Raw genomic sequence first — 118,088 nt, 5'->3', positions numbered from 1 at the left:
AAATTTCCCCCCCTTTTCTCCCCTTTCCTTTCCCTCCCTCTTCTCTTTTTCCCTTTTTCCTTTTTTTCCTCCTTTCCTTCCCTCCTTTTCCTCCTTCCCCCTTTTTCCTTTCCCCTTTCCCAACAGAAAAGGCTCCCCAGGATCCCTGGATCCGTGCCAGCTGTGCCCTCTCTGCATGCCAGGCACATCCCCAGCCTCGGGAGCGTTGGGAATTTGGGATCCAGGCCCAGCTCCCTCTTTGTGGCAGGCAGGAGCAAAGCCCCAGCAGAACATTTGGATTCAGCTCCTCTTCCTGGGATCTTTTAGGTTGGATTTGAGGTGCTGGCAAAGAGGGAAAAGCAAATCCAGGTGGAAAACATTCCCAGGGCTGCGAGGAAGTTTTGTTGGCATCGCCCCACTCTGGATTCCAGGAAATCAGGGCTTGGATGGAGTTCCCAGGGGGATGCTCTGGGATGGATGAGCAGAGGTTCACCAACATCTGCTCCCTGCGTGTGCAGGCCCAGCATTCCCAGCAGGAATGACCCGGGGAGCAGCACCAGCAGCATCCCTGGCACCCTCCCCCGGAGCTGCAGGAATTCACAGCCCGGTGTAAGAGCAGGAGGCAATTCCCGATCTCCCTCGGCAGCCCCGGTCCCCTGGGGTGATCCCGGGGTCTGCTCCAGCTGGGAATGCCGGGAGGAGCCGCAGGGATTGGGGCTGGGGTGTTCCTGGGGCACAGAATTCCCAGAGAATCCGCGGCTGCTCCATCCCTGCAAGTGTCCAAGGCCAGGCTGGGCCGGGCTCGGAGCACCCTGGCTTAATGGAAGTTATCCCTTCCTTCCCTAAATCCTCAAATCCTCCCCATCCCAAGCATTCCATGATTCCAGTCGAGGAGGGGACAGCGCTTGGGGACAGTGGTGGCAGCGCCGCATCCCCCGCTCTCAGCCGCGTTCCCGGTTTTTTTCTTTTCCCGGGAATGTTTTTTGTCCAGAAGGTGGTGCCAGAACCGTTCGGGACGCGCCGCCACCGAGGCCACCGCCTCCTCTGAGGATGTCCCCGAGCTGCCACCGCCCCCGCTGAGGATGTCCCCAAGGTGCCACCGCCCCCTCTGAGGTTGTCCCCAAGGTGCCACCGCCCTCCCCATCCTCTGGATGAGTTTTAGGACGGGAAAATCCAGGGCGGGAGCAACAACCGCCCCTTGGCGCGGGGCAGCGCCCGGTTCTGTGACATTCCTGGTGCCTGAGCCACAGGATCCAGCAGGAAACGTCCCCAGCCGGGCTTTGTGTCACCCAGCAGGGTCACCGCGGGCTCGGTGTCCTCCCTGCCGGGGTGACAGCGCTGTCACCTCGCCACACATCCCTTTTCCAGCTGCTTCCCGGCCTTTGTTCCCTGGTCCCGGCGTGATTTGGGGGCTGGGAGTGGTGTGGAGGAGGTGACAGCTGGTGGCTTCTCCATGGGGACAAGGAAAGGAAAGGAAAAAGGAAAGGAAAAAGGAAAAAAGGAAAGAAAGGAAAGAAAGGAAAGGGAAAATGGAAAGGAAAAAGGAAAAATGGAAAGGAAAAAGGAAAAAAGCAAAGGAAAATGGAAAGAAAAAAGGAAAGGAAAAAGGAAAGGAAAAAGGAAAAAAGGAAAGGAAAAAAGAAAAATGGAAAGGAAAATTGAAAGGAAAAAGGAAAAAAGGAAAGGAAAAAAGAAAAATGGAAAGGAAAATTGAAAGGAAAAGGGAAAAAAGCAAAGGAAAAAGGAAAAAAGCAAAGGAAAATGGAAAGAAAAAAGGAAAGGAAAAAGGAAAAAAGGAAAGGAAAAAAGAAAAATTAAAGGAAAATTGAAAGGAAAAAGGAAAATGGAAAGAAAAAAGGAAAGGAAAAAAGGAAAGGAAAAAGGAAAAAAGGAAAGGAAAAAGGAAAAAAGGAAAGGAAAAAGGAAAAAAGGAAAGGAAAAAAGAAAAATGGAAAGGAAAATTGAAAGGAAAAAGGAAAAAAGGAAAGGAAAAAGGAAATGAAAGGAAAAAGTAAAGGAAGGGAAAAAGGAAAGGATCCTCCTCCCCCAAACCAACAGCCCTGTCCAAGGCCATGCATCTTCCTGCAGGACACGTTCCCTCTCGTCCTGCTGTCCCCTTCCCTGGTGTCCCCAAGGCTTTTGTTATCCCAGCAAATCCTCCTGTTTTGGGAGGGGATGGAATTTGGGCACTCTGGGAGTCACCACGACCCTGAACAGCTCCAGTCTGAGCTCCTGATTTATTTCCCTCAATCCCAGAACCTTCCACTTCTCTGGGGGGAAAATGAGGGATTTGGGGCACAGCCAGAGGAGGATGGGGAGGGTGGGAGCTTGGGATCCGTGTTGGGAACATGGCAGAGTCACCCAAAGGGACAGATCCCTGTGGATAACACTGGCTGTCCACCCCTGGGAGTGTCCCAGGACAGAGCTGGGATTAACCTGGGATAAGGAAAGTGTCACTGGATGAGCTGTAAGGTCTCTCCCAACCCAAACCAGTCTGGGATTCCATGGAAACAAAAAGCCCTGCTGGTGTTCCCAGGTTCCTCTGGAATGGAGCTTTTCCAGGTGAAACAATGCCCATGGAATGGAGCTTTTCCAGGTGAAAAAATGCCCAAGAACTGGAGTTTTCCAGGTGAAACAATGCCCAGGAAATGGAGTTTTCAAGGTGAAACAATGCCCAGGGAATAGAACTTTTCCAGGTGAAACAATGCCCAGGAAATGGGGCTTTTCCAGGTGAAAAAATGCCCATGGAATGGAACTTTTTCCAGGTGAAACAATGCCCAGGAAATGGAGTTTTCCAGGTAAAACAATGCCCAGGAAATGGAGCTTTCCCAGGTGAAACAATGCCCAGGAAATGGAGCTTTCCCAGGTGAAACAATGTCCAGGAAATTGAGCTTTTCCAGGTGAAAAAATGCTCATGGAATGGAGCTTTTTCCAGGTGAAACAATGCCCAGGAAATGGAGTTTTCAAGGTGAAACAATGCCCAGGGAATAGAACTTTTCCAGGTAAAACAATGCCCAGGAAATGGAGTTTTCCTGGTGAAACAATGCCCAGGAAATGGAGCTTTTCCAGGTAAAACAATGCCCAGGAAATGGAGTTTTCAAGGTGAAACAATGCCCAGGAAATGGAGTTTTCAAGGTGAAACAATGCCCAGGAAATGGAGTTTTCAAGGTGAAACAATGCCCAGGGAATAGAACTTTTCCAGGTGAAACAATGCCCAGGAAATGGAGCTTTTCAGGTGAAACAAAGCCCATAGAATGGAGCTTTTTCAAGGTGAAACAATGCCCAAGAACTGGAGTTTTCCAGGTGAAAAAATGCCCAGGAAATGGAGTTTTCAAGGTGAAACAATGCCCAGGGAATAGATCTTTTCCAGGTGAAACAATGCCCAGGAAATGGAGTTTTTCCAAGCAAAACAATGCCATGGAAGTTTTCCAGGTGAAACCATGCCCAGGAAATTGAGCTTTTCCAGGTGAAACAATTGGAATTGATCTTTTCCAGGTGAAACAATGCCCAGGAAATGGAGCTTTTCCAGGTGAAACAATGCCCAAGAACTGGAGTTTTCCAGGTGAAACAATGCCCAGGAAATGGAGCTTTTCCAGGTGAAAAAATGCTCATGGAATGGAATTTTTCCAGGTGAAACAAAGCCTATAGAATGGAGCTTTTTCCAGGTGAAACAATGCCCAGGAAATGGAGTTTTTCCAAGCAAAACCATGCCCAGGAAATGGAGTTTTCCAGGTGAAACAATGGGAATAGATTTTTTCCAGGTGAAACCATGCCCATGGAGTGGAGTTTTCCAGGTGAAACAGCGCCCAGGACGGTGGCAGCGCCAGGTGCCATCAGCTGCTCTCCCAAAGGGACCAACCAGACGTGTTTTTCTCCCCCAGTGCTTCAAAGAACACCAGGAAAAGCTTTCGGGGAACTGGTTTCCCCAAATCCCAGCTCTGATGTGGGGACTGAGCAGGAAAAACCCCAAAACCCTTCAGTGGCCGTGGTGCTGCTCAGTCAAACATCCAGCTCGATCTTGCAAGTCTCTTCCAACCTTAATAATCCTAAAATTCCTGCTCTGAGAAACAGGGAGCTTTTGGGAACTGGGAATTTTTAATTTTTTTTTCCTTTTTTTCCACCTCTGGGGCTCCTCCCGAGCCAGCATCTCCCTGCTGGTGCCACGAGCAGCTTTGCAAAGGCGCCGCTGAGACAGGAGGGCGAATTGGCTCCTTCAATCAGCGGCCCAGGTGCCTCCCAGACCCCACCTTTGGCCTTAAAAGACTTTTAATTGAGGGCTGCGAGAGAAAATACCCGGTGGGCAGCCCCAGGAGTGCCGCAGATAATCATCAGGGTGCCCTACATACGGCTTGGCTGCGAGATCAGACGGGCCAGAAGAATCCGACATTGTTCCAAATGAACAGGAGAGGGAAGTAACAACTCCATAATTACTCACCTCGAGTTAATTGATGGTAATTACAGCGAGTAGGCACTGGAGGAAGCAGTGACGAGCTGGCCCTGGAGAGTCACGGGGAGGGCTGGGAGTGTGCCCTGCGCTCCGCGGCTCCGAGGGGGTTAAACTCCATGGGTTTGGTCGGGAAATTTTTTTTTTTTTTGCTCTTTTCCCTCCCTCCCGGGTTATTCGCAGCAAACAGAGCCGGGCTGGAAGGGCTGAGCTGAGCCTTTGCTCCTGGGGACAGCCCGGCGCTCGTTGCCGGGCACTTCCCGAGCGAGGCGGGCGTTGTCCCCGCGGGCAGCGCGGGGCTGCTCCGCGCCCGAGCCCCCCGTGCCACCCCCGTGTCATGGGGGATGACATCGACTGGCTGGACCTGCCGGGCAGGTGGACCTACGGCGTCTGCGGGGACGGCAGGATCTTCTTCATCAAGTACGGTCCCGTCCGGAGCCGTCCTGGGGTGGGGAGGGGGCTCTGCTGGGGCTGGGGGGAGCGGGGGGAGTGCTTGGGGGGCTGCAAAGGGTGGGGGGCTCGGTTTGGGGTGCGGACGAGAGGTTCCTGTGCTGTCCCATGGCACAGCCGCCTCTCCTGTCCTCCCGGTTCTCCCTTCTTGAGGACGCTGCTGTCACAGTTCCCCTCTTCCCTAAAATCCACTCGTTCGGCTGGAGAAGTCCCCCGTGGTGGCAAGAGATGGGAAGGGGCTGCTGAGACCCCCGGGGGTGCTGACAGCTCCTCTGTCCTTGTCCCTCACAGCGACGACACCAAATCCACCAGCTGGGTGCACCCGGGCTCGGGCTACGCCATCCAGAGCGGGCACTTCTCCTGCACAGGTGAGCAGGGCCCGGCTCCTGGGGGCCAGGACTGGGAAATGTGCAGTGAAACCCCCCGGGAGTGCAAAGGAGACCCCCCAAAACTGAGCCAGCAGCAGCTGTCTGCAGCTGGGGAGGCTGGAGGTGATGCTGTCTCTCCCCAGCGTGGGTTTTCCTGGTGGATTTTCCCCACCCTCCTGTGGTCTCTGATGAGGAGGAGCCTCAAACTTCTACAAAAACGCAGTTTGAGCCTTGTGAGAGCCAACAAAGTGTCACCATCACCCCTCGATCCCTTGCCCGCACCGTCCTGCCCTTCCCCGGGAGGGAGGGAGGGTGACGCCGGTGGGGGGACAGCGAGGGTGACCCCGCTGCTGGCCTGTCCCCGCAGGGCTGCCCCGAGGCTGGGAGGTGGACACCACCATGCACGGCGGCCTCTACTTCATCAAGTAAGTGAGAAGGGGCCGGGGGTGAAGCTTTTGCAGCCCGGGATGCTGCGGGACGCTCCCCGGGCCGGGGCAGGAGCAGCCCCAGCTCCGGGCCCTGCACCTGCAGCTCCTGCGCTGAACGCCCATCCCAGATGCAAAATTCTCCTCGGAGGCTCTGGGGTGTGGTGGGCGAGCCAGCCACCCCCTTCCCCGCGTCATCCCGCGGGGGAACATCCCCCGGAGCCCGGCGGGGAATTCCTGGAGCTGCCGGGTTTGGTGGGGAGGAGCGCGGTGTCGGAGGGTCCCTGGGGCACGGAGCTGGCTGTGCTGGCCGGGCTGAGGCTCCGGCCCCGGGCGCTGCTCCCGGTTCATCCCACTGGGTTGTTCCCCGTTCCCTCTCGCCCCTTTTTTGCCTCCAGTGCCGGGATCGGGGCCGTGGCGAGGCGATTTTGGTGTCTAGACAGGCTGAGAGCTGCAGGCTGTGCCTCGCCTGGCGTGGGGCTCCGGGTCCTGCCGGGTGAGGCTGTTCCAGACGGGATCTTTGAGCCCGTCCCTATCTGGCTCCCGGAGCTTTCCCTGTGCGCCCAGACAGCAATAAAAACGCGGCAAAGGGAGCAAAGATCCCGCGGCGGGCCGGAGCAAAGCGCCGGGAGCAGCCGCGCTAATCTGGGCAGTGTCCTTGAGGCAGCCCCAGACGGGGCCGGGAGTGCGGCTGGGGCTGCTCCGGGAGCCTCCTGGAGGGGTTGGAGCTGGGACCTCAGGAACCACCTTCCCTGTGTGCCCTGGGACCTGGGAATGTCACAGTGGGGCAGGGAATGCCCTGGGAGCCTCCTGGTGGGGCTGGAGCTGTGACCCTGGGGGCAGAGACCACCTTCCCTGTGTGTCCTGGGACCTGGGAATGTCACAGCAGAGCAAGGAATGGGATTGGGGCTGCTCCAGGAGCCTCCTGGAGGGGTTGGAGCTGTGACCTCAGGAACCACCTTCCTGTGTGTGCCAGGACCTGGGAATGTCACAGAGGAGCTGGGAATGCCCTGGGAGCCTCCTGGTGGGGCTGGAGCTGTGACCCTGGTGGCAGGGAGCACTGTCCCTGTGTGCCCCATGACCTGGCAATGTCACAGCAGAGCAGGGAATGAATGGGGTTGGGAGGTGGTGGCCACCAGGCCAGGGCTGGGGAAGGGTCCTGCCAGCCCCACCTGTGGCCCAGGGGACCGAGTGGTGGCTGTTGTCCTCCAGAGGTGGCACCAGGCCCAGCTGTGGAGAAGGGAAGCTCCAGAGGATGCCAGGCACCCCCCCAGCCCAGAGTCCCAGCGCTCCCACCCCAAAATTGGGATTTTTCACCCCAATCCTGCCCCCAGCTGTCCCTGCAGGAGGAGAGGCCCTGCTGTGTCCATGGCTTTGGGATGGGGCTGCTGTGCCATAAAGGGAGCAGGGAATAACCAGACCCCAAACTGGGGGGCTCAGCCTGCCTGGGGCCTGGGGGGCTCCCCCGAGAGCTCCTCTGTTTCTCCTGGGCTCTTTTTGGGGAGCAGGAGCGCAGTGGGAGGTGGAGCAGCCCCTGTGGATCCCCTCTGCCTGCAGCTGGGGACACGGCCCTGGGGACAGGACAGCTGCAATTCTGGGCTGGCAGGGAGGGAGGGTGTCCCCCGTGCTGTGGGGACACAGGAGGCAGCAGATCCAGTGAAAGCCACCCCTGTGGCCAGCCCCTAAAGCCCCGTGGCTAATGGGGGATTATAGGATCAAGGGCGGCCGCCGGTTTTCCCTTCCCAGAGCGCCCTGGTTGTCCCCAGCCCTGGGACAGGAGGTCCCTGCTGGGTGCAGGAAGGTGCCAGCAGGGTGCCAGCAGGGTGCCACCACGGCCTGGCAGCTGTGACAGGCAGAATGAGGGCAGTGCCCTGGGCTGGGGCACGGTGCCGTGGCTGTAGGGCTGCGATCCGCAGGGCCAGCGCCTCCGTGCCAGCTCCAGGAGCCACCAGGCTGGGCTGGGGGCCTGAGCAGGGTCCTGCCAGCCCCACCTGAGCCATCCTGGCCACCAGCTGGGCTGTTGGGGGCTGTCCTGCCGCCCATCCCCTCCCCTGGGGTGCAGATCCCACCCTGCTCCAGAGGGTTCCACACCTGGCTGGCACCGAAGGGGCTCCCCTGCCCCACCAGGTGCAGGATCCCCAGGGATGTGGAGGGATGTCCTGTCTGATCCAGGGGGGGTGCAGGGCCCTCTCTGCCCCCCATCCCAGTGCTGGGGTGCCTGGGGAGCATTGTCCAACGCTGGGGTGCAGGATCTGGAATATTGGGATGTGGGAAAGGGAGCAGGGGGATGCACAGGGGAGCTCGGTCCCTGCTGTGCCCGGGTTCTGGGATTTGGGTCTGGGATGTGGGTCCGAGAAGTGCCCAGGTTCTGGAATTCAGGTCCAGGCTGTGCTCAGCCTCTGGGATGTGGGTCCAGACTGTGCCCAGGTTCTGGAATTTGGGTCCAGACTGTGCCCAGGGTCTGGAATTTGGGTCCAGTCTATGCCCAGGTTCTGGAATTCAGGTCCAGGCTGTGCCCAGGTTCTGGGATGTGGGTCCAGGCTGTGCCCAGGGTCTGGGTTGCAGGTCCAGGCTGTGCCCAGGTTCTGGAATTCGGGTCCAACTGTGCCCAGGTTCTGGAATTCGGGTCCAGACTGTGCCCAGGTTCTGGAATTCGGGTCCAGCTGTGCCCAGGTTCTGGAATTCGGGTCCAGACTGTGCCCATGGTCTGGAATTCCGGTCCAGTCCATGCCCAGGGTCTGGGTTGCAGGTCCAGGCTCTGGGGTGCGGGAGCAGTGGATCCCGGCTGCTCCCCGCGGGGTGTGCGGGGCGCTCCAGCCCCTGGCAGGGTCGCGGCTCCCCTCGGTGCGGCACAGGGGGGCTCGGCGCGGTCCCCCCGGGGGCTGCGGAGGTGGGGGGCGGTGGGGGCGGCGCGGCCCCCCCGCCCTGCTCGGTGCCAGCCCGGCGTCACGTGCCGCTCGGTGGCCCCCGAGCATGCCCAGCTCCGGCTGCGGCTCCGGCTCCCGCTCCGGCTCGGGCTCGGGCTCGGGCTGGGGGCGGCCGGGAAGATGCTGCGCCCGTAGGCAGCGGGGGGGGACCGGCCGCTGCCCGCCCCGCACGGTGAGTGCCTCCGGCGCGGCTCCCTTCCTCCTCCTCCTCCTCCTCCTCCTCCTCCTCCTCCTCCTCGCGGGCGCTGAGCGGGGGGCGCGGAGCGGCAGCGCATCCCCTCACGGTACTTGGGGGGCTCTTTCAGGGAAGAGGGGGGGCTGCGCTCCGACCCCATGGGCAGAGCAGGGCGCTGTGGGGCCCGGCACCCCCCGGCTGCCCGAGGGGCTCCCCTGCACCCCCTGCCCCTCGTGCTGAGCTTTGGGTGAGGAGTGGGGGCCCCCCCGAGCCGTCCCCGCCGTGTGTTTATGGGCTGCGAGCTGGTTTGTGCCCCCCAAACCCCAAATGCTGCGGGCTGGGACCCTCTGGGTTTGGACCCGAGCTTGGCCCCGACTCCGTGCAGGGGCAGAGCAGCGCCGAGGCTTTGGGGGAGCCCCGCTGTTGGCTGTCTCAGCACCCCCAAACCCCATCCTGGTGAAGGGGGGCTCGGGAGGGCCGGACCCGCCAGCGCCGCGTGCCGCGCTGGCCCCGCGCTGCGCTGGGGACGGGATGTGATGGATGGGGCTGAGAGATGTCGTCTGGCGCTTCCCAGGAAAGCCGAGACCTTCCCTTGGCTCCGCGGCTCGTTTCGCTGCCTGCTGCGAGCGGCGAGCCATCCTCCCCCTCCTCCTCCTCCTCCTCCTCCTCCTCCGGGCCGGGAGGAAGGGCAGCGCCGCCGCTCCGGGCCCCCCTGCACCGGGGGGTGTCTGGCGGTGCCGGAGACGCGCGGGGCGCAGCCGCTGCCCCGAGCCCTCAATCGCAGCTTTGTTGCGCCGCTCGCAGCTCGGAGGGAAACAGCCTCTGATTCATCACATGATGGGGATGTTAATACGCCACGAGTCTATTAAACCCCAGCGGAAGGGGCCGGACCGGCCTCCCCCGGGGGGCTCGCCGGGGACCCCACTGCTGACCGCGGGCCGGTCACTCCGGCACCTCCGTGCGGGGTCTCGGCCCCTCCGGGGGCACCGCGCAGCACCTGGCGCTGCCATCCCGCCGTGACGCGGTCCCTCGGGGGCAGGGGGGCCGCCCCCCGCTCCAGATGGCCGCGGGAGCCGCTCCGTTAATCCCGGCGTGCGGGGAGGGCGCCGTGGCCACGGCGGGGTGCGGGGAGCGCCGGCAATGGAGGGAGCCGGGGCTGGCGTTTGCTGCAGGATCCATCGCTCCAGGCTGGCTGCGGCGCTGCGTGCGGCTCTGCAGCCGGGGATCGGCAGCACCCCGCTGCTTTCTCCCACTCCTGCGCGTCTGCAGGAGCGCCTGCAGCCCGCCGTGAGCCCGCCGTGAATCCCGCCATGAATCCTGTTGTGAATCCTGTTGTGAATCCCACTGTGATCCCTCCATGAATCATGTTGTAGGTCCCTCCATGAATCCCACCGTGCTCCCTGCATGGATCCCAGTGTGATCCCTGCATGGATCCCAGTGTGAATCCCGCCTTCAATCCCACAGTGATCCCTCCATGAATCATGTTTAAGATCCCTCCATGAATCCCACCATGATCCCTCCATGAATCCCACCATGATCCCTCCATGGATCCCAGTGTGATCCCTCTGTCAATCCCTCTGCGATCCGTCCATGGATCCCAGTGTGAATCCTGCCTTCAATCCCACAGTGATCCCTCCATGAATCCCACCATGAATCCTGCCTTGAATCCCTCTGTGATCCCTCCATGAATCTCACTGTGATCCCTCCATGAACCCCACTTTGATCCTTCCATGAATCCCACCCTGATCCCGCCCTGATCTCTCCATGAATCCCACCCTGACGCCACCCTGATCCCTCCATGAACCCCACTCTGATCCCTTCATGAATCCCGCCCTGATCCCACCCTGATCCCTCCATGAATCCAAACCTGACCCCACCCTGATCCCTCCGTGAATCCCACCCTGATCCCTCCATGGATCCCACCCTGATCCCTCCATGAATCCCACCTTGATCCCACCCTGATCCCTCCATGAACCCCACCTTGATCCCACCCTGATCCCTCCATGAATCCCACCCTGATCCCACCCTGATCCCTCCATGAATCCCACCCTGATCCCTCCGTGGATCCCACCCTGATCCCTCCATGACTCCCGCCGTGAATCCCGCTCTGCACCAAGCTCATCCCTGGGCGCCCAGCCCTGCCCATGCCGGGCTCCGTGTGTGAGTGTGGCTGCTCCAGATCCTTCCCCTGGGTCCTGCCGGCATTTCCTCATGGGACAGGAGAGCTCCTGCAGCTCCTGTCCCACTCAGACCTGCACCTGTCCCTCTTGTCCCCATCCCTTCACCAGGAGACGCTTCCCAAGCCAGCTCCTTCCCTCCTCGGCCTGGCAGAGCCGTGGCTGGGGGACACCTGGGCCTGTCACCCACCCCAGCCACCCCCGTGGGGACACAGAGCCAGGACGAGGATCCCAGAGAGGAGATGGCCGAGGAATTACAATTCCTGAGCTAAAACTCCCATGGGAAGCACAAAATCCTGCCTTTATGGACTTTGGTGCTTGCAGGGGACCCCCAGCCCACCGTGGGGACCCCCTGGCACCCGTCCTGCTGCACTGGGCCACCAGAGACATCCCACAGGGACAGGGGCCGTGGCGAGGGGTCCCCAGGTGCCCGTGGCAGAGGCGGTGACAGGGTGACAGCGGCTGGCACCGGGCTGCCGCTGCAAGCCGCGTTTTCCTGCCGAGTTCCCATAGAAACAGGCGGGAGCAGCCGCGGGGCTGGCGAGGACGAGGCAGAGGAGGGACGGGCAGGAGGGTGAGGGACACGGCTGGCACAGCCTGGGTGAGGCCACGGTGCCAGCACCACGAGGGCACCGCTGACCCGTGGCTGCTTCATTCCATGGGGAAGGGACAAGGGACAACAGCGTGGCCCTGGCTGCGTGTCACCATGACACGGGTGACTGTGTGTGTCCGTGTGTGTGTGTGTGTCGTGGTGCCCACACCCCCCACGCCACTGCCAGGCCCGGTCTCGGGCATAAAACCAACCCCAGATGGGCACTGAGGGGATTTTAATCCCCCCGAGGCCTCCTGAGCCAGCCAGGCAGGGCCGGCGTTGTTTTCTGCTCCATCTGTGCCCCCAGGAATCAGCTGGGCTGGGGATTTCTCCCAAAGTTGGGCTGGAAGGGGCTGCGTGCTGCTCCTCTCCCTCTCTCTCTCTCCCAGGATTTGGTAGTAGCATCCCCCACTCCTGTTTTCCTCGGAAAACACGATCATCCGCAGCAGGAGCAGCGCCTGGAGGAGCGCGCTGCTGCCTCCTCTCCAGCCGCCTTCCTCCGCAGCGTTCGCAGCTCTCCGCCCACCCGGGGAAGTCCTGCCCTGCCGGCAGCCCCTTCCCACCGCCCCGCGGGGAGGTGATGATCCCAAACATCATCCCCGCTTCTCCCGGCACGGCTGAGGAGCGCGGGGCACGGGCAGATTGAAAGAAACCTGCAGGCAGAGGGAGGGAAGGGGCACGTGTGGAGCCCCCCCTTCCAGCCCTGCCTGCTCCTTCCACCATCCCAAGCTGGAAAATCCCCCGGGATTGGGATGTTCTGGGTGGGCAGCGCTGCTTTTCCATGTGGATTTGGTTGGATTCTGGTTTTTACCCAGCGGCAGCAGCACGGGGAGCCCTCCCAGGGCCTGTCCAGAGCTCATCCAGAGCTCCAGAGCCAGGCTGGAGCAGGGAAAGGCTCCGGAGCAGCGGATGGGGGGTGAGGCAGCTCCAGCATGCAGGGAAGGAGGCTGGATGGTGGCAGAGAACAAGGATAGATGGTGGCAGAAAGGCTGGATGGTGGCAGAGAGGCTGGATGGTGGCAGGGAAGGAGGCTGGATGGTGGCAGGGAACAAGGATAGATGGTGACAGGAAATGAGCCTGGATGGTGACAGGGAGGGAGGCTGGATGGTGACGGGAGTGAGGCTGGATGGTGGCAGGGAACAAGGCTGGATGGTGGCAGGGAGAGAAGCTGGATGGTGGCAGGAGTGAGGCTGGATGGTGGCAGGAAATGGGCCTGGATGGTGACAGGGAGTGAGGCTGGATGGTGGCAGGGACAGAAGCTGGATGGTGGCAGGGAACAAGGAAGGATGGTGGCAGGGAACAGGGATGGATGGTGACAGGGGGAGAGGCTGGATGGTTTCAGGACTGAGGCTGGATGGTGGCAGCGGCCGGTTGTGCCCTTAATCTGCGAATTCACTAAAGCTCTTTAATAAAGATTCCAAGTCACCAACTTCTCAATTAAGGGATGAGGCGGCTCCTGATCCGCGTTTCTGGGTCAGCCGGAGAAAGGCCATTTAAGCCCTTTGATGTCCCAGGGAATAAACACCTGGCTGGGCAGGAGCACGGGTGGCTCGGCCTCCTCCGGGGCAGGACCTGCGGCCCCGAGTCCAACCCCGGCTGCTCCTGACTCACGGCTCGTTTTGGGAGAAAGTGGAGCTGCTGGAGCGGCTCCAGAGGTCACGGAGGTGCTCCGAGCGCTGGAGCATCTCTACTTGGAGCCAGGCTGGGAGAGGAGGCTCCAGGGAGAGCTCAGAGCCCCTCCCAGGGCCTGAAGGGGCTGGAGAGGGATTTGGAACAAGGAATGGAGGGACAGGAAGCAGGGAATGGCTCCCACTGCCAGAGGGCAGGGCTGGATGGGATTTTGGGAAGGAATTCCTGGCTGGGAGGGTGGGGAAGCCCTGGAATGGATTTCCCAGAGAAGCTGTGGCTGTCCCATCCCTGCAAGTGTCCGAGGCCGGGTTTATGGGGTTTGGAGCCGCCTGGGATAGGGGAAGGTGTCCCTGTTCCCTGCCCAGCTCTCCCAGAGGAACTGGAGTTCACCCTCTGGACTCATGTGTGGTCCCCACCCCGCCAGGGCCCCCCGGCTCTCCAGGGCTCTTCAAACCCTCTGTTTACCTCAACAGCAGCCGCCTGCACGGGTGTTAATTGCAGGAGCCGCCAAGGCACTAATTAGGGGATAATGAGACGCCTTTGTGTGTGCTTGGCAGCCCGGCGACAGACGCCCTGCTCCGAATGCCCCGCGGGCCGGGGATGGGCCGGGGCGTTGGGCACGGGCTGTGTCCGTGATCCCCCCACGCTGTGTCCATGATCCCCCCACGCTGTGTCCCTGATCCTGAATCGTGTCCATGATCCTGGGCCGTGTCCGTGATCCCCTCACGCCGTGCCCGTGATCCTGGCCTGTGTCCCTGATCCCCACGTGCCGTGTCCATGATCCCCCCACGCTGTTTGCACAATTCCCATGCTGTGTCCATTACCCCTGTGCCACGTCCGTGATCCCCGGGCTGTGTCTGTGATCCCCCTGTGCCCCGTCCGTGATCTCCCCACGCCGTGTCCGTGACCCCCTGTGCTGTATCCACGATCCTGGATCGTGTCCGTGACCCCGTGCCGTGATCCTGGGTCACGCCTGTGACCCCCTCGTGCCGTGTCCGTGATCCTGGATCACGTCTGTGACCCCCTCGTGCCGTGTCCGTGATCCTGGGTCACGCCTGAGCTCCCCCCGTGCCGTGTCCGTGATCCTGGGTCACGCCTGAGCTCCTCCCGTGCCGTGTCCGTGATCCCGGATCACGCCTGAGCTCCCCCCGTGTCGTGTCCGTGATCCTGGGTCACGCCTGAGCTCCCCCCGTGCCGTGTCCGTGATCCTGGGTCACGCCTGTGCTCCCCCCGTGCCGTGTCCGTGATCCTGGATCGTGTCTGTGACCCCCCCGTGCCGTGTCCGCCATCCCCCCGTGCCGTGTCCCTGCTCCCCCATCCCCTCTCCCGGGATCCGTCCCAGCCCCATCCCCGCTCCCGCCCCGCCGTGACCCCGCAGCTGCTCCCGCGTCCCACCGGAGCCTTCCCGAGCATCCGTCCCTTTGTTCTCGGAGCGGGAGGCAGGGCCCGGCCCGGTGCGGCCATCCCGGTGTCCTCCGCCATCCCGGGGACCGTCCCTCCCCTCCTCATTCCTGGGGGGCTGGAACTGGGGGGGCTGGGGCTGGTCCTGGTGAACCCCCCGCATCCTCCCGCTGCTTCCCGCTGCTCCTGCTCCGCCGTTCCCGCCTCTCCCCTCCCGCCGCAGCCACCGGGAGCCGCCGTTCTTCCCCTCCGAGCTTTCCTTACGTAACGGAGCCGGCAGCGGCTCCGGCAGCTCCTCGGTCACACCGAGGCCTGGGCGTCGCATCCAGGTGGAAAAAAAAAACCAGGGATGTGGCTGCTGGATTTCTCCAGGATGGGGAGGGAGATCCCTCTCCGTGGACAGGCGGGGCGGGAGGGGAGCTGTGGGGGATTTGGAGGTCCAGGAGGGTTTGGAGAGACCCCCAGGAGGGTTTGGAGAGACCCCCAGGAGGGATTTTGAGATCCAGGAGCATTTGGAGAGACCCCCAGGAGGGTTTTGAAGGTCTAGGAGGGACCCCCAGGAGGGTTTTGGAGATGCAGGAGCATTTGGTGAGACCCCCAGGAGGGTTTGGAGAGACCCCCAGGAGGGTTTTGAAGGTCCAGGGGAGTTTGGAAGGACACCCGGGAGGTTTTTGGAGGTCTAGGAGAATTTGGAGGGACCCCCAGGAGGGTTTTGGAGGTCTTGGAGGATTTTTAGGGACCCCCAGGAGGGTTTTGGAGGTCTAGGAGGAATTTTAGGGACCCCCAGGAGGGTTTTGGAGGTCTTGGAGGAATTTTAGGGACACCCAGGAGGTCTTGGAGGAATTTTAGGGACCCCCAGGAGGGTTTTGGTGGTCCAGGACCCTTCACGGTGGGTGCTGAGCTGCAGCTGAGCTGGTGATCCACGGGGACAGGGCTGGGGACAACCAGGACCAAGCAGCCTCCACGGGCTCGGGTGGCTCCGTGGGGCTGTCCCGGAGCCCCGGGGATGCCGTGCCGCGGCTCGGGGCTCCGGTGGAACAGCCGGGACCGGTCCGGCAGCCCCGGCCGCCTCCCCGCCCTGCCCGGCCGGTCCCGCGGGGCCGAGCCCCGAGCTCGGCAGCGCTTCCCGGAGCTCCGGAACGCGGAGCTGCCGCACGCCCGGGGGACTGCCGGGCCACGGGGGAGGGGCTGTGCCCGTGGCAGAGCCCTGGCACTGCATCCCAGCCTGCGGGAACAGCTGGAAAATTCCATCCCACTGGCACTGCCACCCGGAGCCCCGCACCCACAGCCCGGGCTGGGCACCGGGAGGGACCCCCGGGAGGGCTTTGGAGTTCCAGAAGGATTTGCAAGGACCCCAGGAGGGGTTTGGAGGTCTTGGAGAGACCCTCAGAAGGGTTTTGGAAATTCAGGACTGGTTAGAGGGATCCCCCAGGAGGATTTTGGATGTCCAGGAGGATTTGGAGAGACCTCCAGGAGGGTTTTGGAGGTCCAGGAGTGTTTGGAGGGACCCCCCAGGAGGATTTTGGATGTCCAGGAGGATTTGGAGAGACCTCCAGGAGGGTTTTGGAGGTCCAGGAGTGTTTGGAGGGACCCCCCAGGAGGGTTTTGGAGGTCTTGGAGGGACCCTCAGAAGGGTTTTGGAAATTCAGGACTGTTTAGAGGGATCCCCCAGGAGGGTTTTGGAGGTCTTGGAGGGACCCTCAGCAGGGTTTTGGAGGTTCAAGAGGGTTTGGAGGGACCTCCAGGAGGGTGTTTGAGATCCAGGAGTGTTTGGAGGGACTCCCACGGCTGTTTGGAGGGACCCTCAGCAGGGTTTTGGAGGTCCAAGAGGGTTTGGAGTGACCACTCCCGGCGGGCTGTCCCCTTGCCCGGTGTCCTTGGTGGCCGGTGGCGGTGGCCAGGCACGCCCCAGATAAGCGGGATCCCGCAGGAATGCGATTTACGGGGCCAAAGTTCACCTGCCCTGTGCAGCCACGGCCCCGGGGGTGTGGGGTGGCCGAGAGCGGGGCAGGGTCACCCCCTCCCAGGTGCCACCAAGCCCTGGCCCCGGTGGCAGCAGGGACAGCACCAACCCCGTTCCCGTTGCCGTGGGATCATCCCGGGAGAGCGATGGGAGGGGATCCGCGGGATTGGGGCGCTGCCCACCGAGGCAGAGGCACCGCGGGTGATTTTGGGGCGCGGGGAGGGGGCGCTGGGAGCAGAATGCGCCCCCTCAACCAGGGAAACTGAGGCACGGAACCACTCAGCGCGCCGTGTCCCGTGCCCGATCCAGAGGGGTTTTTTGGGGGGGTGGGATGTGGGGGATGTGGGGGATGTGCGCGCCCGTGCACCCGCGGGCACCCAGCAGCCCCATTTCCCATTTCCCGATCGGCTTTGGGTGTTGCCATCGCGTAATTAGCGGTAATTGCTCTCTAATGAGGCAGCAATCCTGCGGCGGGCCCGCGCTCCAAAGCGCTTCCCCCGCCCCGGGCCGTGCCCCCGGTGGGCGTCGCGGGGGCTCCCGGGACCCCTCCCGGAGAGATTTGGGGACATCCGGAGACAGAGGTCACTCCCTGGTGGCCCTGGGGACGGCGGGCGGAGGCGTGTCCCCTCAGTGCCCGTGCCAGCCTGGCAGCGCGCCCCGGCTGCTCCGGGGACTTCCTCTGCCTTGTCGCCGCTGCTGGTGCCACCCCTGGGGCGGCGTCACCCCGCTGGCACGGTCACCTCGCCGGCGGTGCCACCCTCCTGGCGGTGCCACAGCAGGGTCACCGTGCTATCGGTGTCACTCTGCCGTGGCGGTGCCACCCTGCTGTGGCAGGGTCACCCCGCTGGCAGTGTCACCCTGCTGACATTGTCACCCTGCTGGCAGTGTCACCTTGCTGACAGTGCCACCCCCCTGTGGCAGGGCCACCCCACTGGCAGTGTCACCCTGCTGACAGTGTCACCCCACTGACAGTGTCACCCTGCTGACAGTGCCACCCCACTGTGGCAGGGTCACCTCGCTGGTGGTGCCACCCCACCGTGGGTCACCCCGCAGGCGGTGTCACCCCTCTGGCAGTGTCACTCTGCTGTCACTGTCCCCTTTCCTTCACCCACCCTGCCCCAGAGGAAAAGCCACCCCACGCCAGCCCCGTGTCCCCGCAATGCCACCAAGCTCCTGTCCCTTCGTGCCACCCGCCCGAGCGGGCCAGCAGGGGCCGGGTGTTGGTGGCCTGGCACGGATGCCAGGGAGGGGCGCCACCCCAGGGAGCATTTTGGGTTTTTTCCCTTTAATTCTCCAATTTAAGCCCCAGGCTGGTCCCGCCGGGGACAGGAGTCCCCAGGCACGGGCAGATCCCGGGAATGTCACCGAGAGTGCCACCGCTGCCACCGGGACAGGAGCGGGCACCGGGGCTCGGCGCAGCTTTTGGGGTCACCCCTGGAGCCGCTCCCCCTCCCCGGGGTGGGTTCCCCTCCTCTTTTCCCTCGGGGGATGCTCAGCCCGCGGTGCCCCCAGCGAGGAGGAGGAGGAGGAGGAAGGCTGAGGTGTGTGCCAGCCCCGGGTGTGTGCCAGCCCCGGGTGTGTGCCAGCCCCAGGTGTGTGCCACCCCAGGTGTGTCAGCTCCCCGTGCCCCTCGCTCGCCGCCGCGGGTTTGTTTTCCTCGGCTCTCCTTTCAGCTCGGCTGAGCAGCGATGATTTGCAATTCCAGTTTTCGCGGCAGCACCTAATGCGGCCGGGCTGGGTGTGCCCCCCCCGGCGCTGTCAGGGGAACCCTGACACATTATTTGCTCTGCTTTGTGATTTATTTGTTATTTTGATTGCGTGTTTTGTTGGTTTTTTTTTTAAATTTTTAATTCAATTTTTCCCCTTTCCCCTGAACCAACGCTTTGCCTGATTAGGAAACAGCGACCTCGGGGGAATGGGGTGGAAGTTTGAAACCTCATCCAAGCGAGAGGTTGATGGGGGAGGAGATGTTTGGGGGATGTTTGGGGGGTGTTGGACCCCTCAGCCTTGGGGCGCAGGGCTGGAGGAAGGGCTGCTGATAGCGCCGAGGCTGCCCGGCCTTATCTCATCCCCGGCTTATCAGCAGACATGCTTGAGCTGCCGATAAGCGGGACCTTGGGTTCAGGCTCGGGTTGCTGGAGCAGGGGGGGGATGCTCCGTGTCCCGGCGGGGTGGGAGGTGTTGTGGGGGGCTGAACCCCAAGTTTGGGAGTGGGGGATCCCCCCAAAAGCTCGGTGTGGGGTTGGGGTCCCAGAGCAGCCCCTGGGCAAGTGGAGGCTGCGCCTTTCCTTGTGTGGATGGGGCAGGAATTGGGGCTGGGAACGGCCTGGCGGGGTTGGCTCTGCTCCTTCTTCTCTTGAAGTGAAAGGAACTGAAGAAAAAATTCATATTTGGGGCCAATTTGATGATTGTGCATTCAAAACACTCATGGAGAGCCTCCCAATTTCTCCTCCATCTCCCCCCAATCTCCCAGCCCGTGCTGGAGGTTCTCTGCTCCATCCCTGGGGATTTTTGGGGGTGCTGGAGGTTCTCTGCTCCATCCCCGGGGATTTTTGGGGGTGCTGGAGGTTCTCTGCTCCATCCCCGGGGATTTCTGGGGGTGCTGGAGGTTCTCTGCTCCATCCCTGGGGATTTTTGGGGGTGCTGGAGGTTCTCTGCTCCATCCCCGGGGATTTTTGGGGGTGCTGGAGGTTCTCTGCTCCATCCCCAGGGATTTCTGGGGGTGCTGGAAGGTGATTTGGGTGCTGCCAGGCCTTGTGGGACCTGCTCAGGGGGGCATTTTCCTACCAGGGGCACAGTGGGTGCTGTCCCCAGGAGCCCAAATCCTCGGGGTGGCCCTGGGGAGGAAATCCTCATCCCACTCCATCCAAATTTGCTTTTCCAAAACACATTTGGGGGATGCTGAGGCTCAGGGTGCTGCACCCCCCTGTACTGGGGAGTGTCCCCACGTCCTGTGCCTGTCCCTGGGGGCTCTGGGGACAGCTGGTGGCTGGACCCAGGAGCTCCAGCTCTTCCTGGCGGGCTCGGGCAGGGCGCGGGGAGCCGCGGGAGCAGCAGGTGGCTGGGATGGAAAACAGGCTGGGATCGTCGCTGCGCCCCGGGGCCGCTTGTGCAACCGGGGCGGGGAGCTGGCGCCGAGCTCCGCGCGGCTCCCGCAGCCCCGGCTGGAGAATTCCAGCCTGGATCAGCCTTGGGAGCGCAGGGAACACGAGCGGCCCCTTCCCAAAACTCAGCTCCTCGGCACAGAGCTGTCACAGACGGTGTCCCCACAGAGGTGCCACCGGGAGGCTTCACTCGCTGCTGGCACAGCTCCTGGCATTCCCTTTTTGGATAATTCCAGGATGATCCTGGTGGCCCTGAGCAGGACACCCAGCCCAGCCCAGCCTCGCCCGTGGTATGTGACCGTCCCAGTTTGGGGCTGAGCCTGAAGAATTGGGAAAAACAGGGCAGGGTTTTGTCCTCGGGAGGGTTTTGTCCCTCTGCAGGAAGGGCGGGAATTCTTCCCGCACAAGGAAGTCCCGCGGTGGCACAAGGAAGTCTGCAGTGGCGTCCTGGCCACCAGCCACCGTGTCCCCAGCGAGCCCAGGCTCCCCCCAGGGTGGCACCGGCCACGCTCTGCCCTTGTCACGCCCGTGGGTGTCACCTCTGGGCAAGGGGACATTTCCCATGGCCACAGGTGCCCCATCAGCTGACCCAGCGTGGCGCTCAGCCCCTCCCACCTGGATTTTTTAAGGCTAAACCCCGCGGTTTTCGCTTCTCCCACCCGGTTTATTCCCCGGTGCCCACCCGGTGCCCACCGGGGGTCCCGTCCCCTTCCCGAAGCCCAAACGCCGCTCCCGGAGCCCGGAGCGCTCCGAGCACACCTGAAGCACCACCCCAAAGCAGCGAGAGGCTCCACCTCGAGCTGGCACCAGCGCGGGGGAGGGCAGCACCGGCGACAAGGGGCTCGGGCAGCGTGGCTGTCGCTGTCGCTGTCGCTGTCGCAGCGGGAGTGGCAGCGCGGCCGGGGGTGTGCGTGGTGTTTATATAGCGAGGAGCCGAGCCGCAGGTTCAGGTTTCAGCCCTCGCTTATCGGCCGGGCTGTTCCTGCCGCGCTCGGACGTGGCGGCTCCCGGAGGCCACCGAGGATTTTCCCGTCCCTTCCCCGCCAGCCCGGGGATCCGGGGCTCTGCCCCTCCGCACCTGGAGCAGGTAACCGAGGAGGCTGCGGGCGCTCCGTCCTCGCTGCCCGGCTTTGGAGGGGTTAAAAACGGGATTGGGGCGATGGAGGGAAACTCTGAGGGATGGAGGGGTTGGAGCTGCTCCGGGGGAGGCGAGGATGGGTTTGGAGGGGACGCGGCCTCGGATGTCACACGGGGGGAGTGGGACACGCACGGTGGCAGCGGGCAGGTGGCACGGCGGGCACGGCGGGCACGGGCCAGGCCGTGCCGTGCCGTGCCAGGGGTTAATTCCGTGCCGGAGCTGCGGGGAAGGTGTGGCAGCAGGATAAGGCTGGCACGGCCGGGAGCGGGGCAGGGGCAGCCGGTGCTGCGCAGGGCTCTGATTCCGGCTGGGTTTGGGGGATCCTGCCCGGGTTTGGGGGATCCTGCCCGGGTTTGGGGGATCCTGCTCGGTAGGAAGGGGATCCTGCCCGGGTTTGGGGGGATCCTGCCCGGCTTTGGGGGATCCTGCCCGGGTTTGGGGGATCCTGCCCGGCTTTGGGGGGATCCTGCCCAGTTTTGGGGGGGATCCTGCCTGGCTGGAGGGATTCTGCAAGGCTGGAGGGGATCCAGCCCAGCTCGAAGGGGATCCTGCCTGGCTGGGAGGGAATCCAGCCCAGCTAGGGGGGATCCTGCCTGGTTTGGGGGGGATCCTGCCCAGCTTTGGGGGATCCTGCCCGGCTTTGGGGGGATCCTGCCCGGTTGGAAGGGGATCCTGCCCAGTTTTGGGGGGGATCCTGCCTGGCTGGAGAGATTCTGCAAGGCTGGAGGGGATCCTGCTCAGTTGGAAGAGGATCCTGCCTAGCTAGGAGGGAATCCAGCCCAGCTAGGGGGGATCCTGCCTGGTTTGGGGGGATCCTGCCTGGTTTGGAGGGGATCCTGCCTGGTTTGGGGGGATCCTGCCTGGTTTGTGGGGGGATCCTGCCTGTTTTGGGGGGATCCTGCCCGGCTCGTGGGGTCTCTCCCTGTGCCACTGGCCAGGCCCAAAACCTGGAGGAGCAGCCCTAAGGGAGCTAACTGGGATTCTGGAGGAGATTCCAGCTAAAATCTCCTGGAAGTGCAGCTTCAAATCACCTGGGATAGACCCCGCCGTGTCTCCAGCTTTGTTCTCTTTAAAGGGACGTTTTGAGAAAGGCTCTTTTAAATTGACCCTTCCCTGTGGGCCCTGCCAGGCTTCCCAGTGTTTTCCTGGAGCCTGGAAAAGCCCCTTCCTCCCCAAATCCCAGAGTCAGGTGCCCCAGCCCCTGTTTGGCAGCACCGTGGGGGTGTGCTGGGATTGCCTGGCCTGCTGTGGGATTTGGGATTTGGGATGGCTGTGGTGGGATTTCCCTGCCCTGCTGTGGGATTTGGGATTCCCTGCCCTGCTGTGGGATTTGGGATTCCCTGCCCTGCTGTGGGATTTGGGATTCCCTGCCCTACTGTGGGATTTGGGATTTCCTGGCCTGCTGTGGGATTTGGGATTTGGGACGTGGGATTTGTCATGTCTCTGGTGAGGTTTCCCTGCCCTGCTGTGGGATGTGGGATTTGGGCTGGCTGTGGTGGGATTTCCTGTCCTGCTGTGGGATTTGGGATTCCCTGCCCTGCTGTGGGATGTGGGATTTGGGCTGGCTGTGGTGGGATTCCCTGCCCTGCTGTGGGATTTCAAATTCCCTGGCCTGCTGTGGGATTTGGGATTTGGGCTGGCTGTGGTGGGAATTCCTGGCCTGCTGTGGGATTTGGGATGTCTGTGGTGGGATTTCCTGTCCTGCTGTGGGATTTGGGATTCCCTGCCCTGCTGTGGGATGTGGGATGGCTGTGGTGGATCATCCCTGCCCTGCTGTGGGATTTGGGCTGGCTGTGGTGGATCATCCCTGCCCTGCTGTGGGATTTGGGCTGGCTGTGGTGGATCATCCCTGCCCTGCTGTGGGATGTGGGATGTGGGCTGCCTGTGGTTCCCATCCCACGGCTCCCAGCCATCCCTGGGATTCCCGGGAGCAGGGAAGGAGCTCTCCAGCGCTGGCAGGGGGCGGGTTGGGAGCTGAGCTCCCTCCTGCTCCCTCCTGTCCTTCCCTGAGCTCAGCCCGTCCTGCAGGGACAGGAAAGGCCCCGGGCAGGCTGAGGGCATGGACGGCTCTCCCCTGCTCCCCTACGGAGCTTTGGGATCACATCCCCTCCTTTCCATTCCCCCTGGATCCCCCAGCTCCCTCCTCAGCCCGGCCGCTCTTCCCAGGCTTTTATCCCGGCTGTGCCCTCCGGGAATGCGGGACAGCCTCGGGCCCTTCCCAGGGCCCTGCAAACCCAGCCCGGCTCCCGGGGCTGCTCCAGCCCCTCGGGGCAGCTCCCCGGCCCCGGGAGGACCCTTGGGGGGATCCTGGGACACCCTTGGGGGATCCTGTGGCACTTTTGGGAGGGATCCTGGGACACTTTTGGGAGGGATCCTGGGACACCCTTGGAGGGATCCAGTGGCACTTTTGGGAGGGATCCTGGGACACCCTTGGGGGGATCCTGTGACACTTTTGGGAGGGATCCAGTGGCACTTTTGGGAGGGATCCAGTGGCACTTTTGGGAAGGATCCTGGGACACCCTTGGAGGGATCCAGTGGCACTTTTGGGAGGGATCCTGGGACACCCTTGGAGGGATCCTGTGAGACTTTTGGGAGGGATCCTGTGGCACCCTTGGAGGGATCCTGTGTCCAATGAGCATCCCAAGAGGGAATCCTGTGGGCATTCCAAGAGGGGATCCTGTGATATTTTTGAAGGGATCCTGTGACACCCTTGGAGGGATCTTATGACATTTTTGGAGGGATCCAGTGGGCATTCCAAGGTGAGGATCCTGTGACACCCTTGGAGGGATCCAGTGTCCAGTGAGCATCCCAGGAGGGAATCCCGTGGACATTCCAAGAGGGGATCCTGTGACACCCTTGGAGAGATCCTGTGACAGTTTTGGAAGGGATCCTGTGACAGTTTTGGAGAGATCCTGTGACATTTTCAGAGAGATCCTGTGACATTTTTTGAGAGATCCTGTGACGGTTTCAGAGGGATCCTGTGACAGTTTTGGAAGGGATCCTGTGGGCATTCCAAGGCAGGGATCCTGTGACATTTTCAGAGGGATCCTCTGACATTTTCACAGGGATCCTGTGACAGTTTCTGTGGGATCCTGTGAGCATTCCACGGTGGAATCCTCTGCCATCCCGAGGGGCTCATCCCGCGCTGCTCCCCCGCCGCCAAAGGCCGCACCGAGGGCTCTCCCAGGCCGGGGCTGGCCCGGCTCCAGCCCGGCTCAGCCATCCCGTCCTTCCAGCTCCCTCCGCGGCTCCCGAGGCCGCTCCTCCCCGCGGGGCGGAGGAAGGGCCGGGGCCGCGTTTATTCGTGGGGGAGAAGGAAGGGGGAACTGGCAGCGGGCTCCGGCGCTAATGGGATTTCTGGGAAGCGGCGCTCTGGCGCTGGAACTGTCCCGATTTCCAACTGGAAGCATCCCACGGTGACCAAACTTCGCTCGCCCCGCAGAGCCCGACCCGCCCGCGGCGCTGGGAGGGGGACAGGCGGCACGGCCGGGGCGGTTTGGTGACACAGAGGTGTGTCCTTGTCCCCGCGCCGCCCAGGAGACTCGCAGGGTTGGGTTTTTGGCTTTCTCCGCTTTCCCCCTGCAGATTTCTTGGCTTTTCCCCCGCAGCTGCTCCCCGGGGCTGCTCCGGGCTTGGGGCGCTGATGAGGACGCGGTTGGGAAGCTGGGAACGAGCTGTGATTCACCGGGAAGCCGTTCCCGAGCACACCAGGGTGTGGTGGGCTGGAGGTGACACTAAATCAGGGCTGTCACATGCGAGGACAGCGAGGGAAAGGCTGCGGCTCCCCCCGGGATATCCCAAGGGAATTTCCAAAGGAAATCCTGACCCTGAGATTTGGGGAGCCCCGAGTGTGGGTTTTTTTAGACCTTTTTGCTTAGGACAAACCCGATTTTGGGGGACTTTTGGCTCTTTTGTACCCGGAAATTGCTGAGGTGGGCAGGTGCCCGTTTTTTGGAGGGGCTGGAGCTGCCGTGCCATCCGTGGGTGCCAGGCTGGGCCCCACAGTGGCTCTTCCCAGGCACTTGGGAATGCCTTTGGGTGCTCCACACATTTCCTGGCACCCACGCCGCCATCCTGGGCCCCTCCCGGGGCCGTGGGATGTGCCACAGATGGGTTTGGGGACCGGAGAGCCACCGCGGCCAGCCCAGAGCCAGCCTTGATGCCGTCCTCGGGAGCTGTTTGGTGCAAAGCCCTTGCACAACCGGCACGGTTGTGTCACCGCCGCTGACAGGCTGTTCCCAGGCCCGGCAAGGTGTGGGATCAGATCTAAAAAAGGAGAATTTCCCCATTCACACCCAGCCCCGACGCAAGGGACGCGTGGCACTGCACCAGCAAAACAATGGGGACGCTCGGCGAGGTGACAAGTTCGCTGTGTCACCGCAGCGCAGCCGCTCCTGCCCCGCCATCCCTGCCTCGGGACCGTGCCTGGCATCCATAAATCTCCCGGCAGGGCCCGGATGGTGCCGCTGGCACCTTCCCAGCCTCCCGCTCCGGCAGGTGTGGGGCTCCGCGGTGCCGGCTATGCCAGGAATGTGCCGAATGTGTCGGGGCTTGACTGCGGGAGGTCGGGGCGCGGGGTTGGGATGAATCACCGCAGGCCTGGCAGCGCTGCAGCTCCCGGGCTGGGGCAGAGCCAGCGCTGCCCAAAGCCCTGATCCAGAGGCTCCAAACAGCGCCGGGAAATGGGATCCCGCGGTGGCAGCAGCCACGTGGAAGCTGCCGCTGTCTCAGGGCGCTGAGGTGCCGCGTTTGTGGCTTTGTTGTTTTGTTGAGAGCGGGAGAGCTGGAGTGGAAAATTGGGGAATTTATCCAAAAATCATCAAGAGGATCCACAGGGAGAGGCACAGCCTGATGGACCCAGGGTGGGGCTCGCTCTGACCCCCATCCCAGCGGGTCGGAGAGGGAATAGCAGCCGCTGGGTTTGCAGAGAATCACTGCTGGGAATGCTTCACTTCGCCCCCCTGCACCCCCTGAGCGCTCCCAGTTTGGGGCGTTCGCAAGGAATTTGTGACTTTCCATCCCAGATGGGTGCGGGGAATGGGAATTCCCAAAGCTGTGCCCGCTCCACGGCACCTCACGGACACGAGGAGCCGAACCGAGCCCCACGGATCTGCAGGGCCTTATCAGCTGCTGCTCCTGCCTCGCTCCCCCGGGCGGTTTTGCGGCCGTTCGGTGGGATTTGTCCGTGATTGAAACCATCCCGCGGCCGCCCCGGCTGCAGCCCGGGGGTGGTGCCGTGCAGATGTTTGTCCAAGGCTGTTTGTGATCATTCCAGCCCCGACGCCCCCGGCGCTGCAGCTGGGGCTGGACAAAGGCGGAATTCCCGCGGTGGCCGCGTCGGGAAGGTGGTGCCGGTGCTGTGAGTGCTCCAGGGAGGCGGGGGAGAGGTGAGGGACAGGCTGGAGACCCTCTGTGTGCTCGTGGGGACAAGCTGAGGGGGCCTGGCATGGGATGCTCCCGGGAGCTGGTGACAGAAGCGCAGGGTCCCCAGGTGCCACCGCGCCGCGGGGCTGTGCAGGGACACCGCGGGGAGGCGGCGCAGCCCGAGGTTAATCATTCAACCCCTCGGCAGGTTGGGTAACGCGGCGGGGGCGGGGGGAGGTGACAGCGACATCTGTCCATCCGCTCGGCAGGGCTCAGGCACGGGGACAGCGCTGTGCTCCTCCTCCTCCGGCCCCCTCTCCATGGGGATGCAGGTGCTGATCCCGATGGTCCCGTGCGGGGGGCGGGAGGGAACGGGGACGCTGTGACAGCGCCGTGTGGCGGCTGAGCGGGAGCCGAGCTGGCCCCCGGCACGGCTGAGGGAGCCAAGAGCCGCAGCTGGGTTGTAAACACGGCGGGATAAAGTTACAGCCATTGATGATCCTTGGAAAAGCTGCGGGGAAAGGGAGAGGGAGCTCCCAGAGCCCCGAGCTGCGGTCCCGGGGTGCAGGGAGCGATCCCGGGGTGCGGGGAGCGGTCCCGAGCTGCGGTCCCGGGGTGCGGGGAGCGGTCCCGGGGTGCGGGGAGCGATCCCAGGGTGCGGGGAGCAGCCCCGAACTGCGGTCCCGGGGTGCGGGGAGCGGTCTCGGGGTGCGGGGAGCGGTCCCGGGGTGCGGGGAGCAGCCCCTGCCCCTCGGGATCAGCCTGAGCGTGGGGCCGGCGGCGGTTCCAGGTGGAACAATTTTGGCAGCTCGGGGACACGCGGGACTGCTCCCAGCGCTCCTGTCCCGGGGACAGGGCACAGGGGAGGGGGGACACGCAGCCAGGACGCTGCAGGAGCGGCCGCGGGTCCATGGGGATGCGGAGCCCCTTGGAAACCCTTTTTCCTGCCGGGCCGCTCGTCCTGCGGTGACTTTGCCGTGTCACGGTGCCATTAAAGGAGAGCAAGGGATGGCTCCCGGAGCCGAGGGGGTTAAGCTGGCGGCAGCTGCGGCGGCTGTTAATGATTGATACCAATGACGGTCTCCATGGGCTTGGAAGGGAAATCATCCGCCCCGGCCGGCTGCGGGAGAGCCACCGGCTCGGCGAGTGGCGCAGCAGGCGGAGGGGACGCGCGGTGGCACCGGTGAGTGTGAGCGCGTGTGTCTGTGTGTGTGTGTGTGTGTGCAGCCTTGTCACAGAGCCCGGACGTGTCACACGGACCCTGGACGTGTCACACGGACCCTGGACGTGTCACACAGAGCCTGGATGTGTCACACAGACCCCGGCCGTGGCACACGGAGCGGGGCCATGGCACTCGCGGGCCATTGTCTGCGGCCAGTGGCGCCGTGAGCAGCGGGTGGCCCGAGGGTGGTGACAAGCAGAGGTGGCAGGAGCGGCACCTGGGTGTGATGATGGAGCCCACGGCTCAGGCAGGTGCTGGGGATTTATCCCAGCAGGATTTTCCCAGCGGCGCTGCCGTTAATCCCCGGAGCTGACCCGGCCGGGGAGGGGTTGGGGCCGCGCTCCTTTGATGCCGGGGATTGCTCGGGACAGGAATTCCCGGCCGTGGAAGCGGCTTCCTAAAGAGCTTCGGGAGAGTTCCAACCCTCCGGGGGTGGGCCCAGGTCAGGTGGCTCGGAGGTTGTGGTGGGGATGGTGGCACTGGCTGGGGATGGTGGCTCCATGTGGAAAAGGTAGCTCCAAAGTGGGAATTGTGGCACTGGGTGGGGATGGTGGCACTGGCTGGGAATGGTGGCTCCATGTGGAGATGGTGGCACTGGATGGGGATGGCGGCTCCATGTGGGGATGGATGGGAATGGTGGCTCCATGTGGGGATGGTGGCTCTGGGTGGGAATGGTGGCTCCATGTGGAGATGGTGGCACTGGATGGAGATGGTGGCTCTGGGTGGGAATGGTGGCTCCATGTGGGAATGGTGGCTCTGGGTGGGAATGGTGGCTCCATGTGGAGATGGTGGCTCTGGGTGGGAATGGTGGCTCCATGTGGAGATGGTGGCTCTGGCTGGGAATGCTGTCTCTGCAATCCCGGTGATCCCATGCACAAGGAACCGGGGCTCTATCCCCACCAGGGGACAATGCAGTGACATCAGAGCTGCCAGGGCACGGACTGTCACCCGCTCTGCCCTGTCACCCTCCCCAAATGTCCCCCCATGGGGTCAGGACGCTGCTGCCGCGCCTGCTCCAAACCCCGGCAGCAGCAGCGGCGCTTTTTGGCCGGCAGCCCCGTGGGCTGTGCCTGGGACGGAGCCGGGGTTTCCAGGGAGATAAAACACAAACTCCCGGTGCTTTTTTGTGCTTTTTGTGCTTCTCCCCGACCCCAGCTGGCGCGGCAGCGGGGGACTCGCCCTCCCCGCCGCGCCGCCACGCTGGCTGCCAGCAGCCGCTTTGTTCTCTGGAAATCCCCCGGCCTTCCCCCGCTCCCGGCCCTCCATCCCCCGGGAGCTTCTCCCGCTGTCCCTCCCCGCGCCCCCCAAGCCCGGGATGTCCCCGAGTGACGCCGCTGGTGTCGCACACGGTTCGCGGGAGCTGCCGGCCTCCCTTCCTGAGGATTTTGCCCGGCTGGGCAAGGCTGCACCACCGCCCGGCCGCCTCCCGGGGCATCCAGCTCGGGCACCGCCGCCCGGCCGCCTCCCGGGGCATCCAGCTCGGCCTCCGCCCCCGCCCCTCCCTCCCTGACCGCTCCCACGGGAATCACGGCTCGAGGGGGAGCTGGGGGGCCAGCGTGTCCTGCAGGAGAGGGCGGCCCTGGGATGTTTATTTGGAGCCTGGGGTGCTCTGGGATGGTTTTTGGGGTCTAGGTGGCCATGGGATGGTTTTTGGGGTCTGGGTAGTCCTGGGATGGTTTCTGGGGTCTAGGTGGCCATGGGATGGTTTCTGGGGTCTGAGTGGCCATGGGATGGTTTTTGGGGTCTAGGTGGCCATGGGCTGATGTTTGAGGTCTAGGTGGCCATGGGATGGTTTTTTGGGGTCTAGGTGGCCATGGGATGGTTTCTGGGGTCTAGTGGCCATGCGATGGTTTCTGGGGTCTGGGTGGCCCTGGGATTGGTTTTGGGTCTGGGTGGTCCTGGGATGGTGTTTGCAGCCTGGGGTGCCTTATAATCCATTTTCTTTTCCCTGTTTTTTGTGCCTTACAATCTGTATTTTCCCCTGTTTTTTTGTGCCCCCTGTTTTTTTGTGCCTTATAATCCATTTTTCCCACCCTGGGCTCCTCTGCAGAGCGGGGCTCAGCAGTTTGTCCTCGCTCCCCCCGAGGGTGGATTGTCCCTCGTGGGGACCGTGGGTGACAGGGTGACCCTGAGTGCCATCCCCTGGGTGCTGAGCGCTGCAGTTCTTGGGGGAACAGAGAATGGGATTGCCAAGGGCTGCAGGAGGAGGAGGAGAGGGGTGAGAGGTGAAGAAAGGGTTGGAAAAACATGGAAGAAAAGGAAAAGAAAGCAAAGAAAAGCAAAGAAAAGCAAAGAAAAGCAAAGAAAAGCAAAGAAAAGCAAGGAAAGGAAAGGAAAGGAAAGGAAAGGAAAGGAAAGGAAAGGAAAAGGAAAGGAAAGGAAAGGAAAGGAAAGGAAAGGAAAGGAAAGGAAAGGAAAGGAAAGGAAAGGAAAGGAAAGGAAAGGAAAGGAAAGGAAAGGAAAGGAAAGGAAAGGAAAGGAAAGGAAAGGAAAGGAAAGGAAAGGAAAGGAAAGGAAAGGAAAGGAAAGGAAGGAAAGGAAAGGAAAGGAAGAAGGAAAGGAAGAAGGAAAGGAAGAAGGAAAGGAAGAAGGAAAGGAAGAGGAAAGGAAGAAGGAAAGGAAGAAGGAAAGGAAGAAGGAAAGGAAGAAGGAAAAGGAAAGGAAGAGGAAAGGAAGAAGGAAAGGAAGAAGGAAGAAGGAAGAAGGAAAAGGAAAGGAAGGTGTGGGGTGTGTTTAGCTGGGGGCCATGAGAGCCCTGCCATGGGAAAACAGACCAGCCGTGGCTGTGCCATGTCCCTGCCCACCCCTGGGCACTGCTGATGGTGACAGAGCCCAGCTGGTGACAGAGCCACGGTGCCAGCTCTGGGCTGGCACACCCGGCCTGAACCAGCTCAAAACCCCAGTGACACCAAACTGGGGTGGCAGAGGGTGACACCCCAATACAGAGCCTCCTGTGGCTCCCTCCCTGCTCCTACCACACCACGCCCAGATTGCTGTCCCCAAAAGTGTCCCCACAGCCTCCCCTGGCAGGTGCCATCCTGCCGTGGTGGCAGCGCCACCGGGCGAGCTCTGGTGTTGTCACCAAGGAGGGCTGGCACACGCCTGCAGCCGTTGGGGGACCTTGTCCCTGGGTCCTTGGCTGGTGGTGATGGAGGAGTGGGTGAATCACTGTGTGGGGACATGGGGACAGGGGGACAGGGGGACAGGCAGCACTGGGGCGTTTGCCACTGGTTCAGACCCTGGCATGAGGCTGGTGCTGCCCACAGGGGGTGTGGTGGCAGTTTGGCCAGGGATGTGTGTCACCCTGTGTGCCCAGTGCCCTAAAAAGGTGGGTTTGGGTTTGGATTTGTTTGGATTTATTTGGGTTTGGGTTTGGGTTCAGTTCGGTTTGGATTTGGTTCAGTTTGGGATTTGGTTCAGATTTGGATTTGGTTTGGGTTTGGATTTGGTTCAGGTTTGGATTTGGTTCAGGTTTGGATTTGGTTCGGGTTTGGATTTGGTTCAGGTTTGGGATTTGGTTTGGGTTTGGATTTGGTTCGGGTTTGGATTTGGTTCGGGTTTGGGATTTGGTTTGGGTTTGGATTAGTCTGGATTTGGTTTGGGTTGGGATTTGGTTTAGTTTGGGTTTGTTTCAGGTTTGGTTTGGGTTTGATTTGGTCTGGATTTGGTCTGGGTTGGGATTCAGTTTAGGTCTGGATTTGCTTCAGTTTGGATTTGGTTCGGTTTGGATTTGTTTTGGTCTTGATTTGGTTTGCGTTTGGATTTGGTTCAGTTTGGGTTTGGTTTGGATTTGGTTTGATTCTGGATTTGGTTTAGGTTTGGATTTGGTTCTGTTTGGATCTGGTTTCGTCTGGATCTAGTTTGGGTTTGGACTTGTTTTGGTTTGGATTTGGTTCGGTTTGGGTTTAGCTTGGTCTGGATTTGGTTCAGTTTGTGTTTAGCTCAGTTTGTGTTTAGCTCACTTTGTGTTTAGCTCAGTTTGTGTTTAGTTTGTGTTTAGTTTGTGTTTAGTTTGTGTTTAGTTTGTGTTTAGTTCCATTTGGACTCAGTTTTGTCGGTGCCGCAGCCTTGGCACGTTCTGGGATGTGCTGGGACCACTGGTGCCACCCCTGGGCTGCTCACTGGCGCTGAGCTCACCCCAAAGGGGCACAATTCCGATTTTTGGGAGGAAGATGCGGTGCTGGGCAGAGTCCCACGGTGCTCCCGGGATTTTCGGGAGCAGGAGGGAGCCCCAGCGGCCTCCCCGTGCTGCGCTTCCTTCTTTGGAGCGTTCCTGGCGCGATCCCTTCCCTCCCTCCTGCCCAAGGATTTTCCTGCCCGCCCTGAGGGTTTTGCATTCTCGTCCCAAAGTCCGGGCGGAGCGTGGCTCACCCCAAATCCCGCTCTCGCCCGTTCCCAAGGGCTCCCCGGGGTTTTTGGGGGTGCTGATGCCCTGCGGGGTCTGTCCCCCCCATTTGGTGCTTGTCCCCATCCCGGTCCCCGGGATTTCCTCCCGGTGTCCCCTGGGGAAGGAACAGCCGCGAGGAGGAGGGGGACACACCCGGGGACGGTTTGGGGACACCCGAGGATGCTTTGGGGACACAAGCAGGGGGAAGGGACGCAGCCACTGAATCCAGGGCAGCGACAGAGCTCAGCTCAGCGCGGCTGCTTCCCTGGCTGTGACACCCGCCCTTCCCGCTGCCCTGCGGGGCTGGGGGTGCCCGGGAGCCCCTCACCAGCCCTTCTGAGCCCCCCCGAACCCCCCCGAGCCGCCCGTGTCGCCTTTCCCCTGCCACCAGCAGCTCCCCGGCTCCGCACCTGGGCTGGGGGAGGCGGCTGTGCCGCGCTGCCCTTCGCCTCTCCTCTGCGGGGACGCGAGCGGGAGCTGTTTGTCCCCGCTGTCGCCTTCCCCGCCGCCTGCCGCACACCGGTGCTGCCCAACCCCGCCGCTCCCGGAGCCCCCCGGAGCCCCCCGAGCTCCGCCACCGCCGCCGGCGGCACCGCCAATGCCACCGGCGCGGGGCGCGGGCGACTGGCACGACTGGCAGAGCACGGGCAGAGCCCTCGCCCACCGCCCGCGTCCCCCTGCCCCGCGGGGCCGCCCCGGTGGCCCCGCTGTCCCCCGGCAGCGCGCGGTGGTGGCAGCGGGCACCCCGAGCGGTGCCATGCCGGGAGCCGGGAGCGGGCGCTGAGCCGGGCGGGCCCCCGGGACCATGCTGAAGTTCCGGGCGGACCGGAGGGTGAGGTAGGAGCCCGCAGGGGTCTGGGGGAGCCCGGGGGGATCCGCGGGGAGCCGGCGGGGCGGGACCCCCGGGCCGGGCAGTGGATCGGGGCAGTGGCTGCTGCATTGCAGTGCTGGGAGGCGATGGGCACTGGCGAGGCTCTGGAGCGGGGGCAGCCCCGGGAGCGGCCGCCGGGCGCTGCTTTCCGGAGCTTTCGGCTCCTCCCGGGGGCTGGGGGCGCGGGCAGGTTTGGGGTGGGGGGAGGCAGCGCGGGGGGTGCCAGGAGGAGCCGAGGGGGCTGCGAAATGGGGGTGTCCCGCCCGCAGGGAGAGTTCAGAGACCTGCAGGGATGGGGGGACACCCAGAGTGGGGTGCAGGGTGGTGGGCAGGGATGGGGGCACCCCCGGCGTGGGGTCCAGACGGGCTGGTGGGGGCTGGCAGCGCCCACTTCCCACGCCTGGCGCTCTCGGGGTGCTGCTCTCTCAGCATTGCACCCTCCCCGCGCGGCAGCGTCACTGCGGGGATGGGACCTGCCCCAATTCCCGGGATTTGAACCCCTCCGAAGGCACCGCCGGGGGCAAAACCGCGCCGGGAGCAGCTCCAGCCCTGGGGCAGAACCGCCCCGGCTGTGCTGGAGCGCGGGCCGGGCACTGAGGGCGGCTCTGGTCAGACCAGGCGGGCACTAGGGGGGGTCTGGAGAGCGAACCCCCTCAGTTGTGGGGTGCATGCACATCCCCCGGGTTTTTAAGGTGCCCCCGGAGAGGGATCAGGAGCCTGGCAGGGGGTGGGGGCTGCAAGGGGCAGCAGCAGCACTTTTTGGGGTGTCAGTGGTGTCAGCTCCAGAGCTGGCATGGCATGGTCGTGGCAGTGGCGTTTTTTTGCTCAAATTTCCCCCATTTTGCTGACTGGCAGGAGGAGTTGGTGGCGTGCTGGGGCTGCTGGCACAGGGGTGGCACCATGTCCCGGTGCCCGGCGGGAACGGGAAGGAGGGGATGAGATCCGGTGTGGAATTCCTGGGATGGAGCCCTGGACCTCATCCTTTCCCCCCGGGAAGTGGCGTGGGAGGGGGAGGTCTGGGGTGCCTGGCAGTGGGAGGGGGCAGGGATGTGGCACAAGGTGCCAGCTGAGCCTGGGACAGCCCTGTGACACCGCTGCTGGCACTGCCAGGGATCCCTCCAGCTGCACCCAGTGCCAGGGAAGCAGAACAGCTTGTCTTGGGAATCCTGGGCTGGTGTTAGGGGTCTGAGGGGTCCTGGGATGGTGTCTGGGGTCTGAGGGGTCCTGGGCTGGTGTTTGGGGTCCTGGGCTGGTGTTTGGGGTCCTGGGATGGTGTCTGGGGCCCAGCCCCCCTGGCCAGGTGACCCCACTCGAAGCCTCGAGGTGCTTTGGAAATGGCTCCGAGAGCAGCCAGGGGAGGAGGTGACATTGGGGACACGGCTGCAGGCACAGCCCTGGATGGGCCATGGCTGCTGCTGCTGCTGCAGTGACTTGTGAGTGTGGCCAGTGGTGACAGCTGGGATGTGACAGCAGCAGGAGGGGCGGCTTGGCCACCACAGCCCTGATTTTGGCACTTGAATGAAATCTTTGAGTGCCCAGGGAAGGGGATGGAGCTGGGGAAGGGCTGGAGCGGCTGAGGGAGCTGGGAAAGGGAGAAAAGGAGGCTCAGGGGGGACCCTCTGGCTCTCCCCTGACAGCCAGGGGGGCTCAGGCTCCGCTTGCCACACCTGGGAGTGTCCCACACAGTGGATGTGGCACTTGGGGACACATTTGGTGCTGAACTCAGTGATCTTGGGGGCTTTCCAACCTAAACAATTCTGTGGTTCTGTGATGCCATGAAGGATCCTAGGTCTGGGATCAGCAGCGTGCTTGGGGCAGGGCAGGGGATGCCAGCCCTGGTGCCAACCCCGATGTTGGCGTGGAACCAACAGAGCAGCAAATGTGGCACCAAAGGGACTTTGTGGGTGACACAGGGACTTCATGGGGGACACAGGGACTTCATGGGGGACACAGGGACTCCTAACACCCACCCCATCGCTGTCCCCACAGCCACAATGAAAGGCGGAACACCTTCCTGCACCCAGTGACGGGACAGGTCCCCGAGGACACCTCAAGGCTTGACTTGCCAAAGTAGGTGGGCTCCCAATCCCCTTGGGCTGGGGGAGCCAGGGGGGGCTGGGAATGCTGGGGGAGCCAGGGAGGGCTGGGTTGGGCTGGGCTGGACTGGGCGAGCCAGGGTGGGCTGGGCTGGGGGAGCCAGGGAGGGCTGGACTGGGCTAGACTGGGCTGGGGGAGCCAGGGAGGGCTGGGAATGCTGGGGGAGCCAGGGTGGGCTGGGCTGGACTGGGCTGGGGGAGCCAGGGAGGGCTGGGATGGGTTGGGCTGGACTGGGGGAGCCAGGGAGGGCTGGGAAAGCTGTAGGGCCGACCCCAGCAGGGTGCAGGAGCACAGAGCCGCTGACCCCGCTCTCTCGTGTCACAGACACAGCTCGGACATGTCCAGCAAGGCGGGCAGCAAGCGGCCGGCCACCGTCCCCAGCGAGCCCCCCAACCACACCATGGTGGCCGAGGTGCCCCCGGAGCGCTCTGGAGGCCGGGTGAGTGCCCGGGGTGGCGTGGCACGGCTGTCACCAGCTCGGACAGGGACTCAAGGAGCCCTGAGCATCTCCTCTCGCCCCGCGCAGGCTCCGCGCCCATCCCGCAAGGGCATCGCCTTCGGGAAGCGCTCCAACTCCATGAAGAGGAACCCCAACGCTGCCGTCACCAAGAGCGGGTGGCTCTACAAGCAGGTACCTCCCCCTGCCACCCCTCCCGGCCCCGCAGAGCCGCGGGAGCCCCCGGGACGCTCTGACCGCCCCTCTCCCGCAGGCCAGCTCGGGGGTGAAGCAGTGGAACAAGCGCTGGTTCGTGCTGGTGGATCGCTGCCTCTTCTACTACAAAGGTACGGCCACCCCCGGAGCTCGGGGCCACCCCCGGCGTGCCCCAGAGCCACCGGCGCAAAGTCCCCGGCTCCTTCCGCGCTCCACCCTGTTTTTTCCCCGGTGTTTGCCGCGCCCAGGGGTTAATCCCGAGTTTTCCCCGCCTCCCTGGCAGCTCCCGGGCTCGCATCAATAATTGAGGAGGTTGTTTGTGAGCCTGGCACAGCTGCGGGAGCAGCAACAGGCAGGGAGCCGATCCCACAGGTGGGAGGGAGCCGGGGTATGGTGGGGGCTGTGCCGGGGGTCCCTCCGTGGGTGTAACCCCGGGATTCACCCCCCCACCAGACGAGAAGGAGGAGAACATCCTGGGCAGCATCCCCCTGCTCAGCTTCCGCGTGGCCGCCGTGCAGCCCTCGGACAACATCAGCAGGAAGCACACGTTCAAGGTCAGTGCCCCCAGGGGACAGCGTGGCACTGCGGTGGCACTGGGGTGGCACTGGTGAGGCTGGCAGGGTCCCCGCTGCTCTGGTGGCTTTCTTGGTGGCGGGGCATGGAGCGCGCTGCGGTGACCGCCGTGGGCTGGATCTGGGACGCAGCGGTGTCCCCGAGGTCACCACCCCCTCTCTGCAGGGCCCTGCTGGGTGCTCCCACCTCTCTCCCCACCCTGCCTTCCCCTCTCCACGGCTGCTGCCCCCAGGGGCTGCTCCCAGAGCCGGGCTCGGAGCTGTCCCCAATTCCAGCCCCGTTGGAGCCACTTGCCCAGCAAGTGTCACCGGCACGGGGGGAACTGCCACCAGTGCCTGCTGTGGGGCTGGAGAGGGGAGCAGGGAGAGGTGACGGTGGCTGCTGCTCCCCCACATCCATCCCTGGCAGGGTCTGAGCTTCCCTGGCGCTTCTTGGCACCTTTGGCATCACCGGGCACCGTCCCCAGCCCAGCTGCTCACGGGTCACTGTGACACTCCCTTGTTGACACCAGTGTGCCCTCCCCGTGTCCAGAGCTGGGGCTGGGCTCCCCACAGGGCACTCCTGAGTTATTCCCAGTCTAAAGGAGGGATTTGTGGAGCTGCCCCCCCTTAAACCTGAATTTAGGCTCAGCTGAGCGGGGTTTAGCAGGGAGGGATGGCATGGGGTCTGCCCTGTGTCTGTGCCCATACTGGTGTCACCTTCTGTGACCTGGGGATGTCCAGGGAAGGGTCTGGAGAGTCCTGAGGGAGCTGGGAAGGGTTTGGAGAAATCTGGAAAGGATTTGGAGAATCCTGAGGGAGCTGGGAAGGGTCTGGAGAGTCCTGAGGGAGCTGGGAAGGGGCTCAGCCTGGAGCAAAGGAGGCTGAGGGGGAATTTCTGGCTCTGCACAACTCCCTGCCAGGAGGGGACAGCCGGGGGGGATTTGGGATCTTATCCCAGGGAACGGGGACAGGAGGAGAGGGAACGGCCTCAGGCTGGGCTGGGGAGGCTCAGGTTGGACATCAGCAGGAATTTGCTGATGGAAAGGGCTGGAAGGGGCTGCCCAGGTGGGTTTGGAGTGCCCATCCCTGGAGGTGGCACTGAGTGCTCAGGGTGGGGATCGGGCACAGCTGGCACTCAGTGATCCCACAGGGATTTTCCAGCCTCACTAATTCCACGGTTCTGTGAAATCCCTGCTCCCTGACACTGATGAGGGAAAACCTCTCAAAGCTGCTGCCCACACCCCGAGCCCAGCAGCTCCAGGGTTTGAGAGAACAGTTTCACCCAGGGGAGGGCAGAGGGGTTCCCACCCCACTCCCACTGACCCCGTGTCTGTGTTTCCTCCTCCTCCTCCTCCTCCCTCGGCGGGTGAGGATGCCAGGACAGGAGGGGTTTCTTGGTGCCACCACCACGCCAGCACCCAGCCACCACCACCTAGGTAGTGTTCCACCTTCTCGTGTTTGTGGTGCATGCAGAGGCTGAGGGACCCCCGGGCTCGCTCTGCTCCCCGCTCCCGCTAATCCCAGGGATGGATCCCTTCCATTTCCCCTCTTCCTCTGCCTGCAGAGCTTCCAGAACTGCATGGGGGGGCTCAGGAGGCGACCCCAGCTGGGCACGGTGGCTGCATGCTCTGGGGAGGATGGAAACTCAAGGGAGGGGTTTAATCCGACTTAATTTTTCTGTATTTGTTTTAGTTCTTTTTTTATTTTTTTTTTTAAGAGATTGAACCCTTGAAGTTCTTTCAGGAGGAGAACTCCGCTTCCTCCCTTTTCTTCCTCCTCGCTTTCCCCCACCCCTTTCCGCAGGGGGAAGGTGGAAGCTTCAGAAAGGCTCTCAAATAAAGGCTCCTTCCAGCACGTTCTGGGCGGAGAACGAGCACCAACACCTCGGATCAAAACTGAACCTTTTCCTCCTAAAATATTTCCTGGGCCGAGAAACCACCTTCCCCCTCACCCTGCATGGACGATGCTCCTCCGGTGCTGCCGCTCTTGCTGGGGCCCTTTGCCACCCCAATATTGGGGCGCTGCTCCTCTTGGAGGGTGGGGGCAAATCCCAAAAAAATCCCTAGGATGGACTCCAGAGGGGATAAAACCCCGCTGTGAGGGGCCTGCAGAGCTTTCCCCCCGCACAGGGAGGGGAAGCAGCGCTGCTGGCAGCCCCTGGAGCAGCGGGATGGGGCGCCAGGCTGGAAGCAGAGCTCTCACCCCCTGTCTGTGTCTCCCTCCCCGTTCTGTGCCCCCACAGGTGACGGTGTGCTGGGTGGAGGAGCTGCCGGCGGGTAACGGGCAGTCCCTGTCTCCCCAGGCCGAGCACGCCGGCATCCGCACCTACTTCTTCAGCGCCGAGAACACGGAGGAGCAGGAGTCCTGGATCCAGGCCATGGGCGAGGCCGCCCGCGTGCAGATCCCGCCGAGCCAGAGGTCAGAGCCACCGCGCTGCCCGGCCCGCCTGGGGACACGCTGCTGTCCCTGTGCAGTGCCACCGCACTGCCCAGCCCTCCTGGGGACACGGTGCTGTCCTTGTGCAGTGCCACCACGGTGCTGTCCCTGTGCAGTGCCACATCACTGCCCAGCCCTCCTGGGGACACGGTGCTGTCCCTGTGCAGTGTCACATCACTGCCCAGCCCTCCTGGGGACACGGTGCTGTCCTTGTGCAGTGCCACCACGGTGCTGTCCTTGCCCAGTGCCACCACGGTGCTGTCCTTGCGCAGTGCCACCGCGCTGCCCAGCCCTCCTGGGGACATGGTGCTGTCCTTGTGCAATGTCACATCACTGCCCAGCCCTCTTGGGGACACGGTGCTGTCCTTGCCCAGTGCCACCATGGTGCTGTCCTTGCCCAGTGCCACCATGCTGCCCAGCCCTCCTGGGGGCATGGTGCTGTCCTTGTGCAGTGTCACATCACTGCCTGGCCCTCCTGGGGACACGGTGCTATCCTTGCCCAGTGCCACCACGGTGCTGTCCTTGCCCAGTGCCACCACACTGCCCAGCCCTCCTGGGGACACGGTGCTGTCCTTGCCCAGTGCCACCATGCTGCCCAGCCCTCCTGGGGACACGGTGCTGTCCTTGTGCAGTGCCACCACGCTGTCTGGCCCTCCTGGGGACACAGTGCCCTCCATGCCTGGGGACATTTTGGGGTGTAAGGGACACTCTGGAGAGTGGGGGAGCGATGACCCCACAAGGCTGAGCGAGGGACAGAGCATCACCGGCCACCCCAGGGTGCACTGCCAGCCCTCTGTGACCCCTCTGTGGCGTCTTGGCACCCCCAGGCACGAGAAGCCGGACTCTGAGAACATCCCCCCCAGCAAACACCACCACCACCACCACTGCAACACCGCGCACCGCGAGCACCCCAAGGCCGAGCCCGACGCCAAGACCCGCGGGGAGGGCGACGGCCGCGGCTCGGAGAAGATGGAGCGGAAGCCGTCGGAGCGGGCGGACGGCAAGAAGGAGCCTCTGGCCAAAGCCAACGGGCTGGGCGGGCAGGAGCCGCCCTCGGAGCCGGGCAGTCCCTACCCCGAGGGGCCGCGGGGGCCGGCCAGCGCCGAGCGGCCGGCTCAGCCCAACGGGTGGCCGTACCCCTCGCCCAGCCGGCCCGGCAGCACCGCCTTCCCCCCGGCGGGCGACGGCGAGAGCGGGGCTCAGCGCCGGGGCGTCGCCCCCAGGTCCCACCCCGAGAAGGTGGCGCAGCGCAAGAGCTCCATGACGCAGCTGCAGCAGTGGGTGAACTCGCGCCGCGCCACCGCGGCCCCCGAGGAGCTGCGCAGGTGAGGGAGCGCCAGGATGCTGCTTTGATCCGGGGTTGGTCCCTCTGGGAATGATCTGCCCCTTCCCTTCTGCTTTGTGGCCTCCTGGGGGTTGGGAAATCTCGGTTTTCTCTCCTTTTTTCTTTCTCTCCCCGTGCCAGCTCAGAGCTGGGTATAGGACATCCCAAAAAGCTGGGGAGGGTGGGTTGTAAAGGGGGGTCTCTGGGAGGAGGGAGACCAGGATGGAGAAGCCGCCGCAGAGGCCTTTGGAGGAGGGATACAAGGACAGCAAACCACCAGAGGATCTCTGGGATGAGGGAGCCACCTCAGCATCCCTGCAGAAGGGACACAAGAAGAAGAGACCATCATGAGACCCCAGAAATGAGGAATTCCATGAGCGGGAGCTCCCACGGAGCCCCTGGCAGGAGGAATTCGATGAGCCTGGAATCCCAGGCAGGACAAATGACACCCATCCAGCATTCCTGCTGTCCTTGCCCACCTCCAGCCCGGCTCTCACCTCTCTCTCTCCCTCCCCCTCTCCAGCCCCAGCAGGTTTTACCCCGTGTCCCGCCGGGTGCCCGATTATTACTCGCCCTACTCGCCGCAGTACCCCGAGGAGTACCAGTACTACCCGCCGGGCGTGCGCCCCGACAGCATCTGCTCCATGCCCGCCTTCGACCGCGTCAGCCCCCCGTGGGCGCTGGAGGACAAACGCCCCTCCTTCCGCAACGGGGGTCCCTTCCACCCCGCCTTCGGCCGCCAGGACGTCCCGCTGTGGCTGCCGGCGCCCGCCCGGCCGCCGAGCTACCTGGACGAGGTGGAGGCGGCCTCGGGCTCGCTGCGGAGGATGTCGCTGCAGCCGCGCTCGCGCTCGGTGCCGCGCTCGCCCAGCCAGGGCTCCTACGGCCGCGCCAGGGTTTACTCGCCTGTGCGCTCGCCCAGCGCCCGCTTCGAGCGGCTGCCGCCCCGCGGGGAGGAGATTTACGCCGACCCCGCCACCTTCGTGATGCGCAGATCCATCAGCTCGCCCAAGGTGGGGCACCTGCGGGGCGGGGAGGTGGGGCAGGGGTGTGGCCGTGTCCCGGTTGTGTCCCCTCTGTGCGCACAGCCTGGGCACAAAGTGGCGCCGAGCCCGTGGCTTGTGGCAGAGGGGGGGTTGGGATCTTTGTTGGCGTCCGGCAAAGGTTCCCTGGTTGTGTTTGTTGGATGGGATCCGTGGGATGGGATGGGATCCATGGGATGGGATGGGATCCATGGGATGGGATGGGATCCATGGGATGGGATGAGATCCATGGGATGGGATCCATGGAATGGAATGGGATCCATGGGATGGGATGGAATCCGTGGGTTGGGATGGGATCCATGGGATGGGATGGGATCCATGGGATGGGATGGGATGGGATCTGTGGCATGGGATCCATGGGTTGGGATGGGATCTGTGGGATGGGATGGGATCCATGGGATGGGATCCACGGGATATAGTGTTTTTAGAGGAAATTATGTGGAATTTTTAGAGGAAAACCATGATTTTGCCATGGTTTTGGAGGAAAACATTGGAGGAAACGCCTGATTTTGCCAGGGGGTTTTGGGGGAAAACCCTGTATTTGCCAGTAGTTTTTGGAGGAAAACTTTTAGGAGCCCAAGAAGTGCTCCCAAGCAGGGAGCACTGTCCCTCTCCTGCCCTGTCCTGTGCTTTCTCCTCCTGTCCCGTGTCCCTGATTTTGGGGTGGGGTCCCCTCTCTCTGCAGTACGATTACCTGGGTGACAGGCGGCCCGTCCCGGCCGGGGTGTACCCGTACCACTTCCCAGCATCCCCCACCATCCACGACAAAATGGTACGTACCTGCTGTCCCCTGGGGGTGACCCTGTGACAGGGGGGGCACAGACCCCACCGTGGGGACACGGGGCAGTTTGGGGGGGTCCTCACTCAGGGGGCCAAGGAGGAACCAGTGCAGAGCTGGGGGCCTTTCATTGGTGTCTCCGCTCCCTCCCGGCCATTCCTGAAGGAATCCACGTGGGAAGGTCCCTCTGTAGCAGTGGGACACCCTCGGACCCCCAGGGTGGTCCCTGGCTGAGTCCAGCACTCCCCAAAACCTCTCCCGCTCTGCTTCCTCACATCTGGCCACAGCTGCTTTCTTCTCCTGCCTCCTGTCCCCTCCCGCAGCTGGGGGGTGACACCAGGAGGTCCCCACAGATCCCAAAACCCTGGGACGGGACCGCCAGAGGAGGGAGAAGCCTGAATTTCACCCATGCCGCCCATCCATCCCCGCAGCCGGAGGCAGGGTCTCCCTAGAAATAAAAAGACAAAATAAGAAATCAGCTGCCCAGGGGTCCGCAGGGCGCATTCCCAGCAGCATTCCCGGCAGCATTCCCGGCCCGGGGGCCATTCCATAGGCTCCCCCCTAACTGCTTTGCTTCTTCTTTTGTGTGTTCTGCTGCTCGTTTCTTGCCTGCTGGCTCCTGGTAGGATGAACTTTTAGACCTTCAGTTGCAAAGAAACCTAGAATATTTGGACCAGCAGGTAGGCGGAGCTGGCTGCCAGCCTCACCTTGCCGGCTGCTTCTCCCATGTGCCCCGTGTCCCTGTCCCCTGCTGCCATCCATCCTCACTGGCATCCCAGCAGCATCCCAGCGGCACCAGTTGTCTTTTATTTTTCGGTTTTAGTTTGGCTTCTTCCATCCTGCGCATCCGTAGGGCCGCTCATCGCTCTGCAGAAAAGTCACACCCCCTCCTCAAACCTCTGTGTGGGTTTTTTGGGGGGAGTTTTGGGGGTTTTGGGGCACGTTGTGGGTGTTGTCCTGGAGCTGAGGGGGTGCGGCGGCTCTGGAACTCCCCAGGTTGGTGCTGGGCACCTGCGCGGTGCCGTGATGTCCCCAAGGCTGGCATCCTTTGCCCAAGGTGTCCCCCGTGCCTGGGGTGGCAGGTGACCAGTGGGGACAGTGGCCGTGGTGATGTGGTGGCCCCTCGGGGGTGAAAGGTTTTGGTGCAGGTGGGCACCAGGTGGTTCTGGAGAGGTTTTTGGAGGAAAATCTTGTTTTTGCAAGTGGATTTTGGAGGGAAAACCTCATTTTGAATGGAGTTTTTGGAGGAAAGCCTTGATTTTGAATGGGGTTTATTGAGGAAAATCTTGATTTTGCCAGTGGTTTTTGGAGGAAAATCTTGGAGGAAAACCTTGATTTTGACAGTGGTTTTTGGAGGAAAATCTTGGAGGAAAACCTTGATTTTGCCAGGGGTTTTGTAGGAAAATCCTGGATTTGCCAGTAGTTTTTGGAGGAAAACTGATTTCACCAGTGGTTTTTGGAGGAAACCTTTTGCCAGGGCTTTTTATTTGAGGAAAACGCTGGAAGGAAAACCACGATTTTGTGCAGCGTTTTTGGAGGAAAACCCAGATTCTGCCAGCGATTTTTGGAGGAAAACTCCACTGACTCCATCCCAGGAGCGTGGGGAGGGGGATCCAGCCGGGGAGAGCCCCCAGTGCCGCATCCGGGCAGCGTCTGAAGCCTCAGCCGGGCGCAGGAGCCGCAGCCGGGCTGGCACGGAGGGAGCCTCTGCCTGCCCGATCCCATTTGGCTGCAAACCTCCCGTGGCCGGGATCCGTGTCCGCCTTGGAGCGGGGCCAGGAGCTCCCGCTGCAATAAAAGCTCCCCGCGCCGCCCCCTCGCAGCCGCCGGCAGCGCCGCAGCCTCTCCGCGGCTCTTTAAAACGCTCCCTAAAAAGGTTTGGCATCTCCTCCTCCTCCTCCGGCAGCGGCATCTGGAGAGGTTAATTCGGAGTGACGCTGTCAGGGGCCTCTTTTCAAACGTCCTCCTGCTCTGTTCGCTCTCTCCTTCCTCGCCCACGGCTGCAGCCCCAGCCCCAGCGGGGTTTGGGCCTGGCTTTGGTGACAAAGCGTTGTCACCTTTGGGATTTCAGCTTCCCTGGGATGTCCAGCTCGGGGCTGGGGGCTCTGGGATGAGCTGGGTGGAGTTCCAGTGCTGGTGGCTTGAGTGGCTTTTATTTTTGGCCACCACTGGCTGTGCAGCGCTGCTTGGGGACAGTCCTGTCCCCGTGGAGTGGCGCAGACCGTGCCTGGCAGCAGGGATGTGCCATTCCCGGTGCCACATGGAAAAGGGGACGCTGCTGTCCCCAACCCCAGCTGTCAGTCACCTCCCCAGCACCCAGCAGGGGAGGTGGGGCACGGGGCTATGGGGCAGTGCCAGGGCCTGTCCGTGTGTCCGTCTGTGTGCCGGGCCACGCCGCTGCCGTCCCTGTCCGAGCTCGTGTCCGTCTGTGCCGTGTGCTCTGAGCTGGCTCTGTTTTATCCGTGTTTTCCCCCAAAAAAGCCCACTAAAAGGAGCAACAGCAGCACGGGGCCGCAGCTGGAGCCCCTGGGCCACCTCAGGAGGTGGCATTTTGCATCCTGAGGGCTCCCGGACCGGTGACCACTGGCACAGGCGCGTGTCTCCGCTGACCTGTGCCCTTTCCTTCCCTGTGTGCCGCAGATGAGCGAGAGCGAGACCCTCATCACTATGGTGAACAGGATGGTGGAGACCTCCTCCCCTAGGGCCCAGCTCTACATGCAAGTAAGGCTCCGGCCACCAGGCCCCGCATGGCTCGTGCCTGGCGGCCGTGCCGGCCACCCCCGCGCCACCCGGCGTCACCTCCTGCCACCCCGGGGTCACCTCCCGCCATCGCCACTCACGCAGCAGCCGCGGCATCCGGCGCATCCCGCTCTCGCTCTCGGGGGAGGCGCTGCTCCATCCCAGGCTTTGCTAATCCATCCATGAGCCATTCCAAGCCGGCAAATCCTCGTGCTGGCAGCGCGAGGTGGGCACGGAGCTGCCCCTGGGGACGGAGGTGCCCTTGGGGACCCTTGGGGACGGAGCTGTCCCGGGGATTCTTGGGGATGGAGCTTTCCTGGGGACTCTCGGAGCTTTCCTGGAGATTCCTGGGGACGGAGCTTTCCCGGGGACTCTCAGAGCTTTCCCGGGGACTCTCGGACAGAGCCATCCCCCAGGGACCCTTGGGGACAGAGCCACCCTGGGGATTCTTGGGGATGGAGCCACCCCAGGGACTCTCGGACGGAGCCACCCCCGGACACGCAGGGCTTGGCTCGTCCTTGTTTCTGAAGGAGAAGTTGTGGGGTGACAGGAATGCAGCTCTTAAACCAACGGAATAATTCCTGAAACAGGGACAGGGAACGGCCTTTCCCCTCCACTGGAGGTTCCTGTCCCCAGCACTGGGACATCCCTGCAGTGTCACACGGCTTGAGCCTCTCCGGTGCCACCCACCCCGGGTTTTGCTGCCCTGGGCCCTTCCTGGATGGGATTTTCCAACAAAAACGGCGCCTGTTTGCATCTGCTGCCAGCAGGGATGTGCTGGAGGGTGAATCAGGAGCTCCCGGGATGCTCCTCCGGCTGGCCGGGCTCCCTGCCCGGAGGCCGCCTCATCCCGATCCGGCCGGCTCTGCCTCCAGCCCCGCGGGCATTTCCCAGATCCGGATCCATTTGCATCATCCCGGAGTTTTCAATGGCTCCAAAGCGCCCTCTCTGCTTTCTAGCAATAACCATCCCCTCCTGCCTATCTGCTGCCTTTCATCTCCGGCTCCGCGAGGCAGTTAATTGCCGAAGGTCCCATTAGTAATTGAGATTTCCAGGAAAGGAAAATGACTCACGGAGGAGCCGGGCGGGGGTAAACAGGCCCTGCTGCTGCTTTATCGGTGCTCCCACTCCTCCGAGGTGGAATTACAGCTCAATCTCGCTGCCTTTGTTTTCCCCGCCGCTGGAATGGTGCTGGTTAATGATTCACGAGGCAGCTCCTCCAAACTCCGCAGCGAGCGGAGCTTTTCCCTCCGCCGCTCCCGCTGGGAATGGGCAGGGAGAGGTTGTGGCTTCATCCCAGTGACTCCCGGCTGATGGGGAGCATCCAGCGCCTCCTTTTCCCGGCTGGCAGGGAGGGCGGAGGGGGCCGGGAGCCGCCTCCCCTTCCCTGGGCGTCCCGCGGAGAGCCGCGCTCACCCCGCGCTCTGCTTGCAGGTGACGCCGTTCCCGGAGCCCTACAGGGACACCCTGCACTCCTACAAGATCAGCGAGCAGGACACCGATGTAAGAGCCCGTCCTGTCCCCTCTCTGTGTCCCCTGTCCCCGCAGGCCGGTCACTTTGTGCCCCTCAAGGATGAACCTTCCCCTGAGTTCTGGTCTCGCCCCATCTCCCAGTTTGTCCCGTGTCACCCCAAAGTCCCTGTAATGGAAACAAACCCCCCCCACCCAAGGCCATAAATCCCATCAATCCCATCAGTCCTGGCTGCATCCCAGTGGGATTCTCACCCTGCTCATCCTCTTCCTCCTTTTCTCTTCCCCCCTGGCGCAGAAGCTGCTGGGGAAGCTCTGCGAGCAGAACAAGGTGCTGCGGGAGCAGGAGAGGCTGGTGCAGCAGCTCCGGGCTGAGAAGGTACCTAGTGGCACCTCAGGTGGCCCCATGGGGACCTGGTGGTGGCACCTGCGTGGTCAGGAAGTGACGTCACCATGGGAGGGTTTGGGTTGAACCTGGACGTCCAGGTGTGAGTGTGTCCCCTGTCACCCTGAACCTGGATGTCCAGGTGTGTGTGTGTCACCTGTCACCCTGAACCTGGACATCCAGGTGAGAGGATCACCTGTCACCCTGAACCTGGGCATCCAGGTGTGTGTGTCCCCTGTCACCCTGAACCTGGACGTCCAGGTGTGTGTGTCCCCTGTCACCCTGAACCTGGACATTCAGGTGAGGGTGTCCCCATGCCACCTATTAAACCTGGACATCCAGGTGTGTGTGTCCCCTATCACCCATAACATGGATGTCCAGGTGAGGGTGTCCCAATGTCACCCTGAACTTGGACATCCAGGTGTGTGTGTGTCCCCAGCCACCCCTGAACCATGTGAGCAGGTCCCCTGCCACCCCAGGCTTGAAGGGACATTAAAAACCTCTTGTCCCACCCCTGAGCCGCTATCCCAGCTTCTCCAACCTGGCTTTGGACACTTCCAGGGATGTGGCAGCCACAGCTTGGGGACATTTCTGAGCTGGGGGAGACTCCTGGTGTGCTGTGGAGCAGCCAGAACCTCGTGGCTCTGCCTGTCCCCGCAGGAGAGCCTGGAGAGTGCCCTGATGGGGACGCACCAGGAGCTGGAGATGTTCGGGAGCCAGCCCGCCTACCCGGAGAAGCTGCTGCACAAGAAGGAATCGCTGCAGAACCAGCTCATCAACATCCGTGTGGAGCTGTCCCAGGCCAGCACGGTAACCAGTGGGATTCAGGTCCCTTTTGTCCCTTCTGTCCCTTCCTGGCTGGGAAAAGAGCAGGGAATTCCCCTTGGCTGCCTGGGGACCAAAGTCCCTCCCTGGGGACAAAGCGAATTTGGCACCCCCCAGGTGCCACCTCAGCTCCTGGTTCTGTCTCTGCTGTGCCCCGGGCACCTCAGAGCTTGTCCCCTCTGCTGCCACCCCCTCCCCAGCTCGGGGGGCTGTGCTGGGTGCCAAAGACCCCCCTGATCCCCTCCCTGTCCCCTCAGGCCCTGGCAAACAGCACGGCCGAGTATGAGAGCCTGGAGAGCGAGGTGTCCACCCTGCACGATGACCTGTGGGAGCAGCTGAACCTGGACATCCAGGTGAGAGGGTCACCTGTCACCCCTGAACCTGGACATCCAGGTGTGAGTGTCCCCTGTCACCCCTGAACCTGGACATCCAGGTGTGAGGGTCACCTGTCACCCCTGAACCTGGACATCCAGGTGTGAGGGTCACCTGTCACCCCTGAACCTGGACATCCAGGTGAGAGGGTCACCTGTCACCCCTGAACCTGGACATCCAGGTGAGAGGGTCACCTGTCACTTTTAACCTGGACATCCAGGTGTGAGTGTCCCCTGTCACTTTTAACCTGGACATCCAGGTGAGAGTGTCCCCTGTCACTTTTAACCTGGACATCCAGGTGTGTGTGTCCCCTGTCACTTTTAACCTGGACATCCAGGTGAGAGTGTCCCCTGTCACTTTTAACCTGCACATCCAGGTCAGAGTGTCCCCTGCCACCCCTAACATGGACACCCATGTCCCCTGCCACCCCTGGGGTCCCCATGAAGATGAAATCCCCCCTGTCCCCCGCTCTGGGGGTTCTCCATGCCCAGCCCTCACGCCCAGCTTTGGGTGCCATGGAGGGGGTCAGCCCAGAGTGCCCCCAGCCCTGGTGGGTCCTGGGGAGCAGATCCAGGGATTCCAGCAGGATAAAGCCCTGGATGTGTCGGTTCAGCTCCCGGGGCTGGGTTTGGGGCCGGGCTCTGCCCGGTTTGGGGTTGGCACCGGTGCCCCCAGGACCCCTCTGAGCTCTGCCTCTCCCCCGTCCAGAACGAGATGCTCAACCGGCAGATCCAGAGGGAGATCTGGCGGATCCAGGACGTGATGGAGGGGCTGAGGAAGAACAACCCCTCCCGAGGCACCGACACGGCCAAGCACAGAGGTGAGGGGGGCTGGCCCTGCAGGGGCTATCCCCAATGGGCTCCTGCTCAGCCCTTAATTGTTATCTTATAATTATCTTGAATTATCTGGAATTATTTCGTTCCTCCGCAGCGGCCCTGGGCCCCTCGGGCACGTACAGCTCCAACAGCCCTGCCAGCCCCCTGAGCTCTGCCAGCCTCACCAGCCCCCTGAGCCCCTTCTCCCTCATCTCCGGCTCCCAGGGATCGCCCACCAAGCCCGGCCCTGGCGAGGTCAGTGACCCTGAGTGTCCCCTCTTTGTCACCAGGGGGGATGGTGGCCTGCTGGGCCCGGCCACAGAGCTGCCTCCCCTCGTGGCTCTGCCTGGGGGCACCGTTTGGGTGACACAGATGGGTCCTGGTGTCACCTGGTGGCTTTGGGGTCCTTGCAGGGCTGTGTGTCTGGAGGGGTGGGAGTTGCTCAGCTCCAGGAGCAGCTCCTGGTGCCACCACGGCCGCGCTGAGCGCCCTCACCCGGGGCTGGTGCCACCTTCACGCACAGCACATTCATTTAGGGCAGAATTTGGGGACTCCCCAACCCCTCCTAGTGGCACAGAGGTGACACCAGTGCCGCCAAGAGCTGCCAAGCACCCTTCACTCAGACAGCCCCGAGCCCTGCCTGGCCTTGGGGACAAGCAGCAGGATGTGGCACACCGAGAGGCACCCCCTCCCTCTCCTCCATCCCTTCCTCCAGGACGCTCCCGCCGCGTTTCTCTCTCTCTTTTTCTAACTCTCTCTTCCTTCTCTGCTCTCACGCCTCCCGCTCCGCCCGCCCCAGGAACCGGGCCCGCCTCGACCTCCCCTCCCCAAGTCCTACGTGCCCCTGGAGTCTCCTCCGGCCGTTCCTCCGCTCCCCAGCGAGAGCCGCCTCTGGCCCTACCCCGCCTCCCCTTCCTGGCACCCGGCAGAGGCCAAGCGGGGACAGGTACCGAACCCTGCCGTCTCCTTCCTCCTCCTCCTCCTCGTGGCTGGGATGAGGCAGGAGCCGGAGCTGCCCGCCCCGAATCCGCAGGGACAGCGTGGAGGTGGCACTTGGTGCGGGGACAGCTCTGTGTCCGGCCCTGCCACACCCCCAGCAGGTCGCCACGCCCTGTGCTCAGGGCAGGGATTGTCCCCTCCTCCTCATCATCCTCCTCCTCCTCCTGGGGAGGTTGTCCCTGGTTGTCCCCTCTGCTTTGCTCTGCCTCTGTCACTGTCCTTGTCACCGTGTGGCGCTGGCAGGCTCCGAGCCCCCAGCTCCGGGGCAAACCTGGATTTGGGAACTCCTGGTGACACCTCGGGCGTGTGTGGGGACAGAGGTGACACGAGTGTGCTCACAGCCAGGGGTGGGGATGTGTGACACGAGTCAGAGGTGACACGAGTGTCCTTGCAGCCAGGGCTGGGCATGTGTGACCGTGGAAAAGCAGTGGCTGTGCCGAGCTGGGAAGGGGCACGGTGCCAGTGCAGGTGGCACAGTGGTGGCTGCGTCATCCAGGGGTGTCAGGGTGAATTTAGGGGACACACAGGGCTGCTGGGCCTGTTGTCACACCCCTCTGTCACCCCAGCAGTTCTTGTGAGATGCAAGAGGGGAAGGACCCCAAAAATGTCCCTTGGTTGGCTCTCCTGCCCCTGTGTGACCCCACGGGCATGGGGTGCAGCAGGAGGCCAGCACGGAGCCAGGATGTCCCTGTCCCCAGCTCCTGGAGGCTGTGCAGGCATTGTCACCCTGTCCTTCATTGTGGGGACAGCGGTGGGTGTCCAGCCCTGCCAGGAGGGGACACAGCAGGGACAGGAGCAGAGCCCCCTCGGCTCCTCTCCCCACAATTTTGGGGTGCTCTGGTCCCACCTGGCCGCTGTCCGTGTGTCCATGGAGCGTGACCATGGTCTGGCTGTCACCCCAAGAGCAGCTGGAGCAACAAAGCTGTCCGTGTGTCCCTGGTCTGTCACCCCAAGAGCAGTGGGTGTCACCTTTGTGTCCCTGGTCTGTCACCCCAAGAGCAGCAGGTGTCCCCTGTCTGTGTGTCCCTGATCTGTCACCCCAAGAGCAGCAGGTGCCCTGTCCGTGTGTCCCTGATCTGTCACCCCAAGAGCAGCAGGTGTCCCCTGTCCATGTGTCCCTGATCTGTCACCCCAAGAGCAGCAGGTGTCCCCTGTGTGTCCCTGATCTGTCACCCCAAGAGCAGTGGGTGTCCCCTGTCCATGGTCTGTCACCCCAAGAGCAGCGGGTGTCCCCTGTCCATGTGTCCATGGTCTCTCTGTCACCCCAAGAGCAGTGGGTGTCCCCTGTGTGTCCCTGATCTGTCACCCCAAGAGCAGCGGGTGTCCCCAGGCAGAGTGTGTCCCCTGGGCAGGACCGGGGCTCACTGGGGACCTTTTCCCCCTGCACAGCCCAAACCAGGCTCGGAGCAGAGCAGGAAGGAGCCGCCCCAGCCCAGCCCGCCCGGCCCCGCGCCCGAGGGGCTCCCGCAGCCCCGCCCGGAGCACGACGGCGACAAACAAGCGGCTCTCAACAAGGGTACGGCGCTGGGGACACCCGGGGGTGGCGCTGGGACCCTGCCCCGGGTCCCCGAGGGCTCATCCCGGTGTCGTGGTGTCCCCGCAGTGGGAATCGTCCCGCCCAGGACCAAGTCTCCGGCGGAGGAGGAGGCGGTGCCCAGGAGGAACGGCCTGGCCAACGGGCTCGGCTCCCGGGTACGGCTGGGCCGGGGGGCTGGGGGGGCCGAGGGGGCCCTGCTGCAGCCTGGGGACAGGAGTGTGGCTCCACGTGTCACCATCCGACTCCTGGAGACCCCCAGGGGGAACCCGGCACCTTTCCCGCTGCTGGGAGTGACATCCCGGGAGCGACATCCCGGAATGGCATCCCGGAGTGGCATCCCGGGAGTCACAGACATCCCGGAGTGACATTCCTGGAGTCACAGACATCCCGGGAGCCACATCCCGGAGTGGCATCCCGGAATGACATCCCGGGAGCCACATCCCGGAGTGACATCCTGGAGCGACATCCCGGGAGCCACATCCCGGAGTGGCATCCCGGAGTGGCATCCCGGAGCCACATCCCGGAGCCACATCCCGGGAGTCACAGACATCCCAGCGGCTCAGGGCAGAGGGGGGTGGCACTGGGAGGATGTGACCGGCCACCAGCGGGTGACCGTGCGGCTGCACTGTCCCCAGGAGAGACCCAAGAGCGCCGTGTTCGCCACGGAGACCAAGGTGAAGATGAGCGTGGAGGAGCAGATCGACCGCATGAAGCGCCACCAGAGCGGCTCCATGAAGGAGAAGCGGCGCAGCCTGCAGCTCCCCGGCCCGCAGCCCCTCCCCAGCCCCCAGCCCGACGCCCCCGGCACCAAAACCCCCTCGTCCTACAAGGTGGTGAGTCCCTGAGCCCGGCGGAGCGAGCGGCGGGGACGCCGCGGGGTGGCACAGGCGACAAGGCGCCACCCCGTGGGGACGCTGAGCGGGACGCGGTCCCCCGCAGGTGCGGCGGCACCGCAGCATCCACGAGGTGGACATCTCGGACCTGGAGGCCGCGCTGCGCTCCGACGAGCCCGGCAAGGTGTACGAGACGCCGCAGGAGGAGATCGCCCGGCTGAGGAAGATGGAGCTGGAGCCGCAGCACTACGACGTGGACATCAACAAGGAGGTGAGCACGCCACGTCCCCGAGTGTCCCCAGGGTGGCAGCAGTGTCTGGGTGGCGTTTGGGGGGCAGCAGTGGGGGCTGGAGTCCCCGGTGTCCGGCACAGGGTGCCTCCTCAGCTCGTCCGTCTGTCCCCAGCTGTCCACGCCGGACAAAGTCCTGATCCCCGAGCGCTACGTGGAGCTGGAGCCGGAATCGCCCCTCAGCCCCGAGGAGATGAAGGAGAAGCAGAAGAAGGTGGAAAGGATCAAGACTCTCATTGCCAAATCCAGGTGAGGCTGCAGTGCCCATGCCAGCCGTGCCAGGGGTCATCCTGAGGGCCACTGACCACCCCCAGCTGTACCCCTTTCCTGTCCATCCTGAGCAGAACTGACCACCTACCTGCAACCCCTTCCCTGGCCATTCCAGGATCACCCACCCACCTCCACCCCTTCCCTGGCCATTCCAGGACCACCCACCCACCTCCACCCCTTCCCTGGCCATTCCAGGACCACCCACCCACCTCCACTCCTTCCCCACCCATCCCAAGGGGACCCTACTGGCCCTCTCCCATCCCATCCCGGGGGTCCTGGCAGGGGTGCTGACCCCATGTGCCATTCCCAGCCTGCAGAACGTCATCCCCCTGGGCGAGGGGGAGGTGGACACCCCCCAGGACCCTGAGGTGCAGCTGCAGGAGCAGGAGAAGAGGATCGAGATCTCCTGCGCCCTGGCTGCCGAGGCCTCGCGCCGCGGCCGGATGCTCTCGGGTGAGGAACGGGGCCTTGGAGGGTCAGAGCCTGCAGATCCCTGGGGCCTTGGAGGGTCAGAGCCTGCAGATCCCTGGCAGAGCGAGGTGCCAGGAGGGCAGGGGGGTGAGGGCAGGTGTGGATTTGGCAGCACAGCGAGCAGGAGAGGGGTCAGTCTCGGGACAAGGGCACAGGTGATGCCAACAGCTCCTGGGCCTGCCTGCCACACCTGGAGCTGCCCACCTGGGGTGGAGGAGCTGTTCCAGCTGGGCACAGCTTCCAGCACGAGGGTGGGAGTGCCTGCCTGGGTGGCATGAGATGGCATGAGATGGCATGAGGTGGCTGAGCAAGCACGGTGGCACCCCACGCAGGGAGGCTGTGGTGGCACCCAGGGAATTGTGGTGTCCCCCCGTGCCAGGGGGATTGTGGTGGCACGGGCTGGCACCTTGTGGCCGTGCATGGTGGCGCTTCATGCTGAGCGGGGGGGGGATTGTGGTGGCACGCTGTGCCCAGGTGAGCATGGTGACATCCTGTACCTGGCTGACCGTGGTGCCACACCGTGCCCGGGTGCCACACCATGCCTTGTCCATGAGGAGCCCTGCCGGGAGCTCACGTGTGCGTGCTGTGCCCGGCTGTCACTCTCTGTCCTTCCTGCCAGCTGTGGCTGTCTGTCCTGCCAGCTGTGGCTGTCTGTCCTGCCAGCTGTGACTCTGCCCTGCCAGCTGTGGCTGCTTGTCCTGCCAGCTGTGATTCTGCCCAACCCGCGCTTGCTTCCCCCCTTTCCTTTCTCTTTTCTCCCTGCCCCTGCCCTCCATGCTGTCCCCTCCACTGTCCCCTCCGCTGTCCCCTCCGCTGTCCCCTCCGCTGTCCCCTCCGCGCTGTCCCCTCCTCGCTGTCCCCTCCTCTGTCCCCTCCTCGCTGTCCCCTCCTCGCTGTCCCCTCCTCTGTCCCCTCCTCGCTGTCCCCTCCTCGCTGTCCCCTCCTCTGTCCCCTCCTCTGTCCCCTGCTCGCTGTCCCCTCCGCTGTCCCCTGCTCGCTGTCCCCTCCCCTCTCCCGCGTCCTTCACCCCGCTCTCCCCTTTCTCGTTTCCAGCTCAGTGCGCTACCCCCAGCCCTCCCACCTCCCCAGCCTCCCCGACTCCACCGGCCAACCCCCTCTCGTCCGAGCCGCCCCGGGCCGACAGCAGCCACCTCATGCGGGTGTGAGCCTGTGACGTAAGCACCTCTTCTCTCTGACGTCATCCCCTCCATCCCCTCGCTGCCACGTCAGCCCCGGCTCCTCCATGGACCGTGTACCCCCCCAAAGCCGAGCCCCCGAGGCCAAAGGGGGAAAAGGTGGGGGGGGGGTCCCGGCCTCCCCCGGCTCCTTGGAGCCAAATCCCAGCCGCGTTTCCCATGGGGGGTGGGCACGGGGTGGAGCCCCCCCGGCTCAGCCCCTCTGTCCTGTCCCCCCACCCAGCTCAAGCCCTGGCTGCTGCCGGCGCCATCAAGTTCCACGGGGCCACGTTTTAGTCCCCATCCTGAGGTGACACCGAGCCTCTCGCCACCGTCCTCGGTTCTCCCGGACCCCCCTTCCCTCCCTCCGGCGGCGACACCAGCGGGAGAGGTGGCACCGACGGCAGCCCCGCCACAAGGAGACAGGCGGGGACTGGGATTGTCCCCAAGGAGCCCCCAGGGCTGTCAGTGGCCGCAGGGACACACCCAGACAGCTGTGACAGCGGCCACGGGGACACACCCAGACAGCTGTGACAGTGGCAACAGGGACACAGCTGTGACAGTGGCCACCAGCCCCACGGCGAGCACAGGACTCCCAGGACGGCCCCCAAGGTCCGTGAAGGGGCTCTTGGGGTGGGGACCTGCCTGTCCCCACCCCGGATGGTGCTGCCACCTCCCCTCCCAGCGGGACCTGGATGCTCCCCCTCGGCTCCTCGGGCGCCGTGTCCCCCCCTGAGCTCTGAGCCCGATTTTGGAACCTGTCTGTGTCACCATCCGTGGCTCAGCTGGAGGAAGAGGGGACAGGACGGATGGAGGTGGCACTGAGGGGACACGGAGGTGCCCAGGGTGCTCCAAGCACGGAGCGGCAGGGATGGGGGGCAGAGCAGGGAATTGGGGTGCCAGGTGGGATAACAGAGCTGTGGGGTCGGCAGGGACCCCCCCTGGAGGGTGGGGACGGTGCTGAGGAGGGGTTTGGGGACAGAGGTGTCACCTGGGGACCCGCTGTCACCCTCCAAAAATCCCTTCCCGCGGCTCTCCAGCCCCTTCCAGCGGTTCGGATTTCCTGTAGCAAATCCCCCCTTTTCTTTATCATCCCGGAGGTTGGGGAGGAAGCAGAATCCCTGGAAGGATGCGAGCACGGCAGGGGCCAGGAGCTGGATCCCAAACCCCAAATCTCCGACCCCAAATCCCATCCATCCCTCCTGGCCCCATCCCAAACCCCCGGGACCTCCCTGCATCCCAATCCCAACTTAGCAATACTTGTAGGATCCCTGGAGCCCGCTCCCTCTGTCCCTTTAGCTCATAAAGCTGGCCCTTTATTTTGCTATTTACATGCCTTAATATATGTTTGATGGAAATTCTACATTTATAATATATATCTATATTTGGTTTTCCTCTTCTTTTCCCGGGAAAAAAGCTCGTGCCGAGCTCCCTCTCTTCTCTGTAGGATTTGTTGGCGCCGCCAGCAAAAATGAAAAGATTCTTTGCCAATTTATCAGAGGGGGAAGGAAACGAAAAAACAAAACAAAACAAAACAAAAAAAAACCCAAAAAAAGAAGAAGAAAAAAAAAAAGGAAAAAAACCTATTTAAAAAATATATCTATTTTTTCTGCTTTTATTAAAAGCAAATTTATTTAAAATAAAATATACAGAGACTGTAAGTTTGAAGAGAGGATGAGTTTATTTCCCTGTGTTCCCCTCTTGGGTCACTGGGGCAGACCCCCCCTTACTCTGGGGACACCTTGGGGACATCCTGGGGTGGCTGTGGGGCAGCAATTCCCATCTCCAGCACCCAAAGCTCCCACCCCGCCCTTCCCAAAGCCACCAGCTGCTGTCCCCAAAGTACGACCCGGCCACGTTTTTATTTTATTTTATTTAAAAAATAATAATAATAAAAAAAAGGAAACCAAACCTTAATCAATTAATTTTATTTTGGTTATTATTTTTCATAAACACTTCATAAAGCAGTGACTTGTTAACCCGGAAAGGATTTGCATCGGGAGGAAAGAAAGAAATAAATCTATTTATGCATTCGGAGAGGGTGGGACGGGAGGGCTCTGGTTTTCTGGGATATTTTCCTAGCGGTAGAGAAATAAAAATATCTATGAAACAACAACGTTTTCCTGTCTGTTTTTCCCGGGGGTGGGTTTGGGTGTGGGTTTTAGTGTTGGGTTGGAGAAGCAGGGGGTGACGGCGCTCCGGAGGCAGCTGCTCCTCCCCCTCCCTGGATTCTGGGATTTGTTTTCCCGCCAGGGGTGGGTTTGGGGCTTGTGGAGGGGCTGTCCCCGAAACTGTGACATGGAGCCACCACATCCCCCTGCAGTCACCATGACCCCCTTTGAGCCACCATGACCCCCCTGGAGCCACTGTGTCCCTATTGGAGCCACCCTGTCCCCCCTGGATCCACCATGTCCCCCCTGGATCCACCCTGTCCCCCCTGGATCCACCATGTCCCCCCTGGAGCCACCATGTCCCCCTCGAGCCACCTTGTTCCCCCTCGAGCCACCATGTTCCCTGGAGCCACCATGTCCCCTGGAGCCACCTTGTCCCTGCTGGAGCCACCATGTCCCTATTGGAGCCACCATGTCTCCTTTGAGCCACCATGTCCGCCCTGGAGCCACCATGACCCCTGGAGCCACCATGTCCCCCCTGGAGCCACCATGACCCCTGGATCCACCGTGTCCCTTCTGGAGCCACTGTGTCCCCCCGGAGCCACCGTGTCCTCCCTCGAACCACCTTGTCCCTACTGGAGCCACCATGTCCCTACTGGAGCCACCATGTCCCTACTGGAGCCACCGTGTCCCCCTGGAGCCACTGTGACCCCTGGAGCCACCTTGTCCCCCCTTGATCCACCTTGTCCCCCCTGGAGCCACCCTGTCCCCCCTGGATCCACCGTGTCCCCCGGCGGCGGTGTCACCGTGGGCGTTCCCGGGCCGTTAATGATTCCCAGGATGACGTGGGGACTAAAGGGCTTTTCCAAGGGTCACTCTGCCCGCGGGGCCACCCTCGCCCGGCCTCGCCCAGCCCCGTCACCGCCAAGATGGTGTCCCTGAGCGACTGCCAGCGTAAGCAGGCGCGGGGTGGTCGTGTCCCGGCCGGAATTCCTGTCCCGGCTGGAATCCGGGATCCAGGAGCTCCGTGGGGACCTCTGGCAGATCCCAGTCCCGGCTGGGATCCCCCCAGATGGGGTGGCGGGGGCAGGGAGGGGTGAGGTGGAAAAGGGGATGGGCTGGGGGTGGGGAGATTCTGCAGGATCATCCAGGGATCATCTCCAGCTTTTCCTGGAGGGAAAGGGGAAAGCGAAAGGCTGGGCAGGGATTTCCCGTGGAGATTTCCTTCGTGGTTGCTGATTTATCCAATGCCCTTGGGGCTTTCTGGGGTGACAACGGCCTCCTCCAGGCCTGGCCTGGGTGCAGAGGCTGGTCCTGAGGCTCAGGGGAAAAGCCCAAAGGGAGTTTTTGGGAAGGAGGAGGTGCAGGGACCCCAGGTGTGGAGCCTCTGCCTCTGCTGGCCCGTTTCCCACAGGGATCGGAGTGGGCCTCGTCGGCTTCGGCCTCTTCTTCCTCCTCTTTGGGATCCTCCTGTACTTCGACTCGGTGCTCCTGGCTTTTGGGAACGTGAGTAGGGCCGGCCCGGGGGTCCCCACAGCGGGATCGAGGGGCGGCCCTGAGCCTCTCCCCTCCCTCCTCCCAGCTGCTCTTCCTCTCTGGCTTGGTCTTCATCATCGGCTTCCGGAGGACCTTCACCTTCTTCTTCCAGCGGCCCAAGCTGAAGGGCACCAGCTTCTTCTTCGGGGGGCTCCTGGTGGTGCTGCTGCGCTGGCCCATCCTGGGCATGCTGCTGGAGGCCTACGGCTTCATCTCCCTCTTCAGGTGAGGGATGGGATCCTGGATGGGGTCCTGGGATGGGATACTGGGATGGGATACTGGGAACGGGGTCCTGGATGGGATACGGGGATGGGGTACTGGGAACGGGGTCCTGGGCAGGGGATACTGGGATGGGATACTGGGAACGGGGTCCTGGGCAGGGGATACTGGGATGGGATACTGGGAACAGGGTCCTGGGATGGGATACTGGGATGGGATACTGGGAACGGGGTCCTGGGCAGGGGATACTGGGATGGGATACTGGGAACGGGGTCCTGGGCAGGGGATACTGGGATGGGATACTGGGAACGGGGTCCTGGGCAGGGGATACTGGGATGGGATACTGGGAACGGGGTCCTGGGATGGGATACTGGGATGGGATCCTGGATGGGGTCCTGGGATGGGATCCTGGGATGGGATACTGGGATGGGATACTGGGATGGGATCCCTGGGATGGGATCCTGGGATGGGATCCTGGGCATGGGATCCTGGACATGGGATCCCGGAGATGGGATCCTGGGCAGGGATCCCTGGGATGGGATCCTGGGATGGGATCCTGGGCATGGGATCCTGGGATAGGATCCTGGGATGGGATCCTGGGATGGGATCCCTGGGATGGGATCCTGGGCAGGGATCCTGGGATGGGATCCTGGGCAGGGATCCTGGGCAGGGATCCTGGGATGGGATCGCGGGGATGGGATCCTGAGATGGGATCCTGGAGATGGCATCCGGGGATGGGATCCTGGGGATGGGATCCTCGGGATGAGATCCCTGGGATGGGATCCTGGGATGGGATCCTGGGATGGGATCCTCGGGATGCAGCCTGGGCTTGGTGGATGCTCCCCAGAGCTCAGTGGAGCCTTTTGTGTCCACACAGGAGCTTCTTCCCAGTGGCTTTCGGGTTTTTGGGCTCGCTGGCAAACATCCCCCTGCTGAGCCAGGTGAGAGGGGGCTGGGGACCCCTCAGGGTGGGCAGTGCCCGGCTGGGATCCATCCCCTGTGCCCCTGGGGGTGGGCAGTGTCCAGTTGGGATCCATCCCCTGTGCCCCTGGGGGTGGGCAGTCCCTGGCTGGGATCCATCCCCCTGTGGGTGGGCAGTGTCCAGCTGGGATCCGTCCCCACGAATGGGATTGCACAGGAAATGTCACCCTGGTGTCCCCAGAGCTGCCCAGGTGGATTTTCCTGCTAATCCTGCTCTGTCCCCATTGCAGCTCCTGCAGAAAATGGGGGACAGCGGCTCCATGGTGTGACCTGACCAGCTCTGGGCCGAGCGGCGGCGATGGGACAGGGTGAGAGAGCCCCAGGTCTGGCTGTGCCCAAGAGCTGGTGACTCTTTTGTCCCCAGGACCCTCAGTGCTGGCCAGAGCCACCCCCCAGCAGGGACAGTGTCCCCTCACTGTCCCACGGAGCTCCCGAGCCAGTCTCCGGGGTCCAAGGGCTGTACCAGGCTGGATTCTGGAATTCTTGCAGTTATTTAATTCTTTTCTGTGAAAGATTTAATTTAATAAAAAAATATCTGACAGCGAGCTCAGGCTCGGCTCCTTTCCATTGGCTCAGGGCTTGTCCCAGCGCTGGCACCTCCTGATGTCCCCAGGAGGCATCATGGCCATGGCTGGAGGTGGCACAGGGACCTTCCCATGGCCAGCACTGGAGGTGACACAGGGAGATTCCCATGGCTGGAGGTGGCACAGGGATGTTCCCATGGCTGAGAGTGGCACAGGGACATTCCCATGGCCAGCACTGGAGGTGGCACAGGGACATTCCCATGGCTGGAAGTGGCACAGGGACAGCACTGGGGGTGGCACAGGGACATTCCCATGGCTGGAAGTGGCACAGGGACAGCACTGGGGGTGGCACAGGGCCCTGCCCGTGTCAAGAGCTTCCCCAGTGTCACCCCAGGTGACTTTAAGGACATTTTCTGCCCGGCTGCTGAGGTTCCTGTCCCCAGGAGAGCGGGTTGGATCCTCGGCCTCTCCAGGGCTGATGTGGAGCCCAGCCAGGCTGGAGTTTAATTAAACCCAAAAGCAATCTCATCAAAGCTGCTTCTCCTTAACGAGCGGGAATTCATTAACGAGTTGAGCTGAACCTGTTCCCTCTGGAGCACAATGGGAGCTGGTGGCTCTGTGTCTGTTGTCACCTGGCTGGGCCTGTTGTCACACAGCTGTGTCTGTTGTCACCTGGCTGTGCCTGGATGGCATTGAGGGATCCCGGAATCACGGAATAATTTGGGTTTTTAGGGATCTTAATGCCCATCCCATCCCATCCCATCCCATCCCACGGATCCCATGCCATCCCACTCCCTGCCATGGGACACTTTCCCTTACCCCAGGTTGCTCCAAACCCCACCCAGACACTTTCTCCATTCCATCCCTCCCTGTCTCCTCCAGGATTCCCCATCTCCCTCCTCCCCATCTCCTCCAGGATCCTCCTTTCCTTCCACCCCATCTCCTCCAGGATCCTCCATTCCTTCCATCCCTGTCTCCTCCAGGATCCTCCATTCCATCCCTCCCATCTTCTCCAGGATCCCCCATTCCATCCATCCCTCCCCATCTCCTCCAGGATTCCCCATCTCCATCCACCCCATCTCCTCCAGGATTCTCCATTCCTTCCATCCCATTCCATCTCCCCCAGGGATCCCCCATTCCATCCCTCCTCATCTCCTCCAGGATCCTCCATTCCATCCCTCCCCATCTCCTCCAGGATCCTCCACCCCTTCCCTTCCTCCCACCCCATCCCCATCTCTCCAGCCCCCAAACCCATCCCCACCATGGCTGTGACCCCCAAAACCTGACCCCATTTTGGGGCTGTCCCCATCCCCCACAGCTCTTCCAGGCTGGGAAGGGCTGGGAGCTCCCTCCCCAGAGCTCCTCTCCAGAAGGATTTTCCCGGGAATGTTTTTCCCCACCCCAGCTCTGTAAATCCTCTCTCTGGCAGGGATTTGGTTTCAAGCACCAGCTCCGGGTTTGCCCTGACGTCAATCCCCGAATTCCCCCGGTGCTGGTGCCATCCAGAGCCTCCCCTGAGCCCTCCCCAAAAGTTGTTTTTACCCTGGAGCTTTTCGGGATGAGGATCCTCACCACCCTCATGTGCTTTTACCAGCAGCAAAATCCTGGATTACAAAAGTGTGGAAAATGCCAGGGAAGAGCAGAAATTCACCTCCTTTTTTTTCTGTGCTGCTGCTGCTGCAAAAAAAAAATCCCTCAGGAAATCAAAGATGTTTGGCCAAACTTCCCAATGATTTTGTTCGGAGCGGAAAGAGCTGAAAAATTTGGATTTTATTTTAAGGAAAGCACCCACACAGCCTGGCAGAGGAGAGAAGAAGGAATTTATCCGTGGGGAAGGCGATTGTTCCTTTCTGGGAAATGTTTTCCTTCCATTCTCCATGAAAAACAGGCAGGAAAATAACAGGAAAATTCCCTGCTATTTCCAGAGGAGCTGCTCCTGATGGGACCCACAATTGGATAAAACCCTGGGATTTTGGAGCAAGGTTCCCCACGTGGATCCAGTGAGAGATTCCTGCCTTTTCCAGATGCCCTGGAACCTCCTGTGCTTGAAAATTCCACTTAAGAGACGTTTTGGGGCCGCATGGGAAGAGTTCAGGATCTTCCCTGTGGATCTGAAGGGCTGGGAGTGAACCCAGCACTGTCCTGATGTCCCTGTCCCCTTCCCTCCCGTGTCCCTGTCCCTCTGACCACCCCCAAAAACACATTTCCAGGTGTTTTTAAGCCTTTTCCATCCCAGCAGAGAGGACTGGGAAATTCCTTGGGGGGGTTTTCCCACCCCAGAGCCCTGGAGCTGGGACAGCCACCCCAGTGGCCACCCCAGAACAGCAGCCCTTGGCTCTCTGATGGATTTGGGGATTTCTTTTCCCTCCATTTCCCATCCAAGGGGGTTTTGGGGCCACCCCAGTGGCAGGGAAGGGTCGTGCCCCTCTGGTTCCCCCATCTCCCTGCCCTGGATCCCCCACAGGAGAGGGGTCCAGCTGTGCCTCTGGGACAAAGCCATGCCCAGAACACCCCAAATCCTCCGGGATCCCACAGATGTGGATCAGAAGGAGCTGGAAATTCGGATCCCCACAAACGAGGATCCCGTTTCCTTTGAAGTCCTGCTGCTCCCGCGGCTTTTCCTGTGGGGAAGGGAGCTCGGCCGAGCCCGCGGGATGCCCGGGCAGGGATTTACGGCCGCGGGCTCCCGGCCAGACCCTCTCACGTCGCCGCAGCTCCTGACCCCGCTCCCTCCCCGCAACCTGCGCCGGCCACGAGGCTCCCCCGAGTGACGCAGGGACACGGGTCCTGCGTGGGAAAAGACGTCAGGGATGGGGACAGAGCCCCGTGGGGCTGAGCCCTGGGGCCGGCCGGGGTCAGCAGTGCCCCGGCGGCCAAAATCCCGCAGGGAGTGAGGCGGTAAAGCTCCAGGTTTGGGGGGAAGGGGTTTGGAGTTTGTGGGGTGTGCCTTGGACTGGGGGGACAGCAAATCCCATAAATGGGAGGGGGATTGTGGGGCTGGGGGTGAGTGTGTCTTGGGATTCTTCCAAGAACAGATCCCATAAATAAGAGGGTGATTGTGGGGCTGGGAGTGAATGTGTCCTCGGGGTTCTTCCAAGAACAGATCCCATAAATGGGAGGGGGGTTGTGGGGCTGGGCTGGGGTTGGAGGTGAATGTGTCCTCGGGATTCTTCCAAGAACAAACCCCATAAACGGGAGGGGGATTGTGGGGCTGGGGGTGAATGTGTCCTTGGGGTTCATTCAAGAACAAACCCCATAAATAAGAGGGTGATTGTGGGGCTGGGGGTGAATGTGTCCTCAGGGTTCATCCAAGAACAAACCCCATAAACAGGAGGGTGGTTGTGGGGCTGGGCTGGGTGTGGGGGTGAATGTGTCCTCAGGGTTCATCCAAGAACATTTTTATTGCCTTTGGGGTCATTTCCCGCTGAGATTCCTGAGGTCACGAGACCCTGGGAGCCACGGGGCTGATGCAGCACCCCCCAGCCCGGGCTGGGCACTGCCAGGGGGGCACAGCAGCCTGGAGGGGGGCCAGAGGCACAGCTGGAAGCTCCTGAGGGTTTTGAGCAGCATCTCCCATCCCAAACACCAGGACCTGACCCTGTGTGGAGCAGCTGGGATGAGTTTGGCCGTTCTCTGCCCTGAGCTCCAGGCCTGGTTTAACAGAGCTGGGGCTGGGGAGGTCCCCAGAGCATCCCCCAAAAGTGCAGAGGGGGCTGGGGGGGTCCTCACTTGGTGTCTCCATGGCCAACAGGGCTGAGTGTCCTTTGCCATTCCCGTTCCCTTGGGGAAAATCCCATCTGCAGCTGGAGTTTGGGGCATTCCCAGTCTGCCCAGTGCCCTCCATGCCATTTCCAGTGCCCTCCATGCCATTCCCAGCCTGCCCAGTTTGATCCACGCCATTCCCAGTGTGCCCAGTGCCCTCCATGCCATTCCCAGTCTGCCCAGTGCCCTCCATGCCATTCCCAGTCTGCCCAGTTTGATCCACGCCATTCCCAGTCTGCCCAGTGCCCTCCATGCCATTCCCAGTCTGCCCAGTTTGATCCACGCCATTCCCAGTCTGCCCAGTGCCCTCCATGCCATTCCCAGCCTGCCCAGTTTGATCCACGCCATTCCCAGTCTGCCCAGTGCCCTCCATGCCATTCCCAGTGCCCTCCATGCCATTCCCAGTGCCCTCCACACCATTCCCAGTCTGCCCAGTCTGATCCATGCCATTCCCAGTCTGCCCAGTTTGATCCATGCCATTCCCAGCCTGCCCAGTTTGATCCACGCCATTCCCAGTCTGCCCAGTGCCCGCCACGCCATTCCCAGTGCCCTCCACGCCGTTCCCAGTCCCCTCCATGCCATTCCCAGTGCCCTCCACGCCATTCCCAGCCCTGCCCCTGCCAGGGGAGGAGAATCCCTCCGGGATGGAGGATCCCGGGCTATAAAAGCTTCCTCCCCTCCGGGAAGGGACAAGGGCCGGGACGGAGCGGCCGGCAGGGAGGGGACAGCGGGGGACACGATGGCGGTGGCAGCCAGCAGGAGGCTGCGGCGCTGCCTGCTGCTCCTGGCCGTCACCTGGGGCGCCACTTTTGTCCCCTCGCCAGCCCAGGCTTTGCAGAGGTAGCCGGAGCTCGTGTGGCCCTCACGGGGATGTCCCCACTTTTATTCCCGGGGTCTGCTGAGGAGGGCGAGGGGCTTTGCTGCTTCACCCCCTTCCTCCTCCTCCTCCTCCTCCTCTCCTGCTCTTCCTCACTCCTCTTCCTCGAGCACCGCATGCTCACGGTGGGACTCCACGAGCGCGGCGGTCTGTCCTAACTTAAACAATTTGGGAGCGCCCCGAATCCCAAATAACGGAGTTTGGGGCCCGGCTCGGGATCTGGGGGTGTCCCCAGCCCACCCGGGGTGGGAGCGGGAGCGGGACGCACCGGGGGAGCGGCGGGGAGCTGCTGCCATCTAGAGCCACCGGGCTGGAGCTCCCGAGGCCGGGAATGCCGCTGGAAGCTGCCGGGGGGCTGGGGGGGATCCCTCGGTGCTCTCCAGCTCTGCGGCGCTCCCCCCAGGATCGCCCTGCGGAGGATGCCCTCCATCCGCCAGACGCTGCGGGAGATGGGGGTGAAGGTGCGGGAGGTGTTCCCGGAGCTGCGCCGGGCCACGCGCGGAGGAGGGGACGGTCCCCGCAACGGGACCGCTCCCACCCTGCTCACCAACTACCTGGATGTGAGTGCGGCCCTGCCCGCGGCGGGTTTGTCACCGCCGTGTCCCCCGGCAGCCCCGGCTGGGCTCGGTGTGAGCCGTGGGGTGCTCCCCGTCCCCCCCAGACCCAATATTTCGGCGAGATCAGCATCGGGACCCCCGCGCAGACCTTCAAGGTGGTCTTTGACACGGGCTCGGCCAACCTGTGGGTGCCATCCTACAAGTGCTCCCCGCTCTACAGCGCCTGTGGTGAGTAGGGGGGACACGGCCGGGGCTGGGGGTGACCCCCCAAAACCTCAGCGACCCCCAGAGCTGCTAGAAGGGGTTGGGGGGCTCTCGTTTCTGATGGATTTTTTCATGGGGGTTTCTCTCTGTTGGTGTCCAGACCCCTGGCATTGAGGTGGGGTGGGTCTATAACCCCCCCCAGGGGGTTTTGGGGGGACAGAGATGCTCTGTGCCCCTCTGAGATGTCCCTTCTCCCCGTCCCCAGTGTCCCACAGCCGCTACGACTCCTCCAAGTCGCGCACCTACATCGCCAACGGCACCGGCTTCGCCATCCGCTACGGCACCGGCAGCGTCAAAGGCGTCCTCAGCCAGGACATCGTCATGGTGAGCCCCCAGACCCACGGAGCCCCCAGACCCACACAGCTGGGACCCACAGAGCCCCCAAAAACACACACCTGGGATCCACAGAGGCCCCAAAATTCACACACCTGGGATCCACAGAGCCCCCAAACCCACACACCTGGAACACACAGAGCCCCCAGACCCACACAGCTGGAACACACAGAGCCCCCAGACCCACACAGCTGGGATCCACAGAGCCCCCAAACCCACACACCTGGAACCCACAGAGCCCCCAAACCCACACACCTGGGATCCACGGATCCCCCAAACCCACACACCTGGGATCCACAGAACTCCCAAAATTCACATACCTAAAACCCACAGAGTCCCCAAAATCCACACACCTGGAATCCACAGAATCCCCCCAAATCCACACACCTGGAATCCACACTCTCCCTGAATTCCACAAACCTAAAATCCTCAAAACTCACACACTTGGAACCCACAGAATCCCCCAAAATCCCCACACCTGGAACCCACAGAATCCCCCAAAATCCCCACACCTGGAACCCACAGAATCCCCCAAAATCCATGCACCTGGAACCCACAGAATCCCCAAAATCCCCACACCTGGAACCCACAGAATCCCCCAAAATCCCCACACCTGTAACCCACAGAATCCCCAAATTCCACACTCCCAGAGCCGCCGGCTCAGCCAGGACACGTGTGGGGTTTTTTTTGGGATTTCAGCCCTCCCATCACCCCACAAATCCCCCCGTGCCTTCCCGCAGGTGTCGGACATCCCGATCATCCAGGTGTTCGCCGAGGCGACGGCGCTGCCCGCCTTCCCCTTCATCTTCGCCAGGTTCGACGGCGTGCTGGGCATGGGCTACCCCAGCCAGGCCATCGACGGCATCACGCCCGTCTTCGACCGCATCCTGGCACAGCAGATCCTCCAGGAGGACGCCTTCTCCGTCTACTACAGCCGGTGGGGATGCGGGGCAACGGGACACCCCAAAACGGGGTGGGGGGCACAGGAATGGTGGGGAGGGGGTTGTGGGTTGGAGGGGTGGGGATGGGGTTGGGGATGGGATGGGATGGGATGGGATGGGATGGGATGGGATGGGATGGGGATGGGATGGGATGGGATGGGATGGGGATGGGGATGGGATGGGGAGCGCATCCTGGCGCAGCAGATCCTCCAGGAGGACGCCTTCTCCGTCTACTACAGCCGGTGGGGATGCGGGGCAACGGGACACCCCAAAATGGGGTGGGGTTGGGGGGCACAGGAATGGTGGAGAGGGGTTTGTGGGTTGGGTGGAGAGAGGGAAGGGGTGAAGGATCCTGGTGAGGATGGGATGAACGGACTGGAGGATCCTGGAGGAGATGGGAAGGGATGGAGTGGAGGATTCTGGAGGAGATGGGGAAGGGATGGAGTGGAGGATCCTGGAGGAGATGGGGAAGGGATGGAGTGGAGGATCCTGGAGGAGATGGGGAAGGGATGGAGTGGAGGATTCTGGAGGAGATGGGAAGGGATGGAATGGGGGATCCCTGGGGTAGATGGAATGGGATGGAAGGAATGGAGAATCCTGGAAGAAATGGGGTTGGAGGGAGATGGAGGATCCTGGAGGAGATGGGGTGGGGAGGAATGAGGAATGGAAGATTCTGGAGGAGATGGGGTAGAAGGGTGGGAAGGAGATGGGGATCCTGGAGGAGATGGGGAGGGATGGAATGGAGGATCCTGGAGGAGATGGGATGGGAAAGAAGGGAGGATCCTGAAGGAGATGGGGTGGGAGGGAAGGAATGGAGAATCGTGGAAGAAATGGGGTTGGAGGGAGATGGGGGATCCTGGAGGAGATGGGGTGGGGAGGAATGGAGGATTGTGGAGGAGATGGGGTGGGATGGAAGGGAGGATTCCCCAGGCCTCTGGGTGTCACCTGTGTCCCCTGGGCTCCCTGGGGACACGGGTGCCTCATGGATCATCCCTCTCTTTGCAGCGCTTCCAAGTAAGAAGACCCAAAGCGCCCTCGAGACCCCCGCTGCCAGCCCTCCGTGTCCCCTGGTGTCCCCTGGTGTCCCCTGGTCCCTCTGCCAGCCCCAGGATGTCCTGCCCGGGTTCTGCCCCTCCTCAGGGGCCACCACACCCACCTGGAGCCTGTGTCAACTCAGCTGGGATTTTTGGGAAAAGGGGGATCAATCCCTGCCTGGGGGGGATTTTTGGGAAAAGGGGGATCAATCCCTCAGGGCTGGGATTTTTTGGGAAAATGGGAATCAGTCCCTGCCTGGGTGGGATTTTTGGGAAAAGGGGAATCAATCCCTGCCTGGGTGGGATTTTTGGGAAAAGGGGGATCAATCCCTGCCTGGGGGGGATTTTTGGGAAAAGGGGAATCCATCTCTGCCTGGCTGGGATTTTTGGGAAAACGGGAATCAATCCCTGCCTGGGTGGGATTTCTGGGGAAAGGGGAATCCCTCCCTCAGGGCTGGGATTTTTTTGGGAAAAGGGGAATCCCTCCCGCTGTGTTTGGCACAGGAATGCCCCCCTGACGCCCGGCGGGGAGATCATCCTGGGAGGCAGCGACCCGGCCCATTACACCGGCGACTTCCACTACCTGAACGTCAGCAGGAGCGGCTTCTGGCAGATCCGCATGAAGGGGTGAGGGCGGGGACAGCCCTGCATGGCCCGGGAATCCCAAATCCCGGCAGGATCGAGGCAGGAAAGGCCTTTGGGATCAACGAATTCAGTATTAGCCCAGCCCTGGCGGGTCCAGGGCTGCATCCCGTGGCTCTGTGAGGGATTTTGGGGATTTCGGGGATTTTTTCCCTCTGGAGAGGAGCGGGGTGGGCTCCTCCAGCTCCTCCAGGCTCAGCAAGGAGCCGGGAGCAGCTGGGAATGCAGAGGGGGTGGCACCGTGGGCTGAGATTCCACTCGGGAGCCGCAGTTGGAAGAGTTTAACCCCTGTCAGTCCTGTGGGAGGAGCTGAAACAATCCCGCTTTGTTTAACCAAAAAAAAACCAAACCCAAAACAAACAAACCCCAAAAAATCAGCCCTGCAAAGGATGGAGCTCAGAGCCCACGCTGGAAAAGCTGGGAGCAGCACGTGCCTGGCTGGGGATGGATGTGACATTCCTGGCGTCTCCAGGGGACACTGGGGATGGGTGGGACACTCCTGGGGGCACCCTGGGTGTCACCAGGGACGTTTGGGATGGATGTGTCACTCCTGGGAGCACCTTGGGTGTCACCAGGGAATATTTGGGATGGATGTGTCACTCCCAGGGTGCCACCACGGGAGATTTTGGATGGACATGACATTCCCAGGAGCATCCCTGGTGTCACCAGGGGACATTTGGAATGGACATGTCACTCCTGGGAGCACCTTGGGTGTCACCAGGGGATATTTGGGTGGGATGTGACACTCCTGGGAGCACCCTGGGTGTCACCAGGGGATATTTGGGATGGAAGTTACACTTGCAGGAACATCCTTGGTGTCACCAGGGGATATTTGGGATGGAAGTGACATTCCCAGGAGCACCCTGGGTGTCACCAGGGGACATTTGGGATGGATGTGACATTCCCAGGAGCACCCTGGGTGTCACCAGGGGATATTTGGGATGGATGTCACATTCCCAGGAGCACCCTGGGTGTCACCAGGGGACATTTGGGATGGATGTCACATTCCCGGGAGCACCCTGGGTGCCACCAGGGGACACTCAGTGCCACCCCTCCTGCTCCAGGGTGTCTGTAGGGGCCGAGACCCTGTTCTGCAGGGAAGGCTGCTCGGTGGCCGTGGACACCGGAGCCTCCTACATCACCGGCCCCGCCGGCCCCGTGTCCGTGCTCATGAAAGCCATCGGGGCCACCGAGGTGGCCGAGGGAGAGGTGAGTGACAGCCAGCCCCTGTGCGTGTCCCCCTGGCTGCCTGGCCTTGTCCCAGAGCTGTCCCCTCCCCTGCAGTACGTGGTGGACTGCGAGCAGGTGCCTCAGCTGCCCAACATCTCCTTCCACCTGGGAGGGAAGGTTTATGGCCTCAGCGGCCCGGCCTACGTGCTGCGGGTGAGTGTCCAAAATCAGCCACAATCAGCCCCAAAGGGATGCTCCTGGTCTGCCCTAAACCCTTCTGCTGGGTGGAGGTGCCCACCTGAGCCAGGGAGAGCTGCCCTTGAATCCCTCGGTGGTTTGGGGTCAGCAGGGATGGTTTTTGTTGGGATTTGGATATCAGGAAAGGCTTTTCACCCTGGAACAGCAGGAAGCGGTCACCAAGAGCTCACAGTGGGCAAATCCACATTTTCCCCGTGGTCAGCACCACAGGGGAGTGGAGCTGCAGATCCCCATTGTTTGTGCCTGTCCACACCCTGAGGAGCTGATCCAGGACAGAGCCCGGCCTAAATCAATCCGAAATCTGGGGAATTTGGGATAGCAAGCTCCCCCTGGGCAGCAGGGACCCTCCAGCAGGAGGCTGAGGCTGCTGCTGCTCCCCAGCCCCAGTTCAACCGGAATTCCCATGGGAAGGTGGTGCCACCCCTGTGCCCAGGGCCACCCCCTCCCTGCTGTGGCTGGGTCCTGCCCCGGAGCTGCTGCCCGGCCCTTGGCACGGGGACCATCCCACCCTGATCAAACCCCTCCTGCAGGGCTGACTCCGGCTGCTTCTGCCACCGCTGTCCCTGCCCCGGGCTCTGTCCCACGGGGGGATCCTCCCCACAGCGCTCAGCACCTCCGGGGGGCTCTGCCAAACCCCAAGCACCGCAGGGAGGTCACCCCCAGGCACAGGGTGGGATTCTTGGGGCTGGCTGTGCAGGGGAAGGAGCCGGTGCTGATGATCCTCGTTCAGGATATTCCATGATCCCCGAGGAAGGAGCACCGTGGGCGAGCAGGGGGTGTGGAGCTGGGGCACGGCGACACCGGGACCCTCCCCCTGTCCCCTCCATCACCCCGCGGGTCTCCTTCCCGCAGCAATCCCAGTACGGCGAGGATGTCTGCGTGGTGGCTTTCTCCGGGCTGGACATCCCCCCTCCGGCCGGTCCCCTCTGGATCCTGGGTGCCACCTTCATCGGTCACTACTACACCAAATTCGACCGGCGCCACAACCGCATCGGCTTCGCCACCGCCCGCTGAGGGCCGGGGGGCCGGGCTGGGTGTGGAGAACCAGCCCGGAGGCTGCAGGAGCCGCGGGGAGCACAGCAGCTCCCTTCCAGCTCTGCCACCGACTCTCCAAAGCGCTCCCGCTCCCAAACCCCCGCGCTGTTCCCGGGAGCCGAGCCCGGAGCGGGGCTGCCAATCCCAGCGGGATCCTGCGGCCGGAGCGGCCCCTCCGGGCGCTTTTAGGGACAAGTGCGATGGCAGAGCAGCGCACGGGGACCTGCTGCTGGTGGGGCTGAGGGACGCTCTGGGACTGTTGGCGTTGTTCCTAAATTGGGGGCAATAATCGCTGTTTAAGGATGGTTTCAGCCGGTGTCAGCCCTGCCCCTCTTTGTGAGTTTTATATTAAACAATTTAAAGCACCAGGAGGATGAGAGGAGGGCTGGTCTTGCAGAGGGGAGTGGGGTGGGTCAGACACCTTTATTGAGGGAACTGGGCCACAAATGTCCCTGTGCCAGGAGCCACCTCTTCATTTGTGCCCCTTCTGCCCCATAAGGGTGCAACGCCCTCCCCGGCTCCCGCGGGCAAATCAACGGCTCTGCAAAGCTCTTCCTGCAGATGGGATGGTGCCAGGAGCCCCTGGCGTCCCCTTGGGGACAGGGCTGTGCCTCAGCTCTGCCGTGGCACACCGGGGAGGGGACAGTGGCTCCTGTCCCAGAGTCTGTTTTCAGGAAAAAGCAGAGGTTTTTCTCTGCCCTGGGTGTGGAGGTGCCCCTGGAGGTGCCCCCTGTGCCAGCTGGCCCGGAGGGAGGGACAGGGCCCTCCCCCAGCTGGGGGGACATTCCCAGTTCCAGCCCTGCAGCCGTGCATCCCCATGCCAGGGGAACACGGGCTGGCCTCCAGTTTGACCAGTTCAGGTGGCTGGGATGGGAAAGCCGCTCCTGGGACAGGGCCTGGAGCAAATCAGGATCTCACCACGGAGGAGCAGCTGCTGGCAGGAGCTCCTCACCCTCAGAGCTGCAGAGCTGAGGAGTTCCCAGCGCTGAGGAACCCCAGAGCTGACAATTCCCAGCACTTGTGAACCCCACAGGTGACAATTCCAGCACTGGTGAACACCAGAGCTGACAATTCCCAGCACTGATAAATTCCCAGAGCTGACAATTCCAGCGCTGACAAATTCCCAGAGCTGCCAAATCCCCTCTCAGCTGCAGGGATATTTGGGAAGGGGAGCCAGCGGCTGCTCCGTGGCCCTTCCAGCACCTTCCCCCAAGCTCCCAGCCCTTCATCCACCCCTCCTAGCCCGGATCCTCATCCCGGCCCTGCCCCACGGCAGCCCCAGAGCGGAGAGGATGTGCCTGGGGCGGATGTTTGTCCCTCCTGGGACCTTCTCCGCAGCCTCTCCGTGCTGGGATGCACAACCCCGGGGGTTCCGGGGATGGGAAAATTCCGGCTGCTGTGGGTGGGATGTGGTTTTTTTTTCTGTCACCTCCAACGCCGGGGTGGTGGCAGTGGCTCTTTGGGGCCGGGGGACGGAGGGAAGGGACGAATTTCTGCTCTCATCCAGCGTTTCCTGAGCCACTCTCCAGCGCAGGAGCGCCCGAGAGCGGGGAAGCAGCGGCGGGGAGGGATTGGGACCAGCAGAAAAAAAGGGAATTTGCTGAGGTCAGGGCACCCACAACCTTCTGGACGCGCAGAGACGCTTAGCGAGAGTCTCCCCTTCCTACAGGAGAGAAATCCCGCTTGGAAATATCCAAACCTCCTCTGCCCTGCTCTCCACAGCCGAGGCCAAGTCTGCAGAAGACTCGAGTGGGTGCGAAAGGCGCCGTCAGCTCCCGCCGCGGCTTCTGCCACATCCCTCAGCTGGAAAGGGCCCAGCCCGCCCTAAACCCGGATGGTTTTGGTGGAGCCGGTTCTGTTCCAACTCCGCGCACTCGTTTCAAGCAGCGGGAGTTAAAATCCGCCCGAGCCGCTGCCGGGCCCCATAAGCCGGGCTATTAACACCTCTAATCGCTGCTCCGGGGGCAATTTCCCGCTGGATGCTGCGGCCCTGCCCGCAGGGCTCCGCTAGCCCGGATTAGATCGTTCCGGCCGAGCAATTAGGCCGCGCTCAGCCCAGCAAAGCGCGGCAGCAATTATGCCCATCCTATTAACACTGACCGGGCTGGGGCTGTTTTTAGCAACACGGGAAACTGCCCCGGCGGGGTTTTTGTCCCACAGCTCGCCTTCCTTAAATGATTTTTCCTCAGGTCTCCAGGGTCCGCTGAGCTGGTTTCAGGCACGGCCAGCTGGGGGGCACTCGGCGGTGTCGCCCAAGTGACGCTGTTATTTCCTCTGATAATGAAGCCACGTCCGGCAGCTGCGGGGGCTCTGCCAGCGGAAAAATCCCGCTCTGCCTTCACCCCCAAAACCTCTTCCCGTTCCAGCGGTGAATCCCTACGGAAGGTGCAGTGGGAGAGGTTATCCCGAGGGGATCCGCCCCGCCCGGAGCTCTGGGGGCTGGAGCGCATCCCGTGCGTGGCTCCTCATCCTCTGTAACCCCAAAGGAGGGGCTGGGGGCTGCGCGGAGCCCCCCGGGGCGGGTGCAGCGGATGGATGGGTGGGCATTGGGGTGCGGGGTGTGGCGGGGGCGGTGCCGGTCCCGGTGCGGATCCTCCGGGGTGGCTTTGGGGTTCCGGGAATGGATGGGGAAGGCACCGGCAGCAGGTGCGGAGGGGGGATCTCGGTGCGGCGGCGGCTGCCGGGGGCAGATGAGAGGGAATGGGTGCGGGAGGCACCGACAGCAGCTGCGGCAGAGCGGGGTCTTGGTCCTGGTTCCGGTGCCGGCGGGGCGGGGCTCCGCTGCCCAGGACGCCGTGGATGGGATGCCCCGTCCCGGTGCGGATCCCTTGCCCAGGATGCGGTCCCGGTCGGGCGCTGGGGTCCCGGTGCGGGTGGGATGCCGGTCCGCTGATACCGGTGCGGGCGGGGCGCGGATCCGCTGCTCAGGTCCCGGTGCGGGTCCGCTGATGCCGGTGCGGATCGGGTGCGGGTGCGGCGCCCGGGTCTCGGTGTGCGGGGGATGCGGGTCCCTCCCTGCCAGGGATGCCGGTCCCGGTAGGATGCCGGTCCCTGCCCGCGGTACCGGTGCCAGTAGGATGTGGACCCGCTGCCCGGGATGCCGGTGCCGGTAGGATGAGGATGCCCTGCCCGCAGTGCCGGTCCCGGTAGGATGCGGGTCCCTGCCCCCCGTGCCGGTGGCGGTGCCGGTGCGGGCGCTGCCGCCGCTGCCGGGGAGGCGGGCGGGAGGCGGGCCGGTGACTCATGGCTTCCCAACGGCGGCGGCTCCTCCCCGCGGCCGCCGGCCCCGCGCAGCCCCCGGCACATGGGCCGCGGCTCCGGCAGCGCGGAGCTGGCCATGGCCGCACCGCCCGCCCGCTGCCCCGACTGCCCGGGGCCGGAGCGGGGGGGCGGCGGCGGGACCCCCGCCGTGCCACACCTCGGCATTGCGGTGGACGAGGGGGACGTGCTGCCCGGGGCGCTGCGGATCGTGCGGCGGCTGAGACCCGCCTGGGAGCCGGCCACGGTGAAGACCAAGGTACGGCGGGGACCGTGAGCCGGCACCCCGCGAACCGGCGGCCGCTCTCACCGGGGATCGCCCGGTGGGGCTGCGGAGCCCGGCTGGGGGGCGGTTGTGGGGTTCTCGGGTCTGTCTGAGCGGGCTGCGGTGCTCACCCCGGCGGGGTGTGGGGGCAGCTCAAGGGGGGTTGTGGGGCTCAGCCTGGGGGTTACGGGGTCTGTCCTAGGGAGGTTTTGGGGCTCAGCCTGGGGGCTGTAGGGTTTAACCCGGGGGTTCCCGGATCTGTTCGAGGAGGAATGTGGGGTTCACCCAAGGGGCGCCGTGGGGTTCACTCCCGCGGGGCTGTGGGGTTCACCATGGAGGGCTGTAGGACCTGCCCCAGAGGATGTGACACCCCGTACCCCCACCCCTGGGTCTCCCCTCTGCGCCCAGAGCATGACCGAAGGTTCAGCAGCAGTGCAAAGGCATGACACCCCCATCGCACCCCCCCACACGAGGTTCAGAGACCCCTGGGGTGGTCAGCGAGCGGTGGCAGTGGGTACAAAAGTGTCCCCAGGCTGGCTGCCGAGGGGTGCCCGCAGGAGCGGCCGCTCCCGGGAGCCGCTCTTGTTCGGGATATTTGTCGTCTCCCACATTTCCCGGGCTGCGTGGGCTGAGCCCCACTTCAGGTGGGAGCTGGACACCAGTCCCGGGCTCCTGGCGCGGAACAGGGCTCGGCTGTGCGGGGCTGCCAGGGCTTTGCTGGGAGAGCCGGACCGGCGTGGGAATCGCTCCGGCCAGGGCTGGGGTGACACAGGCTGGTGGCGCCGGTGCCCTCGGCCGTGCCCTGGCACTGGGCACCGGAGCGTGGAGGGGCCGTGGCTGCGTGCCCTTAAACGTCTGCACGTGAGCGAGTGTCCCCTCGGAAGGCACACGCTTCCCGTCATTAAAAATGTATTAATAGCCAAGTGTAATTAAATACAAGAAGCTGCAGGAAAAGCCATCTGAAAGGGCAGATGGCAGCGGGCAGGAAGCTGGGAGTTGGAGTTTGCCGGGGCAGGAAATGTCTCGCTCTGCTCGCAGAGCTCGGTGGTTGTGGAGGGACCCCGGCTCTGCGGTATCCAGGCTCCGCAGGGGTCGGTGTTCCGCAGCAGCTCGGGTGTGCGGGCGTGTGTTTTTAATTTAAAAAAAGAAAGGGGAAAAAAAAAAAAAACACTCAGGAGTTGAGGGAAAACCATCCAGTTGTGTTTCCCTCGGTTGCTTTCCCTCCTCCCGCGTTTCCCCTCGCAGGAGCCGCTTGGGATGGGATGGAGCGGGCCAGGGGCCTCAGCTGGTTCCCATTAGCGATCCCATTCCCTGCCCGGTGCCCTGGAGCGCTGCCCCGTTCCCAGCACCTCGCGGGGGCTGTACCAGGCTGTGCCGGTGGCTCGGGAAAATCTCCCGGAGCTCAGGAGCGCAGCAAGAAGGATCTGGGAGCTCGGGGCTGCCCTGCCGTGAGCTCCCGGTTGTGCCCGCTTCCCAGAGCTCCTGCTCCTCATCCCTGAGGAATGTCTGTGCAGCTGAGTCAGCTCCCCACGCTCCCAGGGAAGCACAAACTCCTCCGTCCGTCCGTCCATCCATCCATACACCCCTCATCCATCCTTTCATTCATCCATCCATGGATTCCATCCATCCATCCATAGATTGCATCCACCTATCCATGGATTCCATCCATCCATGCATCCATGCATCCATGCATCCATCCATACACCCCTCATCCATCCATCCATCCATCCATCCATCCATCCATCCATCCATGGATTCCATCCATCCATCCATAGATTGTATCCATCTATCCATGGATTCCATCCATCCATGCATCCATCCATGCATCCATGTATTCCATCCATCCATCCATCCATCCATCCATAGATTGCATCCATCTATCCATGGATTCCATCCATCCATCCATCCATCCATCCATCCATCCATCCATCCATCCATCCACCCCTCATCCATCCTTCCATCCATCCATCCATGGATTCCATCCATCCATAGATTCCATCCATCCATCCATCCATCCATCCATCCATCCATCCATCCATCCATTCATCCATCCCTCAGCCAGAGATGACAGCGGCAGCCGTGCGAGGTTTGCCGTGCAGGGTTGGACGTTTTTAGCCTGGATTTGGTGACAAGTTTCCCCTGCTGGTGGCCAGCCCAGGCTGGGGGTGCTGGGGCAGTGTCACGTTGATGTTTTGGGAATGCTGAGGGGTTCTCCTGGCAGGTGAAGCACCAGCAGTTGGATTTGGCTGCCTCACCCCGGCGCTTTGGCACAGGACGCGCTTTGCGTTTAATCCCTGCAAAGTTCACGGAGTGTCACTCCTCCCCTCTGTCCCTGCCGCCACCCGGCTGCAGGAGGGAAGGATCTGAGGTGGCAGCAAGGTGGCTGCAGCCTGGATCCACAGGGAACAGCACCAGGGATCCCCCAGGCAGCCACTGCCACCCTTGGGAGCCACCCCCAAACCCAGCGAGTCCCCGCGGGTCACCCAGGAGCCACGTGTGCGTCTCCAGAGTCAGTGGCCTGGAATTCAGGGGGGATAAGGCTCAATAATCCCATTAAACCTGCTGGAAAGGGCTGCCTGGGCTGTGGGGCAGCAAAACAAAGCAGCACCGAGGATTTGACTCCGTGTGGAGCCGCTCACCTGTGGCTGAGCCGCGTGTGGTTCGTGGTGACACCTGCACGGACAGGATGTGACATTTCTGCTGCCTGAATTTCCAACCTCTGAGGCCTGGCAGGATGAGAGGAGGAAAGAGCTGAGCCCCAGGGTGAAACCCAGATTATCAGCTTGGGGAAAAGCAGCTTGAGCAAGCTTGGCCACGGCTGAGGGGCAGCACCCCTGAGGATGGGGCTGCAGCCTCGCCCTGCTCACCCAAAATCCAGCTGTGGAATGGGGGTGTCAGCCCTGTCTGGCTTGGATGGTCTCATTCCAGTGCCTGGAGTCTCCCTCGGGGAGCCCTATATATAGGAACCCTATAGGGGAGCGTGGGTTGCTGAGTGGGATGTCTAAAATTATCCGTCCCATCCCTGAGCTGCGCGGCTGCCGGAGCAGGAGCCCTCTCCCCGCTCCTGCTCCAGTTCCTCCATCCCACAGGAGTGAGGGAATCATTCCCAGGGGGAGCCACAGCACCCCAGAGTGCCCAGTTTGGAGCTGGGCAGTGGGACAGGGGTTTCTTGTGGGGTGACAGAGCCCCAAACCCCCTCCGTGCCCTGGAAGTGCCCAAAATCCCAGCGGGATGGGGGAATCACTTCCAGAGGGAGCTGCAGCACTCTGGAGCTGGCACAGGGACAACAGGGCAGGGAATTCCTCTGGGGTGACACATTCCCAAACCCCCTCAGTGCCCTGGAAGTGCCCCAAATCCCAGCGGGATGAAGGAATCATTCCCACGGAGACCCTCAACACCCCGGAGTGCCCAGCTTGGAGCTGGCACGGGGGACAATGGGGGTGATTTCCCACCGAGTGACACGTCCCTAAATCCCCTCGGCGCCCCCGCGGTTCCCCAAAATCTTGGCAGGATGAAGGAATCCTGTCCAGCGGGAGCTGCAGCACCCCGGGGCTGGCACGGGGACAAGGGGACAGCGGTTTTCTATAGGGTGACACATCCCCAAACCCCCTCGGGCGCCCCGGAGGTGCCCAAATCCCCGGCAGCAGCCCCGGCATGTGCGCGGGCAGGCGGCCAAGGCGGAGCGCCGGGAGAACAAAACTCCCTTTCCATCTGCGAGGAGCCATCAGGGAGCGGTGACACGAGATGTCCCCAGCAGCGACGTCCCCGCCTATCAGCGCCCCGGCCCGCGGGGAGGGTCGGAGGAGGGCGTGGGGGGTGGTGTTTGCTCCGGCCTTGTTTTCTGCCTCGTTGGGTGGTTTATTTATTTATTATATATATTTTTTTTAATTTCGTGCCAATTGACGCTGATTCCCCCGCCCCCGGGAGGCATTCCCGTGCCAAGCCTGCTGGTGGCACATCTGGCCTGAGCTGTCCCTGAGATATCCCTGAGCTGTTCCAGGTGAAATTAGCAGGATTTTCACCCAAACTACCCCTTCTGCCTGCAGAGCTGCCCCTGAGCTGCTCCCAGGTGAAATTAGCAGGATTTCCACCCAAACCACCCCTTTTGCCTGCAGAGCTGTTCCTGAGATATCCCTGAGCTCTTCCAGGTGAAAAATAACAGGATTTTCACTCAAACCACCCCTTCTGCCTGCAGAGGTTGTTCCTGAACTGTTCCTGATATGTTCCTGAGCAGTTCCACATGAAAAATAACAGAATTTCCACCCAAACCACCACTTCTGCTTGCAGAGTTGTTCCTGAGCTCCCATGTGAAAAATAACAGGGTTTTTACCCAAACCACCACCTCTGCCTGTAGAGCTGCTCCTGAGATATCCCTGAGCTCTTCCATGTGAAAAATAACAGGGTTTTTACCCAAACCACCACCTCTGCTTGCAGAGGTGTTCCTGAGCTGTTCCAGGTGAAATTAGCAGGATTTCCACCCAAACCACCCCTTCTGCTTGCAGAGTTGTTCCTGAGTTGCTCCCAAGTGAAAAATAACAGGGTTTTTACCCAAACCACCCCTTCTGCCTGCAGAGCTGCTCCTGAGTTGCTCCCAGGTGAAAAATAGTAGGATTTTCACCCAAACCACCACCTCTGCCCGCAGAATTGTTCCTGAGATGTTCCTGATATGTTCCTGAGCTGTTCCAGATGAAAAATGATAGAATTTCCACCCAAACCACCACTTCTGCTTGCAGAGCTGCTCCTGAGTTGCTCCTAGGTGAAAAATAACAGAGTTTTCACCCAAACCACCACCTCTGCCTGCAGAGCTGTCCCTGAGATATCCCTGAGCTGCTCCCAGGTGAAATTAGCAGGATTTCCACCCAAACCACCCCTTCTGCTTGCAGAGCTGCCCCTGAGATACTCCCAGGTGAAATTATCAAGATTTTCACCCAAACCATCCCTTCTGCCAGCAGAGCCCTGAACCTCAGCCCTCCCAAACCCATCTCCTCCCTCGGGAGTTTTCCTGGCTGCGCCGCCTCGCTCCTTTTCCTCATTCTTGCCACTCCCACGAGGTTTTCCCACGGGTGGGAAGCAGACACGGGGTCCCCCCTGTCCCCACCCTGTCACCCCCACCGTGTCTGTCCCCACCCAGCTCTTCACTGACGGCATCACCAACAAGCTGGTGGCGTGCTACACGGACGATGGCATGGCAGACGCGCTGCTGGTGCGGGTGTACGGCAGGAAAACCGAGCTGCTGGTGGACAGGGAGACGGAGCTGAGGAATTTCCAGGTGCTCCGAGCCCACGGCTGCGCCCCCGAGCTCTACTGCGCCTTCCAGAACGGGCTCTGCTACCAATTCCTGCCGGGAATCGCCCTGGGACCCGACCACGTCAGGGATCCCCACATCTTCAGGTGGGTGGGGTGTTCTGCTGGCATCTGGGGGTTCTTCCCTCCCAGTTTTTCTCACAATTTTTTGGGGTTTGTTCTGTGTTTTCTGCTCTTCCCTGATTGCCGTGGGTGGGGGTCACTGGTGGGCACAGTCCTGGGGTAAATGGGTCAAACTGCAGCCAGAGTTGTCAAAATTGCCAAATCTCTAATTTTTATCAGGTTTTGGTGAAGAGAGGTTTCCTGGGAAGTTGGAATTATACTTTCCTGGGAAATTGGAATTAAAGTTTCCCTGGGAAACTGGAATTAAATTTTCCTGGGAAGCTGGAATTAAGGTTCTCTGGGAAACTGGAATTAAATTTTCCTGGGAAACTGGAATTAAATTTTCCTGGAAAACTGGAATTAAGGTTCTCTGGGAAGCCAGAATTAAATTTTCCTGGGAAAGTGGAATTAAGATTTCCTGGGAAGCTGGAATTAAAGTTTCCTGGGAAACTGGAATGAAATTTTCCTGGGAAACTGGAATTAAGGTTCTCTGGGAAGCCAGAATTAAATTTTCCTGGGAGTTGGAATTAAAGTTTCCTGGGAAGTTGGAATTAAGGTTTCCTGGGAAGCTGCAATTCCTCTGGAAGCAGAGTTTAGGGCTGAATTTACCCCGAAAATGGCAATTCTGGAACGCTTCCAAGGCCGATCCCTGACGTGGGATGATGGCTCAGCTGTGCCAACCCCGTGCTTGAAGCAGGATTCTCAGGGAATCCCCCTGAAGACACCCCCAGAGCTCTTCTGGGGATTTTGCCAGGGGGGATTTTGGGGATCTGGGGTCACCCCTCACCCTTCTCCTCTGCTCCACGCCAGGCTGGTGGCCCGGGAGATGGCCCGAGTCCACGCCATCCACGCCAACGGGAGCCTCCCCCGGCCCATCCTGTGGCAGAAGCTGCACAAATACCTCAGCCTGGTGAAGACAGAGCTCAGCCCAAAGGTATCCAACGCCAGGTAAAGGCAGAGGGATCCCACAGAGCCAGGCTCTGCCTCGGGCACCCCCTGCCCACCCTCTGGGGCCGAGGTTCCCAGGTAAAGCCTCTGCGAGGGTCTGGGGTTGGATTTGGGGCTGGGTCCCTCTCAGAGCAGCTCCTGCCCCTTCCTGCTGCCACTTTGGGGGGGATTTCAGCTTTTTTTGGTGCTCTGGGATGTGTCTGTGCAGGATCCAGCTGGAGCCACAGCCTCCCACTGCTGGAACAATCCTCCTCCCAGGAGATTAAACCCGAGCTCAAGCCTTGCTGAGCTGGCGATTAACTCTAAAAATTAAACCGCACAATTCTCACTTCCAACCCACCCATCCCGCTTTTTGGGGTGTCTGGGAAGGATGGGGACAGCCCCAAGAGGCGCGGGAGGTGAACGAACCCCGGGCAGGGCAATGATTAACCCGGGGCAGGAGCCAGCCGGGCTTTTCTCAGCCGCGGGCAGACTTTACCCACCCTGCGCCTTCCTCGCGGCCAATTAGGCAATCATTAACGAGCTTCTCTTCTTGGAACCTCTCCTGAGGTCACCGCCGGGCTGCCAGAGTCCAAAACATCCCCGGGGTGGATTTGGGGGGGTGGGCGTGGGGGTTTTGGGGACGAGGGACACGCTGAGGCTGAGGTGTGGTGCCTGCCTGGCTACCAAACCTGTCCCCTGCCCAAAACCAGCCCCGCTTTGTGTCATTAGTGGGGTCGCTTTGTGTCATTAGTGGGGTCGCTTTGTGTCATTAGTGGGGTCGCTTTGTAGCGGGGTCGTTTGTAAGGCTAGAGAGAGGGAAATTCTGCCCCTGAGCCCCAAGGAAAGCGCTGGAAATCAGGGAAGAGCAATTCTGCTCCCGTGGCCCCGGGGAAATTCTGGAAACTGGGAAAATTCTGCTCCTGTGGCCCCGGGGAAGTGCTGGAAGTCAAGGGAGAGCAATTCTGCTCCTGTGGCCTCGGGGAAGCGCTGGAAGTTGGGGAAATTCTGGAATTTGAGGAAATTCTGCCCCCGAGCCTCCAGGGAAATGCTGGAAGTTGGGGAAAATTCTGGAATTTGGGGAAATTCTGCCCCTGAGCCTCCAGGAAAGCTCTGGAAACTGGGGAACCGCCACCCCCGAGCCCCAGGCCGGCTCCCCGAGAGCAGCGGCGATGCCACCCTGTCCCTTTTGTCCCCTGGGGCAGCCTCCCGATGCCACCCTGTCCCTTTTGTCCCCCTGGGCAGCCTCCCGATGCCACCCTGTCCCTTTTGTCCCCTGGGGCAGCCTCCCGATGCCACCCTGTCCCTTTTGTCCCCCACCATGTCCCTTTTGTCCCCTGGGGCAGCCTCCCGATGCCACCCTGTCCCTTTTGTCCCCCACCCTGTCCCTTCTGTCCCCTCGGGCAGCCTCCCGATGCCACCCTGTCCCTTTTGTCCCCCACCCTGTCCCTTCTGTCCCCTGGGCAGCCTCCCGATGCCCCCACCCTGTCCCTTTTGTCCCCTCGGGCAGCCTCCCGATGCCATCTTGTCCCTTTCGTCCCCTTGGCCTTGGGCAGCCTCCCGATGCCACCCTGTCTCTTTTGTCCCCTTGGGCAGTCTCCCGATGCCGCCCTGTCCCTTTTGTCCCCTGGGGCAGCCTCCCGACGCCACCCTGTCCCTTTTGTCCCCCACCCTGTCCTTTTGTCCCCCTGGGCAGCCTCCCGATGCCACCCTGTCCCCTGGGGCAGCCTCCCGATGCCATCCTGTCCCTTTTGTCCCCCACCCTGTCCCTTTTGTCCCCCACCCTGTCCCTTTTGTCCCCTGGGGCAGCCTCCCGACGCCACCCTGTCCCTTTTGTCCCCCACCCTGTCCCTTTTGTCCCCTCGGCAGCCTCCCGCGGGACGTGCCCAGCCCCGAGGCGCTGGAGCAGGAGCTGGCGTGGATGGAGGGGACGCTGTCGCAGCTGGGGTCCCCCGTGGTGCTGTGCCACAACGACCTCCTGTGCAAGAACATCATCTACGACAGGACACGAGGTGTGTGTGTGTGTCCCCGGGGGTGGCCTTGGGGGTGGCACTGCCACCAAGAGCAGAGTGATTCTGTGCAGGTGGTTCTGCTGTCAGGGGGACGGACCCAAATCTGACGCTAAACAGATTTTTATCCTTATAGAACTGAGTATTAATTATTAAGTTTATGTTGTTCTGTTGTACACATTGATTTCATCCTTGTAATTTCATTCAAACATAGTTTCTCATGATTCTTGTTGCAATCAAGCAATAATTATATCTGATTATCAAATTATCATTGCATTTAACAGTCAGGTCATTGATCATATTTATACGAGAAATAAATATATTTTAATATAAATAAAGCATACTTATAATGATAAATAAATATATTTTATATAAATAATATCTATATGATAAATATGGTCATATTTAATATTTAAATATGTAAATTAAATAGTTAATTTTAATTACTTTAAATATTATCATATTTACCCTATATATAATAAATATAATAAATATAATATAATAAATATAATATAATATACATAATATAATATAATTAATATAATATAATATAAGCATATTTATCATGTATAATTTATAATATCATACAATAATTTCATTTATCACAGTCATTAAATCATTATACAGGTGCAGTGTTGCATGATCCAGTAAAACCCAACATTTTTAAAGTAATTTTAATTACTTTAAATATGATCATATTTACCCTATATAGAATAGAATAGAATAGAATAGAATAGAATAGAATAGAATAGAATATATGTAATATATAAAAATATTATAATTATATAATATATTATTATATAATGTATTATATATTATAATAATATAACAATAATATTCTAATATAATATACTATGATATATTATATTATATTATATTATATTATATTATATTATATTATATTATATATTATATTATATTATATTATATTATATTATATTATATTATATTATATTATATTATATTATATTATATTATATTATCGTGTATAATTTACAATACCATACAATAATTTCATTTATCACGGTCATTAAATCATTATACAGGCGCAGTTTCACACAATCCAGCAAACCCCAACATTTTCCCAGAACCCACCAGTTTCTTCCCAACTCCCCTGCACATCCCACGATTTTTGGGACATTTCCTCCCGGTCCTGTCCCCCCGGTGTCCCCAGCGCTGTTTCTGTCCCCGCAGAGCGCGTGCGCTTCATCGACTACGAGTACACGGGCTACAACTACCAGGCCTTCGACATCGGCAACCACTTCAACGAGTTCGCAGGTGGGGAGACCCCGGGGACCCCCAGAGCGACCCCGGGGACCCCCAGAGTGACCCCGGGGACCCCCAGAGCGACCCCGGAGACCCCCAGAGTGACCCCAGGGACCCCCAGAGCGACCCCAGGGACCCCCAGAGCGACCCCGGGGACCCCCAGAGTGACCCCGGGGACCCCCAGAGCGACCCCAGGGACCCCCAGAGCGACCCCGGGGACCCCCAGAGCGACCCCAGGGACCCCCAGAGCGACCCCGGGGACCCCCAGAGTGACCCCGGGGACCCCCAGAGCGACCCCGGGGACCCCCAGAGCGACCCCGGGGCGTCCCCAGGGCTGGCACGGGACGGGAGCTGTCCCCGGTCACGTACTGGGAAAGGGGGGGGGCTGCTACTGGGAATTCCCAGTTTCATACTGGGAAATGGGGTGTCCCGTTACTGGGAAATGGGGTGTCCCTGGTACTGGGAAATGCGGTGTCCCGTTATTGGGAATTCCCAGTTTCATACTGGGAAATGGAGTGTCCCTGTTACTGGGAATTCCCAGTTTCATACTGGGAAATGGGGTGTTCCCATTCCTGGGAAATGGGGTGTTCCCATTATTGGGAAATGGGGTGTCCCTGGTACTGGGAAATGGGGTGTCCCATTACTGGGAAATGGGGTGTTCCCATTACTGGGATATGGGGTGTTCCTGTTATTGGGAATTCCCAGTCTCATACTGGGAAATGGGGTGTCCCTTGTACTGGGAAATGGGGTGTTCCTGTTACTGGGAAATGGGGTGTTCCCATTACTGGGAATTCCCAGTTTTATACTGGGAAATGGGGTGTTCTTGTCACTGGGATGGAGGAGGGAGTTGTCCCCAGCCCCATACTGGGAAATGGGGGGTGCCTGTTACTGGGAAATGGGGTGTCCCTGGTACTGGGAATTCCCAGTTTCATACTGGGAAATGGGGTGTTCTTGTCACTGGGATGGAGGAGGGAGTTGTCCCCAGTCCCATACCGGGAAATGGGGTTTCCCTGTTACTGGGATGGAGGACGGAGTTTTATTCCCAGTCCCATACTGGGAAATGGGGTTTCCCTGTTACTGGGATGGAGGACAGAGTTTCATTCCCAGTCTTGGGGTGGGAAATGGGGTGTCCCCATCCCTGGGATGGCGGAGGGAGTTGCATTCCCAGTCCCATGTTGGAAAACGGGGCTGCCCGGGCATCTCCTGATCCCTGGGGATGGAGGAGGGAGTTGAATCCCCAACCCCACGATGGCAAACGGGGCCTGCCCATCCCATGGAGGAGGGAGCTGCACCCCAAATCCCACAGCAGGAAATGGGGCTGCCTGTGGTCACAGCAGGGTCCCTGCTGCCCTTGGCCACCCCGATTCCCCCGGGGTGCCAATCCTGGCTCCTCACCCCGAGGGCCAGCAGCCGATCCCGGGTTTGTGCCCGGCTGGGGTTGTGCTCTCCTCGCTTTGCCGTGGAGAACCCGATCCCTCCCTGTCCCCTCACGTCCCCCCCGTGTCCCCCCATGTCCCCAGGTGTGAAGGAGGTGGATTATGGCCTCTACCCCAGCAAGGAGACGCAGCTGCAGTGGCTGCACTCCTACCTGCAGGCCTACAAGGAGCTCACCCAGGGCCAGCCAGGTGACAGCCAGGTGTCCCAGGAGGAGCTGGAGACCCTCTACGTGCAAGTGAACAAGTTCTCCTTGGTGAGTGAGGAGGAGGAAGGACCCAGCCTTGCTGAAAACACCCCAGGGGATGAGGCAGGGAGGGAGTTCTCCGCTCTTGGGCTTCCAGGTGACCTGGCCAGCACCAGGTGCCAGCCTGAGGGCTTGGGGACATCAGGGACAGGCTGTGCCACAGGGCCTCAGGGAGGCTGAGCCCCCGGGCAAGGTCACAGGGGTGTGTTGGGGACAGCTGTGCCCGACAGGGTGGCCTTGGGCAGCCCTTCAGAGGGGTCAGGCACGGCTGCAGTGAGGAAATCCTCTTTGCTGGCTGCCAGGGACGGCCCCAGTCGATTTTCTGGAAATTTCGGGTGAAATATTCTCTGTTTTCCCGGGAGGGCAGCGCAGGGGGGGCACCCCATGTTCAGCACCCTCCCTGCTGCCATCCCTCGCTCCAGCTCCAGCTCCAGCCGGGAGCAGCCTCTGGAGGGCACAAAAATCCCACAGTGGGTCCCTGTCCTGTCCTTGTCACAGCCCTGGGGATTGGGGTGCGGGGTTTTCTGTCCCCATGGGTGTCCCCTGATCCTTGCTCTGCCCCTTGCAGGCGTCCCACTTCCTCTGGGCCTGCTGGGGCCTGATCCAGGACAAATATTCCACCATAGACTTTAATTTCTTACGGTGAGTGAGAAATTAAATGGGAAATGGGCCGAGAGGGAGGAGCCCGGGGAGGGTCCTGGGGAGGATCCCGGGGGTCCCTGGGGAGGATCTTGGCAATTCCTGGGGAGAATCCTGGAGAAGATCCCAGGGAAGATCCTGGGGAGGATCTCAGCTGTCCCTGTGGAGGATCCAGGGGAAGATCCCAGTGGTCCCTGGGGAGGATCCCGGGGGTCCCTGGGGAGGATCCTGGCAATTCCTGGGGAGAATCCTGGGGAAGATCCTGGTGGTCCCTGGGGAGGATCTTGGGGAAGATCCAAGGGAAGATCCTGGTGGTCCCTGGGGAGGATCCTGGGGGTTCCTTGGGAGGATCCTGGCAATTCCTGGGGAGAATCCTGGTGATCCCTGGGGAGGATCCCACAGAAGATCCTGGGGAGGATCTTGGCTGTCCCTGGGGAGGATCCTGAGGCAGATCCCAGGGAAGATCCTGGTAGTCCCTGGGGAGGATCTTGGCAATTCCTGGGGAGAATCCTGGCGATCCCTGAGGAAGATCCTGGGGAGGATCCTGGGGAAGATCCCAGGAAAGATCCTGGGGAGGATCTCAGCTGTCCCTCGGGAGGATCCTGGGGAAGATCCTGGTGGTCCCTGGGGAGAATCTCGGGGAGGATCCCAGGGAAGATCCTGGCAGTGCCCCAGGAGGATCCCAGTGATCCTGGGGAGGATCCTGGAGACGATCCTGAAGAAGATCCTGGCAGTGCCCGGGGAGGATCCCGGGGAAGATCTCAGCTGTCCCTGGGGAGGGTCCTGGCTGTCCCAGCGGACACGGGTGGCTCAGAGCCAGCCCTCCTCTCTCTCTCTCTCTCTCTTTACAGATATGCAAAGTTAAGGTTTAAACAGTACTTCAAGATGAAGCCGGTGGTCACAGCCCTGCAGGTCCCCAAGTAGGGGCCACCCCGAGCTCTCCTGTCCTGGCCGTGCCCTCGCGCTCCCCTTGCCCGTCCGCGGTGCCAGGGGGGACAAGGTGGCCCTGCCCCGGCCACCACCGCCCCCAGGAGAGCCTGGCCACCCCCAGACTGGACCATGAGATGCTGGAGAGGACCAGGGCCCCGGCGAGGCCCCAGCCACGCCAGGGAGCCTCACCACCGCCTTAAAGCCGAGCCCGCTCGGCCCCGCTGCCCGGCAGGTCCGTGCCCCTGCCACTGCTGCTCCTGCCTGGCACTGTCCCCTCCCCCTGCGCTGGCCCCGAGGGGGACACGGGGTCACCCCGGCCGCTCAGGGCCCCCAGAGCTGCCCCATTTTGGCTGCCCCACTGTCCCCTCTACCCTGCTGGGTGCCACCCCCAAAGCAGCGCTGTCCCAGGTCCCTGCTGGCCCCAGGGACAGGACCCTTGTCCCCAAGGGGTGGCAGCTGTGGGCGGAGGGGCAGGGCCAGCCGTGAGCCCCTGGCACCAGTGGGGTGCTGCTGGTGGGCACAGGGTGTCCCCACAGCTGCCCCCACTGTCCTTCCCCCCACCCCCAGCTCTGCCCTCAGGGTCAGGGGGGTGTGGTGACATCCAGGAGGGATCTGTCTTGCCTGTCCCCACCTCTGTCCTCCTCCTTTGGCCGTGTCCCCACCCCTGGCAGGAGGTGGCGCGGAGCTGCCCCCCTCCAGGACCGGGCACAGCTTCACCCCCCACCCCTGCCCTGCTGAGCCCCGTCCAGCTCCTGACAGCAATCAGGGCCCTGTGCCACCCCTGGTCGTGGGGACAAGGTGACTGTCCCTTCTCTGTGCACAGGGACCCCTCCTGTGCCCCCCCTGGCTGTGGAGACAAGGTGATTGTCCCTTCTCCGGGCACAGGGACCCCTCCTGTGCCCCCCCTGGCTGCGGGGACAAGGTGACTGTCCCTTCTCCGGGCACAGGGACCCCTCCTGTGCCCCCCCTGGCTGCGGGGACAAGGTGATTGTCCCTTCTCCGGGCACAGGCACCTCCCCCAGGTGGCCCCAGGGCTGCTGGCACGTCCGTGTTTGTCTCGGTGGGAAATAAAAGCTGCTGGTAGCTGGAATTTGGGGCTGGTGGATCTGGGGCTGGAGCAGGGGCAGCCTCCCCCCAGGGTCTGGGGGTGCTCCTGCCCCTTCTGTACCCCGAGATGTCCCCATCCAACCCTCACCCCCACCCTGGTGAAGCCCAGGCCCCTCTCTCTGCTCCAAAAAGTCACTTTTATTGTGCCAAGGGCCAGGGGGAGGAACGATTGTAAACAGGGATGTGAAATATACAGGTTAAGTTACTCGTCGTCTTATTAACAAAATAAAGCTCTATCTATATTTACAATCTTTTAAAAAACAAAATGAAACAACAACAGAAGAAAAAGAAATGGAAGAGAGACACAGGAAGAGCTGCAGCCGTGGGGAGGGGACACATCTGCTTCCAGTCCCTCTGCAGCACAGCCTGGCCCAGCCCTGGAGCTGGGACCCTTCCCCAGGGACCCCTTTCCATCCCCAAGGACCCCTGTCCTTCCCAGGGCCCCCTGTCCCTCACTGGGGACCCCTTTCCATCCCCAGGGACCCCCATCCCTCCCCGGGGAGTTGGGAATAAATAAAGCACTGACAAAGGGCAGGGGAGCAGGGAGGGGCTGCTGGGCAGGGCAGGGGCTGGAGGGATGTCCCCTGGGATAAAGGATGTCCCCACGGCAGTGTCCCCAGCACTGGAATGCTGGCGCTGCTGAGATTGGGATCCCCAGCCCGGCTTGGGGACAAGGGGACAGAGGGACAAGGGGACAGAGGCTGGCGCCCACTTGGTGCAGCCTCGAGCCCAGGTGGCCGCGGCTCCTGCGGTGTCCCCAGCATGGTGACAGCTCCTGCGGTGTCCCCAGCACACTGACAGCCCCCGCGGTGTCCCTAGCGCTGTCGCTGTCCCCGCGGTGTCCCAGGCTCGGGGCTGTTCCCGGCTCTGCCACACGGAGGTGCCGGAGCCCCGCGCACGGAGGGACAGCGGGGACACGGCCAGGGAGTGAGCGGCTGAGCACAGGGGGACACGGCACACGCACCTGGGCATGGCACACACCTGGGCACTGCCACACACCTGGGCATGGCACACACCTGGGCACTGCCACTCAGAGGGACACTGCACACTCACCTGGACACTGCCACACACCTGGGCACTGCCACTCAGAGGGACACTGCACACTCACCTGGACACCACACATGCACACCTGGACACCCCCAACTCTCACCTGGACACCCCCAAGCCCAGCCACACCCCAGCCCCTGGAAGAGGCTCTGACCACACCAAGCTCATTTTTCCTCACTGCTCCTTTTCCCCTCGCAGCCGTCCCTTCTCCCTCCCTGTCACCCTGCAGGGCTCATGTGCAGCCCGGGCTGCAGGGCCAGGTGCCCGGGGCCAGGCGGGCACGTCCCCCCCGAGGAGGGGCTGGCAGGGCAGGAACAGCCCCTGCTTTATTCCCAAAGTGGGCCAGAGCTGCCGGCAGCACAAAGGGCCCCGAGGAGCCTTTGGCCGGGGCCAGGGCCAGGCTGGAGCTAAAATTGGCTCGGTGGGAATTCGCTGGCAGGCGCCAAAGAGCGAGCGGGAAGCGCGGAGGGGAGGTCACACCAGGATAGAGGAGGGACGAGTGTGTCCCTGTCCTGTGTCCCTGTCCTGTGTCCCTGTCCTGTGTCCCCATCCCCCCTTCTGCATCCTCACCCCGTGTCCCCACGCCGTGCCCAGCAGTGCAGCAGGTGAGGCTCTCCAGGCCCCACAGGTGCTGCAGGGCTGGAGATGCTCTGGAGCTTCCTGCAGCCTGAGGGTCCCCTCAGGGGTGACAGCACCGCAGCCACAGTGTCACCAAACCGCCAGGCTCGCTGACCTCACCTCCACGTGCCACCAAAGCAAGGCCAAGCCAGTCCTCACCCCACAAAATCCCTCGTGGGACCCTTCTACGAGTGGGCAGCTCCCCTGTGGCCGAGTGCCACCCACCAGGACACGCCCAGTGGTGGCAGCCAGCCCTGCCACCCCCTCGGCTGTCCCCCTGCGCCCCTCAGTCCGTCAGCACCACCAGCTCGCCGTCGCTCTTGTCCTCGCCCTCCGAGTCCTCGTCCTCGCTGTAGCGGTACATGTCCCCCTCGGGCACCGAGTGCCCGTCGTCCCCGGCGTCGCCGTCCTTGAGGCTGCGGGTGTTGACGATGACGGGCATGGTGGGGTCCACGCCGCGGGGCAGGTAATGCTCCAGGAGGGGCGGGGGCAGCTGCACGCCCACCGGCCGCGGGTACAGCACGTCCGAGGAGCTGGGGGGCACCTGGCTGCCCTGCGGCCTGGGGGACACGGGGGGTGAGTGCTCAGAGGGGCAGAGGGGGCTCAGGGGGCTTCCCCCGAGGGGAATTATGTGAGGGGTGTGGGCAGCAATCCCATGGGAACGAGGTGGGCACCACTCACATCACCAGGTGAGCCCCCTCCCATGTCACCAGGTGAGCCCCACCCCATGGACACCAGGTGGGCACAAACCCCGTGGGCACCACCCCTCCGAGCCTGCAGGGTGCACAAGGTGTCCCTTGTCAATCCCCCCTTACCAATCCTCATTACCAATTCCCCATTATCAATCCCCCTTATCAATTATCCCCCCTATCAAGTAGCCCTGCCTGGTGTCCTGGCACTGATTCCTCATCCATCCCCCTTACCAATGCCCTTATCAATCCCCCCTTCTCTATCCCCTTTATCAATCCCCCCTTTATCAATCTCCCCTTACCAACCCCTCTTACCAACCCCCCCTATCAATTACCCCATTACCAACCCCCCCCATATCAATCCCCTTATCAATTACCCTATCAAGTAGCCTGGCCTGGCGTCCTGGCACCCTCATCAATCCCCCCTTACCAATCCCCCCTTACCAATCCCCCCATACCAATCTCCTTTTCCTATCCATGTTATCAACCCCCCCTTATCAATCCCCTTATCAAGTAGCCCTGCCTGGTGTCCTGGCACTGGTTCCTCATCAATCCCCCCTTACCAATCCCCCCCCTTACCAATCCCCCCCTTACCAATCCCCCCCTTATCAATATCCCCCTATCAATCCCCCCTTACCAATCACGCCTTACCAATCCCCCCTTATCAATCCCCCATTACCAATCCCTCCTTATCAATCCCCTTATCAATTACCCTATCAAGTAGCCCTGCCTGGTGTCTTGGCACCGGTTCCTCATCAATCTCCCCTTACCAATCCCCCCTTACCAATCCTCCTTACCAATCCCCTTTACCAATCTCCTTTACCAATCCATATTATCAACTCCCCCTTATCAATCCCCTTATCAATTACCCTCTCAAGTAGCCTTGCCTGGCATCCTGGCACCGGTTCCTCATCAATCCCCCTTACCAATGCCCTTATCAATCCCCCTTACCAATGCCCTTATCAATCCCCCCTTACCAATCCCCCCTTATCAATGCCCCTTTCTCTATCCCCTTTATCAATCCCCCCTTACCAACCCCCCCTTATCAACCCCCTTATCAATTACCCTATCAAGTAGCCCTGCCTGGCGTCCTGCCGCCGGTTCCTCATCAGCGCCTTGTACTCGCCCACGCGCAGCCGCTTGCCCTCCACGATGCAGGTGCGCTTGGGCCGCGGTTTGTATTTGTAGTCCGGGTACTTCTCCAGGTGCTGCCGGCTCAGCCGCGCCTGCTCCTCGTAGTAGGGCTGCTTCTCCTGGTTGGACATGGATTTCCAGCGGGATCCTGCGTGGGGAAAGGGGGAGAGCGTCCTCACAGCCCGCCCGAGCGAGGAGATGGGGGGTGAACCCATCCCCAGGTCGATCGGTGCTGTTGGTTGGGTAATTAGTGGTGTTAATTAATGGCGTTGCTCGTGGGAATGGCGCCTGGATTTACAGCGTGGTGGGGGCCACGTGCCGCAGCTGGTTCTGCTGGAATATCGGGAACAGCTTCCCTGAATTTCCCTGGGCATTTCCAGGGATTCATCCCCTCATTCCCTGACCTTCCCTCCTGGGATTCATCCCCTCATTCCCTGACCCTCCCTCCTGGGGTTCATCCCCTCATTCCCTGACATTCCCTCCTGGATTCATCCCCTCATTCCCTGACATTCCCTCCTGGATTCATCCCCTCATTCCCTGACCTTCCCTCCTGGATTCATCCCTGACCTTCCCCAGGTCAGGGAGGTCCCTGCATGGTGATTCAGAGGGGATCCCCCATCCTCAGACCTTCTTCCCATCCCTCCAAAGGATGCAGAGGGGATCCTGCCCCAGGATCTTGTTCCCATCTCTCCAGGGGATGTAGAATGTATCCCCTGCCCCAGGATCTCATTCCCATCCCTCCATGGAGATGCAGAGTGGAGATCTCCCATTCCCAAATTTCGTTCCCACCCCTCCAGGGGCTGCAGAGAGGATCTTGCCCCAGGATCTTGTGGGGGGATGCAGAGGGGATCCCCTGTTCCAGGATCTCATTCCCATCCCTCCAGGAGTTGCAGAGGGGATCCCCTGCCCTGGGATCTCATTCCCATCCCTCCAGGGGATGCAGAGTGGATCTCCCATCCCCAGATCTCATTCCCATCCCTCCAGGGGATGTAGAATGGATCCCCTGCCCCGGGATCCCATTCCCAACCCTCCAGGAGCTGCAGAGGGGATCCCCTGCCCCGGGATCTCACCCAGGATCTTGCTGATGCTGGAGTTGTGCATGTCTGGGAAGGCCTGCAGGATCTTCCTGCGCTCGTCCTTGGCCCACACCATGAAGGCGTTCATGGGCCGCTTGATGTGGTTGTTGTTCCTGGACTCCGGGAAGTGCCGGGAGCCTGCAGGGACACGAGGGATGAGGGCAGGAGCCGGAGGACAGAGCCACCCTGGGGTCAGCACCGTGCTCCCGGCCGCCCTCACCGTCCATCTCGCAGCTCAGCAGAGCCTCGTCCAGCCGGTGGCCGGGGGTCTCCTCCATCCGCTCCTTCACCGGGGAGGAGTCAATCCCCACGGGCTCCTGCAGGACAGCAGGGTCAGGAGCCAGCCCCCAGCCTGGGACAGCCGTGGCTGGTGACACTGGGGTGGCAGAGGGGACGGTGACCACACGGAGTGACCCTCACCTTGCGGTAGGGGCTGCTCAGTGACCCCTCCATGGCGGCGCCGTGGCCGTGCAGCAGCTGCCGCGCGTCGTGGATGGCTTTGGTGATGGCATCGCCCTCGCCCAGGAATCCTGGCAGGACACGGGCACCCGTCAGTGCTGGTGGTCACCACACTGACCACTCACAGCACCGACCCCTAAGGGCACCCATCAGTGCTGGTGGTCACCACACTGACCACTCACAGCACTGACCCCTAAGGGCACCCATCAGTGCCAATGGTCACCCCACTGACCACTCACACACCCACCCCATGGGCACCCATCAGCGCCAGTGGTCACTCTGCTGACCCCTCAGAGTACCCATCCCCATGGGCGCCTGTTAGTGCCAGTGGTCACTCCACTGATGTCCCAGACTACCCACCCTTAAGGACACCTGTCGGTGCCACTGGCCACCCTGCTGACCACTGCTGACCTCTCACACCCCCACCCTCACCCATGGACACCTATCAGTGCCAGCGGTCACTCTGCTGACCACTCAACCCCCACCCATGGGCACCCATCTGTGCCAGTGGTCATCCCACTGACCCCGCAGAGTACCCACCCCATGGGCACCCATCTGTGCCAGTGGTCACTCTGCTGACCCCTCAGAGTACCCATCCCCATGGACACCTATCAGTTCCAGTGGTCACTCTGCTGACCCCTCACACCACTGACCCCATGGACACCCACCAGTGCTAGCGGTCACACCCACCCTCACCCACGGGCACCCACCAGTGCCAGTGGTCACTCTGCTGACCACTGCTGACCACTCAACCCCCACCCATGGGCACCCACCCATCTGTGCCAGCAGTGACCCCACCCCACTGCCCCCACCCTGCCCACCCCAGCCGCGCCGCGGGCGGTGGCCCGGCCCAGGGTGACAGGGCTGTCCCTGGTGTCCCCACCCAGCGGGAGGTTGGAGGGGCTGCTCTGCAGCTCCCTGCTGGCCCCGTGGCTCGGCGTCAGGGCCTGGCAGCCGCTCAGCTTCAGACTGGGAGAACTGGAGGCGCTGGGCAGCTCGGAGCCTTTGGGTTTGGCCGTCAGGTTCAGAGGCTGCGAGGGCTCCTGAGGAGGAGGAGGAGGGAGGGATGGGCGGTGAGGAGCTGCCCCCAAAGCCCCAGCCCAGGGCTTGGAGAGGGTTTGGGGAGCTGTACCAGCAGTTTTGGGGAGCTGTACCAGGGTTTTTGGGGTTTTGGGGGGCTGTACCAGGGTTTGGGGGGCTGTACCAGGGTTTTGGGGGTTTGAGGGGTCTGTACCAGGGTTTGGGGAGCTGTACCAGGGTTTGGGGAGCTGTACCAGGGTTTTGGGGGGTTTGGGGGGCTGTACCAGGGTTTGGAGAGGGTTTGGGGAGCTGTACCAGCGGTTTTGGGGTTTTGGGGGTCTGTACAAGGGTTGGGGGAGCTGTACCAGGGATTGGGGAGCTGTACCAGGGTTTTGGGGAGCTGTACCAGGGATTGGGGAGCTGTACCAGGGTTTTGGGGGGCTGTACCAGGGTTTGGAGGGGTTTTTGAGGCTGTACCAGGGACTGAAGGGAATTTCTGGAGCTGTACTTGGGGTTTTGGGGCTGTACCAAGGTTTGGAAGGGGTTTTGAGGCTGTACCAGGGTTTTTGGGGCTGTACCAGGGGGTTTTTGGGGCTGTACCAAGGTTTGGAAGGGGTTTTGGGGTTGTACCAGGGGTTTTGGGGCTGTACCAGGGGTTGAAGGGCATTTTTGTTGTTGTACTAAGGTTTGGAGGAGGTTTTGGGGCTGTACCAGGGGTTTTGGGGCTGTACCAGGGTTTTGGGAGGGCTGTACTGTGGTTTTTGGGATTTTGGGGGCTGTACCAGGGTTTTGGGGGGCTGTACTGGGGTTTTTGGGGGGCTGTACTGTGGTTTTGGGGGCTGTACCGGGGTTTTTGGGATTTTGGGGGTGTTACCAGGGTTTTGGGGGGCTGTCCCAGGGTTTTTTGGGGTTCCTGGGCCCGTACCTGCATCTGGAGGTGGCCCGGGCCGGCGGGTCTCTTCAGCGTGGCAGGAGGGGGGCTGTGCAGGAGCTGCACCGGGTAATCCACTGCGGGAGCAGAGGGACAGCGCTTGGGGACAGCAGGGACACGGCTGGGGGACAGGGCCACCCCGCAGGGCCGGGACAGCCCCGACTCACCCGGTTTGCAGGGGATGGGCTGGATGGGCAGCGCCAGCTGGGACTCGGGGGGGACCGGGAGGGGCTGGTGGCCGGGGGTGAAGGCGGGGATCATCACGTAGGGCATGTTGACCTGCTGGAGGGGACAGGGACACCAATCAACGCTGCAGGGCAGTGCCAGCCCCGGCTGGGGGAGGCTGCAGTGACAGGGGTGAGGTGTCCCCTGCCTTTACCTGGATCTGCTGCTGAAGGAGGTTGATCTTGTGCTGCTGCTGGATGAGCTGCTGCTGCTGCTTGGCGATCTGGGGAGGGGACATGGCGTTGGTGACAGCAAGGACAGCGCTGGGCAGAACCAGCACAGCAGATAAAAGGGTGGCAGGGGGTCCAAAGGGTGGGAGGAAGGGCTGAGCTACCTCGAGGGACACCTCAGGTGACACAGAGGTGCCACCCCTGCCCTTGGGAGAGGAAAACCTGGCGATCAAGGAGCAGGTGAGCACAGGCAGGAGGCACCTGGGGTGGCTCGTCCATCCTGAGGAGCTCAACCCCCATCTCCACCCACCCTCAATCCTCCCAGCTCTGAGAGCTTTGGGACAGGAACACAAAACAGGACCCCAAAGCCACTGGGGTGACAGTCCCCACCTGCTCCTGCTGCTGCCGTGCCAGCTCCATCTGCTGCTGCTGCTTCTCGAAGAGCATGGTGGCCATGTTCTTCTGCTCCGAGTGCGCCGTCAGCAGCTGGTCCCGCAGCGTGGACAGCTGGTTGATCATCACCAGCAGCTGCAGCTCCTTCTCTGCCAGGCTCTCCTGCGTTCCTGGGGGGGAAAAACCCGACTGGATGAGGATCAGGGGGTGGGGAGCAGGGGGAGAGTCAAGCACGAGGTGGGATGGAGGTGGTTTTGTTTAAGGAGTGTAATTCCTGTTTCCTCTGATTGGGGAGGTTGAAGAGGTTGGGGTGGGAAATGTGAGGCAGAGAAGTCCTAAAGCCACCAGTGCCAGCACTGGGTGAGCAGGGAATGTCAGATTTGGGAGGAATGGAAAGATCCCCACAAGCTGAACCCCACCCACCCGTGCAGAGGCAGCAGGATGCTCAAAAAAAAAAAAAAAAAATTAAAAAGTGACAAATCCCTGCAAAATGGGGACATTTCCCCTACAGCTGGGACAGAGGGAGCTGGGTGGAGGTGGATCCCACCTTTCACTTCCTTGGATTCAGCCGTGCTCCGGCCCAGCAGCCGCTCCTTCCAGTCACTGGCCAGCAGCTTCTCGATGGTTGGCATCACTGGGGACAGGGACAGGGACAGGGAGGAGAGCACAGCCACGTGAGCACGTCCCAATGCCCATCCCACAGCTCTGGGGATCCCGAGGGGCAGCGAAGGGATCCCCAGAGGTCCCTTGGGAGCGTTTCCCACCTTCCTTCAGGTTCCTGTTGAAGTCCAGCTTCTCCTGGCCGCTCCCGGCCGGCTCGAAGGCGGAGCGCCGGGGCTCGGGGACGTCCCCGGCGGGAGAGCGGGATTCCTGAGGGACACAGAATGCCACTGCCACCCCCAGGGCCACCCCCAGCAGGGGACATCCCGGTCTGGTGGGATGCTGGGAGCTGGAGCACGCTCTGCCAGGCACGTTCCCTGAATCCCATTCCCTGAATTCCATCATGGAAATGCTGGAATTTTCTCCCATGGTCTCCTGAGCTCCTCTCCCCTCTGAGGGCAGAGCAGGGAGAGGGAAAACCCCAGGACAATGGGAAAGGGAGGCTGAAGGGATGGGGAACACCTGGAGGGGGTTGTGGGGGTTCCACACCAAAGGTGAAGCCCTAAAAGCCCAGGGATGACCCCATGGGCAAAGCTGAGTTCTCGTTCCCAGTTTTCCAGATTTTTGGGGCTCAACTCTCAGGCAAACCAACCCTTCACACCCTGGGAGCTCTTGTTCCTTGTCCTCCAGGTTTTTAGGCCACAAAAACCTTGGGAGAGCCTCAAATCTCAGTTTTAATTCCTCGGGATGAGGAAAAGCCACATGGAGGAGCAGCCACCGCCTCCTCCATGGGGTGGAGGGTGCGGAGCAGGGCTGGGGGCAGCCCCACCTTTGTCACACCCACCTGTGGCAGGGCCTGGGGATCACTGCCATCCCTGGGAGGCGGTCCTGGGGGGTCGTGGGGCCGGGGCTCAGCGCTGGGGGCAGCCCCTGGGGGGGTCTCGGGGCCGCCCTCCTTCTTCTCCTCGGTCTTGACGGCGCAGTTCACCATGGCGCCCGCTCCATCCAGCTCCGGGGGTGGAGAGATGGGGCTCCTCATGGACATCCTGGGGACAGCAGGGACGTCACCAGGGCCACCCCTGGCGTGGGCACCCCTCTCCCAGCCTGGTGCCACGCTGGGGTGTCCCACGGTGCAAGGACAGCGTCCCTGGGGTTTGCCGTGGGCAAAGCTGAGCTCTTGTTCTGGTTCTCCAGGTTTTTGGGGCTCAAACCTTGGGGAAACCAGCCTTTCACACCGTGGGAGCTCTTGTTCTGGTTCTCCAGGTTTTTGGGTCTCAATCCTTGGGAAAACCAGCCCTTCACACCCTGGGAGCTCTTGTTCCTGCTTTTCCAGGTTTTCAGGGCTCAATCCTTGGGGAAACCAACCCCTCACACCTTGGGATGCCGGAATCAATTCCTAAAGGCAACCCAGAGATCCCAGAGATTGGGATTTGAGGGACGACTTGAGGGACTTTCATGCCACACCCAGCAAGCCCAGGCTCAGGGTGACAGGGTGACAGGGACCAGCAGCCCAGGTCCCCTCCCTGCTCCAGGAGCTGTGCCTAGAAAGCCACCGGAGCAGCCGCGGGTCTCCCGATCCAACGGGAAGGGGAAATCCTGGCTCTGCCCAACAATGGCTGGGACAGCGCCGGAATGGCTCCTCCAGGAACCCCCGGCATGAGAGGGAGCAGGGACTGGGACTGGCCACCAGGATGGCTCCTCCAGGAGTCCCTGGCACAGGAGAGACTGGGACTGACCACCAGGATGGCTCCTCTGGGAGTCCTGAGCATGGAATGGATCTAGGACCAGGACTGGCCACCAGAACAGCTCCTCCAGGAATGCCTGAAATGCTCTGGGACTGGGACTGGCCACCAGAACGGCTCCTCTGCGTGTCCCCAGCATGGAATGGCTCTAGGACCAGGACTTGCCACCAGAACAGCTCCTCCAGGAGTCCCCAGCACAGGAGGGACGTGGGACTGGCCACCAGGATGGCTCCTCTGGGAGTCCCTGGCATGGAATGGCTCTAGGACCAGGACTGGCCACCAGAACAGCTCCTCCAGGAGTCCCTGGCACGGCCCCACCAAGGCCCTGCCAGGACAAGGGGCTGGCTCCAGGAACGGCTCTCCCTGACCCCACAAACCCCTGTGGGTGCCAATCCCAGCGCTGCCGAAGGGGCACTGCAGGAATGATGATGAGTTTTACAGGGAACGTGCTGTAACACCCCACAGGGACCCCAAGGACTGGGGTTTGTCCCCAAAACCGTGTCCCACCCCTCGCTCCAGGTGCCAGGTTGGCCAAGAGCGAGTACCAGGATCCGTGGTGCCCACGGGGCCATGCCCACGGGGATTTGCCTTCCGTGGCCACCAAGCCTCACACCACACAGCAAGAACGGGGACAAGCATTGTCCTCGCCTTTCAGTGGGAATAATGGGGAAAGGAGGCTGCAAAGGAAGGGATTTATCCCAGAATCGGGAGCTGGGCTGTGGGACTGGGATGGGGACAGCACCTGCCTGGGGGCTGCCACCCCAAACCCAGCACCCTCTCACCTCCCAGACCCCCCTCAGGAGCCCCAAAAGCCAGTTTGGGGGTGCAAAGCGGGGTGGGGAGGGCTGAGCTGGGCCGCCCGGCTTGGGGGCAGCAATTACATAACAAACAAAGCCCGGCTCAAGCTGCGAATTAATCAAACGGCTGAAAATAAAACCTTCCTCTCAGGAACTTCAAACAAAAGAAATGAAAACAACAAGGCCGGCTGGGTAATGAAAAGCCAGGGCTGTGAATAGGGGACAAAAGGAAGTGGAACAATGGGGTGTTGGACAAAAGCAATAAAGTAAAGGGAAGTGTGACAGCTCCACAATAGGGCACTGTGCTCGCCAGCCTTTCTGATCTTAGCGGGCCTTTTTTTAATCTCGGTTCCCTCGCCCTTCGCCGAACAAACCCGCCGGGTTTCCTCCCGGCCCCGCATTGCCCGGGGGCTGCCGCATCCTGCGGCGCCCCTTCCTGCCCCGGCTCACCTTGGCCGGGGCCACCCGGCCCCCAAAATCCATCACCGGGAAGGACCGGACCTGGAGGGAAGCTGTGCCTGCCCCAGCAAGGATTGGCCTCGTGGGGATAAGTGGTGAAACTGAGGCAGGAACGCACAGGTGTGCGTGAAACTCCATTTTTCCAAGCTTTTTTTGGTGTTTTTTTCCAGGCAAAAATCCAGATTTTGTAGGTTTGGCACGCTGCAAGAGCAGCACGGCGGCACGGAGCGATGGCTTCGGTTTGAGGCGGGCACAAAATCCCATCTCAGCCCTCCTGCAGGTCCCGTTGCCATTCTTAAAACGGGGCCAGGCTTTAACAGGGCTGTGTTTGAAAGAGGCCTCCTCGAGGGTTTGTTACCCACCCCGCCGAGCAAACAAAAAAAAGGGGAAAAGGGGAAAACGAGCTGTTATCTCATTCCGGGCGGGTCTCAGGTGTGGGCTCCGGGGCTGCCTGGGGCACACAATGGGCACGGAACAATCACCCTGGCATGGCACTGAAAGGATCTTCTTGGTTTTTGATGTTCCCCATTAAATCCAGGGTGGGGAGGAAGGGAGGGAATGGGGTTGGGATGGAAAGCGCCAGCCTGGAGGATGGAGACAAATCCCAAATCCTCATGGGATGGTTCCTTCCCTCACAGCTTTTTGGGGGCTCATCCCACAAGCCCTGCAATTCCCATATTTCACCTTTCCTCCCAATCCCAGCCTGGCAGCTCCGAGGTTTTTGGGATGGTGACAGCTTGTGTTTGCCGGTTCGCAGCAGTGAACGGCACGTCCTGCAATTCTCCCGGTGGCCGTGCCACCCTTCCTGCCCGCCAGCCAGGCCTGATCCTATCGGCCCCGGCTGTGTGGAGCAGAACAGCTCCAGGGGCTGGGAAAAGGGGATGAGGTGCCAGAAAACCCCCACCCTGCCCGGCACCGGTTTGGGGATCCCAGAGATGCCAAAATCCCGGCACTGCAGGAGTTTGGGATCCAGATGTTGAGATCCTGGCACTGCAGGAGTTTGGGATCCAGGAGATGCCAAAATCCCGGCACTGTAGGAGTTTGGGATCCAGATGTTGAGATCCTGGCACTTCAGGAGTTTGGATCCAGATGTTGAGATCCTGGCACTGCAGGAGTTTGGGATCCAAGAGATGCCAAAATCCCGGCACTGCAGGAGTTTGGGATCCAGATGTTGAGATCCTGGCTCTGCAGGAGTTTAGGATCCAGATGTTGAGATCCCAGCACAGCAGGAGCTTGGAGATCCAAGAGGCAATGGGATTCCAGCACCACAGGAGTTTGGGGATCCAAGAGACACCAAGATCCCAGCACGGCAGGAGCCTGAGGATCCAAGAGATGCTGAGATCCCAGCACAGCAGGGATTTGGGATCCAAGAGACACCAAGACCCCAGCACTGCAGGAGTTTGGGATCCAGGAGATGCCAAAATCCTGGCACTGCAGGAGCTTGGGATCCAGATGTTGAGATCCCAGCACTGCAGGAGTTTGGGATCCAGATGTTGAGATCCCAGCACTGCAGGAGTTTGGGATCCAGATGTTGAGATCCTGGCACTGCAGGAGCTTGGGATCCAGATGTTGAGATCCTGGCACTGCAGGAGTTTGGGATCGAGATGCTGAGATCCCGGCGCTGCAGGAGCTATGAGATCCAAGAGGCAATGGGATTCCAGCACCACAGGAATTTGGGGATCCAGATGTTGAGATCCCGGCACTGCAGGAGTTTGGGATCCAGATGTTGAGATCCCGGCACTGCAGGAGATTGGGATCCAGATGTTGCGATCCCGGCACTGCAGGAGTTTGGGATCCAGATGTTGAGATCCCGACACTGCAGGAGTTTGGGATCCAGATGTTGAGATCCCGGCACTGCAGGAGCTTGGGATCCAGATGTTGAGATCCCGGCACTGCAGGAGTTTGGGGATCTAAGGGATGTATCAAGCAAGAGGTGCCGAGACGCTGGCACTGCAGGATCTTGGGGATCCAAGAGCCACCAAGGTCCCTCACCCCGTGTCCCATCGCTCCTGCCTCAGGGCTCATCCTGCCCCTCAGTTTGGGGACAATCCCACCCCCAGGACAGCAAAGGGACCCTCAGTGAGTTGGCTGGGGGAGCTGGCTGCCCAGATTTTCGGGATCACCCTGCCCTCTCCTCCTGCCCATCGAATTGTCCCAGCTCCTGGAGTTCCTGCTCTGCTCCCTCCCAAACCTCTCCATCCACATCTTTTCCTTTCAGAACCCCAACGTGATGCCCAATCATCCCAAAAAAAACCTCATCCCACCACCAGATCCCAGGAAAAACAGGGAAAAACAGGGAAAAAACCGAGGAGGAAACACCAGAGGAGCAACGCCGGCACGAGCAGCGGCCGCGACACCCCTGGGAGAGGGCAGAGGAAAAAATAAAGACACACACGGAGATTTTCCTCTTCCAGGCAGGACCTGAGGAATCCCGGCCGGCCACCGGGACAGACAATAGCCCATCTCCTGCCAGACGAGCGGGGCCGCTTTCCTGCCAGACTTGGAATGTCCTTTCGGGGCCGCTTCCAAGCGTTTCCGCCCCGGGTGTCTTCCAAGAGAAAAGAATGGATGTTTGCTCCACCGTGCCCAGGCAGGGGTGGCCCTGGCTGGGGGAAGTTCATGGGGATGCTGGACCTTCCCTGGGGATCCAGAGCATCCCAGGATTTGGGGTGATTCCCTGGGAAAGGCAGGTGGTCGTGGGGGAGGTGGGATGTGGCGTCTGTGCGTGGGGGTGGGAGAAAGGTGGAAGAGGAAATGCAAGACCCCGGGGTTTGATGGTTTGGGAAAAAATGGGTTTAAACCCCAAAATGCAACTGGATGAGAATTTTCAGCTCCCAGAAGTGTCAACACCACCATGTCAGAGCCAGAGGGATTGCTGACTCTGAAAAATTGCTTTTTTAAGCCCAAAGGGCAACGGGATGAGTGTTTTCACCCCCAAAAATGCAACCAGCACCATGTCAGAACCACTGGATTTTCTGGGTCTGAAAAATCCTTTTTTAGCTCCAAAGGGCAACGGGATGAGTGTTTTCAGCCCCAGAAATGCCATCACCATCACTTAAGAACTACAGGGTTTGCTGGTTCTGAAAAATTGGTTTTTAACCCCAAAATGCAACTGGATGAGAATTTTCAGCCCCAGAAATGCCATCACCATCACTTAAGAACTACAGGGTTTGCTGGTTCTGAAAAATTGGTTTTTAACCCCAAAATGCAACTGGATGAGAATTTTCAGCCCCAAAAATGCCACCAGCCCCATGTCAGAACCACTGGATTTTCTGGGTCTGAAAAATCCTTTTTTTAGCCCCAAAAGGCAACAGGACGAGCGTTTTCAGCCCCCGAAACGGCACCAGCAGCACGTGAGAGTCACAGCTCCATGTGTCACTGCTCAGAGCCAGGGCTGTGTCCCCACCCCTCTGCCCCAGAGCAGTGGAAACGCTCCAAATTTGGGCTCAGCCCCATCCTCGGCCGCCTCCGCGTTCTCGACACCTCACCTGCAGAAAAACCCCACAGAGAGCTCAGGGCACCGGAAAAGCTGCAAAATCCGCTCTGAGGTGGAAGATCTTTGGTGGCCACGGGGGATTTGGGGAGGGGGATGCTCCGAGGGGCAGCAGGAGCAGGATGGGGATTGCCTGGTGGGTCCTTCCCAGGTGTTCCCAATGGGAAATCCCCGTCCCAAAGAGACCCCCCAGACCCCAAATCCCCCTTTCCATCCCGGCACGGCCTTTGGGGTGAGCAGGAGCTGGGATTTCCTGCTGTCCCCCAAAACCAGGTGGGTGTTTGTCCATCCTCCACCCACCCTCAGCTCCCTGAAGGAGAATTCTCCTTCCCTGAAGGACAAACAGCCTCTGGAAACATCCGGAAATGTCCCCACGGGGTCAGGGCACGGCAGTGACAGCGCTGGCATCACGGAAACTGCCGGCACAGGAAGGGGTTGGGGTCACCCCTCTGCTTGTGCCACCCCCCCACTTCTACCAGGTCCCCTCTCCAGCACTGTGGGACCCCATCCTGGTGTCCCCACGGAGGGGTGTCCCCTCCTCACCCCTGGAATTCTCAGCACAGCCACGTTATGGGGTTTTATTGGGGGTGCAGAGCGTCAATTTTCCATTTTTTAAAGATGGAAAGGAGGAATTCAGCTCTCCAGGTTGAATCCTAAAGAAATTACAACCATTTTTATCAATTTTATCCCAAAAAAACCCAGCCTGCCCCTTCCAAAGGCCTCCAGGCCATACCCAGGGTTATTAATGAGGTGCACTGATTAATTCCTGCAGAGTTTTGGGGGCAAACCAAATCAACCCCACTCTCTAAAACTTGAGGAAAGAGGGAAAATACCGGGAAAACGTCCCTAAAGTCTCTCAAATGCGAGGCAGGGAGGACAAGGGGAAATCCCAGGCTGGGCCAAGGGGAAGAGGAGGATCTGGGAGGCTCCATGGGATGTTTCCCATCCCCTATAAATCCCAGGATCCTGGTGTCCCAGGAGATGGGATGAGGACTAAACTGCAGATCAGCCTCTGCTTTTCCCATGGGATTGTCCCCCTTGGCCAAATCCAACCCATCCCCTCGGGGTTTGTCCTCCCTGCGTCCAGCAGGACCCAGGTGGGTGGGAATGGGGAAAGAGAGCTCCCAACAAAGCCTGAGAAGGATGAGTCAACCCCTTAAATTCCCTGTGGGCACTGGGAGCAGGATCTGTGCCCCACACATCACTGGGATCAGGATCTGTGCCCCACACATCACTGGGATCAGGATCCCTGCCCCACACATCATTGGGATCAGGATCTGTGCCCCACACATCACTGGGATCAGGATCCCTGCCCCACACATCCCCAGTGTGCACCAGGATCCGTTGGATCCATCCCAACCTCTGGGGCCCATCCCAGTTTCCCTTTGGATGGAGAATTTCCATCTCCCTCTGCGTTCCCACTCTCCAAGGGGGTTTATCCTTTAGGATCCCAAAACCAGCTGGAACCTTCCCTCCCAACCCCAAATCCAGGGATTCTGCCTCCCACGAGCCTGCGTGACGAAACCCAGCCAGGAGGTCCATAATTATCCAAATTAAACCCCATCCCTGGAACATAATTACCCAAACAAAACCCAATCCCTGGAACATAATTGTCCAAATAAAACCCAATCCCTGGAACATAATTACCCAAATAAATCCCAATCCCTGGAAGCAGCCGGATCCTTCCCTGGCCCGGGGCCACCCCTTTCCAAACACATTTTTCCTTTTGCTGTGGGGAGGGTTTGAAATGGGAGGGGAATAAAAAAAAACCCGCCTGAACCTCAGGTGGAACTTCCTGGCCGCGGGATTTATGAGGCGGGAATGATCTCATCAGGGAAGCGGAGGAAACTCCGCTGGAATTATTTCCAACCCCGCTAAATCCCGGGAACAATCCCAGGACGAGCCACGTGATGGGGACCAGCGCTGGTCATTCCCGTTTCCCGGCCTCCAGAGCAGAGTTTGGGAGCTCTGGGTTGGTTCTGTCCAACTCCAGGAGATAAATCCCGAAGGGAAAGATCCCTCCGGCTCCGCAGGGTTCGTGTCCAGGGAATTTCATGGGGCTTTAGGGGAAGGGGATGCTCAGGAGAGGGAAATCAAGAGCACAAAGTTCCCTTCCCAGTAAATCACAGGTTTAAACCTCTAGGAAAAAGCAAAACCCTTTTTTTTTAATGCCCCTTTTTCCTCTGCCCTTCCCCTCCTCATTAAAACCCTAAAACCCCCAAAACGTTCCCTCTTTAATAGGGGCAATCCCGTCGCTCTGAAAAAATGGGGATTTACCCTTTTTCCCTTTATTATTTATTTTAAAATAAAGTTTAAAAGATGTTTTGGACCCAAACCCCCCTGCACTGTGGGTGCTGAACCTTTATCCCAAACCCAGCGGGGCCGGATCATCCCCGTGACCCACAGAGGAGTTCTGGGGGCATCTCCAGACCTTTGGCATCCAGCAAAAACCCCTGGAGCACCTCCCAAACCCCCTCCAGGCCATCCCCACCCTCTCCAACCGAGCCATCCATGATGGGAATGAAACTCAAAAAGTGACCAAAACCCAGAGAAATGGAGAAAAAAACGGGATAAGGATGGGGACAACTCACCCAGGGGCTGGCACGGCGAGCCTGGCACGGTGAGGTGAGCCTGGCACTGCACGGCTCCCTCCTTGCCCTGCCCCGGCCCCAGAGCGGGGTTTATCAGGGTGGCCGATCTCGGTGGCGTTTTTGTGTCACTTCTGTCACTCAGCGTTTCCAGGCACGGCCCCGGGGGGTTGGGGGCTCGGCCGGAGGCGCTGAGCGCAAACAAGATTTTAATCGAGGATTTAAAGCAGGCTTGGCTTGAAATCTGAGTTTAGACCAGAATTTCAGGCAGATTTTAGAGCTGAATTTAAAGCAGGTTTTAAACCGGGGTTTAAAGGAGAATTTGAAGCAGATTTTCCGATCGCCCCGGGGAGGGAGGGTCAAGACTTTCAATCCTGTTCCTGGCCATATTGGGAAAAAAATAAAATCCCAAAGCAGGGCTCACCCTCCTGCCCTGCAGCTCCCAGTGGGAGGGGAGCTCTTCCCAAACCCTTTTTTCCATGGGAAACCCATGGGTGGAGTTGGGGATGTGCAGAACTTGGTGCTGGTTTGGGTCCATCTCAGTCCATAACCCCCCATCCTTCAGCTTTCATGGGATTTTAAACCTTCCAGTAATTCCTTATTTTTCCAGGAGTTTGGGATGTCCATCCCCTATCAAACCCCATACCTGTAACCCCCCACTCTTGAGCTTTTATGGAATTTTAAACCTCCCAATATTCCTTATTTTTCCAGGTTTTTGGGGTCCAATCCACACCAAAACCCACATCCATAACCCCCCATCCTTGAGCTTTTATAGGATTTTAAACCTCCCAATAATTCCATATTTTTCCAGGTTTTTGGGGTGTTCATCCCCTGCCAAACCCCATATTCCTAACCCCCCAACTCTCAACATTTTATGGCATTTTCCACCTTCCAATAATTCCTTTTTTTTCCAGGTTTTTGGGGTGTCCATCCCCTGTCAAACCCCATATCTGTAACCCCCCAACTCTCCACCTTTTATGGCATTTCCCATCTTCCACCAACCCATTCTTTTTCCAGGTTTTCCCATTTGCAATCCCACCTGGAGTTTCCCAGGATTGCTGGGCACCCCCAGGAGCACCCAAGGGTGCTCAGAGCCAGCTCTGGGGTCTGTCTCCCACGGCACCCAAGCCTCCAATCACACCCCAAAATCTTATGGGGCCGCATTTCCGCCCCACAGCCGCAGCCGGCAGCGCCCCGGAAACCTTTGGGGTCCCTGTGCTCGGCGTCCTGAGCTGCAGCAAACGTGTCCTCACCTCCAGATTGTCCCCAAAAGGGGACATGGAGGGACAAAAGAGGACATGGAGACGCTTCCCAAATTTGGGGCGCGGGGAGTTACGGATGTTGGGGTCGCTTCACGTTCCAGTAATGGGATTTTTTTAATGGTGTTTTGGGAGCTGCCCCAGGAGCCATCAGGGCCTTCATGAATCTCACTCTGAGGGAAAAGGTGCTGCTGGCTGCTCCTCACCTGACCCAAAATCATCTCCTGTTCCCAAATCATCTCCTGTCCCAAAAATCTCCTGTCTCCCAGATCATCTCCTGCTCCAAAAATCATCTTCTGTCCCAAAAATTTCCTGCCCCAAAATCATCTTCTGTCCCCAGATCATCTCCTGCCCCAAAATCATCTCCTGCCCCAAAATCACCCCCTGCCCCAAAATCATTTCCTGTTCCCCAAATCATCTTCTGTCCCTAAATCATCTTCTGTCCCCAAATCATCTCCTGCCCCAAAATCATCTCCTGACCCCAAAATCATCTCCTGTCCCCAGATCTTCCCCTGCCCCAAAATCATCCTCTGTCCCCAAATAATTTCCTGCCCCAAAATCATCTTCTGACCCCAAAATCACCCCTTGCCCCCAAATCTTCCCCTGCCCCCAAAATCATCTCCTGCCCCCAAATCTCCTGTCCCCAAAATCATCTTCTGTCCCCAAATCCCCCCCTGCCCCCAAATCTCCCCCTGCCCCAAATCCCTCCCCCCTGGATTCAGCCCTGGCTCCATTCCCACCGAGCTCACAGGGGTCAGGGGTGGATGGGGTTGGATGAAACCCCCCGAGCAGGACATTTTTGGCCCCGTTTCCTCTCCCAGCCAGGGCTGTTTTGGGGCTGTTTGCCCTGGTTTGGGGTGCGGGTTTGGGTTCCTGAGCTCATCCCCCACCGTGGGTGACGCCGAGCATCCGGCGGCTGCGCTTCCGCGGCCCCACATGGACCAGGAGCTGCAGGAGGGCCTGGCAGCCACTGCTGTCACTCTTTTGTCATTTTTGGGGCATTATTTCAGTTCACAGAGACGCCCCCTGGTTCTGGGGTTTGGCTTTTGGGGTTTGGGACGCCCCACTTTGCATCCCTCTGCAGGATCTAAAGGGATTTGGGAGCAGAGGCTTCCGGATCCCCAAAGGGATGAGTTTGGGGTTTGGGCTTCACCTCTCCTCTCCCTGCTGGGTTTGGGGGAATTAAAAAACAGCAAATTCAGCTCTGGGATGGGCTCCTCACCTTGGGGGGAGCAGAGGGATTTGGGAACAAGGAATTTGGGAAGGAGAGTTTTGGGAATGAGGTTTTTGGGGTGGTTTTCACCGCACAACAAAATCCCAGCCCAGACCAGAAGTTTTGGGAATGAGAGGTTTGGGAACGAGGTTTTTGGGGTTGTTTTCCCTGCACAACAAAATCCCAGCCCAGACCAGAAGTTTGGGAATGAGGGGTTTGGGAACAAGGTTTTTGGGGTGGTTTTTACTGCACAACAAAATCCCAGCCCAGACCAGAAGCTGCCAGCCCTCCCCATGAGGGATGGGGTATCAAACTGAACTCCCCGTGTCCTGCAGCATGCAAGGGGCTTGTGGTGCTGGTGGCACCTGTGTCACCCCCTGCCCTGTCCTGATGTCCCCTGGGCTCCCTGAGCAGTGGGAATTGGCAGCTCTGGCCTCCAGGTGCCCATCCTGGGAATAAAATGGATCTGGGGGGGATTTTGGGGCTGTGCTTGCAGCCCGAGGGGTCCCAGGCTCCTGTGCCTGTTCCCTGGGCTGTGCCAGCTTTGCCCAATCCCCAGGATGAGCTTTTTTTTTGGGAAAACACACAAATCCCACATCCAAAAATGTGTTTTCCCCAGCCAGATTCCCAGCAGCGACCCACAAACCAGGGGAAACGCAGCAGGAAGGATCCGGAATGGGATCCCAGAGACCTGAGAAGCCAAATCCCTAAAAGAGCCCCTAAAAAGCAGCAAAATTCTGCTCTGCCCTGCCCAGCCTGCAGCTGGGCTCGCCGGGAGACCTCCCTGCTCCTAAAATCCACATGGCAAACCAGCGGGAAAGGGCTCCCTGCGGGAACTCCGCGGAGCAGCCACGAGGGGTCCGTGCCACCCGTGCCACCCCCGCCCGTCCCTGCCGCGGATCCGGGCACGCTCCCGAGCCAGCCCCTGCCCCGGGGGACCCCGCTTTCCGCTGGGCGTGAGAGGAGAACAATGGGGCCGAGCCCTCCATTGTTCCAGACAAAAGATAAGGCCGGGCTCTGGCATTCCCCAGCGCCCGCCCTGCTCGGGAGCTGCTGTTCCCGGCCCTGCCATTCCTGGCTCTGCCATTCCCAGGCTCTGCCATTCCCAGCTCTGCCATTCCCAGGCTCTGCCATTCCCAGGCTCTGCCATTCCCAGCTCTGCCATTCCTGATTCTGCCATTCCCAGGTTCTGCCATTCCCAGGCTCTGCCATTCCTGATTCTGCCATTCCCAGGCTCTGCCATTCCCAGGCTCTGCCATTCCCAGGCTCTGCCATTCCCAGGCTCTGCCATTCCCAGCTCTGCCATTCCCAGGCTCTGCCATTCTTAATTCTGCCATTCCCCATTTCTGCCATTCCCATCTCTGCTATTCCCAGGCTCTGCCATTCCCAATTTCTGCCATTCCCAGGCTCTGCCATTCCCAGGCTCTGCCATTCTTAATTCTGCCATTCCCAGGCTCTGCCATTACCAGTTCCGCCATTCCCATCTCTGGCATTCCTGGTTCCACCATTCCCAATTCTGCCATTCCCAGGCTCTGCCATTCCCCATTTCTGCCACCCCTAATTCTGCCATTCCCCACCTTTACCATTCCTTGCTCTGCCATTCCCAGCTCTGCCATTCCCCAGCTTTGCCATTCCCATCTCTGGCATTCCTGGTTCTGCCATTCCCCATTTCTGCCATCCCTGGGATCAGGGCAGAGGATTTTCCAAGCCATCCCCACAGCAGGTGACCCTGTGGGGCGGTTGGAGGGAACAGTCTGAAATATCTGAAATTTTGCCTGCTTGCAATTTGAAGCTCCATTCCCAGGTCTGAAATATCTGAAATTTTGAGCTGCAGGAGCCCGGGCAGTGCCCAGTGCCAGGCAGCTCCCGGGGCACGGCGGGGCCGGAGCAGACCCCAGCCCCGCAGGGGCTCCCTGGAAGGCGCAGGATGGGCTGAGAACACGGAGATGTTTTCCAGCAGAACTGTCAGAAACCGCGCTAATTTATTTCCCTTCTGCGTGTTCCCCGCTGGGTTAAAGCGGGCGGGGATCGCTGATGCATCGCGCAAAACTTCGGCCCGGAGCTCCCTCGGAGCTCCCTCCCCGCGGCGCGGATAAACCAAACCCGAACCCGAACCTAAACCCGAACCCGAATCAGAACCCAAACCAGAACCCAAAGTCAAACCCGAACCAGAACCTAAACCCGAACCCGAACCTGAACCCGAACTCAAACCCGAACCAGAACAAGAACCCACACCAGAACCCCAACTCAAACCCAAACCAGAACCCAAACCCGAACCAAAACCAAAACCTGAACCTGAACCCAAAGTCAAACCCGAACCCGAACTCAAACCCAAACCAGAATTTGAACCCGAACCCAGATCTGAACCCAAAGTCAAACCTGAACCCGAACCCAAACCCAAGCCCGAACCAGAACCCAAACCAGAACCCAAAGTCAAACCCGAACCCAAACCTAAACCTGAACTCAAACCCAGATGCAAACTCAAACCCATAGCAGAACCAGAACCCAAAACCAAACCTGAACCAAAACCTGAACCTGAACCCAGACCTGAACCCAAAGTCAAACCCAAACCCAAAGCCGAACTCAAACCCAAACCCGAACCCTAACCCAAAACCAAACCCAAACCCAAACCCAAACCTGAACCCAGACCTGAACCCAAAGTCAAACCCAAACCTGAACTCAAACCCAAAGCCGAACTCAAACCCAAACCAGAACCCGAACCTGAACCCGAACCCAGACCTAACCCCAAACCCAGACCTGAACCCGAAGTCAAACCTGAACCCAAACCCAAATCCGAGCTCAAACCCGAACCCAAACCTGAACCCGAACTCAAACCCAAACCCAAACCTGAACCCTAAAATGCTGCGGGGAGGAGCATGAAGAGCCCGGAGAGTCCGGCCCCGGTTTTTGGGGTGGCCGTGGAGCTGCCGGGACCCCCGGCCTGGGAGTGCCCGGCTCAGCTCGGCCCGGCTCAGCTCGGCCCGGCTCAGCTCAGCCCGGCTCAGCTCAGCCCAGCTCAGCTCAGCCCGGCTCAGCTCGGCTCTCCGGGCTCTGCCTCCTGCCGAGCGCAGCAGCTCCGGCAGCTCCGAGCCCCGCGGCTTGGCCGGGTCTGCTCAGCTCCTCCCCAGCCCCCAGACCCTCCTGAGAACCCCCTCAGCTCCTCCCGAGTCCCCCCAGATCCTCCTGAGCTCCTCCAGCTCCTCCTGAGCCCCCAGATCTTTCATCAGCATCCCTGAACCCCTCAGCTCCCCCTGAGCCCCCCCAAACTCCTCCATCCCCAGCCCTGAGCCCCCCAGCTCCTCCTAAGCCCCCCCTCAGCTCCTCCTGAGCCCCCCAAATCCTTAATATTCACCCCAAACTCCCCCAACTCCTCCATCAGTGCAGAGCCCCCCAAGCTCCTCCATCCCAAGTCCTGAAACTTCAGCTCTGCCATCAGCCCTGAGCCCCCCCAACTCCTCCTGAGCCCCCCAAACTCCTCCATCCTCAGCCCTGAGCCCCCCAAACTCCTCCATCCCCAGCCCTGAGCCCCCCCAGCTTCTCCTGAGCCCCCCCAAATCCTCGCCCCAGCTCCTCCTGAGCACCCCCAAACTCCTCCATCCTCAGCCCTGAGCCCCCTCAGCTTCTCCTGAGCCCCCAAACTCCTCCATCCTCAGCCCTGAGCCCCCCCAGCTCCCCCCACTCCTCTCAGCCCCCCAAAAGCAGCAGCTCAGACCCCCCCTTTTTTTCCCAGGGGTTCAGGCCGGGGCAGAGCCGCCTTTGGGGGCTCCAGGATCCCCAATCTCTCCTCCAGCCCTGGGAACCCCGGGATCGGTGGGAATTCCTCAGCCCGGCCCGCGGCGCTGCTCCCCCGGAACAGAGAACAAAAGAGGGCAGCGGCTCCTCCGGGGCCCCGCGGGCTCGGGGGCAGGCGCTGCCCTGCCAGGAGGGGATTGTTTTGCTCCAGAAAAAAAAAAAAAAAATGGGATTTTGAAGGAAAATGAGCGGCGGCAGTTTCCCCGGCACGGCCGGGAACTGGCGGGGCGGGACAGCAGGAGCGGCGCTGCCCGAGGGTGTCAAAGGTTCCTGACAGCGGCCCCCGAGGGTGTTAAAGGTGGTCCCTGGGTGGTCAGAGCTTTTTTGGAAGCTTTTTTGGAAGCTTTTTTGGGGTTGCTGCCACCCCACGTGCAGGCACAGAGCCCTGGTGCCAGCCGGGAATGATTGCAGGGGGATAAAGCTGGAGAGGGCAGGAGTGGCTCTGGGGGTGACGGCGTCCCTGAGCCCCCCAAACCCGCGGGAGCAGCTCTGAGGGACCCCCAAAAGTGATGCCAGCAGCTGTGGGCACCCCAACGTGCCTGAAAGTTCGTTTGGGTTTGTTGTTTGTGGGATGGGATCCTGGAGCTGAGCGCAGGGAGGGCTGGGACAGGGAGATCGGTGCATCCCAGAGATTCCCTGCACACATCCCAGAGATTCCCTGCACACATCCCAGAGATTCCCTGCACACATCCCAGAGATTCCCTCTGCATATCCCAGAGATTCCCTTCACCTCTATCCCAGAGATTCCCTCCACATATCCCAGAGATTCCCTTCACACATCCCAGAGATTCCCTCTGCATATCCCAGAGATTCCCTTCACCTCTATCCCAGAGATTCCCTCCACACATCCCAGAGATTCCCTTCACCTCCATCCCAGAGATTCCCTTCCCCTGCATCCCAAAGATTTCCTCCACCTGTATCCCAGAGATTCCCTTCATCCCTCCACACATCCCAGTGCATCCCAGACATCCCTGTCACCTTCATCCCAGAGATTTCCTCCACCTGCATCCCAAAGATTCCTTTCATCTGCATCCCAGAGATCCCCTTCACTTTCATCCTAAGGATTCCCTTCCCCTGCATCCCACAGGTTCCCTCTGCACAGCCCACCTGCATCCCAAAGATTCCCATCATTTCTATCCCAAAGATTCCCATCACCTCCATCCCAAAGATTCTCTTCCCCTGCATCCCAAAGATTCCCATCATTTCTATCCCAAAGATTCCCTACACCTGTACCCCAGAGATTCCTGTCTCCTGGATCCCAAAGATTCCCATCATTTCTATCCCAAAGATTCCCATTACCTCCATCCTAAAGATTCCTGTCACCTGTACCCCAAAGATTCCCATCACCTGTATCCCAAAGATTCCCATCATCTCCATCCCAAAGATTCCCTCCACCTGCATCCCCCAGGGATTCACTCTCCCACCCCACATCCCCACCAGCAAATTCCCATTCCCTGTGTCCCAAATCCCAGCAATGCTCAGCAGGGATGGACTCCCCACCCTTTTTTGGGGTTTTTTTTGACCCCCATAAACCTCACCTGGGGGGTTCCAACCACCCCAGAAAACCCCAAAATTAAAAATAACCCCAGTGACAGAGCACATTTACTGTACCCCTCTTTTTAGGGACCCCAGAAAACCCCAAAATTAAAAATAATCCCACTGAAAAAATCGCTTTTAACGCGCTCCCCTCCCCAGGAGTGCCGGCAAACGCCAAAATTCATCTCAGTGCCAGAGCGGATTTACTGTATTCCCCTTTTTGGGGAGGCCAGAAATTCCCAAAATTAAAAATAATCCCTCTGAAAAAGCAGTTTTAACATTCTCCCCTTCCCAGGTACCCCAGAAAACTCCAAAATTCAAAATAATCCTGCTGAAAATTTGGTTTCGATGTGTTCCCCTTCCCAGGAGTGCCAGCAACCCCCAAAATTTAAAATAATCCCAGTGCCAGAGCAGCTTTAACATGCTCCCCTTGCCAGGGACCCTAGAAAACCCCAAAATCAAAAATAACCCCACTGAAAAAGCAGTTTTAATGTGCTACCCTGCCCAGAGACCCCAGAAAACGCTGAAATTTAAAAATAACACCACTGGAAAAGCAGTTTTAACATTCTCCCCTTCCCAGGGACCCCAGAAACCGCCAAAATTAAAAATAATCCCGCTGAAAAATCAGCTTTAACCTGCTCCCCTTTTTCTGAGGACCTCAGAAACCCCAAAAATTAAAAATAATCCCTCTGAAAAATCAGCTTTAACCTGCTCCCCTTTTTCTGAGGACCTCAGAAACGCCCCAAAATTAAAAATAATCCCTCTGAAAAATCAGCTTTAACCTGCTCTCCTTTTTCTGGGGACCTCAGAAACCCCCCAAATTAAAAATAATACCGCTAAAAATTCACTTTTAACGTGCTCCACTTCCCAGGAGCGCCAGCAAACCCCAAAATTAAAAATAACCCCAGTCAGTGCCAGAGCAACTTTAACATGCTCCCCTTGCCAGGGACACAAACCCTTCCCCTGCAGCCCATAAATGAAATTTAAACCCCCTCGAGCACATAACAACTTTTACGAGCTGCTCCACGAATAATAATAATAATAATAATAATAATAATAATAATAATAATAATAATAATAATAATAATAATAATAATAATAATAATGGACATTTCGGCAGGGAGACAAAAAGTCCAGAAATTCCCCCTCAGGACATCTCCCAGCCTGGGATAAATTTCGCTGCGAGACAGATTTAGGGAGAGGGGAGGGTTTGGGTGGAGGTAAAAAAAGCAACGGGGGAGCTGAGATTTTCCAAGAGAGGAAAAAAGGATTTGAAAAAAAAATTTAAATTGGGATTTAAAAAAAAAAAATGAGATTTCTGCTGGGGAGGGAGAAGTGGCGGCTCTTGGTGGCACGGGAGGGACACAAATCATCGAGGAGGGAAGAGGGTGAAAATGTGTCAGGAAAAACCGGCCGAGGTTGTCAAAGGCCGGCTGCTATTTTTAAACAGCACAAAAGCATCCGAAAATCGCCGGGTTTCGAACAGAAAAGAGTAAAAAAAAAGAGAGAGACAGAAAAAAGTAGTGTATCAGTGTCAGCGGAATGGATCCTCCAAATGAAATTGAAGCGAGAGAGGAAATTGCAGGAATTACAAACAGGAGTTATCGGCTCCATAGGGGAGGGAGAGACCTTATCGGGGGAAAAAAATCCCATTAACCGAGCGAATTCTCCTTTTTTCACTCCCCAAATCCATCACTCCCGCTTTTCTTGGGGAGTTTTCCGAGCCCGAGGCGCTCCACGAGCCTCCGGCGCATTTTCCCTGGCGGCATCATTCCTCCCTGGCAGCGACCCGCTGGAAATCGCTCCTCAGAGGTGGAAACCGCCGAAATTTTCTGTTTATTCGCCTTTTTCGCCCTAAAACCTCCCCTGCAGGACCGCGCAGCTCCCGCGTTTCCCTTCCCCTCTCAACTTTGGGTTTTTCCACTCTCGAAGGGTGAAAAAAACCCAAATTTCCCCCAATTCCGCAGCCGCAGCTCCTGCAGGACCATCCACCCCCCCGAGACCCCCGCCCGGCCCGGGGATGTCGCTGTGGCGGTGACAAGGTTTGTCCCCAGCAGAGCGACAGAGCTCGGCGCCGTCCCCCCTTCCCAAAGCCTCTATCGCGACAGTGTCGCGGTGTTGGCGCCTCTCGCCACCCGCGGGTGACACCGGCCGGGTTTTCCTCCCCGCAGGGGTGGCCGGAGCCATCGTGTCCCCAAGTGTCGCCGCCAGAGGGATGCCCCAAAGTGTCGCTTGTCCCGTGGGGACGAGGGACAGCGATGAAGGACGGGACAGGAGGTGGCGACAACGCGGACGCCAACCCGCTCCGAGCGGGCACAGCCGTGTCCCTCCCCAGCCCCAGGACACGCGTGGCTCTGTCCGTGCCACCGCAGCGCGTCCGTCTGTCCCTGCACACCGTGGGGACACCCCCGGACCGCGCCGGTCCCCCTGTCCCCAAATCACCCAGCGGGGACCGCGCTCTGTGCCCGCTCAGGGGGACGCGCAGAGCCCGGAGCCGGGATTAACCCCTCTCCTGCCGGGATTAACCCCTTTCCTGCCGGGATCAACCCCTCTCCTGCCGGGATTAACCCCTCTCCTGCCGGGCTCCCCGGAGTTCACAGCCCCGAATTTTGCGGGGCTGAGCGGGGCCGGACCCCGCGCCCCCTTTCCCCTTTCTCCTCCTCAAGCCCAGGGGCTCTGGGGGATTCTCTCACTCGGTTCCCTCAGCCGCGACCGCCGAGAGTGCTCCCTGACCCTGCGGGGTGATCGGGACCCCGGGGTTGTGCCGGTGCTCCCCGGTCTATGCCCGTTCCCCCGGTCTGCGCCGGTTACCCCCGGACTGTCTCGGTTCCCCCCGGGGCTGTCTCGGTGCCCCCGGGGCTGTCTCGGTGCCCCCCGGCCGCACTCACAGCTCCGCTGCGCTGAGTCCCGGTACCGCCGCCGCCTCCGCCGGTGCTGCCGGTGCCGGTCCCACCCCGGTGTCGGTGCCGGTTCTGCCGCCGCCGCCGCCGCCGCGGGCTCCGCCACCGCCTCAGGTCCGCTCCATGTCCCCAGCGCCTCCGCTGGGAGCTGCCCCGGCGCCGGGCGGAGAGAGGGAACGAGGAGGAGGAGGAGGAGGAGGAGGAGGAGGAGGAGGGACACCGGTCCAGCCAGCCAGCAGCCGGCTCGGGGGCGGCCCCGTGCCCCGTCCCCTCCCCTCGAGACCCCCCCGGCGGGCCGGGGACCCACGTGTGACAGCGCCGGGGCTCCCACGCTCTGCCCGGAGCTCCGCGGAGAGCCCTGACCCCCCCCAAAGTCTGGGGCGGCTCTCGGAGGGGTCTGGGGGGACACCCTGAGACCCCCCCCCGCACCCCGGGGCCGGCGGGGACCGGGCGGACCCCGCTCGCTCCCAGGTGGAGCCGTGCTGGATTTTGGAGAGCCCAGCCCACATTCCCGGGGGTGGGGATCCCCAAAATCACCAGCGCAAACCCCAAAATCCTCCTTCCAACTTGGAGATCACCTCGAGTTTGGCTCCTTTTCCCCTGGAAATTCCTGACATCCAATTCCATTCCAGCATCCCAGAAATTCCTGAGGAGCCCCTGGGTGGGGCCGTGAGACGCTCCCGGACCGGAGCGGGGAGGGCAGAGGCGGGAACACGACCGGAAACCTCACCTGGGCAGGCCAGGTGCGGCACCGAGGGGGATCCGAGCTCCTGGCAGCCCTGGCACCGCTTTTCCCTGGATGCCAGCCCGGCCCCATTGTGAGGCTCTGCCCGAGTGGAACGGTCCCATTGTGGGAGCTCCTCGGGAATTCTTCCCGCTCCCCTGCTCGCCAGCTTGGCTCGTGGCCAGCGTGGAAACTTCCCGATGGCCCGAATCAATCATCCCCCGGCCCTAGGAGCACCTCAAAGGTGAGGCCCTCTGAGCTCACCTCCCTCGGGGCCTCTCGGAGCTCCCAAACTCTCAGGTTTGGGATTTTCAAGGGATTTTGCTGCTTACAACCCCCTAAAACATCTCCAGGTTCCTCCAGGTGCCTGGTGGGAATCCCAAAGGGTTTCCTCTTTTCCAATCCCTAAAGGATTTCCCTTTTCCAATCCCTAAAGGATTTCCCCCTTTCCAATCCCAAAAGAATTTCCCTTTTCCCAATCCCAAAGGATTTTCCCTTTTCCATTCCCAGGATTTCCCCTTTTCCAATCCCAAAAGGATTTCCCTTTTCCAATCCCAAAGCATTTCCCCTTTTCCAGCCCCTAAAGAGTTTCCCCTTTTCCAATCCCAAAAGGGGATTTGATTTATTTCATAATTAAATCATAATTTCAGGGGAACCCATGGAATAATTATTTTCAAAGGATTAAGTGCTGCTAAACCCTTTTTTGTTTGTTTGTTTGTTTTTTGGGGTTTTTTTTGCACCCACCCCTTTTGTGTGCCGTGGCAAGGCTGGCACGGAACAAGGGGAACAACTGGCAGCCCCCCAGCTGGACAGATGGACAGATGGACACCATTCCCACACGTTTTGGGATGGAAAACCCGGAGTTCAGTTGCACCCACGAGGTTTTTCCTACTTGGGGGCCCCTCAGGATCTCCCCACGCCCCAAACCCAGCGCCCCACACACCTCACCCCTCCAGCAGCTGCGGGAATTCCATCACCCACCTTCCCCAGGGAATGAAATCCCTTCCAGGGAGCAGCTGGAGAAGGACAGGGACTGCCTCGGGCCAGTGTTGACAAGGAGCCTTTTTTTTTTCCCTGCCGTGAAACCTTTAAAATGTTGTGTCAACACGGAAGGGCTGTTTATGTTTCACCAGCCGGGAAAGTTCCCATTGACTCCGGGCTCTTTCCTCCCCCACACCGTTATTTTCTGTTCTTTTCTTCCCTGGGAATTTCTTTTTTTTTTTTTTTTTTTTCCACCCAAAGGGAGGAGAGATGAGGAAAAGACGGAGCTGCTGCTGGGATTTGGGGTTTGCTGAGCCCAGCTGGGGGTTCTGGAGGGGTTTGGGTGCCCACACCCCACTGCCAGCCCTCTCCCTGTCCCCATCCCAAAGAGCAGAGCAGTGACCTGGGATCATTTCCCATCCTCACCCCGAGCATTTCACAGGAAATAGGGGAAGTGGGCTGCACCCACAGCCCCCAGACCCTAAAGGGGCCCGGTGGGACATTCCTGTTAAACCCCGTGGGACATTCCCGTTAAACCCGTGATATATTCCCATTAAACCCCATGGGATATTCCCGTTAAACCCCGTGATATATTCCCATTAAACCCCAGGGGACATTCCCGTTAAACCCCATGGGACATTCCCATTAAACCCCATGGGACATTCCCATTAAATCCCATAGGACATCTCCATTAAATCCCATGGGACATTCCCATTAAACCCCGTGGGATATTCCCATTAAACCCCATGGGACATTCCCGTTAAACCCGTGATATATTCCCATTAAACCCCGTGGAACATTCCCATTAAACCCCATGGGACATTCCCGTT

At 60.8% G+C, this 118,088-nt stretch overlaps 5 protein-coding genes across 6 annotated transcripts; 4 read left to right on the top strand and 1 right to left on the bottom strand.

Annotated features, from left to right (window-relative positions):
- The first annotated feature begins 32,541 nt into the window (after positions 1 to 32,541).
- PLEKHA6 (pleckstrin homology domain containing A6) lies at positions 32,542 to 53,678 on the top strand. Its single transcript, XM_084220856.1, is given in 24 exon segments — positions 32,542 to 32,582; positions 34,606 to 34,686; positions 35,038 to 35,152; positions 35,240 to 35,344; positions 35,424 to 35,496; positions 35,819 to 35,919; positions 38,222 to 38,347; positions 38,349 to 38,392; positions 39,183 to 39,680; positions 40,203 to 40,692; positions 45,674 to 45,742; positions 46,008 to 46,088; positions 46,755 to 46,904; positions 47,177 to 47,272; positions 48,000 to 48,111; positions 48,222 to 48,469; positions 48,906 to 49,052; positions 50,576 to 50,621; positions 50,709 to 50,797; positions 51,278 to 51,475; positions 51,582 to 51,746; positions 51,880 to 52,013; positions 52,345 to 52,487; positions 53,559 to 53,678. Coding segments are annotated over 24 exon segments (3,456 nt in total). The 5' UTR covers positions 32,542 to 32,550; the 3' UTR covers positions 53,672 to 53,678.
- Positions 53,679 to 56,720: 3,042 nt separating this feature from the next.
- Positions 56,721 to 58,796, top strand: GOLT1A (golgi transport 1A; the record flags this gene model as incomplete). Its single annotated transcript, XM_084220516.1, has 5 exons — positions 56,721 to 56,745; positions 57,206 to 57,297; positions 57,374 to 57,552; positions 58,424 to 58,487; positions 58,758 to 58,796. The coding sequence occupies 5 exons, from the start codon at positions 56,721 to 56,723 to the stop codon at positions 58,794 to 58,796; spliced, it is 399 nt and encodes a 132-aa protein (XP_084076642.1).
- A 4,756-nt stretch (positions 58,797 to 63,552) lies between these two features.
- Positions 63,553 to 69,903, top strand: REN (renin; the record flags this gene model as incomplete). Its single annotated transcript, XM_084220855.1, has 9 exons — positions 63,553 to 63,653; positions 64,094 to 64,250; positions 64,352 to 64,475; positions 64,717 to 64,835; positions 65,585 to 65,817; positions 67,324 to 67,446; positions 68,526 to 68,670; positions 68,746 to 68,844; positions 69,742 to 69,903. 9 exons carry the CDS (start codon positions 63,553 to 63,555, stop codon positions 69,901 to 69,903), a joined length of 1,263 nt encoding a protein of 420 aa, XP_084076981.1.
- A 3,325-nt stretch (positions 69,904 to 73,228) lies between these two features.
- On the top strand, positions 73,229 to 87,130 carry ETNK2 (ethanolamine kinase 2; the record flags this gene model as incomplete). The annotated part of the gene is made up of 8 exons (XM_084220625.1): positions 73,229 to 73,441; positions 78,579 to 78,838; positions 79,664 to 79,801; positions 81,650 to 81,792; positions 82,984 to 83,067; positions 84,576 to 84,745; positions 85,305 to 85,378; positions 86,227 to 87,130. 8 exons carry the CDS (start codon positions 73,229 to 73,231, stop codon positions 86,297 to 86,299), a joined length of 1,155 nt encoding a protein of 384 aa, XP_084076751.1. The 3' UTR covers positions 86,300 to 87,130.
- A 2,210-nt stretch (positions 87,131 to 89,340) lies between these two features.
- SOX13 (SRY-box transcription factor 13) lies at positions 89,341 to 115,674 on the bottom strand. Of its 2 annotated transcripts, XM_084220570.1 has the most exons (14): positions 115,542 to 115,674; positions 96,619 to 96,820; positions 95,939 to 96,044; positions 95,722 to 95,808; positions 95,172 to 95,344; positions 94,766 to 94,834; positions 94,554 to 94,668; positions 94,381 to 94,463; positions 93,319 to 93,478; positions 92,397 to 92,506; positions 92,197 to 92,293; positions 91,971 to 92,114; positions 90,832 to 91,048; positions 89,341 to 89,637 (listed from the first exon to the last, which is right to left on the bottom strand). In XM_084220570.1, the coding sequence occupies exons 2-14, from the start codon at positions 96,817 to 96,819 to the stop codon at positions 89,364 to 89,366; spliced, it is 1,836 nt and encodes a 611-aa protein (XP_084076696.1). In that variant the 5' UTR covers position 96,820; positions 115,542 to 115,674; the 3' UTR covers positions 89,341 to 89,363. The 2 variants fall into 2 exon arrangements, with proteins under 2 accessions (XP_084076696.1, XP_084076695.1); XM_084220569.1 differs by having other exon boundaries at positions 94,381 to 94,668.
- Between the last annotated feature and the right edge of the window lie 2,414 nt (positions 115,675 to 118,088).

This window comes from Fringilla coelebs (genome assembly GCF_963513975.1).
Source record: "Fringilla coelebs genome assembly, chromosome: 23".
In the NCBI taxonomy this organism is placed as follows: Eukaryota; Metazoa; Chordata; class Aves; order Passeriformes; family Fringillidae; genus Fringilla; species Fringilla coelebs.
The sequence above is the reverse complement of the archived record's forward strand: the minus strand, read 5'-3'. Positions and strand labels throughout refer to the sequence as shown.

Coding starts and splice junctions, on each gene's coding strand:
- SOX13 (XM_084220569.1), bottom strand. CDS start 96,819: ATGTCCATGAGGAGCCCCATCTCTCCACCCCCGGAGCTGGATGGAGCG. Junction 94,835..95,171: donor CACGGCAGCAGCAGGAGCAG/GTGGGGACTGTC, acceptor TCCCCTCCCCAG/ATCGCCAAGCAGCAGCAGCA. Junction 92,507..93,318: donor CCCCTCCAACCTCCCGCTGG/GTGGGGACACCA, acceptor GTGTCCTGCCAG/GATTCCTGGGCGAGGGCGAT.